Below are 118,610 nucleotides of genomic sequence, written 5' to 3'. Positions count from 1 at the left end.
CTTTAAATGTTTCATAGATATTAACAAATTGCACTTCAACAATATATAAGAGGGACTATCTTCTCACATTATTGAGTATTATCAAACTTTTTATTCTTTGTCAATTTGGTAGGAGTAAGTGATCATGTAGAGTTTGTAGTCCAATGTAGGAACTTGGGCTTTTACTCAAGTGAAATGGGCATCCATTAGAGCGTGGATAAGAATAAACTGTAGAGTGCAAGTATGCAAGCAAACCAGCAAGGAGGCCTCTTGGGTAACTCCAGCGCGAGATGGTGGTGACTTGTTCCAGAGTGAAAACTCTATATATATAGACAACAAGATGTGCTAATGTAATGGATGTGAGGAAAAGAGAAGAGTCGAGGGCAACTCCAAAGTATCTGGAGCAACTGGTAGGAAGAAGTTGGCATTAATTGATGTGGGGAAGACTGGGTAGAGCAGACTTGAGGAGGGAAGATCAGGAGTTAAGTCTTGGACATGTTAAACTTGAGATGTCTATTGGACACCATCCAACGGAAAATGTGGAGTAAGCAGTTGATTATAGAAGTCCAGAGTTTAGAAAAGCAGCCTGGGCTGGAGATACAAATTATAGTAACTCATCAGCATATGGATGTTATTTGAAGCCAGGGGACTGGATGAGATCACCCAGAGAGTCAGAAGAGGAAAGGTCTAAGTCCTAACCCCTGGGATACTCCATTTCTTTAGCGGCCAGAGGAAATGAGGAAGAAACAGCACAGGAGACTGAAAAAGATGGTACCAAGAAAGTGGGGGGTCCTGGAATATAAAAGAAAATATTTCAAGAAAGATTAATCAGCGTCAAATTCTGCTGACGTGTGTTAAAAGTTGTTTTTTGGATTTAGCAACATGGAACTTTAAGCGACTTTAAATTTTAAGCGACTTTAAGGAACTTTTAGCAACATCAGCGACTTTAAGAAGATCATTGATAGAAATGAAAGCTGGAGTGGTTCAAGAAAACATGGGGAAGGAAGAATTGGAGTATAGACAACTCTTCTAAGGAGTAAGGGAGGAGAGAGCAGGAGAGGGAAGTGGGGTCAAGAATTGAGATTTTTTATATTTTTAAGTCTTATTTTCAAAACTATCTCAAACTTACATAAATGTTTCAAGTATAATACAGATCACTTTTTTTCTCCTAAACTATTTGAGGGTAAGTTGCCAACTTGATGCTGCATCACCCCAATACTTCAGTGTTTGTTTCCTACAAACAAGGGCTTTCTCACACATCCCCAATACCTTCATCAAAATCTGGAATTAATACATAACTACAACCTAATCTGCAGACCACATTCAAGTTTCACCAATTGTCCAAATAATGTCCTTTATAGCCAGTTCAAAATCACACATTGCATTTAGTTGTTGTATTTCCTTAGTCTCCTTCAATCTGGAACAATTCTTTAATCTATCCTTGATTTTCATGACCTTGACACTTTTGAACTTTACAGGCCATGACTTATTTCTATTTGCCTCATTACTAAGGAGGTTCATTTTCATTACTTAAATTGGTGTTTGCTAGTTTTCTCCGTTATACATTTACTAGTTGTCCCTTTGTAATTTAGAACATTATAGGGAGGTACTTTGAAACTATGTAAATATTTTGTTTCATCAAACTTTCTGTTTATTCGTTTATGTCATTATGGACTTATGGTTTCCTATTTTAGTTAATGGTTTATAATCCATTATTATCATTATTTGATGCTCAAATTGTCCATGATTTGGCCAGTAGGAGCCCCTTCAATCTGGCTACTATCTTTTTGACAAATCCCGATCATTCTTTGAGGATGTACTTTCTGGCATAACATGCTTGAGATTCATCTTGGACTTTCCCCAACCCAGTCATGGAATCAGCCATTTTTTCCCAAAGACCTCCTGGGTTTTTTTAGTAGGAAATGATATTTAGAAACAAGGATCTGAAGCCCAGGTATGCTCATTGCTATTGGGGAATTGCTGCTCCCAGGCTCTATGAGAGGGTTTCTTAAAGATAGAAGAAATTGAAGTGTTTTCTTATACTTATGGGAATGATACAAGAGAAAATTTGATGATGCAGGCGACAGAAGAGGGAATTGTTGGGGAAGGGTGAGGGGAAGAGGAAATTGTTAGGCTCCAGTGCACACGTGGCCTTAAAGCGGTATCCATGGGTACAGGAGGGAGGAAGGCACAAGGCATGTAGTTGGGTGACTGGTGGTGTCTACTTATAGAAGTCTTCTTCTGATTGCTTTTATTTTCTCAAGGAAATCATCAAGGTCATCAGCTAAGAGGAGGGGTGGGAAATAGAGGTGGTGGCGATTTTGGAAGAGAGGAAACAGTATGAGTAGTCATCTAGGAGCTCAAAAGGGTGAATAGACTCGGGAATGTAGTAGGATTACCAAACAGCATGAACGGTCCACTTGAGGAGATTAAAAATTTTAAATGTGACTTATTAACGTGACTGTCTTGGGAGGTTTTCTCCTGCTTTATTAGGTACAGAATAGGCAGTGAGCTGGATTAGCTAGGGCTGCCAATTTACCAAATGAATCAAACAAATGAGAGAGTGAGGCAATGGAATTAAAGGTTTATGCAAGGGAATGCTTTTTTTATTTTTTACTTGGCTGTGGGCTTTACATTAGATAAAGAAGGAAAAGAGAACAATAGAGGAGAGAGGCATGAAGGAGGTAGAATAGTAGATTGCAGGTCCTGGCGGGATGAAAGGAATTTTGGAGCTAGAGTACTAGTGGGAATGAGTTGGAAAGATGTTGGGAAGAAATAAGGTGGAGGTCGGAGAGTGGGGTGCATGAAATTGAGATTATGGGAGGTGTTATAGGTTGAATTGTACCTCCCACCCACCCAAATAAATGTTGAAGTCCTAACCCCAGTACCTCAGAATGTAACCCTATTTGGAAATAGGGTAATCAGGTTAAAATTGGCCATTTGGGTGAGCCCTAATCCACTATGACTAGTATCCTTATAAAAGCAGAAAATAGGACCAAGGGCAGACAGGCACACAGGGAGAACGCCATGTGAAGATGAAGGCAGACATTGAGGTGATGTATCTACAAGCCAAGGAATGCCAAGGATGCCAACAAACCACCAGAAGTCGGGCAAGGCTTGGAACAGATTCTCGTTCACAGCCCTCAGAAGCAACCAACCCTGCCTACACCGTGATCTTGGACTTCTAGCCTCCAAAACTCTGAGACAATACATTTCTGTTGTTTATGCCACCCAGTCCATGATACTTTGCTAAGGCAGCCTTGGGACAGGAAAGCAGAGGGGTTGCAGTTATCAGCAATAACAAGAATCAGAGAATGAAGACGGGAGTGAGCGGCTCACATAGGAGAGAAGACAAAGTCATTGGAAAAGAGATCACAGAGAGTTTGCTGATGCAAGACCATGAGCTTTAGGGTCCAGCAGAAGGGTTTCAGGAGACGGGAGCAGAGTACAGAATGCAGGTGATGGGGATCAGAGCATGTTCTTCACACGTCGTCAGTGGGAGCAGCTACAAAGTATGGACCTATGTTAACTCCCACAGAAGGGATCTTTTCACTGTACCCTTTTGTACCTTTTGAATTTCATACCACGTGGATGGGGAAAGTGGTGAAGATGTGGAATGGTCACTGCAGATAGAAGAGAGGGACCAGGCGAAGGACAAGTAAAGGATTTTCAAAGGAGCCTGGAGCCCAAAGGACGCTGAAGAGTAGGAATGTCCAGTGGCACCAACCTGTAGGAAAGTGGAATTTTTGTGGTTCTTCTCTTAGGAGGGTATAGAGGCCTAGTTCTAGGACTAGAGATGGAAGACTGTGGCATTAGTGCTAGGATGGGCTTTACTGATGAGGGAGTGGAGGTAGCTGGTGAGGACATACTCCATAGGTTCTAGCTTGTGCAAAAACAATGCTTTATAAGAGCAAACACATGTACAGCATTTATGGTGTCCCAGGCACTGTTCTAAGTGCTACATATTAAGTCAGTTAATCCTCGCCACAATCTTTTTAGGTAAGTATTATTATTATTATTATTATTATTATTATTATTATTATTATTCTTGGGGAATAGTGTGTTTCTCCAGGGCCCATCAGCTCCGAGTCATTGTTTTTCAATCTGGTTGTGGAGGGCGCAGCTCAGCTCCAAGTCCAGGTGCCGTTTTCAATCTTTAATTGCAGGGGGCACAACGCACCATCCCATGTGGGAATTGAACCCGCAACCTTGTTGCTGAGAGCTCCCGCTCTAACTAACTGAGCCATCTGGCCGCCCCTCCGGAAGCTCAGCGGCAGCTCGTTGTCTTCACTCTAGTTGTGGAGGGCGCAGCTCACTGGCCCATGTGAGAATCAAACCAGCAACCCTACTGTTCAGAGCTCACGCTCTAACTGAGCCATCCGGCTGCCCCTAGGTAAGTATTGTTGTCCCCATTTTAATATGAGAGAGTGAGGCTCAGAGAGCTTAAGTAAATTGTCCAAGATTAAGGCTTGTTTATGGAAGAGCTGTGATTCAAACCACGGCAGTTCAGCTCCACAGTCTGCAGTCAAAATCACAGCGAAGTGGAGGTGGTGCTGGGAGGGTATTGAAAGCAGAATAAAGTGTGTGGGAAGGTGTGGGGGGTTAAGGGGCAGGCTGGGGTTTCAGTGCCACCAAAGTGCAGGTGAGAAGAGGACACAGGATGTGAAAGCTGGAAGGATGTGGGTTGCGGTCTGAAAGTAGAAGTCTAGACTTTTATATTGGGTGCAGCGGGCTGAAATGAGGTGCAGGTGAAAGTCACCAGAAGGGTGAAGATCAAGGAGGGGGGGGCAAGTGCTGGGGAGGTGGAGGGTCATGCACAGGACCGCCGAATTATCCCAAAGTGATGGGGACGTGGATGGAGAGGATGACCGGACAGGTCTCTGACAAATGTACAGAGTGATTCCTGCAGGAGAGTAGTCAGGGCCTAGTTTGGGCAGAGGGCAGCTGGGGCCTAAGGCAGCAAAAGCCAAGAAATCTGGTTTCTGTCGTTGACTGGTGTAGAAGCCAACAGAGTAGTAGTAGCAGTGCGGGCCATTTAAAAATCGCAAATTTAAGTTTTCCACGTATGTTCTTTGTTTGTGATTCTTTATACTCGAAAAAAAAAAAATTATTTCCTACGGAACAGTAGGAAAATATATTGCCACTAGGTGGTGCAATGGCAGCCGCGCCCACCGGAGAGGTTTGCAGTCCTGAACTGCCACCTTCTGGTGAGAAGAGAAAGTACAGGGTACCCTCCCTTCACTATTTGAGACCAATGCGTGGAATCCTGGCTACCATCTCCCCACACACACTACCTGCCTTGCACAAAGTACAGAGAATATGAATATGTGGACTTGGATGGACATTAGCTCTTCCTTCTCCACATCTGTTTCTCCTGGACCAACCCTCCCCGTCCAGCCCCTCAGCTTGGTATCGTGGTGGGTGCTATTCTTACAGCCAGCCCCAAGGTTGGTAGAGTTGGTAAGAGAGCAGGAGGGACTCTGGGCCTGGTTTGCCTCTCTCTTCCTGACCCTTCTGAAGTCAAGACACTCTGCTGGGAACCTTCCTGCCCTAAGCCTTCCCTTTCATGCCTTCATTTCCTCATCCAGCCATACTGTTGCTTATACAACATTCGTTGCTTACCTAGGAGGTGTGAAGCACTGAGCTAGATAAATACCCAGTAGTGCAATTGCTGGGCCTATGGTTAGCATATGTCAATTTTATAAGAAATTGCCAAATTGTTTTTCAAAGTTGTACCATTTCACGTTACTACTGGCAATGTATGTGGAATCCAGTTACTCCACGTTCTCCCCAATACTTGATGTTATCACTACTTTTTAAAAAAGTTTTAGTCATTCCAATAGGTGCATAGTGGTATTTCATTGTTGCTTTAATTTGCGTATGCCTAATATCTAATGATGTTTAATATCTTTCATGTGCTTATTCACCATTTGTGTGTCCTCATTGGTGAAGTGTCTATTCAAGAAGCTGACTCACTTTTATGGTTTTAAAATGTGCCAAATCACATACTTCTTCCCCACTCGCCCACTCCCCACCTTCAGATTCATATGCAAAAGCCTCCTGGCATCTCCATGGACGTCCCGACCCCTGTTTTCTCAACATGTCCGAAGCCAAACCTACCGTCCCACTCCCAGTCCTGGGCCTCCCCATTGGAAGAACTAACATTTAGAGGTTTTACTAAGCACTGTTCTTTATATATTTTAATTAACTTAATCCTCACAATAATCCTATAAGGTAAGTACTATTTTTAGCTCTCCTTTACACAAGAGAAAATGAGGCACATAAAGGTTGAGTAACTTGCCCAAGGTTGCACAGCAGGCAAGAGGCTGGTAGGAACCATGCAGACCCAGGAGAGTTACCCACTTTTGAGTCTTCTGTCTTTCTCACTTCTTCACATCTACTCAATCACTAAGGCCTGGACATTTTACCTCCCAAATACGGTGTTTCCCTGAAAATAAGACCTAGCCAGACCATCAGCGCTAATGCGTCTTTTGGAGCAAAAATTAATATAAGGCCTGGTATTATATTATATTATAAAGACCAGGTCTCATATTATAGTAAAATAAGACCAGGTTTTATATTAATTTTTGCTCCAAAAGACACATTAGAGTTGATTGTCTGGCGAGGTCTTATATTCGGGGAAACATGGTATTGAAAGGGACCACATCTTAGAAGCGGCCCGCCAGGAGGCAGATGAGGCCTTTGCCAGATACCCACAAGGCAATGCCCCAGGATCAGATACAGAGCCTTTTGCTGATCCTAACTGGAACTATAACACTGCAGGAGGGATGACCAGGCGTGCCAGATTTTTAAAAACCTTCATTGGGGACATGAAGAAAGGAATTCAAAAGCCCGGGAATTATGACAAACTTAGGGAGATAACCCAAGGAAAAGATGAAAACAAGGCTAACTTTTATAGCTAATTAGAAGAGACTTTGAGAAAATATACCAATGTAGACCCAGCAGGACAAGTCCTTTTAGGACAATATTTTATTAGCCAATCAGCCCCTGATATCAGACATAAGTAGGGTTTCCAGGCGGGAATTCCCGCCAGTTCTCAGGAATTTTTTTCACTTTCCCATTTCCGAATCTGAGAAAAGTTGGTCGGGAAATCGGGTAAATCGGCTCCTTGAACCCAAGTGGGTTGGTAGTATCGGCCGTCACTTTTGTGGAAACGATTCATCGTGGCAAACAGAAAACAGTTCATATCTTAGGATTCGGGAACAGGAAAGCAAAAAAAATTCCTGAGAACGGGCGGGAATTCCCACCTGGAAACCCTAGGCGTAAGCTTCAAAAGTTACAGATGGGGCCACAAGCTAATCAAAGACAGCTCTACACCCCTGGTATAATGGCGAGCCAGGAAAGATCAAAACAGCCAAGCCAGTAAAAATTCAACTTAAGGATCCTAATAATTTTCCTAGCCATAAACAATATCCTTACAACAGGTTCATTATTTGGACTACATCCTAACTCCAGAAACACAACAACAGTCTCCAGATAGTATCAAAGCCATTCGTGACCTTTCCTACCCAACATCTAAACAATAACTTAGGTCCTTTTTAGGCATGGCTGGGTTCTGCAGAATTTGGATACCAAACTTTGGGTTAATTGCAAAACCCTTATGTGAAGCAACTAGAGGGCCAGACAATACTCCTCTGGACTGGACAGGGGAAGCCAAAAAGGCATTTAATAACTTAAAGCAGGCTTTAACTAAGGTCCCAGCCCTAGGGATCCCCAATTTAACTAAGCTTTTCATCCTGTACATAGCAGAAAACAAGGGCATAGCCCTAGGAGTCCTTACCCAAAGGCTGGCACCTGAGCCTCGACCTGTAGCGTATTTCTCAAAAACCTTAGATGGAACAACTCTAGGCTGGCCAAGCTGCTTAAGAGCTGTAGCCGCAACAGCTCTATTAGTAGAAGAGGCCACCAAAATTACTCTAGGACAGCCACTAGAAGTACTAACCCCCCATCAGGTCAGGTCCATCCTAGAGATCAAGGGACTTCTATGGATGACAGGTGAACACCTGACAGGATCTCAGGCCATCCTCATAGACAATCCTGAGATTATTTTTAAAACATGCAATACCTTAAATCCAGCCTCTTTAATGCCGACCGAGACAGCGGTCGAACACTCATGTGAACAAATAATTTCCCAGACTTATGCCAGCAGAGCTGATTTAAGAGACCAGCCACTTCCTAATCCTGAAGAGGAATGGTATACTGATGGGAGTTGTTATGTATTACAGGGAGAAAGAAAAGCTGGGTATGCAGTAGTCGGCAAGGACCAAATAATCGAGGCTCAGCCTTTGCCTCCAGGCACCTCTGCTCAAAAGGCAGAGATTATAGCCCTTCCCCGAGCCTTGAGCGTGGGAAAAGACAAAAGGCTAAATATATACACTGATTTCAAATGTGCTTTCCTTATACTTCATGCACATGCAGCCATTTGGAAAGAAAGAAGGCTATTACAGTAAAACATTCACCAATAAAACATGGGCCAGAGATCCTTCAGCTCTTGCAGGCAGTTAACCTACCTAAGGAGGTAGTAGTTATACATTGCAAAGGACACCAAAAAGAAAACTCTCCTGTTGCAAAGGGAAGCAAAAGGGCTCATAAAGAAGCCAAGTAAGCTGCCTTAAAAACTCTCTCCTCCACCTCCCTTGCTTTATTCCCATTTCAAGGGGGAATCAATAGATCCTAAGTATTCCGCAGAAGAAGAGTTCGAGGCTAAAAATAGTGGAGGACAAAGACAGAGACCCTGGTGGCTCATGGAAAATGAGTTTTTACTTCCATAGTTCATTCAATGGAAGGCCATCAAAACTTTACACAATGCCTTCCATGTAGGGAGAGATGCCACCCTAGCCTTAGTCAACCGGATTTTCACAAGACAGGGGCTAGCCCAGATGGTCAGACAAATCTGTAGGGCCTGTACTCTTTGTGCTTACAATAATCCAGGCCCTAAAATGCCATCATTATTAGAACCGGTCCAACGAAGAGGCTCATACCCAGGAGAAGTCTGGCAGATAGATTTTACCCATATGCCCACATGAAAGGGATTTAAATATTTACTAGTGCTAACAGACACCTTCACTGGGTGGATGGAGGCATGTCCAACCAGAACTGAAAAAGCCACAGAAGTAATAAAATTCTTCCTTAATGAAATTATTCCCAGGTTTGGACTGCCCGCCGCCTTCAGAGTGACAACGGGCCTTCCTTTACTTCACACATAATACGACGGGTGTCCAAAGCTTTAGGAATAAAATATTATTTACACTCTGCATGGAGACCCCAATCATTGGGCAAAGTAAAGAGAGCTAATCAGAGCTTAAACGTACTTTGGGAAAGTTATGCCAGGAAACTTCTGGAACCTGGATTTCTATGTTATCCATTGCCATCATGAGAATGAGAAACACTCCCAGGACAAAAATTAACCTTAGCCCTTATGAGATGCTCTATGGCAGGCCATTTCTATCACGAGGCATGCTCAGTGACCCGGAGATGGCCAACCTTATAAAATATTTTAGTAATCTGGGCCAGTTCCAAATAGCCTTACGGGAATATGGAAATTATATACTTCCTACACCCAGTTCAAATGCCCATTCATCAAAAATACAGCTGAGTGATCCAGTCCTTCTCAAGACCTGGAAATAAGGATCTCCCGCTGATCAATTACAACCCAAGTGGAAAAGCCCATTCTCTGTAATCCTAACAACCTCTTCCGCAATCAAAGTAATGGACATAGACAGATGGATTCATCTCTTCAGGGTAAAGCTGGCACCACCCGTGGACCCAGATTCAATGAGTCCCTCAACAGAGTCATTCAACTACTCCAGTGAGCCATTAGAAGACCTCAAGCTAATATTCAAAAACAGCCTTCATCTAACAACAGACAAGTTTTACAAGAGTCAGCTTCCAAATGCTAATCCAGAGCTCCAGCTCTCACATCTAGACCAAATGGGCCATAATTCCCCAAAAGTCTCATAGATATGAGACCCTATTACTGATACGGGGGAGATGATGTGGGAGCCCCCTCACTATAGGAATTTTAAGTCCCCTTTACACTAGTTCCTTAGCTCCTTAGTCCCTGGCTTTGGTTACTCTTCTAATCAGTTTCTGAATCCTAGACTAAAGATTGCTCGGAGCCTGAATCACCGAATGTCTCTCACCTCTGCTTCACGTAACTACTTATAAGCCTGTGACTTCTCAACATCCCTGAAGCCATTCCGGACCTAACTCTTGGATAATTCCATCCCAGAAACCAAATAGGTTTTAACATTCCCCCAGGCCAGTATATTTGTTGATGTTCTTTCCAACCCATTCTGGGCCCAGCTCCTTGACAATTGACACCACTGAATGACTGGTTGAATGGCCACAGGCTCTATAGAGCTAATGAATTTATTAATTAAAATCTATTTTTCCTCATTCAGGGGCCTTGGGGATACAGAGAATACCCTAGCAAGATTGCCAGTCCAGTGCGGTCTTCCAGGAGGATCTCGAGACCCCTTCCTCGCATCTGAGATCAAATAGGGCGAGAGTTCCGTGAATCCCCCAATAGGTAGGGACGGCTCTATGCCGTTGCCCAGCAGGAAGCTGAACAGAAGAACAGACCTCCTGTCCCTCAACTTCCTGTAGAGATTTTATGGGGATCACATCTCTGAAGGGGAAAACAAGACAGGCAATTAGAGATAGGCATCGGGTCTCTGCATTCCTGCGTAACCCATAGAATTCCACCACCCAAAACTTCCCCTTTTCATTGTAATTATCTACCCCATGACGAACAAATGGGTACAAAATACCCAACTAGATTAAACCGGCCACTCACACCTGCGCAGTAAAGGCCACAACGACATTTCACCTGGGCCTCATTATGCCATCATTATAATACCATACATATGCCTGGAAGTTCATTAATACCATTATAACAGACTGAATTCTGGGAAGGAACATGCGCAGTATAAAATGATGAGGTAATAGCCCCTTGTCAATCACAGGCATCAATCAAGTGATCCCACACCAGGAAAGGAATCCCATTCTAGAGAAAAAGGGATAAAAACTCCAAGTTGCCTGTCAGACCCTTTTTTTTTTTTTTTTGAGCCCGGGTCCTTGGCCCTTTGGGCCTATGAGCCTTTGAGTCTGTGAGCTTTTTGAGCCCCTTTTTGAGCCTCTTCTTTTGTGCTCAGCCTGTTCCACACTCTTTGGAGTGTACTATCCCTTTTAGTAACGGCCCTTGAGCCGCTGCCTTCTGCTCGGGCCCGCTTCTATTTCTTTGAGAGTACCTTCTAATAAACTGCCTTTTCACCACTTTATCTCGGTATCTCGTTCAATATTTGCTTGAGACACCGAGAACCTGGACACCGGGCCGAGAAGAGCCCACCCTCCGGTAACGCATTGATGGAGACCTTATTTGAATCCTGATCCCACCAAACCAGCTGTAAAGGGATAGATAGATGTGGAGCAATTTGAATCTGTGGTAACCATTCTCCAGGATGGGCTCCAAGGCTCCTGACCTGGTGGTTGGTATTCACACCCTCTCAGGTTGCAGCAGGCTGGCGTGTATGACTGAAGGAATACTGCAGAAGTGTATGTGACTTAGGAAGCTAGGTCAGTCATTAAAAAGGCATTGCCGTTTCCTACTTGGCTCCTTGGTTCATTTGCTCTGGGGAAAGCCAGGCACAAGTTCTGAGGTCCTTCAACTGCCCTGTGGAAAGCCCTTGAAGAGAGGACGTGAGCCCCCCAAGCTCCGAGCCACCTGGAAAGCAGATCCTCCAGTACTAGAAAGCTTTCAGGTGACTGCGACCTCATGCGACACGGAGCCAGAACTGCCTAGCCAATCTGCTCCCGAATTCCTGACCTACAGAAACTGTGAGTGACAATAAATGTTCATTATTTTTTTTAAAACCACTAAGTTACACAGCAACAGATACCTAATACAAATACTGACTAGTTGATGATTTAAAGAAATAATGCTAATAATATTATTATTGATTATGTTCTTTAAAAGCTATCTTTTAGAGATGCATACCAAAACATTTGTAGATGTATTAATGTGCTTCTGAATAATACAGTTGGATGGTAGCAGGGAGTGGAGGTATAGATGAAGCGTTATATAGGTTGTAGCTAGGCAATGCACTATTCATGGCACCATTCTCTTACTTTTTTGTATGGTTGAAATTTTCTATAATAAAAAGTTAAAAAAAGAAAAAAAAGTACTTACAATGGTCCAGGCAAGAGAAAAGATGGCAGAAATAGAGCGGTAGTTATAAGGATAGGAGGAAAGACAATGGAGTAATATACTGTGTTTCCCCGAAAAAAATTAAATTTTTGCTCCAAAAGATGCATTAGAGCTGATGGTCCAGCTAGGTCTTATTTTGGGGGAAACACGGCAGGAGTACAATGAGTGGCCAAAATAAACTGAACGTTCCTCCATGAGAGGTCAAAGGCCAAAGTTAAAGTTTGAAACCCATCTGCAAATCTGTCAGGGTTCTCAGAATACTTTCCTAGTTTTCCCTTACATTGTTGAATGTCGGCTATTGAAAAGGGGACCTGAACACTCACCATACCTTCCACTCCAGGCGCCTCCCTAAGGGGAAAGAGAGCAGAAGTAGATGGTGGGATTGTAGGGTAAAGCGCCCCACGCCTGGTGTGGGGAGGGCTAAGGATAGCCTCAGGGTCCTCCGAGGGGCACTAGCAGGAGATGGGTATGGTGGAGGCTGTGATTCCCCCTGACAGACTTGGGGAGACTGTTGTCCTCCAGGGATAAGTGGAGGCTTAAGTAGAGGGTCATCAATAAGGTCTACATGATCTAAGCTTTGTTTTTGGTCTTTATTGGAGGAATCTTGATAGAGGGCCATAAAGGCCTGAACTTACGGAACTTCTGTCCATTTCCCTTCCGTTTTGCATAATAAATCTAACTGCAAGATGGTATTATAGTTTGAACTTCCATTAATTGGCCAACTTTCTTGGTTCCCTAGTTTGTATTGAGGCCAAACCACATTGCAAAAAAAGACGAGGCATTCTTTTTTAAAATTATCAGAATCAAATTTGTCCCTGTAGTTAAAGACACAGCCGAGTGGGGAGTCCAGTGGGATTAAGGTCGATGGCCTGTTTCCCATGCTGGTCTGCAAGAGAAAGGAGAGTCTAAGGAGAGTCCATTGGTCTAGAATGGAGCCTCCAGAGCGTCCTCCTGAGGTCCTGACTCAACTAGATTCCCAGACCGGAGGTTGAACCCGGGCATTCGAACGGAACTGGGAATCTAGAGATGGAACTCCCGGGGCATCCCCCGGAGAAGTTCCTGACTTAGAATGCCAGACGTCTCTGGCCTTAGGCGGGAACCAGCACTGCTTTGACTTAGGCGTGGAGCTCTTTCATAGACTATGTATTATGAGAATCCTTGGTATTCCTGGGTGGAGTGCTTGGCTCTTTGCATCCTGCCAGCTGAGGAAATGTTCATCAACTACGGCTCCATGAGTGGCCAAGGTCTGAGCAATAACTGTTAGGGAAGTTTGGAACAAAGGGAATAGGAATGGCTCAAAATCTTTCAGGTCCCTCTCTAAAATTTATAGGTGAGGAAAAATTTATAGGTCATTATCCATAATGACCCTAAATCTTGGGTGTTTTTTAGGAAGAGAAGAGGTTTGAGGAGGTCCTCTGAGTTGAGGTGACCACAGGAGTTGGCAAAAGATGCATAGGTGCCACCCACAGAGGCATGGAAGTGGCTGTGGTGGCTGGGTGGCAAAATGGAGGGCTGAGGTCCCCAGAGAAGTTCAGCGATAGAAGAGGGGATGAAAAATCAAGTCTCCAGAGAGATTTTATGCCATACAAACACAGACCTCCCAGTGCTTGGATTTGTCTTGAGCCCGCCAGGTCCTAAATGACCTGTTCCAAGACCAGGTTATCCTGTGATGGGAGTCTTCAAGTGGCAGACATTCTACTGGCCATTTAACTAACTGTCTGAACCATGCCCACAAAGGACGGCAAACAAAAGAGTTTACAGAAGAATAAACAAGAGATTTTGGGGTCCCCAAAAAGGGGCTTACCTCCTAGGTAGCTTGCCAAAAATTGCATTTTGTTGATTTGGTTTAAAAGTTGTAATTTCTAGGTTCCCTTCCCTCTTTTGGTTTTGGTTTTGTTCTTATTTCTTTGCCTTTTTATTTTTGTAAAGAAACCAAAGTGTTTGTCCTTAGAGTTTTACTGGATTTTGGTGCTTGCATTCCCCATGATGTCATTTCACATTGTCCTTCGTGTTGGAGTAAGAAACATCCAAACCTGTACAGAATTTTAATGAGTTCATCTGAGCCAAACTGATGACAATTGCTGGCAAGCAAGATCTCAACGGATTAAGAAAATGCTCCCAAGAATGGCAGTTTTGCAGCTTATTTTATACATTAGAATCAAAGGAGATGTAAGGAGGGTTACATGAAATTCACTGGTCATAGATTAAGGGGACGGGAGAAAGCCAAGAGTGGGAGGAAGTCTCTGGGATTGGATGAAATATAAAAGAGACACACCCTTCTTTTACGTTGGTGAGTACATGATAGTTAATAATTAACATTTACAGCACAGTGATGGTATTTGGGGAACAAGATAAAAGGGGTTCTGTAGTCCCCTGCTCAGGTGGGAGGTTGTGCCCTGAGTGATCTGGTAAAGATTACTCCGATGTTCTAAGTGTGTTATCTTAGATGCAAAAAGACAATAGACAGACTCACTTGAGGTAAAGATTGACCTTTGACAAGGAAGCTACAGACCCAGATGTGACTACCCACCATGACCCGCTCTTAGAAATGTTTATGTTCAGACCATTCTATGTGATTAATTTCGATGCCGGCCTTCCCTAAGCTTGTCAGGTTTAGTATGTGGCCCTTCTTTCATGCACATTCAATTGCTCTTTCCTATAAACTGGTACTTAGAGCTAGAACTTAAAACCTCATTGGTAGTGTTACTTCCCTCAGGAGGCATATAATGTCAGGTTGTCTTTCTGAGTATGATCTTGGTGGCTGCTGATTACCATTGCCTGCCTCCATTATTTCATCAGATGTTTACAAAATAAGTGATAAACCCAGTAATTTCTTCGTCTATCAGCGGGACTATTTCTATAGAAAGAAACTCACTTTTTGATTACCCTACAGTTAATACAGAAAAGGTAACTGTTTCTTTCCCTTTATTAACAAGTATTCACAAGTGACTGGTTTCTAGCATCCTCCAATGACCAGTAAGATATTTTTAAAATACCATCATGAATTCAAAAATGATTTCAATCCATTGCACTTATGATTTTTATCAGTGCTGACAATCCCATCTCTGGCCAATAGGAGCCTCTTTAGGTTAGCCTAAGTCCTTATGAATTTTAGTATTTGATAGCTTGTTTTCCAAGTTGGGAAAGAAGAGCTGGGACAGGGGTATGTGGAGTCCGAAAGGTCAACTGGGAGTAACCTGGATGAAGCAGGCAGCTAACAGTTAACAGGCAGCGGCTACAGCGCACACGGCAACGAGAGGGCAAATAGGCCAAATGGAATAACCTGATCATAATGCAAACTTTGGTTTATAACCTCACATGTAAACTATGAGGAAAAGAATTTTTGTTTTTCATAGATTCCTCGCACCTAGAATAGTTGGGCCACAATGGTGACCCAAGTACTCACACAATGAGTAATTATGCCTTTTTTTCATTATTATCCCCCAATTCCAACACTTGGCTGCACACTAGAACCAACTACACACACTGCTACCACAAGCCACCTACCATCAAGGCTGGGGAGGGAGGACCGGAAAAGTGCCTGGGCTACGGAGCAGACAGAGGGCACGCCCAACCTTTGTGGCAAGCTGGGCTACAGAATGGGTGTCTAAGTGGGGGTCGTTTCTTTCTTGTCACACCTAAAGCAGAAAATTGTCCCACTCCCAGCCCCAAAATCCCTTGTTCAGCTGTGGCCTTGAATTTAATTCACACAAACCCCAAGAAAGGTTAAGGAATTTTCTTTATTTTTTACAAATTAAGACTGTCAATTTCATATATTTCTGAATCAAAAACACCTTTGTCTTCACAGTATGAGTTAGAGAATGCAGCCTGAGCTGAAAACCAAGGAACTAGAAAAGAAAGTGATAATTACAGTGATTACTGTATTAAAAACCTGTTAGACATTTTCTTTAAAAGTAGTCTTTTATATCTTATCATTCTTGGCACTGTTTCTAAAGAAAAACTCCTTTATCCCAAGCAAAAGAGCACAAGAGGTGGAGATTGGCTTCAGGAGATGTAACTCAGATTCTCAGGCCTAGCAGAGAATCAACAAATGTATGGAGCTGCTATTGGGGGGGTTACGGGGAAGGAAGTCCCTTCAGGAGTCTCAGGCCAGAGGTGGCAGCAGCAGCTCAGTCAGAGGGCAGCACCCTGGGGAAGGGGCCATTCTGGGCGGCATGCCACTGCAGGAACACACAGCCTGGGAACAAATCGTTTCCTGGGATGGCCCAAGTGATGGGGTGTGCCACTGGGCCCCACTGTGTACTGGGCGTGAACGGAGAGCCCAAGACGGTGTCCTACTGGCAATGAGCTTTTGATGGCAGCTCCCCTGACACTGACGCTGTGAGTTGCCAGAGCCATGACTACTCCCAAGGCCCATCTATTTGTGCCACCGGAGGGTGGCAGCCCACAGAGGAGCTGGTCATCCCCATTACTACTGCCCTCTTCCACTTGCCACCACAAAGCTGAAGGGAATCAGGTGTCTTGCAGGTTTGGTCCTGCCAGGAAGGCTGCAGATTGATCGAAACAAAACTAAAGTGCTTGTATAAAATGAGTATTTATCTCTGGCCCCGAATCTCTGGCTTGACACTATCTATTATCAGGTGGGACATTCATTACCAGATAGGATATAACAAAAATATACCCAAGGACTGTTAGGAACGCTGCCTCCCAAACCATCACGGCCTCACTCTGTTGATCTGAACAAAGAACCACCTAGTAGATTTTGTCCCAAACAAGTCCTTATCCAGGCCTGTCTGGCAGGATTAGTTACAATTACACATCAGAGGCTCAACCATTCTCCTTCCCTATCCTTCCTCTCCAGGGACCTTAAATCACAGCCACCTGGTAGAGGTGACTCAGTAACAAAGGTGATAATCAAAAAAAAAAAAAAAAAAAAAAAGCCAGGGGACCTTTGGGAATTCTATGCTCTACCTTGCCATACCTCATCATCCTTTTCATAAATGCCTGACAAGAATTAGTCTTCCCTTTGGGCTGAAATCCTCCCACCCCAGGGATGGAAAGCACACAGATTCCCTGAGGGTCAGACAGGGATAGAAAAGGGCACACACACAAATCCACATTCCTTTTGTGATGGCAAGGCAGAAAGGTGTGTTTGCCAGAACAGCAGCAACTTGGGTAGCTCAGAGGAAGCAAAGAATCCTGCAGAAGAGGGTCTTCATTTTCTTTGTAGGGGCTAACAGAAGCTCAGATTAAGGAGCCTGAGTAACAATGGGACCAGCAAACTTCTTCCCAATGGAAAACACACCGCCCAGTCCCATGGAAACTATGTACTACCCAGTGCTGAGAAAGGAAGGGCTGAGAAAGGAAGTGCTGAGAAAGGAAGGGCTGAGGTGACTCTACCGAACAGTTCAGATCCACTTGGTACAGCTTGGTCGGAAAGCAGACTCCAGGAGTTGGCTCCCCTGCGGGTCCCTCTCTGCGTCACGGTGGCCTGGCTGCCTGAGCAGAGGAAGAGGCTATGGGTGGGGATTACAGAAAAGGGAACGGGGAAGAACCCCAGGAATACGAAGCCAAACTCCAAACTATATTCTGCTAATCAGTTTTTTGATCAAAAAATTCAAAATAGAGAAAACCACAAAGTACAAAAGCTTTTCTGATGCTTTTCATTAGCACAGAACACGCCACCTGTAATGTGTGCAAAGAGGAAATGAGGGGTGGAAGGAGAGGAAGCTAAATTGGGAAAGGCTGGACGGTCATTTCACTTCTTCTCTTTCTTCTTGTCCTGGAAATGGAGAAAAATTACCCAGTTAATTTTTGGCATCTGACATTCAAACTCAAACTCTTGAGTGAGCCCACCCTGGCTGCCTTTGGTTAGGGGACTGGAAAGGATCCGGACAGTAAAAAGGAATGAGAAATGCTCCCTTCGGGCAGCAGGAAGTGAATCTTAACCATCTCCTAGGGGCGGTCCCCCAAATTGCTGACAGACTTGATGAAAATAAACTTTAAGCAATTGTTTCCACTTCCCGCCCTCCCCCAAGAGTACCTACTTAGGTGGGCTGCCTGACCATTCTTGGCTATTCACAACCATCCCAGCTCAGATCCCAACCAGTGAAGTCTAGACTGGCAGTCTACCCTAAAAGAACTAAACGGGAGGTCAAGGCCAAGACCAAGACCACCAACTTTCCATTAAGCCCGAGAAGAAAACACAAATCCTGGGTATAAACCAACATTCAGAAATAATCTAGTCTAGCGGAACTCTTCATTCAATCTTAGGTGGAAGCCCAGTGCATTAAACAAATGAAAGTTGAGTTGCTTTGACTGAAGCTGGGCACGTGGTTGGCGCTCTATCTAAGTGTGGCACAGACCAGAGAACAAGCAATGCCACCCAGTCACCTGCTTCTACCACCACTGCACTGTCTCTTGTGCCAGAATGTCTGTAAGAAAAGCTCGTGGTTTCATTTGTTCCCCTCCCGCTGGAGTAGATTATCTTTGACACTCAGTAACCATACAGAGAAAGCGTCTCTGGAAAAAAATTAAGAACAACAAATGGATAAAATTGGTCCACTTTTGCGATCTATGTACAAAAGCCGGTTGCCAATATTATACAAATCCTCTATCCTTTTTTGAGTCATAACTATCTTTACAGTCTTTACATTCTTCATATAGACTGTCTCTTGCATACAGTAGACCATTTCTTGATGCCACTTGATGCCTCTTTTTGGGATTATTATTTTTTTTTAAGGGCTGTTTTTACTTGTTCCTTTTTTCTCCATCAGCTAAAGATTTCTGGTTTAGTTCTTGCTCCATGGCCCGCCTTACTGTAACCCTGCACCTACACAGTGTATAAGCAAGTTTTCAAATGTGAAGTACACACAGATGCTGAGCTCAAGAGCCAGTCTCTCATCTTTGGCTGACTAACCTTCTCATTCATAGCCAGAATCATCATGAGTTTTCTGAAGAGAGTAACGAAATCTAAGAAGAGGTCAACGCAGTGCCTGAAAGAGAACCAGATTACAAATTGCACTTCCTACTTTCCTTTATCCACAAGCCCATAAAGGTGCAAAACCCCACCCCACCCCATGAGTCAGCTTCCCCAACTCTCCACCAACAACTAAGGAAGTAAAACTGGTGTCTGAGGATCCTTTCAACTCAATGAAGCCATGTAGCATAGAGAAAAGAAACACTGGGCTTTAGACTCTGCAGAGGCCCGACTGAACCCTGAACTGCCACTAACTTTGACAGGATTACAACATGAAAAAATACATATATTAAAAAGTTTATATCTTCTCATTGTTAAAGTATACAAAAGTGGAAGAAAAGGTAAAAAATTCCATTTCCTTCTTCCTCTGTCTAGAGGTAACAATCACTATTAAAAGTATGGATATATAAATACACATTATTAGTTTAGTTTTTAAAAATCTGATGTCTTTCAAGAATTGAGGAAACTGTGCTATTTGATGCATAGTTCCAAGACCATGGGTACCCTACCACATACACCCCCGAAGCTTGGCCACATAAGTTCAGCCATTGCCACCTGGTCCAATTTTATCTGTACCAATGTGGACAGTAAGGTAGATCAGGCAAAGGATCATCCCCAGGATTCACAAAAGAGCTATGGAATGGAGTAGTATGTCACACCCTTCATTCTCATTAAAGACCAGTTTTCACTCACCAGATGTAATCCTTATCTCCATGTTCAGCCTTTTCAATAATGAGTTGAGTATCAAAAAGGACAAAGCCACACATGACCACCAGCCCCACATACAGGTTTGCCTAACAAAAGAAAGAGATGAGGTTACCATATGGTAGACACTGTAGGGGAAAAAGCCATGCTTCTTTCTGGCTCTCGGCCACTTGAAAGTACATCAGATGCTAACCCACTGACATTAATATTCATGGGAACGGAAGCCTATGGTGAAGACCAGGTTAGTTCCCTTGGCACAATTCTACATTCATTTTTTTTTAGGTCACTAGGAGAGCATCAATCATTTTAACAAGGAGCCTCTCCTGGACTGGCCTTAGAAAAATGATCTCTGAGCAAACCCGTCTTCTCCTTAGCAATGCCCAACCCATTTAGTCAGAACTTCCACCCACAGCAGACTGTCCTAGGAGTTAGTGGGGAGGCTTCAAGAACACTGCCCAACAAAGGTGAGCATTCTGGAAGATTCTCAGTCTATCTTGCTTTAGGGTTAAGAAAAAGAAGTGTGAGGCAAATGGCCCCTGGAAAGTTATATGCAAAGTCTCACCTGGAAAAGCCAAATGGATCCGAAGAAAAGATTCCCCAGGGAAGACAAGAGCATCAGGCTCATGGCTGACATCAAGACACCTGTAAGAGATGGCAAAGTCGTCTTGAGAGAAGCCAAAGTAAAGCAGTCTCATTAAAGCCATTCCTTACATTCCCCCTCAAATGCTTTTTATTTCAACCCAACAGCCACAAGACGTTTTAGTGAGTTGGGAAATAGTCCTAGTGACAATCATGGCTAGAGTGAAGACCCTCTCCCTGTTTTCCAGTCCACACTCACCTCCCAGAAAGAGGTAACTGCGGCGCCTGGCGTAGAGGGCACTCAGGCTGAAGCACGTGAAGATCATTGCTGTACCCATGAAGGCAGTGGGAAGGATGCTGTCAGGGAAAAGACCGGGAGACTGAGGGCTACAGGAATATATTCTGTATTTACAAGGTACGTTCGTAAAGGTAGAAAGACATAAGACACCACTAAAATAGATACCTGGGGTTGATGGCAATGCATAACTCCAGAGCAGGGCCCAGGCCAACTCCTAGAAAACAAAAAGCCCCAGTACACAGTATTACCATCAATTCTTTTTTGTGTTTTTTTTTTAAGTATTAGTTAGTTAATTTGTTGTTGTTGTTTGTTTTTCATTTTTTTGGAGAATATTGGGGAACAGTGTGTTTCTTCAGGGCCCATCACCTCCAAGTCCAGTTGCCGTTTTCAATCTTAGTCGCAGGGGGCGCAGCCCACCATCCCATGAGGGAATTGAACTGGCAACCTTGTTGAGAGCTCGTGCTCTAACCAACTGGGCCATCTGGCCACCCCTCCAGCAGCTCATTGCCTTCAATCTAGTTGTGGAGGATGCAGCTCACTGGCCCACGTGGGAATTGAACCGGCAACCCTGTTCAGAGCTCATGCTCTAACCAACTGAGCCATCCGGCCGCCCTACCATCAATTCTTAAAGAGGACCCTGGTCCAAAAGCTGATCACTAATAGCATAGCCATCCCCACACTCCTTAAACAAACAAAATACGTGGACTAGGCATATCAAACATTTTTTTTTTAGCTATATCGTTACGGCTACAAAACTGCAGAGGAGAGATGTGCACCTGTAATGTGGGCCAGATCAAGAATTAGATAAGAGGAGGAGGATTAAAGAGCAAAGCAGAGCTGGCCAGCAACCTTGCAGTCATGCAGGACTGACTCCCTCAGTGGCAAAAAAGGCCAGACCAGTTCTGCAGGTGGACACCTGCCAACAGGAGGGCACAGCGGCAACCTATTCTGGCTCCAGCATTTCCTCTCTTTGGCTATTCTCCTTTCTCCTGATAATTCCCCCCTGAATTCAAAGACTAGCTTTCCCTGATCTAAAAATCTTAATCTCTAAATCCCCGCCTTTCTAAAATTTCTTCAACACGGTATAGATTACTCACTCAGAACAAGCTGTACTAACTCAAATGTTGCTTTGCAAGTATTTTTATTATGTACTAGCTTTAGTCCTGTTTCCCTTAATGATAATTCTAGAAATGCTGTGCTTTCAATTCTTTTCTTGAGAATCAGCAAAGTGCCTTGTGTGATGGATCTCAATGTATGGCTTTAATTGTCTGTAAGGTTCAAAATAGATGCTCCTATGATAGTTGCCAGTGTGAGTCCAATTAAGTCACATTCTTGGGCCTCGTTTACCCGTCTCTCATTAACAAGTTATGAACCTCATTCATTCAAGCACATAAATGCTTCTTTTTGGATACAAAAGAAGTCACAGTCACTAGTCACAAAGAGCTTACCCTCTGGCTGGAGGAGCAAGATGCACCTACATGAAATAAGAAAGCAGTACATGGCAAACTACAGTCAAATATAAAGTGGGATAGTAAATGAACCAGTTGTGGTCAATCAGAATAAATACATAAAAATCTCTGGCCTTACTCAAACATATGGTCCCCTCCCCACACCCAGATTAGACCAATCCCTTAATATACCTGTAAGAAAAGCAAATCCAGCAAGAAGTCCCAGTCTTTTTTGCTCAGTTTCATGGCTATGAGGTATTGCCATCAGCCAAATCATCAACCCCAGGGAGCCGAGGGCAGAAAGCAGGCCAGCCTGTCAGATCGAGTCAATAATTAAATATTTGAATGTACTGAATTTATTTCGCAGACATTAGATTCAAATATTCATCTGAATTTCCTAATATTTGCTCCTAACCAGGAGGCAGTGGAAAAGGCAGCGGGAGCTGAAGAGAGAAAGCAGAAGCCATGAAGGACAGGGTTAGGACCGACCATGGTAGATGCTGGAGGCTCTTCTGGCCTGGCTATTCCATCAACCACAACTACCTAAGTCAAACTATGAGTCTTGTCCAAAAAATAGGAGAGAAAGAACCAAAGCGACAAGGGGTTGAAGTACATTCCAATCTATAAAATAGGTAGAAATGACCCCTTTTTGATCACTTTAAAACACATACACAAATACATATACATAGACTGAAATGTTTATATTACCCCAAAATTCACGTTTAAACCCCAACTCCCGATATAATGGTATTCAGAGGTAAGAGTTTTGGAAGGTGATTAGGTCATAAGGGTGATGCCTTCATGAAGGGCATTAGTGCCCTTATAAAAGGCAACCCAGAGAGCTCCCCTGTCCCTTCTCCACAGGGGGACACAGGGAGAAAATGGCCATTTATGAACCAGGAGGTAGGCTCTCACTCACCACCTAATAAATTTGCCGGCGCTTTGATCTTGACTTCCCAGCTTTGAAAACTATGGGAACTCTCTGTTGTTTTAGCCACTTAGTCTATTGTATTCTATTATAGCGAACAGACTGAGACAGGGTAAGTACCTAAATGTTAACAGCATATAGTTACTTCTGGGTGATGGGATTGTGGAGTTTTGTATTTATTATCAGTAGTCTTTTACTTGAATTCTCTACAATGAACATGGCTTCGTTTTATAAGAAGAAGAACTGTTCTTTTTTTAAAAAGTGGGGAAAAGTTACAGGCATTAGAAAAAAGAGAAAAATCATTAAGGATGAATGTAGACACGGAAGTTCCTTCCTTCCTTTGAAGGTAGAGTAATTCTTGTTTTTCACAGTAGTTATGTTCTATAAAGTCACTATGGACAATGAATTAGTGACTGAACACCTGCTCCTAGGGGAAATAAAAGGTTAGGTTGTCAGCCCCTGGTCACAACATTTTCATTAATTGATCAATATATAACCTTGTTTTATGTGTTTTCTGTTTAAAGACACTGATGTATATTACTGACATTCACACTGAGCTCAGTCAGCAGCACTGTAACTCAGGCCTGAACAAAGCTTAGCTAACACGTGCATTTTCTCCATAATGCACGTCAGTCTCCTCTCACTAAGGGCACTTCAGCACTGTTCTTGGGGACCATTTTAAACAGCGAAATCACCAACAAAAAGCACAAAAATGCAATAAATGTCCCACTAAATAAACTGTGAAAAAGATACCTGTCTATAGTTCGATAGCTAGAAATAAGGCAGTGTGTTGCCTTGTTCAACCTCAGCTGGAACATGGTGTGACGGGCAACTCAAATTTTTTGCTGCTGCATATGACTGTAAATGTTTGCCAAAGTACTGATTTTAGGGTTACAAATAAATTTTAGTGAGTAGGTATATTCACAAATATGAAATCCATCAAAAATGAGGATGACTTCATGTTACATTACTTAAACAAAGCGCCACTCTTGCCTAAAAGGTAGAATATGTTTTAGTCTAAAATCAAGGGATCAAAATCCTAACCCCTGACTGTCTAAAGTGTTTTTCAAACAAACCCTGGCAGGAGATGCCGGAGCACAGGGATCGTTCTCAGCAGTGCCAATGCCAATACAGGCAGGCACACACTAGTACTTACACTAAAAAGGGGTAAGCCTTGGCTAGTGAGAACGTCAGACTTAGTGGTTATTCTTCCGCTGTCCCTTCTATTCCTGCTGAGCCAGCCCAAGTTCTCCCTCAACATAGGAAAATGAGTGATTGAAGAAGGGTTTCACTCAACCATGCAGGTATGAGTGTATCAAAATAAAATAGGTCAAATCCTTCAAGGTCTCAACCCTGCCTCTCCTGATACTTCATCATACAATCAGTGCTTTGTATCCAAGTAGTCCAGCCATTCAGGCAAAAAAAGAGGAAAAATGGAGGAAAAGATAAAAAGGCAACTGTGCAAAAGAACCCCAGCATGCACGTCATGCCTCTATTCAGTGGGTAGGGGTCTGGAATGTCAGCGACACACCATTCAGGGTCAGGGTTAAGACATTCCACATCTAGACATTTCGCTCTAGAGAGGGCAGAGCAGCGAGAAAACCGCTGGCTCTGGCTGAGCTCAGATCCCAAACTACTGCAAAGGATTAAGGAGGGGCACAGGCTTGTACCACACTAGCTCAGAAACTGCTGAGCTAGTTTCTTCCAATTGCAATCTGGACAATACAACTAGGGGAGAAAATTGCTCTTACCTGAATGAAATGAGTGACCACATGGACGTAGGCCCCCGCAGCCGCCACAAACATACAAAGGGCAAAACTGGCATAGACCTTCTTCAGGTGCTGCTGTGTCGAGGGGGTTCTAGGAAAGAATGTTAAAAGAGCCATCACCCTGGGACCAATCCAATCTCATCTCTTCTCTCTCTTCTCCTTCCTGGGGAATACGTGAAAGTTGTATTACAAGTAAAAAAAAAAATGTTTTGAAAATAGGTTAACAGAGAATCTTAAATGCTGGGGAAGAGCCAAAAGCCCCAAATTATGAACAATTAGTACCGAAACTAGAATAACTAAATGGCTTTCCAGTGAGCACAGTAGCCCTTAGAACTTGGGCGATTTTATCATATCCTTGGGATTCTAGTAAAGTTAATAAACTAGGGAAAAGAAACCAGATATGAAAGGAAAAGCAGTAAGAAACTGTAGTTAAGGTCAAAACACTTACATGTGGGAAAATTTTAAGAGTGCATCAAAGTCGATCTTCCGATCAAATATGTTCATGATGCCCGAGTGTGTGGGACGCAGCCTCCACTCTATAGAATAAAGGATAAAAATGGAAAAGGTTATTTTAAAGATACAAGTACACACCAAATAACATAAACAACTTTCTTATATAAAATAGCTACAAGTTTAGAAAAATGAAAGTTATTTAAAATCGCACCGCCCTAACATAACCATTTTTATTTTTATATATTTCCTTCTAGAATACATCTGCAATCATAATCATTTTGAAGGGGACAGAGGAAATGAACCCATGTTCTTCTCCCCAAACTATTTCATTACTAGCATTTGATTTCTATTCTTTCAGAAGGTAATTTGCACCTTTAAAAAATAGTTTGTTTCTTTGAGAAATTCTCAATTAGTAATCTAGTTAAAGGAAACCAGTAATTGGAACATAAAATAAATTTTGTCATTGTTTCAAGATGCTATAGAATTCCCTCAGCAAAGGCATCGAACCTCAAAAATTAAAAAAGGAAAAACTATACAGTTGGGTCTGGCACTAGGACTTGCATTTTACTGTTTCCCCGAAAATAAGACCTAGCCAGACAATCAGCTCTAATGCGTCTTTTAGAACAAAAATTAATATAAGACCCGGTCTAATATAACATAACATAACATAATACCTGGTCTTATTTTACTATAAGACCTGGTCTTATATAAGACCGGGCCTAATATTGAGTTTTGCTTCAAAAGATGCATTAGAGCTGATTGTCCGGCTAGGTCTTATTTTTGGGGAAACATGGTAAATATACACATGTAAAGCTTTCTATCTAATGCATTTTAGAACTGAACTAAAAGGGTTTCACAATTTTAAAAAAAGTTCCTACCTCCATGAAAAAGAAATTTGTGTAAAAAGAATTTTTAAATATAATTTCAGAACCTTTCCTACAAAAGAGTTGGTATAGTACAAAGAGTTCCTTCCTGTATACCCTTCTCCCAGACTAAATGTTACTATTATTTCACCATATTTGCTTTATCCTCTCTCCATATATACAGCAATATATAGATAAAAATATTTTTTCTAGCTGTACAGACACAATGCTCCTTTACCTCTAAATACTTTTGTGTGTATATCCTGAAAACAATAAAAATCAGGACATTAACACTGATACAATCTGATCTATAGAGCTTATTCAGATCTTGCCAACTGTCCCCAAATGTCAGAAAGGGCGTGTTTTTTTTTTTTTACCTGAACTATACCTAGGTTACATTACATCAACACAACAAAATCAGCCTCTTAAGTTTTGCTCCCTTCCCTAACTCACATGCAATCCTAAATAAACTTGCTCAATCTATAGAACTAAAAATCTAATCAAGAGCCTTCATCTTTTCTAAATATAAGCCTTCCAGATCCTTATAGACCCATAGTGCCCATTCACTTCAACTCTACCAAAAGAGTGGGGGAGAGGGGGGACTGTAACACAAAAGTTGTTTGAAAGACAGGCAAACTATTCATGCCCATTCTAATCAGCAACTTGCCTAATACAGCCAACTGCATCTGGGCAATAAAAGTCACACTCCCCAAACCGAGTTCCTGAGGAATCCTGGGCCAGGGGAAAGATGCCATTCTTAGAGCTCAAAAGCATCACTACCACTGTTTCCTGAGACTCTCACAAATGAAAACAAAATGGCTGGCTTGCTTTCTCTGATTTCCTCTTTCCTTTCTCACAATCCCTACTCACCTCAATTCTTTTGTTAGTTCTGTTCTTAAGGATGGATACAGGGTGAGGCTGCAGAACCTACTAAAGCTGTTGCTCTCATCTCTAAGTCACGGGGCTCTGGGTCCTCTTGATCTAGATGGTGCAATTATTGCAGGCTGTTGCACTGCCAAGCACAGCCTTCCATAACCATGATGAATAGGTCCTCGAGAGAGCACACTTACAGGATGGCACAATCCAGCACCTGGAAAGTGTCTTTGTTTAAGGCTCCCATTAACACCCCTAATGACATCCCTAGACAGAACGTGCAACAGCACTGAAGCAACCTTCCGAGCCAAGTTTCTCAGTATTCACAACGCTTACAGTACCTCTTGCTTCCAAAACAAGGAGAGGGGTTAAATCCTCAAATACTCAGGGGATTGTTAGAAAGGGGCAACACTCTAACCAGACCCCACTGAGTGGAAACCTAGGAGGGAGGATGGCAGAAACTCTTCCTTCCCAGGTCTCTGACATTTCCCAGGGGGTAATGACTGCCTCTTTCTGGGGCTCTCTTAAAACTGCTGATGGAAAAACCCAAACTGTCGAAAGTTCTGAGGGTAAGGACGGAGGTGTTAAATAGGAATTTCTCCATGATTTAATAGTGGCATGTGGTTTAAAATCTTAAAAAAAAAAAATAAAACCAGTTTTCCAACATTACTACCTATTCTAACATTTAAGTGAAATATGTAACTACCAAATTTTCTAGATGCAAAAATACACAGCAATTTTAATAACAGCTTTATGGAGTGGGGAGGGAAGAAATGCAATAAAATACACATTTAATATGACATGATGTATAATTACATAATTTCAGGAATGTTAAAATGTGAGGGGAAATAAAGTCTTAGAATAAAAAAAAAAATGATAATTTGCTCTAGGTCTGTTCCAAATAGACAAGAACTAAGGCACAGATAAGTAATGAATTGAAACTGTTTTAGAAGTTTCGCCTTAAGTTTTTATCTTAGCCTCAACTAGCTGTGCTCAGAAGCTGCACAGAAAAGATATCTACATTTCAATGGTCAATAAGCAAACTAAGCTGAACAAGATTAAATTGCATTCATAACTCAAAAATAGCAGCTCCCATCCCAAAAGTATCCTCAGTCTTGGGAAGAGTCATCTCTTAACAGAGCGTGAAGTATTCAAAACCATTAGCCATCCAACTCAGCTAACATTCCAGAGGGGCCCCACAGTTAAATGAAAAAAATCTGTTTTTTTTTAAGTATATTAAAATGGTAAATTCTATGTTATGTATATTTTACAACAATAAAGAAAAAAAGTACATTATAGGTTGCTCAAAAATGCTTCAATATAGCAGTCCCAACACACTATTACAAAATAGGTACCAGCATTGGTCTTTCTTACCCTGAACCACCCCAAACTCATACAAGAAATCTAGAAAGTGGGTCCTCTCTCCCACTTACTTCTCAGCTGTATACTCAACTCTAAAACAGGGGTAGAAGAGGTGGGGGAGGGAACGGGGAGATCATTTACATGGAATGTAATACAGACGGTGCCTCAACTTCAACTCTCAGGAAATTTGCCTGTATTGCATTTGTAAATGACAAGTACAGGTAACCCCCATATAACATGGTGGTTAGGTTCCTTAAAAATGCCGTGTTATGTGAATCCGTGTTATACGAAACAAAAAACTAGTACAAAAAAGGGGGTTAGGTTCCAAAAATTTTAAGAACATACTATTATATTTTTTTAATTAAGAGAGATATCTTTATTAAAGCAATTTTCACCAAAAGTATAACATATTAATATGTATTAAATAATGTTTTCTTTGTCATCACTACTAAGCACCATTAAGCGAGGGCGTTTTCTTTTTGACAAAGATATCTTCATTCTCTAAACTTTCTTCAGCATTATCTTGACTTCTAGTCTGTACTTTTTGCTCAAAATCTGTTATTTTAGATTGCTTGCTTTTCGCTGAGATCTTTATGAATTTCATTATATGGTGCTAAGCACTTGTGAAGTTCTCTCTTAAACTTTGTGCTTCTTTCAGTGGAAGGATCTTCAGTTAGGAAATACAGCTCCAACTGTTTGGCTAAATCGAGCACTTTCTTTACGGTTTTTAGAGTAAAGTGTTTTGCTTCTTCGTTTTCACCTGTGCTATCATCCCCTGAATTTATGTTTTTCATTGCATGAGGACTGAGAGACTTATAAACCAGCATAGGTTTTACCATGTGATTGCCTGAAACATTACTGCACGTAAGTAACGTAATGTGGTCTTTTGATGCCTTAAAACCTGGGGAAACTTCTTCATTTGTTGAAATAAATGTTCTCTTGGGCATTTTTTCCCAATGGCAGGTCTCGTCGGCATTAAAAACCTGACGTCTTGAATATCCACCCTGTTCAATAATTTCTTACAATTCCTTTGGATAAGTTTTGGCAGCTTCTTTATCAGCTGATGCACTTATTCCTTGTATTTTTAGGTTTTGTAATGAAAAACGTTTTCTAAAATGGTCAAACCACCCTTTGCTAGCAACAAAGTCAGGGTTAACAGCAGATTCTCCATTTTCTTTTAAGTAATTGTAGATTTTTAAAGCTTTCTGTTTAATGATATTGGTGTCCAGTGGAATCTGTTTTTTTGAACAGCCATCAATCCAGATACTAAGGGCTTTTTCCATCTTCTCAATTATTGGTGCTCTGGGACGAGATGTCAAATTTGCAGAGATAGAACAACCAGCAGCAATGGAAGCTCTAATTTTATGTTCATTTTTCTGTATAGTCCGGATTGTTGCTTCATTTAAATCCAAGGTTTTTGCAACATATGATACCTTTTCCCCCTTTTCGAGCCGATCCAAAATCTGTAATTTTTGTTCTAGTGAGATGAAATGTCTTTTAAGAGGTATTTTTTTATTTCCGCCAGACATAGTTCAGGGCTACAAATTAATTCACAAAAATGAAAAACATAATTACCATTTCTTTAAAAAAGGTTGAATACTCACCCAAAAAATTTTAATCTATGTATAATGTATAAGTAAAAAGAAAAACACAAAGTTTTAAAATGTATGTACTTAATACTCCATGAACAAAATGGATTTAAAATTCTAATAAATTTTTAAATTCTGCAGTCAAATCTAATACGACATCCACGCTCGAATGAAAAATTTCAAATGAGGTATCTTTTGCTCTTAAAAGCTTTTATTACGTTCTGTGTTGTTTGGGGATTCCGATATTCCGAATGAGGTATTTTTTGCTCTTAAAAGCTCTTATTATGCTCCATGTTGTTCGGGGATTTCTGTAATTCTCAAACCATGTTAGAGTGAAACCGTGTTCTAGGATGCCGTCTTGTACGAGGGTTTCCCCAATTCTCGAACCGTGTTAGAGCAAAACCGTGTTAGAGCAAAACCGTGTTACAGATGTACCGTGTTATATGGGGATTACCTGTAAATGTTCAGGTATTAACCATAACCAAATTCCTGTCATTTGGTCCAGAGCCTCCATTTTAGGTCTTCATCCTTAGGACAGCAGGAATCCCCAAACTTGTCAGAATCTGTCAAATTTTGTCAAACACATATATACTGCTAATGTTTTGTTGGAAGTGTCACTATTCTGTGGGTTCCGTGGGTCAGCCTTCTCTGCCAGAGCCACCCAAAACCAAAACAAAAGTCTTAGTGTATAGCTTTACCAAGAAAGAAAAACTAAGAAACACTGTTTTGAGTGTATTCTGTGGTCTGTTTTTGCTGGGGAGGAAAGAGCAGCAGGGACAGGCAGCAGACAGATATTCCTATCAGTGAGCACCTATGTGTTATGTCTTGTTAAATCACTTGTTTTGTTCTAGGTATCTTTCTTACCCTTGTCCTAAAATGAAAGATTCTTAAGGGCCAAGCCTTAAAAAAAAAAAAAAAAAAAAAAATTATCTGCAATCTTACTCCAGTACCTATTAAGTACAGTGCATATGAAACATGATCAAATGCACAAAAGCTACGCAAAACAAACAATCATGCATTAAAAAAATTCTTGCCTTTGAAAAATAAAAGCCTGCTGATGGCCTGAGCCTGGACAGAGGCTGCTTGAAGTGTATATTATTTAACATTAAACCAGCAAGTCAAAGAAACATTGTTCACATATTCAATTAGACATCATTTGGTTTGTGAATTATGGTTCTTCATTCCTGTTGTAATTTAACCATCTTGAACTGTTCCCACATATCCAGAAGGGACCAAATTAATACTTAAAAAAGAAGAAAAATCCCATGTGGTTAAATTTAAAAAAAAAAAAAAGAGGGAGGATTGTTTGTAATTCCTCAGTTCTTACTGAATAGTTTTCACACTGTTTAAACGTGTTCCTAGCATAGTGGTTAAGAGCATGGCCTCACTGCACTCGAATTCTGGCCGTTATTTCCCGAGCTATTATGACATGAAGCAAGTTTCTGGCACTTAACCTCACTGTCCTTCAGTCTCCTCATTTGTAAGAGTAATATATAATATTACCTACTTCATAGGGTTGAAGATTAAGTGAGATAATACAAATAAACTGCTTAAAATAGGGCTTCATACACAAGATCGGCTTGGCTCGGTATGTTAATAATTGTTGTCACTCGTGTAAATACTCTTCCCTCGCCAAGTCCTCAGTGAGCGCTCCTCCCTTTAACAAGTCTAGTTTTAGAAGGCATTTATGGCAGACCTAATTTACATATACCGTGAATTAACTTAAACAAAGTCATTCAACCATTAACTCACAGCCAGCTTCATACTGAAGGCTTAATATTTAACCAAAGAGAAAGAAAAATTAAATGGGGGGCGGAGCATAAGAAAATTATAAACTGGAATTTAAAGGCACTTGATAAATCTTTTTACTGGTAAAATGACATTTCTTTAAAACGGCATGCCTCTCTTCTGGCACCATACACTGCACCTCCTGTCCCACAGGGCCACCGGCGTTTTGAGACAGACTAATAACCATTAAGTGATAATCGGATGTGGTAGAGATTTTGATGAAGTAAATGGTCATTAGCTTGATGCTTTCTTTGCCACCCTAGGGGTAGGTCTATTCAGGTTTAAGGCATTCCATTTCAACTAGGGCTGGGCTTTGATTGTCCTAGATCTGGACCCTACATGTCCAGCCCTCCCTAAAGTTGGGCCAGCCTCAGAACCAAAACAGGACCTGGAGATGGAATGCCTACTGCCTTGAATACATTTTTGTACCAAACTTTGACACTACTGAATCTCCCTCTCTATAACCACAGCAGTTTGACAGGTAACTGAATCATAAGGCCCCAATGTCCTGAATACATAATCATCTTCCAGTATAAACCAGCAATCCCTCCCCAATAACACCGTATTTAGCCCAAATGAGAGCAGACACAGAACAGGACATACAGCACACCCACTCAATCCTCACCCTTGAAGCTTTTTTTCAAGTGTCAAGTGGCCCTAAAAGCCAACCTCTAGCGTCTTTCCTTGGCTTGAACACTGTCTTTGGAAAACAAAAATGTGTATAAGAAAACTACTCCATGAAATTCGGTTAGAAACTCTGGGGGAAACAAAACACCAGCTTCTACAGCCAAGTCAAAGTAGTAAAGGAAAATTTAGAAGATTAAGCATCAAGAGGATATTCGGTGTTTTCCCGGAGGAGATTAATACTCTTGGGTAGTTTATGAAATAAAGTGAAACTCTTCAGGCCAGCAGTAGTAACTTCTATATTAATACCACTGACTACATTTATATAAAATTTTACAACTTTCGAAGTGCTATTATATACATTATCCCCTTTGATCTTCACACCAATCCATGAGGAAAGGGCAAGAATGATTAGTCCCACTTTACAGATTAAAAAGAAAGTTCAGAAAAGCAGCACAATAGTGGCATGAGTACTGGATCTGAAGTCACAAGTCCTACCATTTTCTATCACATAACTGGGAAAATCATTACCTGTGGCTTTCTAGGCTTCCTTATCTACAAGGTAAAGACAATTAATAAACACCTGGCTCTACCAAGCTTATTGACTGCCAATAAAAAAAAAAATCTGTGTGAAATCATTGTAAAGTGCTAAATGGGAATTAGTATTGATTTGACCAACATCAGAAAGTTAAAATAAATAGCAGAGCCAAAACCAGGTTAGGGGTCTTTTGACCTCTAAAGTCTGGTACTCTTTCTGTTACCGTGTTTCCCCAAAAATAAGTTTTGCTCCAAAAGACGCATTAGGGCTTATGTTCAGGGGATGTCTTCCTGAGAAATTGTGCTAGGGCATGATTATTTTCTGATTAAGTCTTATTTTGGGAGAAACACGATATTACATCCTACAGCAGAAAAGCAAGTTTTCATTAAGGCGGTTCCAGACCATAGGTCAAAAGAAATCTTAAAAAAAAAAAAAAATTAACACATGCTGATTTCTACTACACTTTTCTGTACTTTTAGCATTTTTACAATAAGCACAAACTGTATCCATTAACAGGAAAAAAATACAGAAATGCCGATTATCTGGGTTCATTTTATCTTTCCTATTCTTTAGGAGAGTAAGATTTCAGTTAGATCAATAGTAGAGAAGGGAAGATACACAAGCCATGTTTCCACAAGATGAATAATGTAAGAAGGAAACTCTGAATCTAAATTACAGATTGCATTTCTCAAAGGATTCAACCATTCTGTCCTCACTGGAGGAAAATGTAAAGAGAATCTAAATGCCAACATATTGTTGAAGCCAGAACAAAAAATATTAGACAGTGAGGAAAAAGAAAACATCAGAGAATAAATGTAATTACACAAGTGTATTGCAGAAGCCATAAGAAGTGGTTTGTGCCAACTGGAATAATCTTGTTTGAACTGCATTCTTACATTACGTAAACATTGAACCAACAGATAAAATAGAAATAAATATCAATAGTTAACTAGAAAAGCCCATTCTTCGTTAATCTTTAAACTTAAAATCTTTGTGTTTCAGGCACAGTCAGCTCTTCCACTGGGTTACACATTCATAAGTTAACTGTTGCTAGAACAGAGTCTCAAGTTCAGAGGTTTTGACGTTGTTTGGTGAATGAAAGGCTGTTGGGGTGAGCAATGCAACGTGGGCTGGCACGGAGCAGCAATTCCACACTTAATAAATACACAAAATACCACTTATTACCTACTTGCTGGAGCCTACTTATTACCACAGCTCCAGCAAGTAGGTCCAAAAAAAAAAAAAAAAAAAACAACGCCCAACGCCGCCTTTCCTGGACTTTGAGAAAGACGCCCACAAAACTCAGTACGAAACAAAGCCAAGCCACCTCACCTGTCCGAAGGTAACCAATCAGACCAGAGCCGGGCTGCCCCGTGGGTCTAGGAAGCTAGGCCAAGCCCGTCTCTTTTCACCTCCCGCCTCTGCTGTTGGCTTCCACGTAACTAAGGAGCCTCGCGTGTCACAGAGGAGTGTGACATCACCCGCCCCGCCGTGACAGGGCAGCCTGCCCGACCAGGCCCTTCTCGAGACCCGGCCTCCGGCGTTCACCCAGAGTCGCCAGGCCAGAGGACCCAGAGCAAAACAGCGATCGGTCGGGTGGGGTGAGGGAGACCACAAACCCGTGAGGTTTCGCTTTCATTTACACAGAAGGAAAGGGCGGAAAGACGTGCCCTGAATTCCAGAGGTCCAGGCTGGGCCTGGGCCCAGGGGCCCCTGTGTCTACACTAAGCGGAGGAGGAACGCAGAATGGGAGGGAGGAGAAAAGGGAGGCTTTCGCTAGCGCTCCCGCGCAGAACGGGCGCTTTCACACCCCGAAAAAACCAGCGAACTTGCCCCCGCCCCTCCCCCGCTCCGGTACATTTCCGCATGCGCGGTACTGGTTCCTGTCTTCCCCTATCCTCCCAGCTTCCCAGTCCCGTCGCAGAGCAGGGCCCTGTTCCCACAGGGTGCAGTCTGTCCGAAAACGGAGACCACTCCCATTCGCGTTCAGACAATAACGGCTAACCCCCTTCCATTCTTCACGCCTGGCTTGCGCAATCCTAGCTTCACACGTACCTTCTTATCCGACTCTCAGGAACCAAACAGCTCTTCGAACACCGGATATGCTTCTGACTCTCCCAGGGTCCGCTTTAGGCTCTTTACCCTGCGTCCGCCCCTTGAGACCAGTCCTCATTGGTCGTTGGCTGCACATCTGCCATTCCATTGGCTGTACATGCATAAACTTCGGCTGCTTACTTCAGAGCCATTCGCTAATGCCCTTGTCGAGCAGGACTCTGGCCACCAACCGGCGTCGTAGAAAAGGTCTCCGCCTTCTTCCCCATAGTAAGGAAGGATTGCTGTCCAAAGCCGCCTCTAGTGGAGGAAGTGGAGAGGGGCAGGCTCCTCCCAAGACACCTACCTGGCAAGAAATGGAGCCCCCACGACGCGTGATGGGATAGCGCTGTAATGTCCTTAGATTCTGGTCACGGACTGTTAAGGGGGAAAGAGATTCAGAAAACACATAGAAAGGGCTCTCGCGAGGACCAATTTGCTGTGAATCTAGTAGAGCTTAAGCTTCAGGACGTCTTTGAATCCTTGGGCCTAATAAAATCGTTGTTGTATGCCACCAACTTTGGGATGACATAGATGACTGAAACAGTGTTCTTTCTACAAATCATTAAGAAAAAGACAAAAATCAACATAAAATGGGCAAAGGGTATAAACAGGCAATTCATATAAGGAAAACCCAAATGGTGAATAAACATATGAAAGTATTCTCATTAGTAATTAGAAAAATGCAAATTGATACAAAGGTATACCATTTCACACAAAATTGGCAAAATCAAAAAGTCTGACAACTCCAATACTAGTGAGGAAGTGGAAAAACAGGAAATCATGCACTATTGGTGTATTGGAAAATTAGCGTAAACTCTTTGGAGAGCAATTTAACAAGATTTAACAAAGTTGAAATGAACATACCCTTATAACTTCAAAGCATATATTTTAACGCATATGTGTGAAGATATATACCTAAGGCTGTTCATTGCAGCATTTTTTGAAATATAAAGTTAGAAACATGGTATATTTATACATGCATTCTCAACATGGGCGATGTCACCCGAAAGGGGTGAAAATTGGTTCTTATAGGTGCCAAAAATCTTAGATGTGGTTTGTGGTAGTGACCCTATCCTACAAAATCCTATCTAACGAAAATCTTATTCCTTAGCATTTAATTTAGCTTGTTGGGAGAAATTAAAATTAAATGTGATTAATTTAATAACTTGTAATTAATTGAATTTTTCTCGGGGGAGATAATAAAAAGAAGGTTGAAAAACAGATTAATACATGAAAAACCAGATGGCTACTACAACAAATTTATTAGATTTATATGTATCAACATGACATATCTTGAACACAATGTGAACGAAAACAAATTACATGTTGTTACATGCAATATGGAGCAATTGATGTAAATGTAAAATAACACCCTAAACAATTATATATATGATATATATATTTATATATAATTGTTTACATATATAATATATATTATTTATATATAATTATATATAATTAAATATATATAATATGTATTATATATTACACATGTATACATATTATACATATATATGTTATATATAACATATTATATATAACATATATACATATATAATATATATCTCCAAGGTTTTTAAAAAATTAGACCGGAGTACCTTTGCCGGTGCTTCGTCTGACATGCCGGCTAAGAAGCCGTTCCTGCCTCTCTCTTCCTCAGCTCCTCTTTCTTCTTGCTCAGTTTGCGGGGAGCGTGAAAGGAGAAGGCCTGAGGACGCTCCAAACCTCTGCCTATCCTAAGTGCCACGACCGCCATGGGCCTCACCATCTCCTCCCTCTTCTCCCGCCTCTTTGGCAAGAAGCAGATGCGCATTTTGATGGTTGGATTGGCTGCTGCTGGCAAGACGACCATTGCCATAAGCTGAAGTTAGGGGAGATAGTCACCACCATTCCTACCATTGGTTTTAATGTGGAAACAGTAGAATATAAGAACATTTGCTTTACAGTATGGGATGTTGGGGGTCAAGACAAAAATAAGGTCTCTCTGGAGGCATTACTTCCAAAATACCCAGGGTCTTATTTTTGTGGTAGATAGCAACGATCGTGAAAGAATTCAAGAAGGAGTCGACATGCTGCAGAACATGCTTAAGAAAGATGAGTTGCAAGTTGCCGTGGGACTGCTTTTTGCAAACAAGCAGGATTTGCCAAGTGCCATGGCCATCAGTGAAATGACAGATAAGTTAGGTCTTCAGTCTCTTGGTAACAGAATATGGTGTATTCAAGCCACTTGTGCTACACAAGGAACTGGTCTGTATGAGGGACTTGACTGGCTGTCAAATGAGCTTTCAAAACGTTAAAGGAAACTGGACATGTAAGGAGGGACATGTTTGATAGAACTGGTCTAGGCTTGTTGCAACAAAATTAGCTTGCATCTTGGTTATTAAACAGTATCTGGGACTGGTTTGGGTAGAATATTACAGCGTTTAAACTTATTTTATTGCCAGTTATTGTTTACCAAGCATAATGTTGCAATTTAGCAATATGTTTGGTTTTAAAGAAATTCTCCTTAACTTGGGAAAAAAAGTGTCCTCTTTTAATTTTTCTTCCCTTAAGCCTAAATGCCTGCACATAGCTATTGTGACATCTTTAAATAAATCCATTTTGAATGCTTTTTGAGCCCTCAACAAATAATGTTTTAAAGTTATCCCCTTGCTAATTTACTGATAACCTTCATCATTCCTGGGACAGTCTGCGATTTAAAAAATATATAGCATTCCATTTGTATTTATTTTTCTCCCTTGCCAAAAAGATTTTCTAATACTGCTTATACCAGCCACGGAAATGCTCCAAAACACTATTCATATCCCTTGCACTGAGGAACTTATTTTTTCCCCCATTTTTGACTCCTGGCTTCTATCAGCCAAGATTGTCTTGGTGTGGTTTGGATTTGATAGCTAATTAGTTCTGTGCTGGTGGCAAAGAGTTCATATTGAGATGATTTTTTAAATACCCAGCAGATTGTCTTTCTTTATATTGTATTTTTTTTATGTTGCATGTTGCTTTTGGTATCAGCCTGACTCTTTGCCCGATATATGATAGTTCTGCTGATGTTTTATTGTTTATTGGTGAACATATCTTCATTCAGAGTTTTTGGAAAACTCATCAAACTCAAATGAATACGTTTTCTTCATAACCCATTTGGAATTATTCCTAATAAAATGATAAACTATGTAAAAAAAATTTAGACTGTACAAACATTAAATTCATGATAATAGAAGCCTCTGAGGAGGATGGGAGATAAATGAGCTTAGGAAAAGGAAGCTCCAACATATTTATAATGTCCTATTTTTGTGAGAAATATCTGAAGCAAAGTTATGAAATCTTAACATTTGTTAATTCTAAGCAATGGGCACTTGGGGCATTTATTATTATTATCAGTTTTTTTCTGCTTTTTCCCCAAAAAAACTTTTAAAATTGAAACAAAACGTAAATTTAAGTGTTACAAAAATTCCTAGTTTTAGGTATATGTTAGGTGCATCTGTTTTGAGTGAATCTGTATCAATGAAATCCAGTTTAGGAAGACAGAATATGAATGGGTGAAGCAGGCAGGGTTTGCTTATAAAACAAATATATTTTTTTAAATCCTGCCTGCTCCCTGGCCCTAGAGATATTTGAGATTACTTGGCCCAGAAACCCTCTGCTCTCAGGACCCTACAGATTTTTCTCCTTTCTCCTCTCCCGTCCCCAATCCAGGGAAGGGAAATTCTTCTTAGTTTGGTGAAGGTCCTTCTCCTTTCTTATCTGGCCAAGATCCTACGCCCATGCCGTTGAATACTTTGCCAAGGAAGCAAAATGTTTGGCAGTCATTATTTGTTCACCGACCCTACCCTACTTGCCACACTCTTCCCTCCCCGTTCCTCCCCACAACCCAAGGCAATAAGCATAAAGCTGACTAGCTGCTTGACGGGGGGAAGGAAAAGGGGAAAAACAAACAGGAAGTCTTAGAATGTGACTAAGGCACCCAACCATGGCTGCCATGTTTGGAGTGCTTGCTGTGTCATAGGCCTGTACTGTAGATCCTTTTACAGTGTTGTGAAATTTAAACTCACAAGATTCCTAAATTGGACTTGGTCTCCCCCACTCCCTTGCTTCTTTATTTGTCCACGTCACTTTCTACCCTTAGGTTACTATTCTACCCACTAAGGCCAAGCTAAAGTACATATGCGTATAAGCTGCCTCCCAGGAGAAGCTAGAACTTTGTTTTCAGAAAGCGTAGGAATACTCTTAGGAAATGGCTCAAGAAGACTATTCCCATATAGGACAGAGGCCCAGGGAAATGGCGAGGCAGGGAAGATGGCAGGAGAAGGGGAAACTAAGTGACCTCCTCCCACAGAAACGAATTTGAAGGAAAATTCTGTTGGGTTTCTAATTATTTCAAAGAATGTGGATACAGCTAATGAGCAGAAAGCAAAACTAAAAGACCGTAGGAAGATCTCTTAAGCTTTGTAACTTCTTCACGTTTGTAATTTGTTATCCTTTTTTTCTTATTAGTGAACAGAAGTAAAACCCTTGTGATCATAGGTTGTTTTACTTTTCTTTTTACTTTGCTTTCTATAATAATTCTAGTTCACATGTATCATGTACTGCTACTTGTATGCTAGACTTTAAGCTAGTATTTAAGATGCTTTATATGTATTAACTAATTTAATTTTTGCAATCACCCGGGGAGGCGGAAACAATTATTACATTTAAGATGAGGAAACTAAGGCTCAAACAATGTGCTCAAGGTCACAGAGGTTGAATTTGAGCTCTGGGTATCTCATTCTGAAGCCCATACTCTTAATTATTAAGATATATTGCCTCTCATTGTAAAATTGGCATGTACTGTTAATGTAATTTTGTAAAGTTGTGTGTGTGTGTGTTTAATAAAAACTTTGAAAGAAAATGGCAGTTGTACTTTAAGGGGAGGGCTAAGGGAGAGTAAAACGATGGTGGGGAGGAATGTGGAAAGACAGCAACAGATTCTGAATTCCAGAAGTTATGGAGGAGGATGCGGCAGAGTTAAAGAGGAAATAAAAAAGCAATTTGAACTCCTCAGCCTAGGACAAGGACAGTGAAGAGAAGGGGATGCTGGTAGGGAGGCTAGCCAGGTTCCCCAACAATTGGGGATAAGCATGGCTTCCCTGAGGTCATTTCTTCTTTACCTCACACCTTTCCTTGTCTACTTTTATAACCCCAATCTCTCCTGCTCTCAAGTGCACTAACCTTGTTCTGCCCAGTGGTTGTGGGAACAAGCTACTAACAGGAGTGAAACTCATTAAAATCCCCACCATCACCTGTTGTCGCGTCCAGCATGACGAGGGCTGTGGGGAGCGAGGAGGGCAGCGCAGGGTTAAGAAAAGACGGTAGTCACGAATAGAGTTTAAGTACTAGGGCCAAGGGACGGCAGCCTCAAAGACTGGGCTGGGGCGCCTAATAGGGCCCATGCATTAGCTTTTGTTAGTTCGGTGGGGGGCTGTGCCCACCTCTATGAACCCCCGGGGGTTCTCTTATTGGTGCCCACGTGACTGCACCTGGCTTGAGTTGTTCCTTCCGTGAGGAATCTTACCCGTCATTGGCTGACCAGCCATCTTTTTGGGGCCAAACAGGGAGACATAAGGTGCAAACACAAAGGTGAAGCAAAGTCCCTGAAAGGATCTGTCTCACAGACTCTCCTTTCTTTGGGGACAAGTACAAGGAGACAAACAGTTAGGCTGCTGCGTGGCCACAACCTATAAATGTGCGTGAGTATTTAACATTCTGTATAAGATTCAGGAGACTTTTTCACTTCCCAGATCTCATTTGCATATTGACATCTAAAGGACAGGAGTGAAGAAAATTGAGCTTCCCCTCCTCCAATCACAGTGTTATGGGCTATTATTACTGAAGAATGGCAGGAGAAAAAAAAAGTACAACTTGCAGTATTTTTTAATATCAATTCAGCCCTTTTAACTTTTCAGAGTGCAGTGACAACAACAACAAAAGTATTATTATATAGAAGAATGTTTTACTCTTTGCAAAGTCATTTTCCATCTGTTATTTCACTTTACCTGCATAACAACTCAGTGGAGAAGGTAATGCAGACATTATCAATCCCATTTTACAGATGAGGAACCTGAAATTCAAATAGATTACGTTTGTTTTCCTGAAGAGCTATCATAGATGCTTCATTCTTGGAAGTAATTGGCTCTTTCCATATAACTGTGAAACTTCAATCTGAATTTTAGATCAGATACTTCAGAATTTCAAATACTCCAGTATTTCAAGGCATTCTAAAGTCTACGCTCTTCTATCACCCTTTCCAAGCTCCAAACACTGCTCTCCTTGTCCTGCCTCTGTCACGTAGAGCAGATTGAAAAGGCATTCCACTTGCATAACCATCACTTACTGCACTGACTACCTGTATTCCTATTCACAAGTGATGATCCAGATCTTGGATATACCTTTTTCCTATGATGGTTTTAAAATAGGTCCATAAATTCTTTGAGACTCCTCCCTTCAAGAGTTGGAGACTAATTCTCTTCCCCTTAAGTGTGAGATGGACTTAATGATTTGCTTCTAATAAGTAGAATAAAATGGAAATGATGAAGACTAGGGAGGCTAGGTCAGAAAAATGCTGCAGCTTCCTCTCTGCTCTCTCGGATCACTCATGGCCAGCTGCCATGTAAGGAGGACACTCAAACAGCCCTGTGGAAAGGTCCAGGTGCTGAGGAACTTTGCCAACAACTGGCAAGGAACAGAGGCATCCTGCCAACAGCCATGTGAGTGAAGCATCTTAAAAGCAATCAGGCCTTCAGATGACTGGAGCCCCAGCCAATAGCTTTATTGCAACCTCCTAGGAGACCCCGAGTCAGAAGCACCCACCTAAGCCTCTTCCAGATTTCTGATTCTCAGAAGCTGTAAGATAATAAATGCTTTTTTGTTGTTGTTCTTGTTTTTATTGTTGCTGTTTCAAGCCTCAAAGTTTTGGGGTAATTTGATATGCAGAAATATATGACTAATACTGTTACTCAGATTCCTTTCCTGATTCCGGCTGATAATGTGACAAATGTTAAGGGTTCCACAGCTTGAGCACATTAGGGTGCTAACCACTGGGGTAAAAAGGGGAACTAAATTACAAGGAGATTCCGTGGAAGAACTAGACACATGACTGATTTAGTGTTTTAAAATAATCATTCTAGCTGATTTGTGGCAAATGAATTGTAAGAGAACAAGTGTGGCATCCGAGAAAGAAGTTGAGCTATTAGAATAAGTGAAAGAGAATGAGGCCTTGGACTAGAATGGCAACTTGTGACGATGAAGCAAAGTAAATGGATACTTTTACTGTATGGGGAGGTGTTGTGTTCTGTTTACAGGGAAGACTGGGGACAACCTGGCTTCAGTTTGAAATCACTTTCTTTGGGGCACCAATGACTTCTAACTGCTAAATCTAAAAATCCAATGGCCTTTTTCTAATCCTTTTTCTCCTTCATTCTACTATTTCCTTTGGCTCTGCTGGCACATTACTACCTGGTTTTCCTTCACCCTCTTGGACTGTTCTATCTCTGCCTTTCCTTCGGATTCCTCCCTATCTATCAATAGCAATACGATCTCTCTTTTACTCAGGGTTAAAATTTGGAGTTATTCTCAACTCTTCTCTCTTTTCTTCAACATATATTTGTCATGTCCCTAATATGCACCAGCTTGTATGTTAAACATGAGAGATACATGAATGCAAATAGGCATGGCCCCAGCTTTATGCAGTTGTTACTCTAGTGAGGAAGATAGACATCAAACAATCACATAAGTGAATATATATACAAGGAATATAGGGTTTGTTTGTTTTTTTCCTCCAATCCAAATATCTCTGCTTTACTCTAATTTTTAAATTATTTAAGAATAATGACATATAATAAACTGCACATATTTAAAGTGTACAATTTCATGAGTTTTGACATGACACCATCATCATAATCAAGATAATGCATACATTCATGTCCCTTTGTAATCTCTTTTACCTTCACCCTCTATATCCCCAAGGCAACCATGGACCTGCTTTCCAGCACTATAGTTTGAATGTTCTAGAATTTTATATAAGTGGAATCATACAGTATGGGTTCTTTCTTTGTTTGGCTTATTTTACTCAGCATAAATTTGAGAATCATCCATTGTTGCACTATCATGGTTCATTTCTTTTTATTTCTGAGAAGTACCCCATTGTGTGGATGATCACAATACATTTATTCATTCACCTGGTGATGAACTTTGGGATTGTTTCCAGTTTTTTGCTATTATAAAGTATTAAGAACATTTGTGTAGAAGTCTTTGTGGGCCCATATGTTCCTTTTTGGATAGATATTTAGGAGTAGAATGACTGAATCACATGGTAGGTGTATGTTTAACATTTTGAGTAACTGCCAAACTGTTTCCCAAAGTGGCTGTACCTTTACACGCCCACCAGCAGTATATGAGAGATCCGGTTTCTCCACATCCTCACCAATACCCAGATCAGACTTTTCAATTTTAGGTGTGTAATGGTATTTCATGGTGGTTTTAGTTTGCATTTCCCTAATGACTAATGATGTTGAACATCTTTTCATGTGTTTATTTATCATCCATACATCTTCTTTGGTGAACTATCTGTTCAAATCTTTTGCCCATTTTTAAATTGGGCTGGTTGTTATTATTGATCTTTGAGTGTTATTTATATGTCTGGATACAAGTCTTTAGTCAGATATGGGATTTGCAATATTTTCTCCTAGTCTGTGGCTTGATTTTAGTTCTCTTAACAATGCCTTTCAAAGAGCATTAGTTTTTAATTTTGATGAAGTCCAATATGTACATTTGTTCTTTTAAGGACTGTGGTTTTGGAATCATAGCTAAGAAATTTTGCGTCACCCCAGTCACAGAAAAGGGCAAACTGTAGCTTGAAGGAGCAGACTATAGGGACCAAGACCAACCAGGGCACTGGGCAAGGGAGATAAGGGAGGAGGAAGAAACCCATTTGCAGATGATAAGACTGCAAATGTAGATTTCAGACAAGCCGAGTGGCAGATATGGTTAGTTAGCATTCAGCATATATTCCTATCTCCTTCTAGTGTGCTTCCCTATACTGAAGAGGCTGAAAAGCTAAGGATTATATTTCTTAGAATACCTTGCAGCCAGTCAGATATACCCAGGTGAGATTTAGAAGGCAGAAGTGAGACAAAGGCTATTGTACTGCTACTTGGCTATTTCTCCTGGCAGGCAAGGTCATGGAGATATATTTTTACAGCAGTAATCCAGTGACGTCTCTAGTTTTGCAAATATTGAGAGGTGGTTGCATCAGAGTGTTGCAGCAGCAATGTCCTGATCATAGTTTCCAGACTCTGGGTCAGAACTGTAACTACTGGTTCTTAAATCGAGTCATCAGTGAGGATATCCAGGGGCCGCACCCTCCCTGACTGTGGCAGAGGTAGCAGCTTCCCTGGCAGAGCACTCTCCCGTGCTCTGGAGGTCATTCCTGGAGTTTCAGCCCAGAGTGGGCCTCTCGACTTTCCATTTGGTTTTGTAAACATCTGTGTCCTTGTATCCTTAAACTACTTGGAAGTGTTTTTGTTTCCTGCATTGAGTCCTGAGTGATAAGAGCAGTCAGATTGAATCTGGGAGGAATGATAAAGAAGAAAAGGACTTCGACTGTGTGGGAAGAATGTGACAATATATGAAGTCATTTGTTAGTTCAATGAGCATGTACCAGACATGAAGGGGGTACTATTTCGAGATACTAGGAATATCTACTTGCCCTGAAGGAGTTTACACAATCTGATGACTTCATGGTATGATGATGGAGATATGTCGGGACTCTGTGTGCTCACAGATGTGGAAAAGACATGAAAGAGGTGATCTGTAAGCTGGGTTTTAGTGGATGAGTAGAAATTAGTCAGCAAAGAGGAAGGGGAAGAACATTCTATCTGTAGTAGGGTAAATTATTACAAAAAACTTTTAAATAGCTCTGTTCATGTTTCTCCCCAACACCTTCCCAGGAAAGAGGAAGTGCGTGTTTCTGAAGACCTTAGAAGAGGAAGCTAGGGATAATGTAGGAGCTTCCTGGTGGGGAGGGCACAGGTGGAGGCAGGAGTTTGACAGTGCTTTGAATAAGGAGGTGGAAGCAGTTGACCTACGAGAGATTCTGGGCTCCTCTAGAGACTAACGGGGAGGCATCCTCAAGCTGGCTTTAACTTTTCAGTCTTCTTTATTCCCTTCCCTCTCATAAGAGAATTACAATGGCATAGGATTACCAGGCCAAGGCCAGGTTCAGTGCCAGGGTCATTACTTACTAGCAAATGGCCTGGGACATATTGTTTAACTTCTTTTAGTTTGTTTACTCACCTATATACTGAGAATGGTAATATTTCCCTCCTACTGTTGTAAAGGTCAAATCAGATAATGGATGTGAAAAAAAGTGTAAATTATGAAGCACTGTAAAAATATTATCCACTAGATAATAAGTCACTATTATCCAATAGATAACTAAGTCTTGTTGATTCTGTCTCAGGTATATCTCTGTGATGGGCTGAATTGTGTCCTTCTCAAATTCATATGTTGAAACCCTAACCCCCAATGTGACTGTATTTAGTGACAGGGCCTCTAAGGAATTGATTAAGGTTAAAGAAGGTCATAAGGGTGGGGCCCTAGTCTGATGAGACTGATGTCCTTATAAGACAAGGAAGAGACTCTAAAGCCGTCTCCCTCCCAGTGTGCACAGAGGATAGGCCCTGGAGGGCAGAGGGAGAAGGTGGCCATCTATAAGCCAGGAAGAAAGGTCTCACCAGAAACCAACCCGGATGGTGCCTTGACCTTTAACTTCTAGCTTCCAGGACTGTGAGAAAATAATTTCTGCTGTTTAAGACACCCAGTCTGTGGTATTTTATTATGTCAGCCCCAGCAGACTAAAGTAATCATTCCCCCAACGTTACTTCTCTTCATCACCCCCTACCCTGATTTGGTTCAAGCCCTTATCTTCTCCATATCGTCTCTGCAGACCTATTTGTATTCTCAAATGCTGCTAAAGGAATCTTTCCAAAGAGCATAGTAAAAAACTGTCTAGGACATAGAGCTATTTACAGCAGAAAGGGCAAACTTCTCAGCTGAGCGCAAGACTCCTCTTGAACTTGATTCAACCTGCCTTTCTAGCTTTGTCTCCTGTCCTTCCATGACACACTCTATGCTTCAGGCTAACTGAAATTCTTCCTGTTGTTCAGACATTCCACACTCTTTTACAGTTCCCCATTTCCACCTGTACTGTTCTTTCTACCCGAAATGCCTTTTCCCCTTCCTGATCACCCCTCTTTCCATCTTTTCTACCGAAATGCTTTTCCCCTTCCTGATCACCCCTCTTTCCATCACACTGTCTCACTTTTTCCTCTGGCACATCTCTTCATCCTTCAGTCCTGGTTCAAGTGTCATCTACTCCCTAGAGCCTTCCTTTATGGCTCCATCCTCAGGTCTTTTGGCAGCACTTTGTACACCCCTCTATTAGGACACTTACCACACTGTTTTGTAAACATTATTTTGAGAGTCTTCCCTACTAGATGGTGAGCACCTGAAAGAAAGACACCTATTCATTATTGAATCTTCCTTTGTATTTGAAACAAAGGAGGTACTGGATACGTATGTCTTAAACAAACAAACAAAAATCCCGCAGTCCAGACAAGACATACACAACAAATTAAACAACAACAGGCAGTAGGAGAACCATGAGTTATGTATCTGGGTATTCTCCAAGGCACCTAGCACAAAGTCTTGTATGTAGTAGACTCTCAGTAAATGTTGTTAAATTAAGTTCTAAATGAAAAGTGAAGAAAATAAGACTCATGATCATTTAAATCTGGGAAAACTCCAGGATAGGTTTTTTTTTTTTGTTTGTTTGTTTTATTAGGGAAGGGGAACAGGACTTTATTGGGGAACAGTGTCTACTTCCAGGACTTTTTTCCAAGTCAAGTTGTCCTTTCGATCTTAGTTGTGGAGGGTGCCATTCAACTTCAAGTTGTTGTCTTTTCGGTCTTAGTTGTGGAGGGCGCAGCTCAGCTCCAGGTCCAGTTGCCTTGCTAGTTGCAGGGGGTGCAGCCCACCATCCCTTGTGGGAGTCAAACCGGCAACCCTGTGGTTGAGAGGACGCGCTCCAACCAACTGAGCCATCCGGGAGGCAGCTCAGCTCAAGGTGCCCTATTCAATCTTAGTAGCAGGGGGCACTGCCCACCATCCTTTGCAGGACTCGAGGAATCAAACCAGCAACCTTGTGGTTGAGAGCCTACTGGCCCATGTGCGAATTGAACCGACAGCCTTCGGAGTTAGGAGCACGGAGCTCTAACCACCTGAGCCACCGGGCCGGCCCCCAGGATAGGTTTCAAAAGCTGATATCCACCAATATGACACCAATGATCCCATCTGGTGCCTTTAAACTTGGTCCATACTCCTCTTCTTCCTCTCTACTTTGCCTTCCCTGCTCCAGACTGTGAGGGCTTTTGAAGTCGGGGGGTCTCTTATTCATCTTTGTAGCTTGTATTTTTTATCTACTGGTCTCTAGCCAGATGCTTTGCACATGATATGCATCCAATAAGTGTTTGTTGCATTTTGTTAAAAACTAAAGATTATGCTGAGCCTGGGTGGGATTTGAATCGGCTGCATAGAAGAAAGCAGAAGTCCAGGTCAGGGACCCAGCAGAAGTATATTTGCTTCCTAGTGCTGTGTTAACAAATTACCACAAACTTGGTGGCTTAAAACAACACAAGTTTATTATCTTACAGTGCTAGAAGTTAGAAGCCTGAAAATTGGTCTTACAGGGCTAAAATTAAAGTGTAAACAAGGTTGTGTTCCTGCTAAAGACTGTAGGGGACAATCTGTTTCCTTGACTTTTCCAGTTTCTAGAGGATGCTGCATTCCTAGGCTTGTGGCTCAGTATCACTCTGACCTCTGCTTCTGTTGTCACACCTCCTTCTCTCATTCTGACCCTTCTACCTTCCTTTTATAAGGACCCTTGCGATTACATTGAGCTCACCTGGATGTTCCAGGATAATCTTCCCATCTCAAGATCCTTAATCATATCTGCAAAGTTCCTTTTGCCATTTAAAATAACATATTCACAGGTTCTGGGGATTAGGACAAGGGCACTTTGGAGAGCCACTATTCTGTCTACCCCAAGGAGCAAATCTGAAGACATACCTAATGGTTGGAGATGGACCCCTCGTGCTGAAGCAAAGTGTTCATGAAATATTAGAGCTGGGTAAGATAGGAACAGTAGATTAAAGAGGCACTGGGGTTTGGAGATTGAATACCAGTCTAAATTTTGGCTTTATCCTGTATAAAGTAAGAAAGCTTTGAAGGTGGGTGAGCAGAGAGTCAACAATGAAAGCAGTAATCTAGCAGACTCCAGAAGACTCTAGATTATGGAAATCTGGTGGTAAAGCAAAATGAAAAATAAAAGATTTGGGACCAAGAGACCACACAAGGTAAATACACTGCTGTTTACTGTCTTATCAAATTTCTTCTTTTCTGCTAGATGATCCTTGAGCATCCATAATAAATAACTGATGAATTATTTCCCTTCATGGGTTCTCAATTTTTTTGTCTAGTAGAAGTCTTCAGTAATGTTATAACTCCTCTGCCCAGAAGAATCTGCTATAGCAGTTGGGAAAGTGTGTGTTTGGAGTAAGAGGTAGGAAAAGATGTGAGATGGTTGGTTTGCCTAATGGATTTGTTAAAAACTAAAGATTATGCTGAGCCTGGGTGGGATTTGAATCGGCTGCATAGAAGAAAGCAGAAGAGGCTGAGCTTCTTGGGAGAGAGTTTCAATGGTCTGGAAAAACCGGGACTTCACTTTTTGGTTGTAAACAATAGAAACCCAACTCGGACTGACTTAGAAAAAAGCATAATTTACCAGCTTTAAAAAGCATCGATATGCTGATGATTTCCAAATCGATATTGCTAGCCTGGATCTCCTGTCTCATATGTATCCATTACCTAGTGGCTACCTCTGCTTGGATGTCCAATCAGCAAGTCAAACTCAAGGTGGCCCAAACCACGTTCCTGATTTTCCCTTTCTGTCTCTCCCTCAATAAATCTACTCTTCTCACAATCTTTCTCCATTTCAGTGAATGAAATTTCCACACTCCCAATTGCTCAGATCAAATGCTTTGGTATGCTCTTTCATTCACCCTCCACATTCAAACTGGCAAGCAATTCTATTGGCAGTATTTTCAAATCTACCACCAATCTGACCATCTGGGGGCTTCTGGTCCAAGATGGTGGCATAGGAAGATCCTGAACTCCCCTCTTCCCATGGACACATTGAATTTACGCCTACAGGCAGAGCAAATCCCCCTGAAGAAGAACTGAGAGGTGACTGAACAGCTTCTGCACAACAAATGAGAGACCACACAGAAACAGGTAGGACAGCTGGAGACACAGCACTGTGAGCGCTCCAACCCAACGTACCCCCCGCAGCTGGGAGGGATCACAGAAGCGCCCACACACTTTTGTCTGCCTTGGGGCACTGGGACACAACAGTGGTTTAAAGGACACGTAGGCTATATGGCAAGGAAATCCATTTACTCACCCTAGAGCATTTGCCAAGCCAGAGGAGAGCTTTGGGAACTCTCTCCAGGCTCCAAGGCATCAGAGCATCATTTGTGGCCCCATCCCCTTGATCACAAGGTAGGTGCTGGATCCAGGTACTCTAACCACAGGCTAAAGCCATCCCAGTGCGCCTCATGCCCTAAGCCCACAACAGATCCGCTGCTTGTCCCTTGGACTCTCTGAGGCCCTCGCCTGTTTTATCCACAGCTCTGGGTCTGTGTGGCTTTTCCCTGGGCCTCCCTGTGAGCTGCTCTAGCTCTAGCTTCCAGCCAGCCTGCCAAGGCACCCCTACACCACTTGTCCCCAGAACTCTCCTCGGCTCTCACCTGCGCTAGCTACAGCTCCCACCCAAGTGTGGCTTGTCCCCTGGACTCCCTGAAGACCACCTCCACTTCAGCTACAGCCCCAGCTGCTTAACCCTGGGAATCCCTGAGGCTCTCAGCTGCTCCAGGCTCAGTTCCAGACCCCAGGGACTACCTGAAGCCTGAGCCCACTCCAGCTACAACTCCGACCAACCTGCCAAGGCGGTCCTTGGTGCAGCTTGCCGGTGGGACTTCCCTCCACCAGTGCCCACTCCAGCTACAGCTCCAGGCCCCAGTGAGGCTTGCTCCTAGGATGCCCTGCAGCCCATGCATGCTCCAGGTCCATAGTGTTTTGCCTAATTCATAGAAAAAAACACAGAGAGACAGCTAAAATGAGACAAAGAAATGTGTTCCACACGAAAGACAAAACTCCAGAAAAATAAATCAATGAAACAGAGACAAACAATCTGTCAGCTAGAGTTAAAAACACTGGTTATCAGGATGCTTAATGAACTTAGGAGAAGAATAGATACGTTCTGAGAACTTCAACAAAGGGATAGAAAATATAAAACCGAACTTGTCAGAATGGAAGAACACAATAACTAAAATGAAAACTACAACAGCAGATTAGTTGACGCAGAAGAATGAGTTAGAGAGCTGGAAGTCAAGGAAGAGGAAATTACTCAATCAGAACAGCAAAAAGAAAAAAGAATTTTGAAAAATGAGGACAATTTAAGGGACTCCTGTCCTGGGACAACATCAAGTATACCAACATTTGAATCATAGGGGTCTCAGGAGGAGAAAAGAGAAAGAAAGGGACAGAATACCCATTTGAAGAAATAATGACTGAAAACTTCCCCAACCTGGTGAAAGAAAGACCTGGTGAAAGGTCCAGGAAGCACAGAGAGTCCCAAACAAGGTGAACCCAAGGAGGACCACACCAAGACACATCATAATTAAAATGCCAAAAGTTAAATCAACAAGAATTTGGTTTTTCACTTCCAAGTTGGAAATAAACAGACACAAATAAACAGCTATATTTCAAATGGGTAACAACCAGATTAAAGAAAAATGAAAAGAAAGAATCCAAGTAAGTTAGCTATAGTACTTTTACTACCCGCAGTCTGAAGATCAAAGGACCAAAAGAACTGCAAAGAAAACTTAAATTTGACTTAAAAGGTTAGTAGGTTTATTGTTAATAGTGGTGTGGGTATAGAAATTCTGAAACAAGTTTATGTGTATTGAGCAAAGGAGTAAATGTATCTATCGATCTTGTTAGGAACCAGGCTTTTCACAGTGAGAGAAAGGAGCTACAAATATAAAATGGTGAAAGGCAAGAATGATATGTAATGGCTGTTTCCCCAGTCTGTCCACTGAAAGGACACGAGCAAAGACACCTCAGTGGCAATGAGCACACCTAGTTTCCAGATCTTGGGTTCTAATATCACTCCCCACTATAAAGAACCAAGGATCCTTAGCAAAATGGCTGAGTCCAGGGCTGGCCCTGGGAGAGTAAGCCTGAATCATTTTGTGCCAGACTAAGAATGTGCTCAAAGAATGACAGGCACAGAAGCCAGCTTGAAGGAGCTCCCACGGGACAAATCTGGGATAATCTGAGCATCAAAATAAGTAATGATAGTGATGGATTATAAACCATTGAATAAATCAGAATCCTTGGATCCATAGTGACAGAAGTACATAAATAAATAAGGGAGAAGGGAAGACCCTTACAGTAAAATGTTAATTAATAAATGCAGAAAGAATGATGGAGTTTAAAAATCACCATTTGGCAATCATTATAATAATTTGATTCACACAAGAGCCATCAATATAAGGAACAGGATGTTCACATGGCTTCAGATAATGTCCCTACAGTCTAGTTATTAATTACAAAGAGGAAAATAGTAACTAAGTAGAGAAAATTGGAGGACATGTTCAGGACTTGGTGATCAAAGTTAATCACCAATATGGAAACAAGTCACAATTGCCTGCCACCTGATAGGATCAATGAGAAGAGCATAGCATCACTTCTGGGGTGTTCCTGCCACCTGTGCATAACTTGAATCTAATGAAGTATCAGACGAACCCAAATTGAGGAACATTCTACAAAATAACTGGCCCCATCTCTTCGAAATGTCAAAGTTGAGAAGGACAAAGAAAGACAGAATTAAGACCGATCTAGATAAAGGTAGGCTGAAGAGACATGACAACTGAAATGCAACAGGTGATTCTGGATTGGATCCTGGACTTGAAAAGTTCATTAGTACAGAGGAAAAAAAGAAGATCTGACCATTTCTCTTTGCCTGTACAGCTACTGTCCTACTCCAAACCACCATCAATCTCTCACCTGTATTATTTTATTATCATGCCTCTATTTAGTTTGTTTTCAATGTAAGAGCCAGAACGAGCCTTTAAAACATAAATTAGATCATGTCACTCCTCTGCTCAAAATCCTCCAATGGCTACTTAACCTACTTAGAGAATAACCAAAGTCCTTACAGTATCCTACAATGCCCTGCATAATATGTCTTCTGGTTACTTTTCTGACCTCATCTGTTACTACTCTTTCCCTTGCTCATTACGCTCCAGCCACAACGGCCTCCTTGCTGTTTCTCTAACACATCAGCCTTAGTATGCACTTGCCGTTCCCTCTGCCTGGATCATTCTTCCCCCAGTGTCCACATGGCTTACTCCCTCACTTTCTTCCGATTTTTATCCAAATGTTATCTTATTAGTGAGGCCTTCTCTGGTTACCCTATTTAAAATTTCAATTCCCCCACCTCTACCCCCTTTCAGTTTTATTTTTATTAACATTGATAACTAACATCTATACATTTTACTTATTTATTGTCCACTTCTTTTCCTACCCAGAATGTAAATTCCAGGAGGGCAAGATGTATGCGTTTTTTGTTCACAGATGTATCGTCAATGCCTAAAACAATATTTGACATATGATGAGCTTTTCAGTATATATTTGTTGGATCAATGAATGAAAAGTCAAGGAGAGAACGTCAGGCATGGTTGGATTTCGCTTTTCAGCCCATTACGAGAACTCTGTCTTTATCTCTTAGTTTTGCTTTCCTCTGCATTGGCTTCATTCTCAAGCAGGCTTGAGGTGCGATGGCACGACCGACACCAGCCGCTCCAGATTTACGTTCTAACAATTTAGCAGCCCTGATGGAAATAGAGTACCTCTTTCCTGATTGCTCCAGTGAAAGCCTTAGAAATGAGTCATATTCTGGGTGTTGGTCAAGGGCCAGTCCTAAAACAATCTCTAAAGGGAAAGGCAGAAAATCCTGTGACTGGTCAGGCCTGGGTCATGGGGGCTCCCTGGAATGGGAGTAAAGTTCAGCTCTACTTGGACTGAGAATAGGGAAACGGTGGCTCCCTAAAAGGAAATGGGGTGCTATCACATGAAGAAGGGATGGAGGCTAAGCTGGCAGAAACAACAGGTGTCCATCACGATCATCAATGATTAGCCACCAGCAGACCTAGCCCAGAACAGCATTCTTCTCCTGCCCCTCCATTTTCACACCCAGACAGATCTACCTCTGAACTTTAAAAGGTCCTCTCCCTCAAATGCCTTTCACCTGTCTCTCTCAGTTAAGGTCTTCCTCATTCCTCAATGCCAGTTTCAAACATGAGCTCCCTTTTGATGACTCTTAACAGATGTAGTCTCTCTCCCTCTTCTGAGCGTCCTAGTAATTTCTACTTCTCTTGTAGTTATTTTTCACACTTTGCTCCATATTTTACTTATTGGTATACATTGTGAGCTCCTTGTGGGAAAGGGCCAGATCCATTTCCTGGCAGTCCAAGCCGACAGCTCACACTCACCGGTAAGTGCGGTGAAAAGATGCACACTAGGGCCGCCAGGGAGCGCTAGGCGCCAGGCGCGAGGCCGCCGGGGGCGGGAGGCGCGGTGATTGGTAAGTGTGGTCGTCAATCGGGCATGGGAGGGGGCGGGCCGGCCGACCGGGAGGTTTGTGGGCGGGAGGCGGGGCCTCCATGAATGGGGAGCCCGGAGAGCAGGCTGCAGTCCGCGCAGGCGGGGGGAAGCCGGAGTCCCGGCGGGGAGTGGGAGGGAGGAAGCGAAGTGGGGGTGGGGGGGAGAGGGAAAGAGAGCGCGGGGCGGGGAGGGGCAGTGCCGGGGCGGCGCGCGGAGAGCCGCGAGGCGCGGGTGTGAGCGAGAGCCGTGGCTGCAGTGCCGGGCGTTTCTGTGCCACTGTCCGCTGCGCCTCCTGCGCCGTCGCCGAGCGCCATCGCCGGCGGGACCCCCGCGGAGTCCCCGGCGCCCCCGACCGGGCGGAGGAGTCAGGACTGGGAAAGCCGGCGCTGAGAGAGGAGCCGGGTCCTAGCGGCCGAGCCTAAAGCCCCCGGGCGTGGAGGTGGGGGGCTGAGGCCCCCGAGGGGGCCCCGCGGCGATGGGCAACCTGGAGAGCGCCGAGGGGGGAGCAGGCGAACCGCCCTCTGTCTCCCTGCTGCCGCCGCCCGGCAAGATGCCGATGCCTGAGCCCTGTGAGCTGGAAGAGAGGTTCGCCTTGGTGCTGGTGAGAGCGGAGCTCAGTCTCTTCCCCCTCCTCCCGCCCCCCAGGTCCCAGAGCTCCGTGTGGGACTTGGCCTCAGTTCCCCCGTCCGGCCCACCCCTTCAGTCAGGGCTTCCGACAGACCCCGGCGTCCAGTGCCTTTCCGGGAACCTCTGAGCGGACGCCGGCCGGCGGGGACAGCCCTATCCGGGACCTCCCGACCGACGCTTCAACCGCTGGACGCTTAGGAGGAAGGGTCCCCCGCTCGGGACCGCCCCGGGATCCAGACTTCTTCTCCCCCATTCCCGCCTTCTGCTGTCCTTCTTAGTTCTCCCCACTTCCCCGACAGTCTCCCCGGGTCCCTAGAATTCTCATTCCTAAGCCTCGCGCTGGTGCGGGGGAATTCAGAAGCTTGGGGCCGGCCCACTCCTCTGCCTAAGTCAGGGCTCTCTGACTGGGGAGACCGCCTCTCGTGTTAACATGGAGGCTTTCCAGGGAGTGGGTCCCACTCCCAGCCCGGACCAGATGTTTGGGGGAGCGAAGGGGGAATGGGGAGGGGGCTGGCAGCTCTTGGAGGGGGTGGAATAAAGAGTGATGCCATTCTACTTATTTTCAGAACGGCCTGCAGGCATCCTGCAAAGTTATAGTGGGATTTGCCTAAAAGGGCTGAACATGTGGATAAGCCATTTCACCAGTGTATTTTTCCAATTGAAACAATACACAAACCAACCCGCCCTCCTCCCCTTTTATGTCAAGCCTCAGTGGCTGGTCGGTGTTCCTTGCTTGTGCTTTTTAAAAAGTCTTTTGTAGGTAACCAAATGATCTGTACAGATGAGTTTTTAGAGCTGACTTTGGGATTCTCCTTTGGCGTGGGAATTGGACTTTTGATGTGGTGGCTGTGAAAGAGAGGGTCTCAGCTGATATCACTGGGATGGAGCCTAAGAATATGTTGGAGCTAAAAATGAAGTTTTGGAGAAAGAAAGTGAACTAGGTGATGGAATATTTGCTAACAGAGTAACAGACTTGGGGAAATGGTTCCTAGTTCCTCAATGCTGCCGTTATTGTTGGTATGGCCTGCAGGGCTGACTTCGCCTTTGCCCACGAGGACGGATAAGTTGTGGACTTAGCAGCCTTCTTGGATTTCATCTGCCTTGGAATAGCCAGATTAGATCTGTTGGCATCAGTGGAGCTGTCGAGAGATCCTGGCCTCTGATGGTGGAGAGCTTGACATCGGCCCACTGGTACCACAGCCAAAGCAGAGAGGCTCCATGGGGCTCCATGGAGAGCAGTGTCACTGGCAGCTCTCTGCCCACCAGCTCAGCGAAGGACCAGAGGGATCTGGGCCACACATCCTGTGCCCCTCTGAATTTCCCCTAGCCTCCTCAGGGGGATAGAGTGAGTCAGTGATTACTAATGTGCTGTGGCCATCTCAGAGGCTGAGGAGGAGAGCCTGGGATTCTGTGCTCTTGAGAACAAGAGCTCAACTGTTGGGAAAAAGAGTGGGAGGGAATCTGCACTCCAGTGGGGGTATGAAAACCCCCAGTGAGCTGGCACAAGGTAGCGTCAGAAATTGGAGAGAAAGGGATGGTGGACTCCGGTGGCCTGGGGAGGGGGCTGCCTTAGGTAGGGGCTGCCAGACCATTTGTTGTGAGAACTCATAACTGGAGTCGGTCATGTCTTCGTTGGAGCTTGGTTGATACATTTGTTTAGTTGGCGAATTGATGGCTTAATATCCACAAAATGCACGTGGTGTCCTGATTACTAGCCAGAGCACCCAGACAACCTAGGTTAAGCAGGGGACCAGACCACCCACTTGCAAACCTTCCTTTCTATATAAAGTTTTGATTTGTTTCCTTGTGGCTTTTGTTTTGGTCTTGTTTCTGTGTGCCTGAGCTGCTGCTGCTGGGGGGTTGGAACAGGGCAGGCCAGGGCTAGTTAGCTGTCTTAGGAGAGAAGGGGATTTTACCTCAACTTTTCCAACACAGGGAAATCATGCTTTCTTGGGCATTTGAGTTCTTCTCTGGGGGCTCTTCAAGATCCCTTTTCCTCTGGTCCTGAAATGTGCTCTTTCTGCTATCCTTCGGGAACCGTGCTGGCTGTTGGATGTTTGACCCTGGAACAGGCTCAGGTATATTTCTTGAACAGTCAGTGAGAAGCAGAGTATAGTAGAAAAAGCAAGGACTCAGTCCTAGCCATTGTCTTAACCTCTCTGAGTGTCATCTATAAATTTTATAGATTTACTGATCTGTAAATTGGGGCTAATAATACCTATCCTGATGGGACTGAGAATTAGGTGAGTCGTGTGTAAGGCGATTGGCACCCAATATAGTACTCAATGTAGATTAGCTGCTTTTCTTGATTGTGTGAAGAAAGAGTCAGACAAGTTGCTCCTTTTTCACCCGTTTCTTTCCCAGATTGTCAGCTTCACTGTAATTGGTTTGCTTTCAGAAAAAGCCAAATAGTATTTGGAGGTTTTGTTGAGGTGTCATGCAGGTGTCCTGGTTAAACATAGGGACTTTCAAGTCAAAACGGGCTCACATAGTGGCTTTCCACAGTGTCCAGTTAGAAAAGTGACCTGAAGCAAGTTATTTAATCTCTTTGAGTCCCAGTTTCCTCTTATAAATGGGGATAATAATAGCATTTGCCACATGAAGTTGTTGTGTGGACTTAATGAAACTGGAAGTCAAGCACTTAGTTAGCGGAGTCTGGCATCTACTATGTGCTCAGTAAATGGTAGCTTTTACATTTGTAGCTCTTAGCAATGTCTCAGACCTGAGACCACTTGTTTTCCCAAAAAGGGATTTTATGTTTTGAAATCTGATGAAATCAATTACCCCATTTTATATAGCCAGTCTCTGGGTTATGTCTGTTGCTGTCAGATGGAGTGCTTCCCCAGTTCCAATGTATCTATGGAAACCCCCTTGAAAAGCACCCGTGGTTGGGGAAGTTGTATCATTGCTGAGTCAAGACCACCGGCTCCGAGCTTTCTGGTGCAGACACATGATCTGACCCATGGCCTGTCAGCCGAGGTTGGAGAGCTCGAGGTCTGGGGCCATGAGGTGATTTGTTCAGTACGTTGATCCCAAGAGTCCTAACCCAGCCCAGTGCCCTAATCCAGGGCTTCCCTCCTGGTGTGCTGGGATACGGATCCCCTCATCCCTGGGGGCAGCTGAGGTCGCTGATTGGTCCCCTCTGGCTGGGATCAGCTTTCACCACACCCCATGTATTGTACAAATAGTATTATTTTATAGGTATGCCCTCATATGAAAAAGGTTCCGAAGCTACTGTTATGCTGTTTCCTTGGAATCCTTCCTTACCTCCCTGTCTGAACCGCAGCCCCCATTCTGTTGAGTATTGAGAAGTTTAGGGATGGACAGTTAGTTAGTTATTGGGGGTCCTCTTTATTAATACTAGAATGAGAGCCAATCTCTGGTCTGATAGAGGCCCAGTCTGTGTTTTGGTCCTAACTAGGTTACTGTCTACGCTCAGTTACTCTGAAGCTGGCACTCTGGCCAGTACTAGCCTTTCCTTCGATAGAAAGGGAAAGCAGAGGACTTTAAGGGCGTTGGAAGGATAGCTGTCTGCCTTTGCTGTGTTTCCACCCTGATTTTTCTCTTTGCTGACTTATTATAGACTTGAAATGGAGTCTGAAGGTTCTGATGCCAGAAAAAGCCCTGGCTATCCCTCAGGAGTAGGCCTTCGGGGCACGAGGGTGGGGTTGTGTGACAGGCTGTCCCTGCCTTGGCTCCTCCTCTCACATTTCCCTGGTGATGACTGACGACTTGGGGGTTTGCTGGAAGTGTAACATTGATGTAGGAGCTAAGCTGGCCTGGGTGCTAGTTGTCTTAGAGGTTTTGAGAGGCCTCCTTGGACACAGAAAGGGGCTGGGAAAAAGTTGGACTCAATATCAAGTTCCAAATAGCCATTGTGGAATTTTTTCCCTAGCTCTGGAGATTTTAGTGAATTAGTTCAGGCTGGAATAGCACTTGGGGGAAGGAAAGTGCCATTGACAACAGCAGCTGGTCAGAGGAACCCCCTCTTGTTCAGAGACCCCACTGAGAAGACCCTAGACCACAGAGAGAGGCTCCTCATTCCCTTGCCTTTCCTCGATGACCTTGACTTAGACTGGGGCAGTGTGTGTATGTGTGTGTGGGGATGGTCTGATGGAATGGACTTCTTGTCATTTGGGAATGTTTCCATTGCTCAGAGGGAGATTCAGGGTTTTTGTCCTTTTCCTCTTAAAGTAATACTCATTCTCTAATAAAAGTATGGGTGATTTAGAAAGAAGAAAAGATTGAAGATTTAGATTGAAGAACATCCATTATTTTCTTTAGTTCTTTTACCAAATGGAGCCAATGTGTTTTAAAAATCCAGTTTTTAAAAATTTTATTAGTTTTCCCATGCTAATCATTGTAAACATTTTAAAATGCTTGTCCAATGTACAATGGTCCATCAAGTGAATATACCATTATTTACTTAACTACCCCCACTGTTGCACGTTTAAGTTGTTTGCTTCTGTTTGCTTAGGATAGAAACCCAAAATTGAACATGCCAGTTTGTAGGATACGTTTTTAGTTTCCTAAATACACATTTCCAAATGGTTTTCTAAAAAAGGGAGTAATGCATATGAGTGTCCTCAAAGGGAGGGAGGAGGATTGAGAATAGCTTCTTTTCTTCTGATGACGAAATAATACATGTTTATTAAGCAAATTTGGAAGTTAAACATAGAAAAATGTATAACATATAGAAGCGTATAAAGAAGAGAATTTAATCTCTATCTACTATTGACGTTTTGATGTACATATATATTCTAACGGGATTATACGGTGCATATTGTTTTGTAAACTGATTTTTACTATTTTAAGCATTTTCTCATTTGTTTAAATTCTTCAGTATCATGATTTCATGGCTGCATAGTACTCCGTAATATATTTTATTTCTGTCTTATATTTCTCTCACGCGCTCGCTACTATGTATAACACTGTGATGAATATTCTGTGCATAACTATTTGTGTGTAGTTCTGATTATTTCCTTAGGATAAATTACTAGAAGTCAAGTTATCAGGTCAAAGGGTATATGCTTTTTAAAGGCCTTTGAGAAATATGCCTTCTAAAAAGTTGTACCAGTTGGCTTTTCCACTTGTCGTGTGTCTTCCTTTCTCTATAAGCTAACCGTTACTGGATGATTTAATTTTTTAAAAACCTTTGTCAATTGCACGAATGAGACATGGTATCTTGTTTTATTTTGCATTTCTTATGTAACTATTATGTAAGATTAAAATGATAATAAGATGGACACCGGTGTATCCACTGTGTGTTCTTAAGAATTACTTCCTGCCTCTTAAAATTTCTTCTCCCTGCTGTCTTTTCTGGAATGAAAAAGCCCTTCAGCTCAGGACTTGTTGGATCTGTTTCTGCAGCTGGGACAGCCCAGGTGGCAGCCACACCAGTGCTTCATAGCTCTGTCTGCGGGGAACAACTACAGCTGGTGAGAACAGGAACTGGTTGTGGTGGAAATAGCTAATCTTCAGCGAAGTGAAAAAAGAAGCCAAGGAGGAGAGGAAATGAGACCACAGAGCCTCCCCTGCCCCTGAGGTGGCCTGGGAAGGCTGACTAAAGCCAGGGCCCTGATTCTGTGGTCAAGACTAAAGCATCTGCCCCAGAACTGGCTGCAGTGGGCCCAGGGGACAGCAGCACTGGTTGCCCGAAATCCATATTGTCTGGTCACCTTCATTCTGGGGAAACAGTTCTCTCAAGTCTGAGCTGAGCTGAAGCAGTGCCAGGGAAAGGCCGGGGGTTCATTCCAGTTCGGAAGTGCACTTCAGAGAAGAGGAAGGACCTTTTTCTTTGAAGATAAGAGAGGGTGCTCCTGCCACACAGCTCCTCCACCCCACCCCGAATCCCTCTGGGGATAGCACCAGATGGGAACTTAAGGGTTTTAAGGTTGTCATCCGTGAAGAGAAGGGGTTTCCAGAATAGAGATGAACTAATTGGGTGGCTAGAATTCCCGAATTCCTGTTTCCAGTCTCTCTTTTGCCTCCGTTGGCAGAATCACATCTTTTTCTATTTTTCCTCCTACATCAGAGAATAAGCACCTCCAAGAAAGACGTGGAGGTGTCAGGCTACCTCTCTGTCCTTGAGAGGCTCTGATTGCTTTGCCACCTGCCTTCCTCTCTACATTTTTTTCAACTTTCAGAATCCTCTTTCCAGATTCTCTACCTTTTCTGTCTTCCATCACCTCACACAAAAGTTGTGGGGTGGGAGTTTGTGTATTGGGTAGGGGAGGGTCTGGATTGGGTTTTTTGGGAGGAGTCTTCCCCTACCCCTAGCTTTACAAATATGCTTACTTGTCTCAGTTTATAAAGTATTTTGAGGTCCTTGAAAGGTGTTCTAAATAATGTTCAGAACCACAAGGGGTTAGCAGAATTATTTACATGACACATTTTGCTAGTAGAGGAAGGGCTATTACATACCCATCTCTCTTTCTCTCTCTCTCTCTCTCTCTCTCTCTCCCTCTCTCTCTCTCTCTCTCTCTCGCTCTCTCTCTCTCTCTCGGTCTCCTCTCCTCTCTCTCTCTCTCTCTCTCTCTCTCCTCTCTCTCTCTCTCGGGCACAGCTCACAGTGGCCCATGTGGGGATCGAACCGGCAACCCTGGTGCTACCAGCACCCCGCTCTAACCAACTGAGCTAACCAGCTACCCCTCTTCCCCATTTCTTTTACCACCTTTCCACCCTCAGCCAGCATTGTTGCCTGGGCTGGAATTGCGCTGGTGGCCTTGCCTAGGGTCCCTAAAAATATTAACAGGGAAGGTATGTATGTCTTGCTCTCCTGCTTGCTCATTTCTGCTCAGCTCTAGACTAGAGAATATGACAGCCCTCCTTCAATTGCTCAGCCCCTGTCAAAGTAAGAGCTGGGGATGAGCTCGGTGTTTGAGTATTTTAGGAGATGGTTATCCTGTTTTAAGAACCACCTATAGCTTAGAGCAGAATTAGTTTCTGCTCAGTTTTTACCAGTTCCCTTGCTGCAGGGAGTTGAGGAGCCAGTCACTAGATCTTCCGAGTGTTTCCCCTGCAACCTGGGGGGGAAAAATGTCCGTTCTGGGTGGAAATAGGTGGTCTGAGACTCTTGGCGGAGGATGGTTTGAAAGAAAGAGCATCAGTTTGGAGTCCAAAGACTTGGGCTCTGATCCAGCTTTATAGCCTTTTCTTTTTTTCCAGATGAATGACCCTGGGCAAAACCTAGAACTTTTCTGAGCTAATTTCATCTTTTATGAAATGGGTGATGATAATACCTATCTTACAAGGTTTTGAGGATGTTTAAAGTAGACAACATAATGAAAATACTTTGTAATCTATCGAGGTTCTACGGGTACATGTTTGTGGCATATATAGTACCCACTACACCACCTCTGTTCCCAGAAGGTAAAGTGGTTTTCAGCTGTGGGAGGTATTGTCCTAGCAGGGAGTTTTGGGAAATAAGTGCGGATGTTTTGTTTATCACACTGGCTGGAGACGCTCCTGGCACTTAGTGATATTAACCCGGGGTATTAACCACCCTGAGGAGTAAGGGTAGCCTCACGCAGTGAAGATCCATCACAGAGCTCATAGCATTCCCGGTGAGACTCCTCCCGATAGTCTGCACCTCCATTGCCTTGTGTCCCAGTTGGGGATGGAGCTTCAAGACCAGTAACAGTGAAGGCAAAGCAGTAGTTTTTCATGCCCTCTTGGTTTTCCCATTTCCTCTTACACCTTCAGGCTAGCGGTGGACCTCTTTTTATTACTTCTCTCTGTAGGTTTAATGCCTGATTCCCTCTGTTCTGTGGGTTCTAAAGCTTTTTTGTTAGATATTTTGTTCATGCTAAAAGGACTACTAGAAATACAACTTCTAAAAGATACTTAATCCTTGATTATAAACATATATATAGATTTGAAAATGCATAGAAAAATTTCTGGGACAATACAAATAAAACTGACAACAATAGGGACCTAAAACGTATCAAGAAGCAGCGTGGGGTATACATGCTTCACTGCTGACCTTTGCCTGCCTACCTCCTGGTTAGTTCCTCAAACAGGGTAAAAGTTCTTTTAGTTTGGGAACATGTTTGACAGACCTTTCAACAGTGCTTCTGAATCTGTTAGGTAACAGACGCTTTTTAAAATCTGATTAAACTTGTGACCCCTAATTCTCCCTCCCCCCATGCATATGTGCACACACATAATATTTTGGGGGTTTAAAGCTCATTCTTGGATCTGCTGGCATCCCTGGCTTTGAGCCTAGAGGAATGGGAAGGTAGAGATGGTGAGGAGAAGCCACGGCAGGAGCTCCTTGATACAAACAGTACTCTTGATGTTTCGGAGGAAGAAGGAGCCCTGGATATCAGTTCAGATACAGTGATGCCTCTTGGTGGTTCCGAGACAGAGAGCTTATTGAAACTTGGCTGACCCCCATTCAGGGGGATATAGTCCAACCTCTGGACATTTTGATTTAACTTTGATGACGGATACTTTGTGGTGGGGTCTGCCCCTTTGAGCTAGACCCTCAACCTCCAGGATCATCTAGTAGGGATGACAGGATGTGCTTTGACAAGCCAGGGGAACTAGTGGCATCCTTGCAGTGAGGCCCAAAGGTTAGGTCATATCCTGTGTTTGGAGGTACTGTCTGTTTAAAGCTGCAGCCTCATGCAGGCCTAAGGTCTGTGGGAATATCTAGGCTTCCCAGGGCATGCCTGAGAGGGGACTGCGAACATCCAGTCTCCAGCGGTTACTTCTCTGCTTAAATCCTCTCTCTGCCTTATAAAAGCAAAACAACAACAACAACACCTGACACTTTTAACTGCTCAGAATATTTCATACTAACATTTTTGAAGCAAAATTCAAATCTTTTGGGGCCTTATTTATTATGAAACAAAGTTTTTTTCAGGACAACATTAAAAGAGTTTTTTTGGGTGGAGTCTCCCATCTCATTCTTTTAGGAATGGCTTAGTTTCTTGTCTCCACCAAATGCCTGGATTTAACTTGTTTACATTAAGGAAAGAGAACATTTGTTGAGTATATGCCACATGCTTTTACACTTAACTTGACAACACCTTAACCTAACATAGAGAAGGTCTCAGCATAAATGTCATTTGCTTAGAGATGCTTTAAGCAAAACTTTTCGGTTAGATATCTTGTTCATGGTAAAAGGACTGCTAGAAATACAATTTCTAAAAGATGCTTAATCCTTGATTATATATGTAGATTTGAAAAGGCATAGAACATTTTCTGGAAGGATACAAATAAAACGGATAACAATAGTTACCTCTGGGGTGCAGGGAGGGAACCATAATGGGAGGAAAAGAGTCAAAGGGAATTTAGCTTTATACTGTTTACATTTTTTTACAAGGAGAATGTACTTATACGTTAGTTATATAATTAAAAGTTAAAGAAAAGAAAAACTTCTTAACCTCACTAGAAATCAAGGAAATGAATATTTAAATGAAACTTTTTATACTGATTAGCTGGGTGAAATTTTAAAGATTGACAATGTCCATGGTTGTCATTAATGGTACATTAATACACTATTAATGGTAGGGTAATTTGGTATCGACATTAGAAGGCATGTTATAGGGTCTGTCAATTTCAAATGTGCATACTGCTTAACTTAGCCATCCCACTTCCAGCAAACTGCACTACAGAACTGTTTACATATGTCCATGAAGGCACATGGAAAGGATCCTCAGAGCTGCATTTTAAGAGTAAAAAACTGGAAATAACTTGATTGTCCATTTCCTGCCCAAATCTCTTTCCTTTCCATTCATCTAGTTACTCAAAGCAAATACTGGGAGTTACCTTAATTTTTCCTTCTCCCTTCCCCATACTCAGTATGTCAGCAAGCCTTGACAATTCTATCTCCAAAAATATATCTTGCTCTACCCATCTCTTTATCTCTACTGCCACAGCCTCTTGGAGCCAATATTCCAAACCAATATTGGCTCTTGCTTGTATTACATCCAACCAACTGGCCTCCAATTTTCTCTACTGCCCCTTTCTCCATCCTCCCATCCATCCTCCACAAAGCAGCCAAATTTAACATATAAATCAAATAGCATCATCCCCCTGCCTAAAAAGCTTTAATGGCTTCCCTTTGTACTAAAAAAAAAAGCAAAGTCCTGGCCTTGGCCCTTGGCTGCATTATGTGGCTCCTGCTGCCCTCTTCATCCTTACTTGGCCTCCTGTTTACCAAGCTCCACATTGGCTTTCAGTTCAGGGCAAGCTCCTTTCTGTCTCAGGGACTTTGCACAAGCTGTTTCCTCTCCTGGAAGGCCCTTTCCCTGGGTCTTCGAATGGCTCGCTCCAGCTTATACTGCAGGTCGCAGTTTAAAAAATGCCACCTCTCAGAGAGGTCTCCCTCCCTTCTTATTCTCTGTCTTAGCATTCTATTCATTTATTTTGTATTATTTTTTATTTTGAAATTATTTGTTTGATTACTTGTTTATATTGTCTGTCTTCCCAGACTGTTGACTCCATGAGGGTGGAGACTTGACAAATGCTTATCACTGTGCAGCCGAATACCTGGCACCGGGTAGGCACCCAATGAATGGCTGTGGCTGATGGGAATCTTGACGATATGTGTCTGTGTGTATAAATATAATCATCTGAAAAGGCAATTAAAAGAAGACTATATATAATGCTTTATAAAGCCACATGTGTTTATCTATAAATGTATAGAAAACAGGCCCAGAAGAATTAACACCAAGCTGGTAACTGTGGTGACCTATGGAAGGGGATGAATAGAGTTGGGGATTGAACCATGACTCTTTTTTTCCTACAAGCTCTTGAGTTCATTGATTTTTTTTTTTTCCGATTTTTTTTTTACAATATGTACTCATATATTTTATTCCTTCTGTAAGGGAAAAGGAGGAATAAAAATAGGAGAGGAGGACTCAGCTTTTATGGCCAAAAAGAAAGTTCCTCTTATTCTCTGCACTAAGGCAAAAGAAGAGAGCAAGAGGGAGAAAGGCCACCAGTGGACTCAGCAGCTGGCCACAGTGCTTTCCCTGCCCTGTGCCGAGCTTGGCACGCATTCTCAGAGTAGAAAGAATCCTAAGGGTGCTCTTCTACCCTGAGGCTGTATTTTAAATTCTTAAATGTAGACACGATCCCCCAGACAAGCCAGGCTGTATATTTTTAGCCTCTTTCATTTCCGGGCCAGTGAAAGCTAACTGTGCCTTTTGCCTTAGCAGAGCTGTAGCAGGTGAAGTCAGCAAAGAGAACACACATGAGCTCTGGGCTTCAAGGTGGCTAAGCTTCTCCAAGTCAAGTCAGTTCAGCAGCCCTGACCCCCATGGAAGCCACGTTCTCCAGATTCTTGTCTCCCAAGAATACGGATAGCTAATCATTTTAATAGCTGACATTTACTGAGTGCTAATCTCATGCCAGGCACCATGCAAAGCTCTTTATACACATTATCTCGTTTAATTATCACAACCCTGTGAAGTAGTTATTATCATCTCCATTTTATAGGTGTGGAAACTGAGGTCCAGGGAGCTTAAAGCGCTCCTTCAGGAGCACGCTGTTAGGTGGTGCTGTCAGGTGATGGGTGTCACACGGCTACAGGCACCGGAGGACTGGAGAGTTAGGAAAGGGTCAGCATGGCATAGGATCGCTAATCAGGCAGTGCTCTAAGGAGGGCATGGACTTTAAGTTAGGGTTTTTGTGTTGTTGTTTTTTTAATTTAATTTGTTGGGGAATATTGGGGGACTGTGTTTCTCTAGGGCCCATCATCTCCAAGTCGTTGTCCTTCAATCTAGTTGTGGTCTTAAAGGTGACAGGTATGGATCCCGAGAGAGGAAGCTGTTGTAGGCCAGAGCATATGGGAGGGGATTAAAGAGGAAGAAGGAGCCAGCTGTACGCCGGGCAGCCAGGAACTCTGCCTGCTGCAATAGAGGAGTCCTGTTACAGACAGACAGGTGAGCTTGGATCAGAACGGACACTCAATTCTCAAGAGTTTTGTCTGAAGAGCCCCTGATTGTTAGAAAAGTCTGTGAGGGCCTTCCTGCCCAGCTTTCAGCAGGGAATAGAGATTAATTGGTAAATGATTCCTGGCCATGCATGGGTTTGTTTGTTAATGTTGAGTGATTGCAATATATGAGAAATAAATCTTAATCCTTACAGGTTAGAGAATCAGAGTAATTTGCTTTAAGTAAAACTGGTTAGAAGATGACCCCACAGGTTACCTCAGAACTGCAGAAGTCCAAAAATGTAGACGCTTCCATTTCTAGTCACCAAGTTTTGGTCTCATCCTTTCCTTTGCCAAATCTGTCTTGCCTCGCTTTAGAGTGAAATGTTGCCTTGTAGTAAATATTTTGTGTGGTTAACAATGCCTTCCTTGTTCGTGGTAGCTGCTCAATACATTTCATTGCATAGTAACAGTGTCCAATGTTTGTGAGCCACTTTCTACCTGCTAGTGTTTTCTTGCACACTGTATTGGGGGGATGGCCCCCTCTCTCAGCTAGTCATCCAGGCCAGACACCTGGGAGTCACTCTGGGCTCCTTCTCCTCTCACCCGCCCCATATGTACTATTACTGCCATAGTTGTCCTCATGACGTGCCTAGTCTGTTGTCATAGACACCTTAGTGGTCTCTCTACTCCAGTCTTGCAGACCCAGCCATCCCAATTCATTGTCATAGCCACATGCAAAGAGCTGGGGTAGGGTTTTCTAGGAAGAGAGAACAACCCGTGTAAGCCTTGGGGTGGAAAAGAACTTTGTTCATTGGAGAAACTGAAGGAATGCCAGACTAGTTGACAAGGACACCAAGGAGATGTCTGAAAAGGCAGAAGAAAGGTGAGTGGGGCCCAGGCTATAAGGACCCCATCAGCCCTGGGACGGAGTTTAAATATCAGTGGTAGGGGGTTGACCTGCTCTGCTTTATCGTAGTAAGAGCTCACTGAGGCTGCGTGTGGCGAGCCCTGCATCTGGCTGTGCTCTGGGCAGTCTGTTGGCCTGAGAGTAGGCTCCTCACTCTGCTCTGCCCAGCACAGCTGTCATGCCCTCTGCCCTTTCAGGTTTGACTGGTGCTCAGCCCTCACTCCTATACCCCCACTCAGGCTAGAAAGGGCAGTGCCTCTGCTAGGCTAGTCCCAGTGTTTGGCGTGCCTCCCGGTGGCCTGAGCCTATAATTTGGTGGATTGGCTGGTTACAAAAATAAAAAGTGCGACCTATAACTAAAGCTGAGTAGATTCAGTAAAGAGGGAGCTTTTAATTTGCCGAGGTCCTGGGCTGTATTTAACTGGAAGAGAAATGTGTCTCCTCCCTAGGCGCTGCTCCATTTTCTCCATTTAGTGCCTACTGGGGGCAGGTTAGAGTGTGCGAGACTGGGGATGAAGTGAGGGGGAGATATTTAAAAGGATGTTAGGGTCCAACGACAGGTTTGCTGGGGCTGCCTGGGAAGTCGGTGTTATTCAGTCTTCTTACGTAGCCCACTGGGATGGAGGTAGAGTTTTTAAATGTTTGATTGCGTGATCACTCAGTTGGTCAACACAATTTTATTGAGTCTTCACTCTACATTTTAGACATTAGGGATCCCATAGTGAAAAAAGACAAAGAGACCTGCCCCAGAGAGTTCACGTTGTTGGGGAGAACAATAAACAAATATATGGGTGTGTAATATAATATTAAGTAGCAGGAAGTGCCACGAAGGAAAAGAAGGGAAGGGATGATAGAGAGTCACGGGGGCAATATTTTAGATAAGGGGACAAGGCAAATTTTGGAGTTGAGGTCCAAGAGAAAAGCGAAATAGTGAGGGGTAACTCTGTGGACTCTGGTCCCCAACGTTTCTCTGAGGAAGGGGCTCCCCATGGCGACCCAGCCGGTCTGGGCAGGGGTCAGATGAGTGCTCATGTGGGGGCCCAGGTGGGCCCCAGTCAGAGCCTGTGGTCGCCTCTTCCCGGCTCCACTTGTCAGAACTGTCTGCAGGGCTGGGCAGGGTGCTGATTAACTGTAAATAGATACTTGTGTTTCCAGAGCTCCTCAAGCCTGAGTCTCTCAAGATTTCCTGAAGTCACTCTGTGTGTTCTTGGCTGGAGGAGAAAGTCTGGCCTGGGAAACTGCAGGGAGCGCAGGGATTCCTCCTCCCTGTGACTGGGTGCTCAGCCCGGCCTTTTGCAAGAGCTTTGGGGCTCCGTGGATTGGGTTTGAATCCTGGCCATGCCATTTATTAGCTCTGTGACCTTGGGCCAGGGCCTCAGTTTCTTAATCTGTATAATCAGGATAATACTACTTAGCTTCTAGGGATTTTGTGAGGATTAAATAGCATATGTAAAGGATCTAGGGCAGGGTCTGGCAGAGTGGGTGCTCAATAAATTTTAAGTAGAAATTTTCTAAGACCCTAATGAAATCAGGGATTTGATGTTAAGGAACCCACTGAGAATATTTAAGAAATGTAAATTACTGTTGTTGGGTAGAGACTGGTTCTTTGTACCTCAGAGTTGTACAATCACTAACCTGCACACACACATTGGTGCCACCTTGCCATCCTACTTGATATTGGAGTCATCATGACCTCTCCATACATCTTAGGACCTCCAGGAATCCGTGTAGCCCTTGGCCTGCGTGTTTCATCTCTGGTACAGCCATAGAAGGATCGGACTGTAAGAGCCCCCTGGACTGGGGCATTTTCCAAGGCCGGCACAGCCAGCACAGGCCGGCCAAGGCTGAGACCTGTACTCCTGGAACTGCACGGAACCCTGCGCTGGTGGAGGCCACTGTTGCGTGAGCTCATTTGCAGATTGGAGGTCACACGCTCCCCTCCCCTCAATGCCAGCCTTAGAGTGAGGCCCAGACAATGTCCTCGAATGGATGGATGACAGATCGCAAACCGGGAAGGAGCATCTCTGTATGAACCTTCTGTGTCCGGAGTATGCTTGGGGCCCTTCTTTGGACAGACTTCTTGTTTGTGGTTGTGGTGTTTTGTTTTCACTCGCCGCTCAGCAGAATCAGCATCACGCAAGCACTCATTATCCTCCGGCCCTGGCAGTCAGGGCACTTGGTGAACCCCTTGTAAAGTGCTCAAGTCTGCACATTATTTTCTGATGCATCTGGCATGAGTTCCAGGTTGATGGGCCAGTGGCAGTTATTAGTTACTCTTTGGGCTTGGCTAATTACCGCTGGCATCCTGGGTGACTAAGGAATTAGGAATCTCGTGCATTTATGGGGCAACAGGTCGTGGTGAGCTCCCAAAGCATTTATGTCATTTCCTCAAAATATCCTTGTTAAAAGCTGTGAGCCTCACCTCGGGAGTTGAGGGGTACCCAGCTAGACAGTGTCTGGTGACATCTGGCTTCTCAGTCGGTTCCCTCCATGAATTGTAAAGAAACCACCTAGTACTTGTTGCCTGTAGATGCCCAAGGAAATGTCAAGGTGGTGTCATAGCCTTGCAGAAGCAGCACTAGCTGCCTGTGGTTGTCTTAGAGGCAAGAGGGCAGAGAGCTTACCCCAGCCTCCCCCTACGGCAGGCCAGGTGAGATTCGCATCGGTACCCTGGTAGTGTGCAGGGCCTCCGGGTGGAGAACTGAGAATGCTTACGGTGTCGTCTTCCCTGCCTGGAGACGGCGGAGGGACCGACACCAGCTCTCACAGACATGCCGAGTGCGGCCTGCTGTGCATTCACTCAGCAAGCATTTATGGAGCACTTAGAATTGTGTTAGGTGCCAGAGAAGTAAAATGACTAAGAGATTGTCTGCCCCAGGAGTTCAGCCCAGAGCGGGAGACAAACCCATTAAACATACCACCGCAATATACAGCTTAGGAAGTTGAATGGTGCAGATCCGCAGAGGCTTGGGGAGCAGAGGGGAGAGGTGGAGCCAGGGGAACACTGCCTGTAGGAGGAAATCTCTGCTGGCTCCAGGGATAATTAGGAGTTGGAGACGTGTGGGAGACGAAGCATTCCAGGTAGAGGGGCCGGCATGGGCAGCGACATCAGGGTGAGACAGAGAATGATGTGTTCAGAGAATCCTCATGCAGCTGCTTGGGGCTGTTCGCGTGTGAGGTGGAAGGAAGGCAGAGAGTGGGGGAGCAGAGGCTGGAGGGATAAGGAAGGAGGGCTTTGAACGCCGCGTGGAAGGGACTGTGCTTCATGCTTTTCATTGGGTGGTGTGGGCAGGTCAGTCTGGCAGCTGTGGGAGAGAATCAGAATTGGGGGTGGGCAGCTTGAGGGGGTGGGGGCTGGCAGTGTGATGCAGATAGGAGCCTGACCCAGGGCCGGTTCGCATGGTGGAGATGATGGGAGAGCTTCAAGAAGTACTTAAGAAGATTACATTTTGAGGACTTGATGACTGATTACATTTGACATTGGGAAGGTAGAGATAAGGGGAAAAGGGGGAATTCAGAATGACTTCCAAATGTCTAGCTTGCTAAATTAGTTAGATGGAGGTCCCACTGGTTAAGAGAATACAGGAATAAAAAAACGGAGAAGGGAAAGTGATGAGGCCAGTGGGAGACGTGAGGTTGCAGAGCCTGTAGAAGTCTGGACAGAAGCTCCAATGGCGGTTGGATAGTTCAAGCTAAAGCTCACAGAAGTCTGGAATACAAATACATATTTGAGAGTCACCGGTGTCTGCTGGTCGATTAAAATTGGAGGCTGAAAGATTCTCACGCCTTTCTCTATATTCCCACGGATAGTACAGCCCTTCAGTGACTGGGAGGGACAACTCCCAGGACGTACGCAGGGCCACAGGGAGAGAAGCAGAGCTGTTGAGAACAGTAAATCAGTTGAGGAGGCCGAAAACAGACATTTGTAGCAGAATCAGACCGCAGGTTTACAGACCGCAGTTTTAACTTGAGGAAGTTGGGACACAGTGGGGAAGTGAGGGATTTGAGATAAGGTAGAACATGAAAGACAATTGAGCAAAGTCCCCTCCAGAATGTTAGAGGAGTTCTCCCCAAGTGTTCAGTAGAGCGCCGTAGTCAGTGACTCAATTCTGTCTCCCCAAGTCTGGTCCCAGCTTTTCTGTGAATACTCTGGGTGGCTGTTGGTGTCTCAGTCTTACCTGTCAAAGGGTGTGTGTACAATGGCTGTAACCAGAGAAATAATAAACTTATACATATACTTAACCTATACGGTTCAGCTGTCTCTATATACGTATGTGTTGTAAAGTATGTTTTGCCTGTGTGCGTAGAAAGCTAACGAGTCGGCTGCAGCTCCAGGAGTAGCTCCTCCAGTTACCATCACAGAGCCCGTCTCCTGTGCCAGGCACGGTGCAGAGTCCTTCCCATGCATTCATCCCTTCACTAAATTCTTGTAAGAGGTAGATATTATCACCCACATTTTATAGACGAAGAAACAGATTCAGAGAAGGTCAGTGATTTTCCCACAGTCTCACGAAAAGTACCAGGATTCAGGTCTAGGTCATTCCCTGATTCCCAAGCCCAGCTGTCATCTGTAGCATGCTGATGTTTGAAATGCCATTCAGAGAGGAGGGAGTTGTCACCCACGTGATGTCCAAGAGGACAGTTCCCTTGTCTCTTGCTCTGCATGGTCACCCTTTTACTCTGAGACAGAAGCCTGGAACTTCAGGTGTCCGGCACACATGCTTGCGTTCCGCTGGTTCCACCCCAGTTACGCTGCACAGGGAAGTGCTGTTTAATGATCAGCCAAAGCCTGTCGGACAAATCTGGGTGGGGCCTTCTACAGTCAGACCTGGAAATTCGTTTTCTTTGTAAGCAGATGGCAGGACCTGGTAGAAAAAAGCCATGTCCTTGCAAAAGTTATGTTAGAGGACACATATCTGGGTTTGAATTTGGGTTCTGCCACGTACTGTGTGACCTCAAGCCACTTGGTCCGAGATTCTTAATTCTCTCCCCAGTTAAACAGGCATCCTAACATTTGTCTCCAGTGGGTGTTGAGAGCAGTGAGATCCTGTGAGAAAAGTGCCTGCACGGAAGAGATGTGCAGTAATGTTTTCCTCCCCCTCCATGGCCCTGAGTGAATATGCCACTTAGGACACCAGACGTTGTGAGAAGCAGAGAATATACGGGGTCTCTTTGGTTCAGGAGGCAGAAGTCTCAGAAGACTAACTCCAAAGAGGTATTTTGGCTACCTGGGAAATCGGATGAGATGGGAAAAGGCTGGGACACTCAAAGATGGAGTTGGGGAGTATGCAGCTATGACCCTCTGTTGTCAAGCTCTGGCTTTAAAACACATGAGGGGGACAATGTCCTGAGGACAGCTCGTGGATCAAGAGCAGGCTGGGGTCATTATGATTCTTCCCCAAAGGACAGAATCATTGAGGGCTCAGGGTGGACCCCCATTTGCGAGCAATTGAAAAAGCCAGGAGATACGGAAGACTTATAAGTGCCTCTCCCCAGCTGTTATGACTTGTGACAAATGTCTGCCTATGCTGGGCCTCAGTTTACCCTTCCATCAAGCAAGAGTCATGCCCCTCCCACATGTAGTCTGGAGGTAGGAAGGGATTCATTAAGTTTTATGGTTTGATAATAAGCTCATGGACTTACAGTGAGACTCCTGGAAAGCCAGAGCTGGGTGCCCAGCCGGTGCACTGGATGCAATGCAGTGCTGCCCCCGCCAGCCTCTGCTGCTCACGTGAACAGACACAGCGTCTGTGAAACTTTGTGTGCCAGACATCCGGGTCTAGGAACAAGTGTGTTGTTCAAAGTAAAGTCCAGGCCCTCACAGAGCTTACGGTCTAGATCAGGATATTGTACAGAATGTGAAAGGTGACTAACAATATGAGAGAGAAGGGAATCTTCCATGAAATGTTGTAATTAAAGGGTCTAGCACGGTGCCTGACCCAGAGTAGACGTTTATAAGCCACAGTTTCCCCTTTCTCTGTACATACGCAAGAGGTACCACACCACAAGGCAAAACAGGTCTTCCAGTTGGCACAGCGCGTGATACATCAGAGACACGAGTGGTCGAATATGATGGTGAGCAGGAGGCAGCTCGGGAAGGAGGGTGAGGTTTGTGTTGTTTGCGGAGGTTTCACGAGGAAGGTTGAGTGCACTGGCCTGAAGGATGCGTACAATTTGAACAGACAGACTGGGGCTAATCAAATTCATTGTTTCAGAGGAGGCCTTGTGTGGGGATACAAGCTCAACTTTAGGGTCAGACCTGGGTTCAAATCCCAGCTCGACCGCATAGCGACTGTGTGACCCTGGGCAAGTTCCTCGGCCTTTCAAAACCTTTGTTTCCTCACCTATCAGATGGGAATAATCATAGTCCCAACTTCATAGGGATGTTGTGAGAATTAAATCATATAATTCATATAGAGCTCTTACCATAGTTCTGTCAATAAATGGTAACTTTTGTCATTATTACTATTTTTGTTTTGGTGGCAGCATCACTATTATTCTACTCATGCCCACCTCCTCGCCTTAGTTCCTAAAAGCCTTTGTCCTCTGGCTGTTCCTTGCCTGCTGTAATGTCCTCAGAGGACACTTTTCATTCCATTACCACAGATCACTGAGAGACTCCCGGGCTTTTTGTGGTGTTTTGTGCTTCCACATGTTTGTAAATGCTGTTGCCTTACCTAGGTTATCACCCTCTCCCTCCTTCATTACCTTTACCTGACTCTCTCCTGCTTGGTATTTAGGGTTATATCCTGTAGCGTTTTTTTCCGGGAAGCCTTCCCTGACCCCTCTGTCCAATTAGATGTCGCCTCCTGGAATGCCACAGTGCCACCTGCATCGCTCACATGTGCTGTCTACCCTCGCTCCTGGTTTGCTTCTCTACCTTGCCCTCTGGGTACAAACTAACGGAATGTAGGGATCCTGCCCTGTTTATGTTTACGTCTCCAGCTCCTAGCTTAGTGCTTGGCATATAGTTGTTTTCCAGCTAAATGGTTTGAATTAAAAATTCAAACCAAAAAAAAAGTTAAAAAAATCTAGCATTATGTATAACATTTACTACCTAGGTTCTGATTTAAATGTGTTACATATATTAATTTAGTTATCATAGCAACCCTATGAACTAGGTACTGTTTCTATCTCCATTTATAGATGAGGAAGCTGAGGCTCATAGAGGTTAAATAACTCTCCCAAGGCCACACAACTAGTAAGTGGTGGCCAGGATTCATACCAGGGCAGTGTGGCTCCTCGTTCAATGCTTTAACCACGCTGTGAGATTTGTGATAGGATATTTATTGACCGTCCAAGAAAAGGTAGAGACGTTAGCCATAAATCACAACTCCATGAACGCATTTTAAAGGTATTAGTAAATGTGTGGAGAGGCTGTTTGGGGGTAGAGGGGAGGTAGATCTTGCCACTGTCACTTATGAAACATTTGCTAGAGAAGGTGGGATTTCACCTCTTGTGAACTGATGGAGGGGCATGGCTGGCAATTGGGCAGGAGGTGATCTCTCTGGGGTATGATGGAGTAGAGAGCTTAAGGATAGGAGGATAGAGGAGTATATTATGGGGAAATTCAACTTGCCCAATCGTTACTGAGCACCTGCTACAGGGGTAAGTAAGCTGGTGGTGATCCCTGTGCCCTCTAGTCTCGCAGGCTATAAGAAGATGAGTCTGGTTAAAGAGTAGTGGCTTAGATTTATGGTACGAACTAAAGGACAGAGTTGAAACTCAGAATGAGAAGTCTTGGAGTTTGCTGAGGGAGAAGCAGCATATAAAGAAAGTGATTTGGGCTGTAGAACATACGGTAGATTAAAGGAGAGAGAGCCCAGAAATAGTAGGACAATGGTGAAAAGTTGGATAATCCCCTCTAAAAATAACCAGGAGTTGAACAAAAGACTTGGCGGTGGGAGAGGTAGCAGCAGGATCAGTTATTTAGTAAGCACCTGCACATGAGTCAAAGAAGGATAAAACATGACCTCTATCCTCAAGGAGTTCATGTTCTAATTGAGAATAGAGGAAGCACACGCATGAAAAGACTCTGTATGGAACACATTCAGTTCATGCTAAGTTCCATGATATCAGTGCAGTGACCAGGTATCTTTTTTCTTGTTGCTTCACCCACCTGGAATCCCATTTTCAGGGTTACCTCATGGTCCAGAATAGCTGCTGAAGTTCCAGCCATTACCTCTGCATTCCAACTAGCTAGAAGCAGAAAGGAGAAAAGGAAGGTATACTCCCTCCCTTTAATGACACTTCTCAGAAGTTGTACACACTACTTCTACTTGCATCCTATATGGTCACAAAGCCACACTTAAATGTCAGGGAAGATGAGACATATATTAATTCTGGGCTGCCACGTGCTCGACTGAATATTGGTGGAAGATGAGGAGGGGACGTTGGGGGATAACAAGCAGGTCTCTGCATATCATTCCTCACTATGGTTATGCTTTGAAGCTCAGAAGAGGGGCCAATTATTTTAGGTTGGGTAGTCAGTCACAGAGCTGTTGGATTTTGAGTTAGGTAATAAGAGGAAGGGATTGAGAAGATTGGGGAAACATTGGTTACAAGCAAATGCTGTAAGAATGGATGTTCCAGGTGGGAGAATTTCCCCAGGAGAGGATGAGGCTGATCAGAGATGCTGGGAGCAGCCTGGGGAGAATCTTGCCTCTGAAGCTCTTTAAGATGCTAAGAGCAGCAGGCCAAGGAGTTCATGTTTTCCTGTGTAAACGATAAGGAGTCAGAGAAGGTTCCTGAACTGAGAAGAAACATAATGTATAAGCTGGGAAGTTTAGAAATTTCATCCACATGCAGGTTGGGTGGTGGGTGGAGGCTGAAAGTAGGGATGCCAGCCAGGAGGTTATCCCAGAGGGTCAGGAGTGAACAGTAAGGGCCCATCTGGTGGTGACAGTGGGAATGGAAGGGAAGGTATGGGTGAGAGACGCTGTGAAGGAGATGCACTGGGTCTCAGTGAGTAGTGGGCTGTGGTCTGGAGAGAGAGGAAAATGCCTTTATGGGATGTCACCCCAGGAATACTGTGTCCTCGGAGGGGTGGTGCTGCCTATTAGGGTTCCCCAGGCGGAGGGCAGAATATCATGAAGAGAAGAGAGGACCTTGGTTGGCTGCAGGGAGAATGTGAGGCTCTGCCCCAAGACTCCTTGGCTGTGGAACGCCGGCTGCCCCCAGCAGAATAGTTTCCATTCTGCGTAACTGGGGAGCGTGGGTCTGGCTCACCGCGAGGAGGGCTGAGGAGCCAGCAGACAGATCAAGTTGCTGTGGCAGTGGCTTTTTAGCTAGGGCCTGGGGTCTCAGGGCTAATAAGAATTCTTCTCTGTGAGATTGTGTACTTCTGGACTGTGAAGGCCAGAAAGGGGTGTCCTCAGCCACAGTTGGGGGACCAGGTGACTTGCAGAGGTTACCTGACACCAGGTGTGAGGCTGACAGTATGGCAGAAGGTAGAGCAAGGGCTTTGCTGGCATTGGGACGTGGCCAACTTCCTTTGCCTTCTTGCAATCCAATGGAGGAGTCCCCCAAGGTGAAGGAGGGGCTTCGGGGGCAGTGGTATTTGGACAAAGCCACCTCTGTGTTTATTGATGCTGTCCTTCTAGGACCTCTCCTTCATCTGACTGCCCTGGTGTGAGTGGCAGAGCTCAGCCTGAGACATCTGGTGAACCCATCCCTTTTTCCTCCAGGCTGCTCAAGGACCTGGCCTATAACTGCTCAGCAAGTCATTTCTGGTTCTAGAGTCATCAGGGATCACAGAAGCACGTTCTCCAGACAGGGCTCCGAGCCTGTGAAAGCTGGCTTTTCCTTGGCAGCTTGTCCCCAAAGTGATAGCTTCAATTAAACAAAAATAGAAAGCCAGACGTAAGCTGCTCCTGACGCTTAAGTCGTGGAGCGCTCACTTTTCTGATGTCTTTTGTCATGAGGTATCTCCAGCAGCTTTCCCGTAAGTCTAATAGGGCAGGCAGCTCAGGCCTAGAGCAAAATGTGTGTGTGGAGCGTTGTGTTGCACCCATGAGCTCCTGTGCACAGGGTGACAAATGGAGGGAGATGAGGGGCAGAGGGGGAGCTGCACTGGTGACTGCGGGGTTTGGAGCACCGGGGCTGGAGGCCTGCAGCCCGGGGAGGTGACTGCTGCCGCCCACCCTTTCCTATTGAACTCTCCAGTGTGTGGGGGGCTGGTAGAAGTGTTCACCTCCATCCATCATGGGGCGTGGTACCTCTCTCTCCAGCCAAGTGTCATGAACTGTTCCTGTGATTTCCTTTCTGCCACAGGATATGATTCTTCTCCCAGAACTTTTCACAGTTGTCTCAGGCTCATTCCAGGCTGTCTGTGTCAAGTTCTTGTCTCCAAACCTGAGCTCTGAAAAGGATGGGAGAGAGGCAGGCGAGGAGAGCAGTCTTGAGCTTCGTCCTCCGGGTTGGCAGCAAAGCCAGGCTCGGCCTTGGTCCACGGGGGCTGCAGTGAGATCTGGCCACTGATCCATTCCGCTTCCTCCCCTGCACTACGCCCACCAGTCATGGGGCTGCGGAAGAGTGTGGGTGTTTGGAGGGGCTGCTGTGCTTCCCATGTACGCACCTTTTAATTTTAGCTTTTGGACCTTTGCTCAGACTCTCTGATTTTTTGGTTTCCTTTTGATAGGATTGTAGTTTTGGGGGGGAGTTAGGAGCGGTGCTGAAACGATGAGATAAACAAACAGTGACGCGGAGGCAGCAGCAGCGTAGGCAATGGGCTGGGCCTGCCTGCCATCTGGGCGGGCTGGGTGGAGGAGGACTCCCGCCCTGCTCACTGGCCAGCTGGCTTGTGTTAAAGCGCTGGCTGAAAATAACTCTCATTGTCTGGGAGCTGCTACTGCAGCAGGGCCGGCTGTGGCCGCCAAGGGGCTGAGGCAGCAGGAGCTGGTACCTCCCACCTCCTTGGGCTCTTGCCCTTTGGGACCAGTGCCCAGCTGGCCACAGCTGTGCCTACTGCCCACCAGTAGAGACACGTGGAGGGCAGGCTGGGCTGCTCCTACCACTCTGTCCTTTTGTTGGCCAGGGATGGGCCTCTGTGTTGCCCTGGACTCCCAAACTTTGTGCCTCCTCACTACGTTCCGCTTCTGCCCATCTGTACAATGGGCTGATGTGTGAATGCTTGAGAAGCTTTGCTGGCAGCTGTGGCCAGAGCTCAGCAGCATGTGGTACCCAGGACAGAGCCTCATTTCATCTCTGGGGCAGTTCTAGGTTCAGCTTCCTAGGCCTCCCCACCCCAGTGGACCGAGCCAGGGGGCTGGCGCTACCACACTTGGGGTACCACAGCCACAGGGGACTTGGTAAGAGGTAGTTCTGAAAGGGAAAACATTAAGGAAACCACCAACTCACATTCTGTATTTGTTCGAAATAAACATCCCCTGCCGGCCTTCCCTACAGCCTCCAGAATCCCCTTTGCAGGAAAGTTTTAGATATTTTGCTCCTTGCCTCTCAAAGGAGCTATGCCATTTTTGTCTTTCTTCCTAAGATTTGTCGTGATTGACTGGGACCAACAGAAACAGCTGGGAATTTTTGGTGGTTCCTATTTCTGTGTGTTGGGTTTTCCCCAGGCCTGGCCCAAGGAGACCGACAAATCAGGGGTGAGTCCCAAAACAAGGGCCCACAGCTGAAGGAAACCCCAACCCCACCGGCATTTCCCTCCCTGCAATGGGAAGGAAATGAGGAGGAGCTAACTGTCTGGGGGTGCAGGGCAGGAAAGGGAAGGGAACCTCTACGACCAGAGCTGCCTCCCTCCTCCTCGGCCTCACTGGGGGGACAGGGTCAGGTGGGGAGTAAAGAAGCCTTGCTCCCGCAGAACCCAGGACGGGGTTGGCCGCTGAGCAGGGCACTGCCTGGCCTCAAACTGGCAGTAAACCAGAGTAGCCCCACTGGGGAAGCATCAGATCCTCCCCTTTGTGCATTTTCGCGTTACAGCTTTTTATTATTAGACTCCTTGCTGGTTCCGTCTGATTTAAGACTCAGTCCCAGAGTTGCTTTCCCTTTGCGTTCATCTTCCCCTTCTTGTCCCATCTCTCTGGGGTCTCCCTGTGCCTCTACAAGGATGGTGGTATTTCAGTGCCTCCTAGTCTTAGAGGAAACCAGAGAGAGATCAAAGGAAGGGTAAAGGATTGCTTTGTCCTCCAAGTGAGGAGACGCAGTTGCTGAAGGAGGGACAGAGGCCGAGACAGACAGATAGCCCAGAAGCCCGAGGGCGGGTCCCCGTGTGTCACCACATTACACAGGCTTGTCAGGGGCTGCATTGAACACCCACAGTGTTCCAGACACATACAGACATAAAATGTGTATCGTTTAATCCTCCTAAAACCCCGGGAAGCAGCGAGATTATCTTCGTTGTACGGATGAGCTCACTGAGGTTCAGCAGCTCTGAAGGGCCCAGAGCTGCCCTTGCGCTGACTCCGCATTCAGGGCCCTCTGTTCCGAGACAGCTGCGCCTCCTTCCAGTTCAGCAAGAGTCTCAGCGAGGAGGCAACGAGAACTTAGCCCAGCTTCTGACTTCTGAGAGCCCGCAGTCCCTGCGGAACCGCTGAAGGAAAACGTCAAGGAAACAAACTTTTGACTGAGACCGGAACCTCGTCAGGTTTGCTCCCTGGCTGTCCCCGGAACTCAGGAAGTTGTCCTTCCTTAGGGCAGAGTGGCTTCCTCAGGACATTGGAGCCCTGCTGGACTCACGCACGTTATCGGGTGGAGGCAGAAGCCCCGATGCCCTTGTCTGGCAGGGAGAGAACTGGCCTGGCCTGGCCTTGGTCCTGCCCCCAGGGCCAGTGGTTCCCACCCCACAGCCAGCGACCGCGACCGATTTCGTGGGGGAGTGCTGCAGGCTGGGGGAATTCCCCCTCCTCACTTTCCTCTGCATCACACTTCAGCCCCAAAGAAACAGAGGAGACTGATACCACACACTGGAAAGTGCCACCCAGAGCTCCGGACTGGAGGATGGGGGCCGTACGCTAGAGCTGATTTGTGCTTCTGCTACCTTTTTCCTTCCTCTGGGGGAATCGGTTCTTCTGAGCATCTGAAGTGTGACCACGTCCCTGATAGGCCTCTTCCATGCTCTCAGCCTCGGGTTCTGAGAGGGGGTGACTTTGCTCTGTATTTGAAGCCCCGAGACACCAAACGATTCCTCACCAGTTCACCTGGTGGGGAAGTGAGAAGCCACAACAGCTGGCAGTGGGCGGCTGAGGGAGGAAGTTGGTGTAGACCGGAAGTGATGTCTGCTACAGTAGCGCCGGGCTCCCCACACCTGCTCTCCAGGGGCTTTCTTCCACGGGGGACAATAGAAAACTGTTTTCACGATACAAACTTGGGAGAAATGGGCAGATGACAGTGATGTGCTTAGGATGTGTTCAGAGCCAGAACCAGGCCCGAGGACTCTTTCTGCTCCCGTCTCACGTGGGTTCACCTGGCTGCGGCCTGGCCCTGGTTAGGAGGGAGACCTTGCTCCCGGCTCACCTTTGACCTTTGGGTCCCTGTTTGGTTGTGGCCTCCTGCCCCTGTCCTGCTATCCACACAGACATGCCAAGATCGGCCCTTAGCAAAGGAGTTCCAGAGAGAACATTCAGGGTTGTATTGGTACCCTCCCCCACCCCCCCCCAAACCCCGCCATCCATATTATGTCCGCAGTGGGAGGATTCAGTTCTGGAAGTTCAGGCAGATTGACGGGACAGCAGAAACCATGGGGAAAGAGGTGTGATGTTGTGGTGTCTTCCCCTTTTCTTCTCTGTCCTGCCCCACCTCTGTATTCCTAAATGCTACCATTTCTAAATGCTGACCAGAGATCCCAACCCTACTTCCTTTTTGAGCCATAGTGACCTTGTTTCCAGCCAGCAGCTGAGCCCATAGCTCAGACTGGGACGTCTTAACCATAGGTTTACCAGCAACTTCATCTCCACTAGGTGCCTTCAGTTGTAGACGTTACTGGGGGTTAGAGACCATATGAATAGACCGTCCTTTAGGGACTAGATGAGTGTACAGCTGGTTTAATAACACGTGTGCAGATAAATGCGTAATAGATATGTGTGATAGAAATCACGTTTAAGGATTTTCTTTCAGTTTCCTATAAAATGGAGGTCCCACTCTCAAGATACTCCTGCTTCTTCTGGAGTAATGCAGGGCCCGTGTAACTCCTCAGTGCACGCAATTCATGTCCCCAGGGAAGAGGTGTCAGGGAGTGAGCAGAAGTAAACCAAGTGGTCATGCTTGGGTTACCGGAGTGTTAGAGCTGAACTCGGAGCAGTCGGTAAAGGAGAGAAAGATGAGAAGAAGGCCCTCCAGGTGGCCTGCAGTGGGCTGGGGAAGACGCTGGATTTGTGGCAAGTCATGCGGGTTATCAGACAGCTATGATACTTCAGGTAGGAGATCGTATTTGACTCAGGAGTAATGGGGGATGGCAGGTATGGTGATCTGCCTCTAGAGGCAAAGGGTGTGACCTGCGACAGGCAGCTGGACTGGTTAGCAGAGAGCTTGCTTGGATGGGGATAAAGGCCGCTGGCCTGGGTGCAACCAGGTGGTGGATGCCTTGGGCTTCACTCACTCACTCACCTGCACTTTTATTCATTTATTCAGCAGTGAACAAAATAAAATGCTCCCTGGTCTGTCCTTCTGTATTCTAGGTTAGTGTCTCAACAAGGGGTCAGGACACTTTACTGTGTCTTCATTGGGAGGTGTGTGTGTCTATCTGTGTCCTATGTAACTTGCTACTGATAGTTACAGTACTAAAGTTTTGTAAGATACTTCCTAAAAATATTCTGAGCAGTTATCTTTATGCTAATGTCCTTTTCATTCACTTGTGTTCTGATGGGGGCAAAGAGGAGGAGTGGTTGCATCTACACAGGCTCTGGGTGGGTCAGGATTCTCCCCCGAGTGTGCATAGTGCAGGAAGGCCACCCGTCTCTCAGGCCATGGGAGAAAAGCAGATCAAAAGTTTCTGCTTTAAACTGGTGGCTTTCAAACTTTTTTGACCTGTCCCATGTGAAGAAACACATTTCACAGCATGGCCTGTTGTGTGTGTATATGTATACGCGTATACATAAACTTAATAAAAGAAACAAAGCTTTATGAAAGCTTCATTATTTATACTTTCTACTCGCAATGCATTCTGGTATCGTCTGTCCTATTCTATTTTAACCTGTTCATTTTCATTTAAAATAAAGACAGTCTTGACTCACTAAATTGATTCCACGATGTATGGTTTAGAAAACATTGTTCAAGCAAACTGAACTAAATATGAAGGGGAGGCAGGAGGTCTGCCCCGCCACTTTCTTACCAGTGACAGAGTGCCAGGGTGAACTGAAGGTCCCGGAGGGGAAATGTGTGCGTAGTCTCGCTGTTCTCTCCTCCAGGTTGGGGGAGCGTTCAACCCCATTGACTCAGGTTCTCTCCTCAGAGCTCCATGAACCTGCCTCCTGACAAGGCCCGGCTTCTGCGGCAGTATGACAATGAGAAGAAGTGGGATCTGATCTGTGACCAGGTAAGGGGTGAGGGACGGGGCTGGGAGACGGGCATTGCGTCTTGGGCTGGACGAGGCCAAAGGCCAAAGGACTGTCGCCCATGAGGAAGTTAGGTCTGGACTCAGCCTCAGTCCATGCTCAGGTCCTGCGCCAGCAGGACTGCTCACAGAGACAGGGGCTGGGAGGCTGAGTTCCCCTCTCACTCCCCCAAAGAGCTGTCTTGATTTCTTCCCAATGGATAGTAGCCTGAAGGAGGTTTGTATAGGTCTGGGGTGTAGGGTCAGCTGTGGAGGAGTTTGGTAGTTTTCCAGCAGAGCCTGTTTCTTCTGCCTTTCCCCAGGGTGAGGGCTGTGCCCGGCAGGGTACTAATCCAAAGGATGTCTCTCACTCTGCCCCAGAGGTGGCAAGTAGCAGGATTTTTCTCATGATTTACAGGCCTTTATGAATGAGAAGGCTCTGTCCCCTAATCTTCTGTCCCCAGATCTCAGAACGCGATGATTGGAAGCTTTCACTACATGAATAGTATTTTGAACTGGAAGAGAATATAGAGATTATTACTTAGCTCAGAACCAAGAACTAACCCCTACCACCTGGCCTTTTCCCCTGCAGACATTTGAAGGTCAAAGTCATGAGGCTGTGAACTCGGGCAGGCCTGCCTGTAGGGCTAGGAGCACCGGCTTCTACTGCCTCCTCTGGCACAGTGCACGCGGTGTGTTTGCCCAGCACTTTGCCAAGGGGCCTAGCATGAACCGCTTTATTATTTCTTTTCAAGCACTGAACAAAATCATAATAGCCAACATTTATTGAGTGCTTATTATGGACCAAGCACTTTACATATATTTAAATTTCTCATTTAATCCTCACAAGAACCCTGTGAGGAAGGCACTGTTATATTTTATACATGAAGAACCCAGACAGGTGATGGAGTCAGGGTGATGGAGCCAAGGCTCAGACATGCTAACCGTGAGGCTCCTGCCTCCCAAGTCACGCGGCTTGCCCTAAGGTAGGAGTATGCCTCCGAGAGCCTCGTCCAGCTCTCTCCCTCTCTGGCCCATTTCCTTGTATTCTGCATTAAGAGGAGATAGTGAGCGTGGTGAACATGGGCTTGAGATTGGAAGAACAGCAGCTCTTTGGTACTGAGTTTCTTTAATTGATAATCTCTCAGTCTTTTCTAGCTCACATAATTTCAGCTCATTCTCAACCCTTTTTTTTTTCTTTCATTTTGTTTTAGGTCTTATTTCCTAACATTGTATCATTCTCCTGGACCCTTTCCAGCCCCTTCACCCCCAACTCTTCAGATGTCTCAGTCGTGAATGCCCTTATAGGATCAGAATGCCTAAGAGTTTTCCCTGAGTTTCCCCTGGGCCAGATGAGGGGGTTGGGCCCAAACGGGGAGGGCATGGTCCTGTGCCCTGTGTGGAAGCAGATGGAGGGATGACCTGGCTGGAAGCAGTCTTTGGCACTGAGGTTGCTTTGGATGTGGGGTCTGGGGCCTGGGCAAGGGCAGAAAGTGTGTTGGCAGCCCTGAGCTGTGGTAATGCTGCAAAACCAGTCTAGCCCCAACTTCTGGATTCAGAGCTGAGAAAGTTGGACTCTACAAAGATTGGCTCCCCTTGCCTTGGTTGGCCAGGCAGTGAACATTTCCCAATCGTATCTTTATTATTTTGGGTGCTGTTCACAGCGCTGCGAACTCTGCATCTTTGTAGCAAGAGCAGGCTCTTAAAATAATTCTGACATAGGAAGATCTAAGCTCAGGGAGCACTAATCGGAGAAAGGGAAGATGGCAACGGCGGGGAAGCACCTGAGGATAAGTCAAGGAAGGGCAGCTACTACAGTTAACGGCCATGTCACAGGCCAGGTTACAGCTCTACGAGGCTGGGTCCCCTCACATTGAACACAAGGAGTGTCCTGCTCCCTCAGCACGCTCCCTGGGCCTCCAGGCATCTGTGTACACACGTGTGTTTCCCTTACAGGAACGATTCCAGGTGAAGAACCCTCCCCACACTTACATCCAGAAACTTCAGAGCTTCTTGGACCCCAGCGTAACTCGGAAGGTGAAGTGAGGCAGGAAGGCCCTGTCTTGCTGCCCTTTATAGTCATGTGGGGTTTGGGGGCAAACCCTTTGACTTCGGGTGGGTCACATGCTTCTGAGCAGTGGGACTTGGCTGTCTGGGTTCTGAGTCCACGGGCCTGACATAGCTGGCTGATGACAGAAGGCAGGTTTATAACTGCCTTCTTGTAGCCCTTCCTTTTCCTTTGCTGCCCCTTTTGTTTGTACTGTGAAGTCGGATTGGGGGCCTCCATCAGTGACAGAAAATTCCATGTTTACAGAAGTTCAGGAGGAGAGTGCAGGAGTCAACCAAAGTACTGAGGGAGCTGGAGATCTCGCTTCGTACCAACCACATTGGGTGAGTCAGATTTGGCCGTCAGAGCCTCTTCACCTGGTCCCTCAGGATCTGGTATCCTCTGAGGATGGTTTGCCTGTTGTCTCCCTGCCAGGGGGCAGAGTGCCCCTTGAATGGCTTTAGTTCCCCAGCGCTTCAGACTGTTCCTTTCCTGGCTTTTTTCCCCCACAGCTCTGCCAGCTGCTGACTGGATGCTGCTGACAAGCTCGGGGCCTCTCCTGGGGTCTTCCGCCTGTGGCTTTGAGTAGAAGACTTTCCCATAGCAGCTGAGTCTGGAGTCTGCCTGTGGCCTGGTGCTGGGCCAGAAAGCCCAGAGAAAGCAGGGGGTGGGGGAGCACTTTGCATTGAGTAGCTGAGACCTCGTTTCTGGACTGTTTGGTGCCCAGAAGATTATTTGCTTGATTTTGAGACAATCTTTAAATGAGCAGAAGTTTCTTGAAGTACCAGGAAAATAGATCTAAGGCAATGGGGCCACGACTTGAATGTCTTCTGTATGAATGGACCCTGGTACTGCCAACTAATCCATTGACAGGGCCCCTAGGAACTGTGTGAGTCTTTTTTTCTAGTCTCTGATGGGGAACCCGACTTGCTGAGCAGCACAGGGCTAATGCATGAGGTACAGTGAATGAGGGCAGTGGGCTTAGTTTTATAAAACCAAAACCATCCCCTCTGGTCTCTCTCTCTCTGTCTCTCCATGTATATACATGGAGAGACAGAGAGAGAGAGAGAGAGAGAGAACAGAGGACAGTGAGGGATTCGTGACACAGCGCTGCAGGCAGGGCTACGGTCCTGACCAAGGGGCCTGGTACAAATGTTGAGAGCTTACATGAGTGAGAAGTCGAGCCAGGGCTGGGGGCGGGGGTCGCTGGGCAGGTGCCAGCCCCAGGGTCCTGGGCTTCCTGAGAGCAGTGGTGGAAAGAGCCAAATGACATCATCTGCCTTCCCCTCTGGTCCGTGGCAGCCACCCACTTGTCCACACGCAGGCTGAGCCCACCGGGTCTCTTGTAGAGGCTACGTGTATGTAGCCAGCTGCTGCAGCAGTCACAGGGTAAGTGGCCCAGGAACGAACAGGAAAGGGAGAGTTCCTGGCCTCGGTAGTTGTACTTTCTGGCCAGAGTTGGCTTCTACACCTCATCTATGAAGCAGACATCGAAAGCCAACCCACTAGGAAATGTGTAATGAAGCCTCCACCTTTATTTGGTGACGCCTCAGAGAAGGAAGAACGGGCAGGACCTCTTCAGCTACCATGCGTGTGAGGGCAAGAGTGACACAGATGGCAGCTCAGAACACCACCCACTGCCCTGCCTCCTGCACAGCACCTTGCCCCCCCTCCCCCCCTCCTTCCTGTCTTCCTTATGAAGTCTTGCTGCACGGTGATGGGGGCCACAGAGCAGTGTGTGCCAGTCCCTTCTGCCCTCCCCTTCTACCTGGTGCCTGTCCTTCTGGCCACTGGCCAGGAGCTGGGGCCAGAGCAGCATGGTTCCCAGGCCTGGGGCCTCTCTGCAGTTGGCACACAAATTAGAGGTCTGGAGCCGGTCCTTGGTTCCCAGGGAACAGCTTCGTGTCTGGCATTTTAGGAGCTCCTGTCATCTGAACTGTGGCTTCTCCGGGTAGTCATATAGGAGGGCCAGATCTTTCCGGGATTTCTGGGCAGGAAAAGTTTGTCAGGCTTTCCAGCTAGGGTGTGGGTGCTCCTGGGCGGTGGTAGCCCAGGGCAAGGTAGGGAGAGGAGGATCCTGCCTCAGCCAGAGCCTGATCAACCCAATGCCTATGGAAGCTGGGTGTGCAGGGGCAGCCCAATGGGAACTCAGACCCTGGAGCGGGGTGGGCTGGGAGGTGGGATTCCAGAATCTCTGCCACTCCCCCTCTCCTGGCTTTGTATTGGTTTCTCAGCCTTGCCTAAGTGCCCTTTAACCTCTCCTCAAAGTGTCAAGATCCCGAAAATAGCAGTGTAGACTCAGACAGGAAATGAGAAGGGGGTGGGGAGCTGGAGAGCAGACAGACAGGAAACGGGAGGCCTGTTGGCCCCCAGAGAGGAAGCTAACTTCAGGCAGCTCCAGTGTCAGCCTCAGCCGGAGCCTGCTGCCAGATCTCAGCCGGGCCTGGTGCTCTGGCCCAGACGCTCTGCAGCTCGGGGTGTGGCCGGCAAACATGGCGCTGGTGTTCCAGCTGTGGGGTGAAGTGGTCCTGCAGGGCTGTAGGGCACACCTGGCCTATAAAGACTCCCAGACATTCCTAGGGAATAGAGCACTCAGGAGAGTCAGGGTTTCATCCTGAGAGCTTTATGTCCCTCTGTGCTGTGCTATATAACCTGTCCTATAGCAGCCCTCCTGGGACACACTCTTCACTTCCCTTCCAGGGATATCTCAGCCCAAAAGGCCTGAAGGCAGAATGGTGGAACTGCTCTGGTCTGCCATCATCTTTAGGGAGTCCTGTTGTCGACCCTCTTGCCTCCCTGGCTGGACAGGCTCAACTCCTCAGCCTGGCTGAGTGTTCACAGCCATTCTGGAGTAACTTGAGTTCCTGACTGTTCCCCCATCCTTTTCCCATTCTGCCAAACACAGAACGCCCTCCTATCCCTCTTTGTTCAGTACTTTACAAAATACCTTTCCTTAGTCTCAATATGCCTCTGTTCCAGAGCTCTCTTTGATCCTTCCTGCCTGTCTTTTCACTGAGACTTTGGTCAAATCGGGGACCTGCTGGTCTCTGTCAGGCACAGCTCTGCACAAGGCCTGCAGTAAATGCTGTTGTTAACCCCCACAATTCTTCCAACAAACATTGTGCAAAGACAGTGCACCCAGCCTGTGCTAGACACCAGGGACACAGAAAACAATTGAGCCAGGGCCCTGGTCCTTGAGGAAGGGGTGTCTGAAAGGTTGTTTGCCGGACGTGGTCTTGGAAAGCTCGTACCTTTCCCTATCCCTGGCTCCCCAGCCTAGGGGAGATCTAGGCCGATGACATGGCCATGGGGGTGTGTCTGCCGTGGGTTCTGATCTTCCGAATGTTCCCAGCCTGATGTTAAGTTTTGGGGGATCCATGAGGAGCTATTGTTGGATCAGAGGCCATTTCCCCTCACCCCACTTTAGCAGACCCCTCCACTGTTTTCTTTATCTGCAGGTGGGTGCGGGAGTTTCTGAATGATGAAAACAAAGGCCTTGATGTGTTGGTGGATTACCTGTCCTTTGCCCAATGTTCCGTCATGTGAGTACCACCCTAGGATTGGGGTTGGGGACCCGTGAGAGAGGACAGAGAACACAGTCCCATTCTGATTAGATGAGGAAGGTGAGATTGCATTTGTGAAGATGGCAATGGGGACAGAAAGGAGCGGCCAAGAGAGCGGTGGGGGAGTGGACGAGAATGCCAGGTGGCTGCAGCAGAAGGTGTGTTTTAGGGAGCAGGAGGAGAGAGGTGTGGAAAGGGAGCTCAGAATCGGAACCTAAAGTATCCAGACTCCAAGCTGGGAGCAGTCCAAGGAAATGTACTGGCTTCTGGGAGATGCCCTGGTGGGGATCATTCATTTACTTTTGAAGAGTGGAGTCTTCAAGAAACTGCTTTGGGTCACCATTAGAAGAAGATTACTCCAGGTCACCCCAGACTGAGAACGAAGCATTCAGGAGCCTTTTTCAAGCAGGTTGGGGGCTCAGAACTGAATTAGCACAGATGAGAAGGTAGTGTGGGGCCGTGGAAGGAACGGGAAGCCTTTGAGTAAGACGGAGCTGGTTGTGGGTCTCCATTGTTTACCATCTGCGTTTACCATCTCAGGCGAGCGTGCGTCCTCTTCTGTCGGGGGGGATCCACAGTCCAGCATTGTTGTAAGGATTAGATGATACATGATCATGTGTATAAAGCACTTTGCAGTATTTGGAGCACAGTCTATACTGTCGCTGCTGCTTTATTGTTAATTGCTAATATTCAAGGTGCTGTATCCTACGTAATTACCCGAATATATGCAAACGGGTCACAGTGATTATTCACTGGAAGACCAACACATTCAGACGTCTACCCAAGATTTAAGGGTGACCAATAGGCCCGGTTTGCCTGTGACTTTCCCCAGTTTAAGCCCTGAAAGTCCCCGGTCCTGGGGAATTCCTCACTCCAGGGACTCCGCCCCAGCCTCCACTTTCACTTTTCTTGCTACTGTCTTTGTCCCCTTGGCTGTTCTCCTTTGTTGTCCAGCAGGTCTTGTGTCTCATCTCCTCAAGGTTTCAAACTACTGCCTCTCCTAGGTTTGGCCTCTCCGTCACCTTTTCCAGGTCACCCTCTGTTAAAACCAAGCATTGCCCACTCCCCATTCCCATTCTGAAGCAGTCATGCCTCGTGACCTTCCTATCCATTTAAAAACCACTCTTTTTATAGAAAGAAATGAAAAACATTTGCTGAAGTGATTAAAAAAAACACACACACAAAACCAGAGCTTTTATAGTAAAAAGATGTAGATCATTTTTCCAAATAAGCCTATCTCGTTTGAAAAGCAAACAAACCCCAGCTGCTCTAAACCAAAATACACTGGGACCTCAGGACTGTCGTGTCCACGGCAGTGCCTCTGACTCTGTTTTTAAAAGACAGACGCAGGGCAGGCATGGGGAGGTGGAGGAGAGAGATAAAAGTGCCCGTACCAGTGTAGGGAAAGCTGTCAGTGACGGAGGAAGCCACTGGCAAGCTGCTTCCCTGTCAGCGAGACTCCTCTACTTGAGAGCCCCATGAAGCGTCTCCTGACCGTCAGGACGCCGAGCCCGCTCCTGCTTCCTTTGGAACATTCAGGCGTCTGCAGATGTCGCTTTCGATTTCAGCGAGCCTCGGCCTCTGTGCCATGATCCCAGGGCCGTGCATGGCTGAACAGAAGGCTCCTTGGGGAAAAGCCTGTAGGAGAGACTCGCTCAGTCCTCAGTGACCTGCGAGGGGCAGGGTGCGGAGGACAGGAAGGAGGAGTGGGCCTCCTTCTCAGAGCAGGTCTATCCTGATGTGGGGACATGGAAGGGAGAAGACCTCGTGACCTCGAGCTGTCCTTCTCGCCTGGCCACACTGCTGATGGTGGGAAACATCTGGTCCCAGAGCAGGAAGTGACAGAGAAACCCAACTCCTGTAGGGACTAACGACACCAGTCCACACCTTACACCTAAGATTTCTTCCCCCAGGGAAGCTGAGGCCCAAGGAGCCTTTATTACCAGAAAAACCTAGAAGCCTCATGTAGAACCACGGAAAACCCTGTCATTTAAACCCAGTGATAGTATGGGGCCACGGTTTCCTCCTAAACATAGAAGACTTCCCCCGTCTGGTGCCAGGATCCCTATTCCTTTCCATCCTGACCTGCCCTCGTGAGCCCAACCCAGAGCCAGGGGGACTCCCTCAGGCACTCAGAGGCTCCTTCGGCTGCTGCCATTGGACAACCAGCAAGCCCCTCAGTTCGCCTGTTCCCCACCACCCCGTGGTAGGGCTGATTCTCTTTGGGGGCCACAGCTTCTCTGAGATGTCCCATCTGAGACTAGGGGTACAGTAAGTCTGCCAGCTCCTGTGTCCCTTGGGCCTATGGGGTAGTCACTCATCCTGGAGTTGCCTGGCCGGATGGGGCCTCCGTCAGCGTTCCGTCTTCTCAGACCCCCGATTGCTGCCTGTGCCTGCTCTGCCGTCCTGTGCCGGTGGCTCTCCTGACGGGGGTCGGGTCTCTGCGGCCCAATCCCACTTTCTCTTCTGGCTGCCTCGCTTCTTGTCGCCATAGGAGTCTACAGGGCAGGGAAGGGCTCGCCAGGGGGCTTGGCACTGAATTTGTCCTATGTGTGCGCATGTGTGTCCTTTCCTGCTCCAGGTTTGACTTTGAGGGACTGGAGAGTGGTGACGATGGTGCATTTGACAAGCTCCGGTCCTGGAGCAGGTCCATCGAGGACCTGCAGCCACCCAGCGCCCTGTCAGCCCCCTTCACCAACAGCCTCGCTCGCTCTGCGCGCCAGTCTGTGCTCCGGTATGTGTGCTCTCTCTCTGCCCGCCTGCCTCCCCCAGCCCCCGTCCAGGTCCCGGGTAACAGCGGTGAGTGCTCATGCTCCACTCTTGCTTCCAGGCTCAGCTCTCTTGCCCTCTGCCTGCCAGTCTGTCTCTGGTCTGTCCTCTCTGTCTCCTTGACTCTGCCCAGCGATCTGTCCTGGGTAAGTACATCGCCCTCGGCTGTGCCCACCCCATCTGGGGTTCCAGCTCTCCCCTTCTCCCCCCCTCTCTGGGGGCCCCTCCATTCCTCATTCTCATTCTCACTCTGCCATTCCTCCCGGCCTCTCAGGCAGGGCTTGTCCTCACCTAGCTCCCTCACCTTCACCGGGGGCTCCAGCTCCAGCCCTCCTGTCTGTTTCCCTCTGGCTCCGCACTCTGTCCCATCAGCTGCTCGGAGACCAGCTCCCACCCATCCTGCCCACTGCTCACCTTCCCTTCACCTCTTCCTGTAGGCCTTTTCTCGCCAAGGCTGCAAGGTGTTCATTTGTCTGCAGTATCTTAAGAGCTGTCCTGCCGGGCGGCAGGTGGATGGACCTGATGACTGAGCCCCTCCTACTCAGGAAGGCTTTCCTTTGGGTCCTGTGGCCCTTTCTGTGGTCTCTCTCTCTCATGGCTGTGCTTTTTTCCTGGTCTCCTTTGGGTTTTGCCCTCTGACACTGCTCATCATTCTCGTCATGCATGAGCAGATACCATTTGTGCTTCCTCTTTTTTCATGAAACATCACTGGGGGGTGGTGTGCAAAGTCAGATGTAAACCCCCGTGCTCCTAAAGCCTTTGGGGTCCGTGCTGCCTTTTCTGGGACATAGAAGTAGGATGGGAGCCAAGGGATCCTGCCCCAGGGAATGTGGAAGATAAGCAACTGGAAGGAGGAGGAGGGAAGGTGCAAATGAACGTCTCCCTGGACCCATCTTGAGGACTAGGAAGGCCTGCACACCTACTGCTGTATTTTGGAGGACTGCTGGGCTAGGATGGTTTGGGCACAGATTATAGAGCTGAGCTCCTGGGTAGTTAGCGACCGAGGCCTGTTCTGGGAGGTGAGACAGCTAACGCCCTGCCCCCTGTCCCTCTCTCTCTGGGCTGGTGGTGCAAGGTCCTCTTTCTCCCTTTTCTGCTGCTGCTAAGGGACAGCCTGCTGTCTGGGTGACGGTGAGCACTCCTAGACCCTCGCCAACAGCCACCTCTCCCCCAGGTACAGCACGCTTCCTGGGCGCAGGGCTCTGAAGAACTCGCGGCTGGTGAGCCAGAAGGATGATGTCCACGTCTGCATCCTTTGTCTCAGAGCCATTATGAACTATCAGGTAAGGGGGCAGCACCGGCCATGGCTGCTCAGCCTCTCTCTCCCTCATCTGCCAAACCAGGAGCGCTAGGAGGGCACCAGCTTTAAAAGACAGGCTTGCTGGTGGGACCCTGCATCAAGGAGTCAAGGATCTGCCTTCCCCACCGTCAGTCTCCCTTCCTGTCTTTTCCCCTGGCTACAGTACGGATTCAACCTGGTCATGTCCCACCCCCACGCTGTCAACGAGATTGCTCCCCCCCCCCCCCCCCCCCCCCCCCCAGTGCTCCCCCCTCAGTCTCAACAACAAGAATCCAAGGTGAGCCCTTCCCTCCCCTTTCCTTCCCCCCTGCCCAGGGCTCTGGAGATGTGGGCTCCACTTGTCCCCAACAAGAAGTCCCGCCAGGCCTTGGGGTGCTGTGGCCTGCGTCCATGCCCTGGTTCGGCTGCCTCACCTCTGTTGAAAGAGGAGCAGTGTCCCTGGCTTCCCGCTGGTCGGCACAGTTTAATGAGGGAGCAAGCCTGCCTTCCCCTGTCCTCTTTCCCAAACCCAGCCTCTCGCCTCACCGCTGAGGCTGTCTCCTTTCTAGAAGGACGCACCCAGCTGTGGAAGTCAGCTGTGTGGCGTTAGGGTGTTAACCTCCCTTCTTCTCCTCAGGACCAAAGCCCTTGTCTTAGAGCTCCTGGCAGCTGTGTGTTTGGTGCGGGGAGGTCACGAAATTATTCTGGCTGCCTTTGACAATTTCAAAGAGGTCAGTCTCCTGCCTTCGTGTGTGTGTGTGTGTGTGTGTGTGTTTGGTGGGGAGGAGGTGGGGGCCAGGTCAGTAGATACCCTGTCCTGTAATCTTATATACTCAGTGATGTTTAATATCCGGGTGCTTACCTAAGTAGCCTTCCACCCTACCACCGCACCCCCCTTTTTTTTTAACAAAACCAGAACTTTAGTCTTACAAGATCCTATGCCAGGAAAGTTCTTGATTGGCCAGCTAAGGATGCCCACAGCTACGTAGGGCTCTAGTCCTGGGGTCCTAACCTGGCCATGCCTTAGAATACCTGAAGAGCTTATTAAACAAATAGATCCCTGGGATGCCTGGGTATCTGTGCTTTAACAGGCTCCCCAGGTGGTTCTGAGGTCGTGGACCCACTGGTAGAACCCACGGCAGATGTCTTTGCAGTGGGAGGAAAAAGCAAGCAAGGATCCTCCTGGGTTGGTGGCTGTTACTGGTGAGGGGAAAGGGAGCTTCTACTTGGAATTTCCCCAGCTCTGGGCCTGGCTCTGAAACCCCCATCTGCTTGAACATAGAATTCCTCGATACCCAGCCACAGCGACTGGTCCCACCCCTTCCTCCTCTGTGGGCCGCTTCCCTGACATCCATTGTTCCAGCCAGGAAATGGCTCTTCCTCCTTGAAGCCAGAGCTCAGAGTAATCTCGAGACCCCTCTCAGCACAGGGGCTTTCCTGCACCCTGGCCTCTCCCCCATGTACCCACCAGGACCTCAGCCTCCTGTCTCAGCCATGGCCTCCAACCTTCCTCCTTGCTCCCTCCTTCCTTCAGTAACTCGGCCACAGCAGACCCCATGTTTCTTCTTGCCATACCCCCAGAGGCAACAAAAGCCCAGACTAACGGCATGGGCTTTCCTGAGCTCCCTCAGCAAGTTAGTGGGGGACCAGGGACCCAGGGCAGGTGCCAGGTCCCAGGCTTTCTTCCGTCATGTCCTGAATGGCCCATGGCATAGAGATAGCAGTGGTGAAACTCCGTCTGCACCAGTCCCTTTGCTGTGATGTTTCTGGGAGCCAGGGTTCAGGGGCTCGGGCTCTGCCTAGGACAGGTCCTTTCGCTGAGAAGTTTGCTTGTCCAGGTTTGCAAGGAGCTGCACCGCTTTGAGAAGCTGATGGAGTATTTCCGGAACGAGGACAGCAATATCGACTTCATGGTGAGGAGCTGGCCTGGGTCAGGTGCACGCCCAGCAGGGCCGCCGGCTGCTTTCTCAGGGGCCAGGCTGACCGCGGATGTTGACACTCTGTGTAGAACCTAGAATGATTTTCTCTACCCAGGAATGCCCCTGGTCCCTTCGCCCACCCCAGAGAGCTTTTAGGAAAGTCAGGACACTGTCATTTGGGTGTCTCAGGTCTGCCTCCTTTCCCGCTTTTGCAGGCCTTCCCGTCCCTGATTTGGCACCTTTTTGAGCTGCTTTCCCTTTGCTGAGATCTCCCTCCTGCTTCTCTGTCCCTCAGTCTAGTGTCTTCAGCTAAGCAGGGATGTTTCACGGACCACCTGCTGGGTGCAGAGGAAACCAGAGATCTGTAGCGTCCTTTACATCTGTTTCCCATGTAATCTGCTTGTCTTCGTACAGTGAATATTGACACTTTTTTAAGTTAAAATACCCTTTCGCTCCCAGAAAGGCTGACCTTTTATATTCACTGCTTTTGATTACGCCCCTGACGATGCTGGTTCTAACAGCCGCCTGCCCTCCCTGTCTCTCGCTCTCTCCTGCTCTCCTGTGTCTGCCCATCGGGGCCACTCCTTCCCCAGGTGGCCTGCATGCAGTTTATCAACATTGTGGTGCACTCGGTGGAGGATATGAACTTCCGGGTCCACCTGCAGTACGAGTTCACTAAGCTGGGGCTGGAGGACTTCTTGCAGGTGAGCTGGGCTCGAGTCTGCACAGGGCGAGGCACGTCGGGGCAGAGGGCCAGCTTAGCCATGTTCCCAGGGTGTCGCTTTTATAAGAGCCTCGTCCTGGATGCTCCCGGAACCCCACCTGTCTGCTGTGGCCAGGGACTTCGGCCCTCCCTCCCACAGAGGGCGCCCCAGTCAGGCAGCTCCATGGGTCAAGAATCTGGCACGGCCACAGGAGCGCCTGGGTCTCCTGCTCCAGGATGCAGCCATGGAGGGTGCTGAGAACTGTCTTTCTCAGGAAGCTCCCCAACCACTTACTATTCACCCTGCTCTCCCTAGAAGTCAAGGCACACAGAGAGCGAGAAGCTGCAGGTGCAGATCCAGGCGTACCTGGACAACGTGTTTGACGTGGGGGGTTTGTTGGAGGATGCTGAGACCAAAAATGTGGCCCTGGAGAAGGTGGAAGAACTGGAGGAGCATGTGTCCCACGTAGGTGGCCCTCCTGTGCCCCCAGAACCACTGCTGAGGGCGGGCGGGGTGGGGACCTCTGAGTTCTGGAATCCTGAGCTTGCTCACTTGCCTCCAGATTGAGGCCAGGGCCATCTTAGCACGCACTGGGGCTCTAGAGCACCCTCTGGCTAAGGCACTGGATCGTCCTCAGATCAGAACTCATGCTCACCTGAGGACTGGGCGTGAGGTGGCCTCTGGCTCGGGAGAGTCAGATGTGACTCTTTGCCTTGTACTATTTCACATGGTCTGAGACCCTGGGCTCTCAAGAGCAACGTAGGGAAGCCACGAGGCCAGGTTGCCTTTGGGGCCCAGGTCCTGATTGGAATTAGGCTGTGCTGTATGCTCAGACTTTAGAGCCAGTCCCGAACCTGCCCTTCCCATCCTGCAGCTCACGGAGAAGCTTCTGGACCTCGAGAACGAGAACATGATGCGGGTGGCAGAGCTAGAGAAGCAGCTGCTGCAGCGGGAGAAGGAACTAGAGAGCATCAAGGTACCCAGTAACTAGGGGAAGGGAGTTTCTGGCTGGTACTGGGCGCCACGGCCTAGGGATCTTTGTTTTTCTTTCCCGACTCATGTCAGGTCCTGGAGAATCCAGATCTTGATTCATGACCTTGAGACACTCAGATGAGGGTGGGCTGGTGATTTCACCCCGTTTTTTGGTTGGAGAAGGAAGCTGAAGCCCGAGTAGTCCAAACACGCACAGAAGAGGGTGGGAGCAGAGCGGGTAGCAGGGGTGCCTCTGGGGTCTCCTACCAGCCCAGCCCGCTGCTTTCCCTCCCTGCACCCCCAGTGCTTTCCCCAGCCCTGCGTCATGAGCAGGCTCAGAGGAGCCCAGGTCCTGGAGCTCTTATTAGGATACCTGCCAGATCTCGTAAATCGGGAGAGCAGAGGTCCTCATATTTCAGTGTCTTCTCTGTCCCCTCAGCTAACTTGTCAGTTTATAAAGATCATGCTCCAACCAACCTTTTCTTCCAGAGGAATAGTCATGCTGGCTCTGTTGAGCTCAGTATGTATGTGCTGAGCCCCTACTAAGAAGTGTATCGGGAGTATGGAGGGAGGACAGGGAGATGGCTCAGTCAGGGTCTTGTCTGCAGGGGCTCCCAATAGAGCGAGTACACGAGGCCAAAGGAAATGAGCAGTGACGAGCACAGGGCTGAGCCGCAGAGCAGGCCACAGTTACCCAGGGGTACCTTCTCCCTGGTCCTTCAAGGACCAGCGAGACTAAGGCTGGAGCGGAGGCGAAGGACACCACAGGGCGCTTGTGCCCACCTTTTGTTGTGCTGCATTCGTTTCCCCTGGTTCTCACCAGGGCCTCTCGTGCTGCCCCTGGGCACCCTCCCAGAGACCCTAGCTGAGAAACCCTTGGGTAGGCAGTCTCACTCCTGGGGCAGTGACTGCTGCGCCCTCAGCCCTCTCTCTTCTGGACCGTGCGTCCGCCCAACAGGAGACTTATGAGAACACCAGCCACCAGGTGCACACCTTGCGGAGGCTCATTAAAGAGAAGGAGGAGGCCTTCCAGCGCCGATGCCACTTGGAGCCTAGTGCCCGGGGCCTGGAGTCTGTGGGCAGTGAGGCCCTGGCCCGGCTGGGTCCTGCGGAGCTGGGCGAGGGCGCGCCGCGCTCGGACCTGGACCTGCTGGCACCAGCCCCGCCCCCGGAGGAGGCCCTCCCTCTGCCTCCGCCGCCCGCTCCTCCCTTGCCCCCGCCCCCTCCCCCGTTACCAGGTAAGGAGGACCCCGGGAGCTGGGCGGGGCAGCCTCATTGTGGGGCCAGACTAAAACCCCAGGCAGCAGTATCTTCTTCAGGGAGAAACTCGGGACGTGGCTGGAAGGATGTAAAGGCAGATGGGAGAGGGCTGAGGAGGGCCTCTGAGGGAGGCTCCGTTACTAGGAAGGGATGTCTAAAGGCAGACATGGATCTGTTGTAAGAATCACAAAGCTGCTGTTCCTGATTCCTCTGAAGACAGCCAAGGAGAGGGCTTAGAGCAAAGCAGAAGGCAGAGGGTCAGACTAGCAAGACCTGCCCCGGTCAGAGCTAAGACCCCTGGGAGCCACTTGAGCAGGGAGTTCATGCAGCCGCCTTCCCCGGGAGTCTAACTTAGGCCAGGGTGGGCGGGCAGAGGGACGGGGACCTCTGCAAATCTCCTGGTCCCTGGGCCACTACGTTGTTCTTCTTCCCCAGACAAGTGTCCCCCAGCCCCACCTCTCCCTGGCGCTGCTCCCTCTGTGGTGTTGACAGTAGGCCTGTCAGGTGAGTGTCCCCAGGGCTCCGGGCAGGGCTCAGTGGACTGAGGGAGTGTATCCTTGGTCCCTGTCTCACTGACCCTCCTTCCACATTAGCCATTCGCATCAAGAAGCCTATCAAGACCAAGTTCCGGCTGCCTGTCTTCAACTGGACGGCGCTGAAGCCCAACCAGATCAGCGGCACTGTCTTCAGTGAACTTGATGACGAGAAGATCTTGGAGGTAGCAGGGCCCGGGGCCCTGAGGGGGAAGTGGGGGGCTGGGAACCATGTTGCCCTTTGAGCCCAATCTCCTGGCCTTGGAAAAGCCCTCCGACTCAGCCCTCCGTGATGAGGCTGAGCCAGTGCTGCTGGGAGGGCTGCCAGGGCTCCTCTGGTCGTAAGAGGCCACAGCATTTTCCTTCTCATGAACTTCTGCCAGGACCTGGACCTGGACAAATTTGAAGAACTGTTCAAGACGAAAGCCCAGGGCCCTGCCCTTGACCTCATCTGCTCCAAGAACAAGACAGCGCAAAAGGCCGCCAGCAAGGTGACCCTGTTGGAAGCCAATCGTGCCAAGAACCTGGCCATCACCCTACGCAAGGCTGGCCGCTCCGCTGAGGAGATCTGCAGGGCTATCCACACGTGAGGCTCCCACTGACCTGGCCCTGGTCCCCAGCCAGTTGTTAACCCAGTTCTCTACCTGGGAGCCTAGCCTTCCCTGGATTCCAGAACCTTGGCAGAACTGCCTCACATCCCTCAGTCATCCAGACTTGGCCAGAACTTAACTACATCCATGCCGGGTGCCAGGCACTGTGTGAGATGCTGGGGATTCAGCCCAGACCTTCACTCAAGGAACTCCCAGTCCAGTGGAACAGTCCAGTAACACTGGGTGATAACCACCAACGTGATGGAGGTATAGGCAGCTTTGGGAGAACAGGGAGCGCCAGGTAGCTGAGCTGGGAAATCAGGGAAGGCTTCCCAGAGGAGGTGATATTTCATCTACAACCTGAAAGAAGTGTATAAGTCCAGTTCAGGGCCTGGAGGGAGAAGCATGGTGCCCTGGGTACTGAAAATTAGCTGTGGCTTTAGTGTAAGGAGGGGAGTGGGAAAGACAGGTAGAAAGATGGGCAGAAATCTTGCAGGCTGAGCCTCCTAAGCCATGCTGAGGTGTTAAGCCTTCTCCCTAGGAGTGGAGAGAGGATATTGAAGGGTTTCTAAGCAGAGCATGGAACATCCTAGGACGGTCCTCTGCCTCTGACTGTGTCCTGCTCACAGACTCCACCCTCCGTCTTTGTAGGAGCTGGAGAATGAAGGGATGATAGATAACGTGGGCAAATGTGAAACCTGAGGGGGTTCCTCCCTCCTACACAGGTTCGACCTCCAGACACTACCGGTGGACTTCGTGGAGTGCCTGATGCGCTTCCTGCCCACAGAGGCAGAGGTGAAGCTGCTGCGGCAATATGAGCGGGAGCGGCAGCCCCTGGAGGAGCTGGCAGCCGAGGACCGTTTCATGCTGCTCTTCAGCAAGGTTGAGCGGCTGACCCAGCGAATGGCTGGCATGGCTTTCCTGGGCAACTTCCAGGACAACCTGCAGATGCTCACGCCGGTAGGACCCCCCCACATCCCAGCTCCCTCTGCGCTGTCCACCTGCTAGTCGTCACTTACCCTGCCCAGGACAGTCCTCCTGGCCCCTCACGGACTTTGCCCCGTCCCAGCCCGGGGTCACTCAGCTCTTCATCCTGCTTTGCAGCAACTCAATGCCATCATTGCCGCCTCCGCCTCTGTCAAGTCCTCACAGAAGCTGAAGCAGATGTTAGAGGTGGGGAGAGCTTGTGATGGGGTGGCCGGTGGGTCCCCGGTCCTGGGTGGGGGCTGGGGTACGCAGAGAAGAGGAAGGGGCCCTCAGGGCTTGGCCTGACCTCCTCCCGCACATCTTTCGGACAGATCATACTCGCGCTGGGGAACTACATGAACAGCAGCAAGCGGGGAGCTGTGTACGGCTTCAAGCTCCAGAGCCTGGATCTGGTAAGATGGTGGGGGCAACACGGGGCCAGGACGCCTGAGGGGCAGCGGCTGTGGAGCCAGGGTGTTTAGCCTTGTCGCGTTGTCCCCTGCCCCCGTCTCTCAGCTGCTGGACACCAAGTCCACTGACAGGAAGATGACACTGCTGCATTTCATTGCCTTGACGGTGAAGGAGAAATACCCAGACCTGGCGAACTTCTGGCATGAGCTGCACTTTGTGGAGAAGGCTGCCGCAGGTGAGGGGGTCTGAGCCAGCGAGCCTGCCCCGTTCAGCCCAGGACAACCCCAGGAGACTCTGAGCAGAAGGAACACTCAGTCCCTTTGTTTCTGGCTTTTGTTTTCTTTTCTCTGACCACTTAAAAGCTTTCTGCTGGGGCCATGGGCAGGGGTCACCCCAGAGGGAGCCTTCCTGCTGCCACCAGACCCGGCCCTTCCCACCTGGATGCGGTGGCAGCAGGTAGACAAGGCCGCAGTGGCTCTCACTCCCAAAGCCTTCAGGCTGGCCCCGAGACTGCATTTCTCTATGATGGATGGGAAGTGCTTAGAAAAAACCATAAAGCCCCCTCGGACGTAAGGGAGCTGTTATTTCTGCCCCACTCGTGAAAACCGGGGCAGGCCTGAGGCAGCTCTGTGTTGGAGACCAGCATCTCTCTGGCTTGCCTTCCGTTGCTACCTTGCTGTTTGGGGTCGTGAGCTCCCAGCCTCCACTCTTCCTTGACCGTGAGAGCACCCCTAGGTTGCTGTGTCCCCCTCTGTGTCTACCTGGAAGGGTCAGGAAGCTGGAGCATGAGAACCTGAGGGGCTTCTCCTGAGCCCGTGCTGAGGGGAGGGCCAGTGTTCAGTGTAGCCCTGGGCTGGGAGGTGGGCATGTCAGGCCCTTGGGCGGGCCTCAGCCTGGGCTCTGGTGACCACAGTGTCCCTGGAGAACGTGCTGCTAGATGTGAAGGAGCTGGGCCGGGGCATGGAGCTGATTCGACGGGAGTGCAGCATACATGACAACAGTGTCCTTCGGAACTTCCTCAGCACCAATGAAGGCAAACTGGACAAGCTCCAGCGCGATGCCAAGACGGCTGAAGTGAGCGCAGGGTGGAGGCGGGCGGGGCAGCCAGGGCCACGGCACTGGGCCCCCCTGGCACTGGGCCCCCCTAGCTGGGCGTAGTTCTGGTTCTTGGATCAAAGAACTTTTATCAAGCGACTGGCTGGCTGGCTTCATGGGGGGGGAAGAGGGCGTTGGGAGATGCAGGCAACTGCTTCTGGAGACACCAACTCTAGGAAGCTGTGGGAGCCCAGGTTCGTTTCCAGGCCGCAGGGTTGGGCACTGCTTTCTTTGGGCCTCCTGTCCCTGGTGGGGAGCTGGCTGCTCGTTCCCCAGCAGGCTGACCCCTCCTGCCCACCCTTCCCCAGGAGGCCTACAACGCAGTCGTGCGCTACTTCGGTGAGAGTCCCAAGACCACGCCTCCTTCTGTATTCTTCCCAGTATTTGTCCGATTCATTCGTTCTTACAAGGTGAGCAGAAGAGAGGCTTTGAAAGAAAAGACAGAGAAAACTGGGTGTATGGGGAAAGAGGGCTGGGCTTCAAGTCTGGGGCCTTTTCCGTCTCCTCCTCTGAGTCCTGGGAGGGAGCGAGGGAAGCTGGCCACAGGCCTCTTAGCTGTGAACTGGTGGGCAGGGTGGGGGCCCAGGCCCATCCTCTCATTGTTTGGGGCAGGAAGTTGCCCCTCCAGGGTGGCACCTGGGGTTGCTGGTCCCACTGCTACCCACTCTCCACCCTCAGTGTCAGCCCCTCCCCTCACAGCCTGTGTGAGCCTCACCCCCGCTCCCCACCCCCACCACCACGGTTCTTAGGAAGCAGAACAGGAGAATGAAGCCCGCAAGAAGCAGGAGGAAGTAATGCGGGAGAAGCAGCTGGCTCAGGAAGCCAAGAAACTGGATGCCAAGGTGGGTGGGACGAGAGCAGGGCCTGGAGGAGACCAGGGGAAGGATTAGGGGGGGTGGAGCAAATGGAGGGGAGGAGAAGGAAAACTGGAGTCCAGACCACCCAGAGGGCCTGGGGCTGGCGATGGGGAGAGGGGCTTTGGGGGGGATTCCAGGCAGGGATGGGGGCTGGGCTGCCACGCATGATTCAGGACATCCTGACTGCATCTCGGGGCAGGAGCGCTCCCCGTGGTAGGTTAGTGGTGACTCCATGCCCTTCAAATGCTCGCCTCTAGACCCCATCGCAGCGGAACAAGTGGCAACAGCAGGAGCTAATTGCAGAGTTGAGGCGGCGCCAGGCCAAGGAGCACCGGCCTGTGTACGAGGGGAAGGATGGTACCATTGAGGACATCATCACAGGTGGGGCCCTTTTCCTTCCTGGGGCCTGGGCACGGGGCCCAGCTCCCCCAACCAACCGTGCACCCTGGACTCTCCTCCCACCCCACCCCCACGGGGCCTGACCATGGTGTCTCTCTCCTGGGCCACAGTGCTGAAGAGTGTCCCTTTCACGGCCCGCACTGCCAAGCGGGGCTCACGCTTCTTCTGTGATGCAGCCCACCATGATGAGTCAAACTGTTAACCCCCAAGGCTGGGGCCCTTGACAGGTACTGGGCAGCACAGCTGCCCCCTGCATGCCCACCTCCCAGAAGCGCTCCTGCTGAGGCCCCCGGGCAGCCCCCTCCTCTGCATGGCATGGTACCGTTCTTTGGCTGCCTCCCGGTGACGGGGACACAGACTTGCCTCCCGCATGCCCCATGCTCTGAGAAGCGTGGCTTATGTCCTGCATGTGCCTTCAGGGAAGTGGTCTCTCCCCCTGTCCTAGCTTCTAATGCTGTCCTAGCTTCTACTAAGGGATAGAAGACGTAGGGAGCTCCCAGAGCAGGTGGGACCAGGCCACGGCCTCTGATGGCTTGAGCCTCGTGCTCCGTTCCTGGGCCAGGCGTCGTGTTCTTGCTCCCCCTTGGGGTCCCTCCTCATGAGAGCTCTAGCCATAGCTTCTGCCACAGGAGCATCCGATTTGCTTGACCCGTTTCCCGATATCTAGTCTATGTGAAGTCTCTTCCCAAATTCTGGCTCTCGCTGAGGCGACCTTGTTTTCTGCCACTGCCCGGTGGCCTCCAGTCACCCCCACCAGAACCTCTGAAAACAGAGCCCCAACCACCCCAACCATCCCTCCAGCCTCTTTGTACGTCATGGCTGGCTCCTCTCTGGCCCTGCTTGTGGGCTGCTCCTGAACGGGCTGTCCTACGGCGGGGGGGGGCCTAGCCTGGCTGCCTGCCTGTTCATGGGCCTGTCTCCCCCACAGGCCTCCACTGCCAGCCCATTGTCGTTCGCCACCAAGCCAGGAGTGCCACACCACCCAGTGGCCCCCCTCGGGCTCCAGGCCCCCACTGAGACCCTCCAGGAGACAGAAGCACTTCTACCCTCAGAGTCCTGCCAGTGGACCTGGAGCCCTGGAATTGGCCAAGTGCCCAGCAGAGGGCTATGCTGCTCCCAACCCGGTGTCTACCCAGCTGTCAAAGCTGCATCTCGCCTGCCGCCACTGGGCACCAGGTCTTTTGGGGCCTGGCATGGCCCTGGTGCCTCCAGTACTGCACTTTGCCCTCAAGGTCTTCAACTTCATTTCCCGAAGGGTCACCAAGGGTCAGTCCAGGGTGGAGAAACCATTTCCAGCTTTAGCCTACATTGGGGCATCTAGGCCCCTCTGTCATTAGAGCCAGAGGGACGAGAGAAAGCAACTCTCCCTTGTTTTTCTCCCTTCCTTTTCACAGCCCTATGGTCAGCTGTGGTCTAGGAATATCCAGGCTTGGGAGCCCTGGGACCCTGCCAATCTCAGATCATCTTTTACCAGGAGCAAGGCCTCGTAAGCCTGTGCCCCGCTCAGCTGTGCCCTAGTGATAAGGGTAGAGGAGAGATGCCAGGCTCGTTGCCCTTGGACCTGGCCCTTTCTCCACTCCAAGCTGACTCTGTCCTTGCCGAGGTGGGCAAAGGGTTTTCTCTGCCCCAGCCCTAAGACAGCTAGAGAAAGGGTGTGCCAACAGCATCTTCACCTCCTTTCCTCAGCTTTTATTTGGGGGGCGGGGGACATGGTGGTCTTAGCTGGCTATTTTCTCAGTCCCCTGCAAGTTTCTTAGGTCCTGGAAGGCAATGCAGGGGGCCAGTCGTTTTGTACATGTACCACCTTCCTACTCTCTTGTACATAAACCCTAGCCCTTCTTTCAACAAAGGCTTGAAGCACCAGGCCTGACTGTCTTCTCTTTCTGAGTGTGGAGGGCTAGGGTGGCCATTTAGCCTGATTGGCGCCACAGGGATAGAAAGGAGGCTGGGCAGAGCTGCCATCTGCTTGGGGGAGGTGAGCGCTGAAGCCCGGAGAAGGGAACCAGGCTGGGTGCCCTCCAACCACACAAAGGGAGGCAGGCCTGCCACGAGACGCTGGTGCCCTCTGCTGGCCATGGGGGGACCTGCCTAGTCCCCAGCGGGTCCCACTTGCATATGGGGAAGACAAAAGAACCACTGGCCATGTTATAAATATTGTTATTTAAAAAACAAAAACAAAACAAAACACACATCCACTGGGTCCCAGGGTTGGAGGAAGGAGTGGTCGAGCCCTAGGGCCCAGGCAGGCAGAAGCAGGCACCGATGCTAGAGGATAGGACCCCACCCTCTGCCACCCAGGTTGTGTCCACCAGCCTGTCCCTCTTCCCTGGAGGCCCCTTCTCACATTTTAATCTACTGGCACCACCCACCCCGCGTGCCATACACCACCAATCTCTGGTGTGGGGCTGAGGGCAAGGACTGTGCTACTTGTCCGGGAAGTGGGGGGGGGCCCTTCAACACCACGAGCAACCTGGGGAGGTGCCAGCAGTGGTGTGTTGGGGGTGGGGTTACTTGAGAAAAAGTGGACACAGACCAGCCTAAGGAAGGCGTGTGGCAGACGGCGAGGGTGTCATGGAGCCACAGCCTCACACAGACCCGAGGCTGCGCAGCTTGTGGGGTCACTGGTGGTCGTCCAGCTGCTGCAGGAGTGTCCGCCGCCGCCTTTCCAGCTCACCCTCACTCAGCTCGCTTTCTGACGTGTCCCAGCCGTCTGGTGGAACAAAGGCACAGCTCACCCAGCGCCTCCCCTGAGGGCTGCGGACGCCCGGACAGAGCGCTACCTGGGCCGGGCAGTGGACCTGCCTCTCACCTTCTCCTTCTTGATTCCAAAACCTGGGGAGCGGTTAGGGAGCTCGACCAGCCGGAGCTCCCTGTCCTTCTCTTGTTCTGGCTCTTTCTCCTCACTCTCCTTGCCAGGTTTCTCCTCAGGGTCTGTCTCGCTCTCAGGACTGTTCTGTAAGACCCCAGAGCCGCCGCCTCAGTTCCTGTGAAGGGCAGCCCGGAGGCGGGTGGAGGAGGTCTCACACAATAGCCGGGCCGTGGGCAGAAGCTCTTCTTTACGCACCGACTTGTGTCTTCTCTTCTTAGTTTTCTTTTTTGGTTTCTTGGCTTTCCGAAGACCATGATCTGGAGATAGAGAACCCCCCCGTCTCAGTCCCATGGGAGAAGTTAGGGCTCACCCTTTCCTGTGCCACAGTCCATCCTCTGTCTGCTCATTCCTCAGACGGGCCTGCCTGAGGTCTCAGCCCAGTTTTCCTCCCTTCTCCTGGGCAGGGATGGGAAGTTCTTCCTACCCTCCCCATCCACTCTCCCTCTGGGACGGGCGCTCCCCAGGGCTTCCTCTTGGTCTGGGTCAACTTCTCTAGCTCTCAACTCTTACCTGATCCAAGAAGAAGGCGGGAGGATGGGGAGCTCCGACCTCCAAGGGCAGCACCCCACTTTCAACTGACTCAAGTGAGGAAGAGGGCTCAGAGCCAGACTCAGAAGGGTTCCGCCGCCTCCGTTTGGGGGGCCGGAGAGATGGTGGAGGCAGCTCCTCCTCTTCTGACTCAGAGCCCTGGGCAGATGAGCAGAAACATGTCAGCATGGAGGTTCCCTGGCCTTCAGACGCCCTCAAGTCTGGGAATTGGGGGCAAAGAGCAGGATCCAGGGCCAAAGGAATCCTTAAATCTCCTTCCAGGGGAGGTGATGTCGGGAAAAAGTAAGAAAAGTGGTTCTGATTTCCCCAAGGACAGTCCAGCCTCACCCACCTCCCTCTACCTGCCAACTCACTGAGGGTGAGTGGGAACGCTTGCGATGGTGCTTCTTGCCCTTTCTGCCGTGCTTTCGGCCTTTGGTGTGGAGGTGCTGGCATTCAGTCTGGTACAGGCAAAGCGAGAGTAAGGAAGGCACCAGGGTTAGATTCAGCAAGGGCTCTGCAACCTAAAGCTGTTTCGCCTCTTGAGGCGCAACACTTAGGCCTATCCAGGGCATCTAGGACCCGCCCCCCTTAAGTTGCCCAGAAAGGAGAGCTGCAGGGCTGGAAAACGGTGCGGCTGGCCTTGGGTGTTCAAGCGCCCGACTCTGCCTCACCGCAGGCGTTTTAAGCGGACCAGGTGTGCCTCACCTCCAGTACCTGCAGGAACTCCCGGAAGAGCCGGATCCGCTCCGACTCCAGGGTGATCTGCTCAAAGGCTGAGTCGCACACAAAGCGCTCACGGACCTTGAACGGGAGAGCACGGCTGATGAGACTGGCCCCGGCACGGCCTGGGCGCCGCCGTGAGCACAGGGCAGGGCTGGGGCGGAGAAAGGAAGGGAGCCGGAGCCGAAGCCAGCTGTGCTGACCGGGGTGAGCCACCAGTGGTGGAGCAGCAACGCTGCCCTCAGGACGGGCGGTGTGGCGCCCGGCCGCTGCCCTGACCTCTTCCCAGGCGGTGCCCAGCTCCAGGGCCGGCACGGCCTGCCTCAGCATGCTTCGAAAGGCAGCCTCCCTGCGCCGCAGCCTGCGTGCCTCCTCCTTCTCCCGCTCTCGCTCCCGCGCCTCTGCTTTCTCCAGCAGCTGAGGGCAGAAAGCACACAGAACAGGGTCAACCAGGAGGGTGGGTGCCCGGGCCCCCTCAGGTATACCTCAGGAGGTGGGAAGTTGGGGTCTGGGCTCCTACCATCATCCCCTGAACAGGGGGTGGTTATACTGGGACAGTGAGCGAGAAGGAATGGAACAAGACACAGGGGTGAGTCTGAGCAGGCGCCCTGGCTATAACCCCGCCCCGCCTGACCCCTCACACTATTGAAGGTCAGCTTGATGTTGCCTGCGTCCAGCGCGGCAGCCCTCTTGTCAAAGCTTATGACGTGGGCGAAGTCCTCAAAGGCTGTGTTCACCTCCACACAGAAGCCCCGGTCCTGTGGGCACAGCAGCGCATGAAGCAGGGGGCACCTCCAGGGCAGGCATAGGGGTCCAACTACGGGATGCTCAGGAAGTCCCCTCCCCAGATTCACGGGACTGGGATGCGCTCAGAAACCAAGCTGTCCCGAGTCCTCACCTTCTAATGGTTAAGCCTCCAGGCCTACCCTGGTGTCACAGTTGCTGGAGGATTGGATCACACAGGGAGGGGGGGTGGGGTGTGATGTCTGCTGATCGATGCCTGACTTTTTCACAATAGTTCTTTGTTCCTTTGGCTTAAAGCCTGGGCCTTGCTGGCCCCTCCTGCTGCTCAGTCAGCCTCTGCTGGTCCCACCCTTTGGCTGTATTATTGAGTGCTTACTATGTACCAGCTACCAAGCTGAGCGCTTCACACACATTATCTCATTGAATCCTCACCTGTCAAAATTGAAGCACAAATCCTAGTCTCCTCATTTTATGTGGAAGGGAAAAACCACGGTTTAGAGAAACTAGAGAACTTGCCCAAAGTCTCATAGCTAATTAGCAGATGGCTGAGCGAGAACTCTACCCCAGCTCTTTCGAACACCAAAGCCCATACTTGTAGGCACTACACCCACAGATGACATGGTCCACGGGAGAAATGGAGGCCAACCAGGTGCGCAACCCCCAAATAATATTAAAAACACCTCACATTCTCAAAGCACCATAGGCCAGGCTCTGTACTTCTCGTTTAATCCTCACATATCCCAATGAAGCAGAGCTTTAGGAAAGTTATCTCACTCGGCCCAAGACAACTTGGTGGGAAGTGGAGCCGCTGGAGTTTACAGTCTGGCTTTCCAGTCCGCCGGGGCACAGGCCCAGCCTCTCCCTCTCCCTCCACACAGCTGTAACTGGCTCCAGCCTTCCTGCTGAGAGCAAAGGCATGCTCTTGCTCCTTCGGAGAGGGCTTCCTCAACCCACGCTCTCCAGCCTTTCTCAAACATATCAATCTCTCGTGGGGGAAGTGAAGCTTCAATCTCATCTCTTCACTGGCTCCTTTCATCAAGCACATACCTCACTTAACCTGGAACTTCCTTGCCATCCTTCTCTCACCTTCCTTAAGCTCACAACCTCTGCCTCTTTTCCTTTGCTTCAAAATCTTTCAATGCAGCACAAAGAAAAATGAATATTGAGTCTATCATAAGCAATACACTACCAAATGTTATTAAATTCTCACAACCTTGCACATAAGTTATCCCCATTTTACAGATGAGGAAAGTGAGGCTCAGAGCCACTGGTTGGGAGGTCTCCACCAATAAATAGCCAGGAGTTATCTGACTCTAAAGCGTGTGCTGCATCTACCCTACCCTCTTTATGGACACTGTTCCCCCAAAGGTTGCTCATGTCCCAATAGGGCCCTTTCTCGGTCCTCGCTCAGCTCACCTGGTCCTCAGCACCTCTGCTGTTCACGTCTCCACTGCTCCCCTCTCCAGGATCCCCTCCTGTCTCTCTGACCTCTTTTATTGTCTCTCTTATATGCACTTGTCCCATGAACAGCACTTAGTCTTTGCAATCTGCACTGTCCCTAGGTATTTCATTCCCACCTCTCATGTTCAGACCTATACTAGACTGGATATTTAATCGACACCTCAAATTCAGCAGATCTCCCCAAACAATCATTTCCCATGAGCCCCTCTCCCCAGCCCCACGCCCCCATGGATCTCCCAGGCCCAGATCTTCTGTCTGCCAGCGCTTCAAAGTCCAGGGCTCTTGGCATTATCCTGTGGGATGAGAGGCACCAGTGCAGCCCGCCTGACTGGGGTGCCACAGGGACTCCTGGGCTCACCGGCCTTCAGTAGGCAGGAGCCCAGGAAGGGGAACTGTCTAAGGAAGCTTCTCTATCTGGAGGAGTGAAGAGACAGGACTCAGAGAGGATAGGCCTCCTGCAGGCCTGTCGGCCGTACCAGCCCCTCGGTGGCTAAAAGTCACGTGTCCAATAAAATTTAGCTCTCCTGGATTAGATATGTCTACTTTGTTTGATTATCCTATTGAATATATGCTATTTACTTTATTCCTCCCTGCTCCAGGTTGTTTCTGAGAATAATTCTGCCAATGGAATTCCTGTTTTCTCCAGCCCTGTTCTTCCTGCTTAATTGTCACCAATGGCGCCATCATCACCTCCTGCCACTCCAACTCACTTCTTCCTTTCCCTCAATCACACACACACACACACACACACACACACACACACACACACACACACCGTCAATGAGTGACTATCGTGCTGGTTTAAAACTTTTTTTTTTTTTAACAGCAGAAACATTTCTGTCAATAAAAATATCATGCAGAACCTCGAAGTAGAAAAGAGAAGCAAGCTGCTGTACTTGCGAACAGGAAGGAGCATAACTCCCCCCTGCTCGTCCGAAGGCACCACTGAGGAAACCTAGGGAGTCTCAGAAACAGCTGGAGCGCCACAGCTCTTTCCTCATCTGCCACCCCCGTGCCCAGCCCATGCTCATGTCCCACCTGGATCACTGCACAGCCTCCTGACTGGCCTTGCTGCCCACCTCCCACACCTCTGACCCAGCCTCAACAGGCCAGGGCCACTCAGACTTTTCTACCGAATGGCCCCACCAGTGGGGCACAGGTCTGGGAGGGAGTCAGAACAGGATGACTCAAGCTCAACATTTATTTGAATTACCAGCCACTATCGCTGTCAGTAGGATTGAGGCTGCAGGTACTAACCGCCTAGTATCCCTGCTCCTCAGTAAGAGGTACCACTCTACACGCTCACCAGGGCTTTTCCAAGACGTCATCTGATCATTTCATTCCCCGGCTCCCCATTACTTACAAGATAAAAATTCAAACTGCTTGTTTTAGCATTCAAGGAATTTTACACGCAGGGCTCTACTTCCAAACTGGGACATGTGGTTCCAGAGAATAGAGGAAGCCACAGGACAGACAATACATGTCTTACCTGAGGTCAGTAATTTTAAAAATTAAGTTTGTATTAGGTAGAGAAGTAACGTGGTATTAGAATGCAACACCTGCATGAATTTGTAGGGCAAAACATAGGACTTCAAAGAAATGCTGTGTGTGCAGTGGGGCATTTCTAGCTTTCTTCTCAGACCCTCTCACCTTACAGGTGCCATGTTATTACTACTCCTCTCCGTAAGTAGGCATACTTTGGTAGAAAACTCATTTTTCAGATGAGGAAACTACGGCTCAGATAGGTTAAACAATGTGCTCAAGGTCACACCACCAGTACGTGGTTAAGCTTTTAGCCCAGGCAGTCTGCCTCCATGGTCCTGCTCCTCACAAATGTGCATACTGCCTCCGCAAATGCATTAGAATGTTCTTCACTTCCTCAAAGATATAAGCTTTTTGTTTTCTTCATCTGAAACACACGTCTCTCTTAGTCCATCGCTCCCTTTTCCATCTTTGATAGGCATGGAGATTGAGAACTACTTCTCCAGTGGAAGAAAAGCAACGTGCAGTGTGACTGCGACGGTAAATGGCAGCTGAACTCACTGCCACCACAGCGAAGTGATAAGAAGGAGTGAAGATAAGGATGACGTGCCCCTTCTAAAATGCAGTGGCATCTGGGGGGGGGGGAGGGGAGGGGTCCCTGAATGCCTTGCAAAACCAGCCCAGTGCTTCTAGATAATCCAAATTCCCAAGAGAGCTGTAGATCCAGATTTTTATGTGCAATCTCCTGATCTTAAATGTGACAAAAATTCCAAACTTTTCTAAGACACTGTACGGATCAGGAGGAACATATCTGTGAGCTACCGGTGTATGATTAGCTGTGCTCCCGGCTCCTCGAGCCTGCCATGCTCTGTCCCCACCCCCTTTCGCTCCTGTAGTCCTCTATGCCCAGGACCGCCACCGACTCAAATGTCAATTCTTCTGATTCTCGTCTTTGTAATAACACTTGTCCCTCTGTGTAACACTTGTAACGTCTACCTTCCTATTAGGCTGCGAGCTCCTCATGAGCAGAAATGGTATCTTATTCATTTCTGTGTCCCCAGTGCAGGTAAAGTAGCACAGCAGGTATCTGCTCAAGGGAGCTGCAATGCTCCTGCCAAACAGGACTTGTCAGGGCGTCCTGTCTGGGGAGCGCACTCTGTCCCCAGCCTGCGTCCATTCACAAGCCCACGTCTCCCTCACCTTAAGGATGTCCTTAATGATCTTCTTCTCATCATGGAATCGTGCCTTCAACTCCTCCACATAGAACTTGAACAAGTCCAGAGGGGTGGAGCCTGTGGGGGAGGGAGGGAGGGGGGCCTGGCGGGCGGCAGCTTCCCAAGGCCTGGGGGTGGGGTCGAGGACAGGACCCAGGAGTGGGAGTGCAGAGAGCCCAGCAGGGCAGGAAGCCAGGCCAGAGAAGGGGAGCCCGGCTGCCTTACCCGGCTGGCCCAGCATGTTGGCAAAGCGGACATCAGTGCTGACTGCTGGGTACAGCTCCATCCAGGTGGACATAGAGTGCAGCTGCCCTGTCTCGTGCAGCTCGTCCAGGAAGGTCTGAGCAGGGAGAGTCCAGTGAGAGGGAGAGTGAGACAGGGAGGGAGGAAAAGACTGGGGAGGAAAAGAGGGATGGCAGGAGGGGCAGGGACAATCCAGATTGAGGAAATGCAGACCAGGGAGACAGAGATGAAGAGATACAGATGGGGAAGCAGAGAGCAATGCGAAAGGAAAGAATGTAAATACAGAGAGGGACAGACTAAAACACGAGAGTGAGCCAGGCAGGAAGGCAAAGAATAGAAACTTGCCTGCAGCACAATCTTCCCATGACTTGGTTTTAACTTCCCCATGTGTTACGGCTAAGTAACCCTCACTACCACCACCTCCAAGCTGGGGAAAAGCTATGCCTGTCTGGCTCCCCACCAAAGAGACATAAAACTTGGCCCAGCTGCCAGGCTGTGCCTTGAGGGTGCTCTCTGCTGGCAGTTTCTGGGTGGCGCACACATCTCGTCTCCCTCGAGGAGCAGGGCTGAGTTGAGGGGACACGGCAGGGGCAGACTGCGGGCACCAAGAGGCCTGGTGGGGCTGGGGCAGGGCTGGGCACAGAGGAACAGTGGGCCTGGCGCAGGAGGCAGGGCACAGGTGGGAGGCCACGATGCAGGCAGAGGGGAGCTCCAATCGGGCGGCAAACATACCTGGAAGGCCTCCCGGTTCTTGCGTTGCTGGCGCCGCTCCCGGAGGCGGGCCCGCTCCCGCTCTTCCTCCTCCTCCCTCTCTAGAGCTCGGATGTGCTCCTCGAAGCAGATCAGTGCGTCTTCCTTATCCATGTCTAACCGCAGGGAGGAGACTCAGTGGGCACCGCCCCAGGGGACACCCTCAGCCCCAGCACCCCCACTGCTCCAAGGATGCTGTCCCCGTAGGTACTGGGGAGAGCCAGGATGACGGGGCGAGGTGACAGAGGGCTCTGTGGCAGAGGCCACCGGAATGGGGTTCTTGGGGAGGGATCACTAATTAATTGCATGAAAAAAAATTCGCAAGAATTTAGCTCTTATACATTTAGTTACTGGAAGTCATCACGTTTATGAAATCAGTTCTCTTGAGATCTGAGATTTCATGGTTATGGAACCGGGAACCAATCGAGCTTTGATGCAACTTCAGAAGGTGAATTTCTGATGTAGCCAGTCATCACCGGCCAGGAACAGCATATGGTAACGTGTGACCAGTTCATGCCAACATTGCCATGACAGTTTACGACAATCTTCACATCGGCTATAAAAGCCATCATCTCCAGGCCTTCCGTTTCCTATCCCACAGCTCTTCCTCCGAGGACACGTAATCTCCAGGTCAACAGTGGACCCCACGCAGGAGGGAGCGTCCTGAGCATTCTGGCCGCTCCCGAGTCCAGAGACGGACAGGGACCTGGCCGTCCAGGAGGGCAGGAGGTGCAGGGGAGCTGTATGAGGCAGCCCTGGAGACCGTCAGTGAGCAAGGGGGAGGGACAGGTGGGCGTGGGGCCCCGGGCTTACTCTGCAGCTGATGGTCCTGAGCAAAGCTGGGGTTGTCCATGAGGTACTGTTGGGCCTGGGACCACGTGGTCTGGAAGGTGACGCTGCTCATCCCATCCAGGATGCCCTTCAGGGCCTGGATGTTGCGGCGCCGGAGCTGCTTGGCCTGTTCCTGGGGAGCCACAGGATGGGGTGAGGCAGGACAGGCCAAAAGTGCCCAAGTGGGCCTGGGCAGAGGATTTGGGGAAAGGCAGGCAGCTAGGGGACCCCAGGAGGGCCAGGCGCAAGGCCTTCATGTCCCCAGCAAGGGGAAGGAGCACAGGGGACAGAGCAACCCCGACTCCTTCCTACCGCCCACGCCCAGGGTTGGAGGCCCAGAGCAGAGATAAAGATGTGTAAGTGCCACACCAGCTTCCAGGTAAGCAGCGGGGACCCCGGGGCATTTGGGGAAATGAATGGCCAGGGTCTGTAAGGAAGCAGAAACAGGAAGTCTGAGCCTTCTCAGCGACTGTTACCTTCTCCTTCTTGGCCAGGAAGAAGAGGACGTCGTCATAAACCTCTTTCCGATCCCTCTCGGGGACCACCGCCCAGACCTCCAGCTCCCCAAAGGTCTGTTCTGCCCGCCTGTGGAGCATATGGACTGTGGGTAGGCAGGCCGAGGACAGAGACCCCGGGCCACCCCAGCCCAGGTCCCTGACCGGTAGCGGGTGGTAGAGGTCATGCGCTCGTGCTGCTCCAGGAAGTGCTGCAAGGTCTGCTTGGCCTCCTTGGCCCTTAGCCGGGCCTCTTCCTTCTCCTCCTTCTCCCGCTGCGCCTTGTAGGCATTGAATGCCTGCTTTTTCTCACTCAGTTTGGGCAAGGCACTGGGGTGGGAGTTGGGGGGAGGGGGAACAGAGGAGTCAGCCTGAATCACCCTGCAGAGCCCACAAAGCAGGATCATGGCACACGGGGGACAGGTCTCCACAGCACTGAGTGAGGGGTCCATGCATGGGCAAAGCAGGCTGCAGGGGCTCCAGGGTACAAGGAGGCAAGACAGGTCTCTGAGAGGTGGGAGGAGGAGAGGCAGTGAGGGGAAGCGACGGGCTCCAGGACGCGGCTACTGCTTGGCCCTTGCGCTTTGGGGTACGCAAACTGCAGTCGGGGCTCTGCCCTATCCTGCCCCCTTTCCCCATTAACTCAATTCAAATCAATTCAATTCAAGCAGCATTTATTGAATGTTTCACGTCTGATTCCTCCCCTTCCTCCTGGAGGCCCTCCGTAGCTTCTCTTCCCCTCAAACCCTCCCGTCTACCACTCTCCTGACTCTGGCCACTTGGGGCCTCTGAGCTAGGGCTTCTCAGGGAGACGCTTGCCCAGTCGCTCTATGAATGGGGTCTGGAGGGCCTGGCTCCCTCTGCCCAGGCCTACCTGTACCGGGGGTCGGTGACCACCATCTTCATGGCCTGTTCCCATGAGGCGTTGGAGGGGACAGCCTGGAATGGAGCAGGTGGGGGTCACGAGGCCTGGCCCCCTCCAGCCCCCTCCAGGCCTGCCCTGGGAGCCCCCCCGCTCAGCACCTTGTCCCTCAGCAGCTCCTTAAAGGCCTGCTTTGCCTTCTCACGGTTGCTCCAACTGAGGCCAGACCGCTCTGGTTCTGGCTTTGCCTCCTCTTCCTCCTGCTGTAGTGGCTGCTGCTGTCCAGCAGAACTGGGAGGCAAAGGGGACTCAGAAACCACACCCCTGTCCCCGGAGGCTGCAGTGCCCTGCATGATCCGCAGCAAACCACCCCCTCCTGGCTCCCCAGAGCAGCCCTCTTCTGCCCTTGAGGTCATGCCCACACCTCCTCACCCTTCCCGACAGGCCTAGCGGAAGTCAAGGGTTGAACCAGGCTGGGAGGCTGCCTAAGGCCAGCATCCAGAATGCCGTGCGGGCGGCCCTCACCTGCTGGGGCCCTCCTCCGGCTGCTGCAGGAAGCCCTGCTCCAGGGGCTGGGCAGCATCTGACCCATCACAATCTTCACTCCCACCCGGCTCCGGTTCTAGGAGGCCCATGGGCACGGAGGTGGGGCCAGGAGGCGCAGGTGGGGGGTCAGGCTGTGGCTGAGGAGGCGGCTGTAGTGTCTGTGGCTGCTGCTGTTTCCTGCAGGTGAGCCAGAAGGGCAGTGTCCAGAAGTAGAGCAGGGACAGAGGTGGTCAGGGGCTGGAGAAGGACGGGGGCCAGAGCAGACCACTCCGCAAGGAGACTGAGAGCTGGCTCTTCCTCCCGCGGAGCAGAGGTCATGGGGATGGTGGCCCCAAGTACAGACAGACAGGCGGCAAGTCACTCACCCTACAGCCTCTTGTTTGACTAGAGCTGCAATGGGAAAGGGAACAGGGTCACAAGCTAGCAAGGGCCCCTCCCAGAGCCCCTGCCTGAGCCCACCCCATCCTCACCCTCCAGGTCATCCAGGTCCTTGGGCCGGGTCCAGCGGGACTCCTTACTCTGGTTGTTATAGTAGTAAGGCTTGCCTGTGTCTGACTTATACTCTTTCCAGGGACACTGGGACAGCAGCAACTGCAAGAGAATGGGTCAGAGGACATCAGTGGGCTGGGTATGCCCTCCAGCCACAGTTGGGGGGCTACGGGGACCCAGGGAATAGGGGACACAGCGGTTTTTAGCTACCACCTGGCCTGGTTCAACATGGGGAAAGGTGGACTTCCTAAGCTCCTAGGGAGATTAGGGGGGTCAGGGATCTCGGGATCAGAGAAACCACAGCGTGTACGGTCAGAGACTCGGGAGAGCGAGCACTTGGAAGGGTCGGGGCAGCTGACAGAAGGGCCAGAAAGCCCCGCTCAGGACCTCCGCCTTGGACTTGAGCACGCTGGGCTTCTCCCACACGGACTGCTTGTCGTCAGCATTGTAGTAGTAGATGCGCCCATCAGGGGCCACATGCTCACTCCACAGGGCCCTCTGGGGGAGGGGGGCACAGAATGGTGGTCAAGGCCCCTTTCCCAAAGGTTCTTCTCCGCACCCCAAAGATTGAACCATTAACCCCCCACTTTCAGCCTTTCTACCCAGGGACCCCTGAGCTGGAAGAACTCACCGGAGGGCCTGTCCCAGCCACAGCAGCTAGAAAAGAAGCCAGAGGAAAGACACTAAGTCCTTGCACCAACACCCCTCTTATCCCCACCTATTCCTCCCTTACTCCATCCCCAATATATACCCTCTAGTCCCATCAAAATCCCAGGCCCCCTGGCATCCCAACAGGCATGATCCAGGGTGGGCTCTAGTCCCCTCTCCCCTGTACCCCCCAACCTCCGAGCCTGGGGGGAACAGACCCCCAGAAGACTCACAGCTGGCGGTGTCCGCACCCGGAGCCGTCTGCCGAAGAAAGAGGAGGGGGAAGGGTTGGGGCCAAGCCCAGTGGCCCCAGGACCCAGGCCATGGGGGACGGAGAAGCAGGCCAGGCCAGGATCCATGTGTCCTGCTCCCAGGGATCTCTGCTCCCTAACAAGCTTCCCCCACCCTTTAGTGCCGTGGCTCTAAGACCCCAGGGGGACTCGCACAGCAGCTCCTTTCTTCGTTTTCCTCAAGCGAGAGTATTTTGTCGAGCCCACCTCGGAGGCCCACTCCTTCCACAGTGGATGCCCGATTCTACATCCTACCCAGACTCTACTACACCGAGCAGCGGCACAAGGAGGTGCTGGTGTTTCCTCCAGAGACAAAGAAGATGTGAAGCGGGACCGTATTTACGTGTACACAGAGCTAGCTCTGTGAGGGTGAGCAGTATCTGGCATGAGTGTGTTCCTTGAGGGAGATGGGCACAGCGGTGAGTAACGAGAGAGAATTTATATGCCTTTGGGAATGAGTGAGAAACGAGAAGAGCTGAGAACATGGCCGGAGAGGAGGACTCTGTGGAGAGTGCTGCCAGGGACCCAGGTACATCCGATGAGAAGAGGCAAAGCATGGAGCCATTCCCTGAACTCCAAGTCACATCCGGAGTGCCGCAGGGCAGAGCCTGCTTCCTGCCGGCCCCAGTGCTTACCGCTGCGGTGACGGGCACCGCTGGCATCAGCATTCCCGGCATCATGGGAGGTACCATCCCGGGGATCTATGGATACAAAGAAGACAAAAACCAGCTACGGGGGTGGGGGCACGCACAGGCTGAGCAGCGTCCTGAGCGAGACGGCTGGGGCCGTGACCCTCACACAGAACCTTCTCAGGCAACCCCAAGGGATTCTGGGCTCTCAGCCTAGCCTGAGTTTTCTCCAGTCATTCCGCAGATGAACCCACATGGGCCTGGCCTGAAGCTCCTTCCTTCCCTCCCCAGTTTCTGAAGTCCAGACGCCCACTCTCATCTCCACCCCCAGCTAAACTGACAGGGTTCTCTGGGGCCCTGGTGCAGGGGAGGGGATTACCTGTGTGATTGGTGGTGGCGCCCCCATGGGTGGCAGCATTGGGGGCATGATGCCAGGGGGCATGGGGGGGATGGCGGGTGGTCTCTGACTCATGGGAGGTAGTCCCATTGGAGGAAAGGGTGGGGGGATTCCTGGAGGGGGCATCTGCAAATGAGGAAAAAAAAGACATACTGAGCCAAGAAGACACAGCCTGGGATCCACTTGTCTCCCACCTGAACCTTCCACCTTAGCTCTGAGGCAATTCCAAGGCTTTAGTTTGAGAAGTACAAAGCATGAAACTGCCTCCTTCCTCACCACTGCGATAGACTGATAACTGGTGGTAGTGAGGGGATGGAGTGGGAGTGGGGGTGGGGGGGTCCTCTGGGTCTAACAAGCAAGCACACAGCTTCTTGAGAGGTAGAGAAGAGGGAAAAGGGAAGTGTAACCACCAGACGGCGGCTGGAAGGCTTCAGCTCTTCAGCAACTCTCCCCAAAGAGGCCAGAAGGCAGGTGTCCAGGTACTCAATCCACAGTCCCCTGCCTCCCACCCCTTTTTCTCCAACTTGATGACCACCAGCTGCTAGTCCCGCTGACTTGCGTGGCATATTTAAAGAATACAGATAAGGAGTCGTGAAAGAGACCGACAGTCCCACCCTGCCCTTACAACTATTGGGGTCTTCTCCCTTCCACTTCCACTTCTACCCCAGCCCGTGTGTCCCAAGGACAAAAAGACAAAGAGGGAACTGTTAACGTTATGGATGGAGAGGGGAACCCCAGCGTCTCCTACCCCAATAATCCAGCAAGACCGTCCCTCTTCCAAGGGCAGCAGAGGGCGTTTTTTACACAAAAACCGTGCAGCAGTGCTAGGGACTGGGGAGCTGGGGGTACAGGCTGGAAAAGCCAAGCCCAGGGAAAGACACAAAACTTACGAAGGGTGGTGGCATCATGGGGGGCCCCGGTGGGAAGGGGGCAGGCGCTGCTGGGGGCCGGGGACCAGAATCGGGAACCGACTGTTGAGGGAGAGAAAAGTCATAGGACCCAGGATGGGCAAGGATGGGCTTTTGCAAAAGGTACGCAGAGGGATGAGGGTGAAAAAGGAGCACACAGTTCCAAGGAAGGGTCTCCAAGCCCAATTTCCTGCTCACCCCCAGCTCTGAGCCCTGGGTAGGCTGCTCTTCTCTTCCACCAGCACAGAGCCAGCTGGCCGTGACCCTTTGACGTCAACTTTATTTTAGAAGTTTCCATTTTGCCAAAGCCAAAGAAAAGATGGAGGAAGCTGTGCTTGTAAGCACAGAC

General features: G+C 47.9%; 3 protein-coding genes and 1 pseudogene across 7 annotated transcripts; 2 read left to right on the top strand and 2 right to left on the bottom strand.

Annotated features, from left to right (window-relative positions):
• Window positions 1–15,929: 15,929 nt before the first annotated feature.
• TMBIM6 (transmembrane BAX inhibitor motif containing 6) lies at window positions 15,930–35,164 on the bottom strand. The gene is made up of 10 exons (XM_033117029.1): window positions 35,021–35,164; window positions 25,324–25,411; window positions 24,858–24,966; window positions 22,371–22,491; window positions 20,896–20,944; window positions 20,692–20,789; window positions 20,416–20,495; window positions 19,842–19,942; window positions 19,089–19,164; window positions 15,930–17,951 (listed from the first exon to the last, which is right to left on the bottom strand). Exons 2-10 carry the CDS (start codon window positions 25,377–25,379, stop codon window positions 17,928–17,930), a joined length of 714 nt encoding a protein of 237 aa, XP_032972920.1. The 5' UTR covers window positions 25,380–25,411; window positions 35,021–35,164; the 3' UTR covers window positions 15,930–17,927.
• Window positions 35,165–36,813: 1,649 nt separating this feature from the next.
• On the top strand, window positions 36,814–37,362 carry LOC117029030 (ADP-ribosylation factor 4-like; annotated as a pseudogene).
• A 16,646-nt stretch (window positions 37,363–54,008) lies between these two features.
• FMNL3 (formin like 3) lies at window positions 54,009–104,014 on the top strand. 5 transcript variants are annotated; one of them, XM_033117084.1, is made up of 28 exons: window positions 54,010–54,479; window positions 82,709–82,792; window positions 84,746–84,826; window positions 85,104–85,180; window positions 88,295–88,378; window positions 90,981–91,133; window positions 92,343–92,451; window positions 92,632–92,682; window positions 92,720–92,745; window positions 93,085–93,178; window positions 94,286–94,360; window positions 94,960–95,070; window positions 95,389–95,535; window positions 95,945–96,046; window positions 97,001–97,280; window positions 97,738–97,806; window positions 97,896–98,020; window positions 98,219–98,421; window positions 99,151–99,385; window positions 99,530–99,598; window positions 99,724–99,804; window positions 99,908–100,037; window positions 100,716–100,876; window positions 101,206–101,307; window positions 101,647–101,739; window positions 102,012–102,135; window positions 102,264–102,380; window positions 103,082–104,014. In XM_033117084.1, exons 1-27 carry the CDS (start codon window positions 54,354–54,356, stop codon window positions 102,353–102,355), a joined length of 3,084 nt encoding a protein of 1,027 aa, XP_032972975.1. In that variant the 5' UTR covers window positions 54,010–54,353; the 3' UTR covers window positions 102,356–102,380; window positions 103,082–104,014. The 5 variants fall into 5 exon arrangements, with proteins under 5 accessions (XP_032972976.1, XP_032972979.1, XP_032972975.1 ...); XM_033117083.1 differs by having other exon boundaries at window positions 95,386–95,535; window positions 103,082–104,013; XM_033117085.1 differs by lacking the exon at window positions 102,264–102,380 and having other exon boundaries at window positions 54,009–54,479; window positions 95,386–95,535.
• Window positions 104,015–104,347: 333 nt separating this feature from the next.
• Window positions 104,348–118,307, bottom strand: PRPF40B (pre-mRNA processing factor 40 homolog B). The gene is given in 26 exon segments (XM_033117090.1): window positions 104,348–104,863; window positions 104,956–105,106; window positions 105,218–105,279; window positions 105,533–105,589; window positions 105,592–105,709; window positions 105,925–106,011; window positions 106,259–106,354; window positions 106,553–106,690; window positions 106,915–107,031; window positions 111,161–111,252; window positions 111,400–111,514; window positions 112,150–112,283; window positions 112,981–113,131; window positions 113,475–113,583; window positions 113,658–113,822; window positions 114,367–114,431; window positions 114,516–114,645; window positions 114,880–115,077; window positions 115,266–115,290; window positions 115,371–115,491; window positions 115,777–115,887; window positions 116,021–116,046; window positions 116,271–116,298; window positions 116,963–117,028; window positions 117,336–117,479; window positions 118,244–118,307. Coding segments are annotated over 26 exon segments (2,616 nt in total). The 5' UTR covers window positions 118,262–118,307; the 3' UTR covers window positions 104,348–104,771.
• Window positions 118,308–118,610: the final 303 nt, after the last annotated feature.

This window comes from Rhinolophus ferrumequinum, chromosome 10 (genome assembly GCF_004115265.2).
Source record: "Rhinolophus ferrumequinum isolate MPI-CBG mRhiFer1 chromosome 10, mRhiFer1_v1.p, whole genome shotgun sequence".
Lineage (NCBI taxonomy): Eukaryota > Metazoa > Chordata > Mammalia > Chiroptera > Rhinolophidae > Rhinolophus > Rhinolophus ferrumequinum.
This window is presented reverse-complemented; position numbering and strand designations above follow the sequence as displayed.

Coding starts and splice junctions, on each gene's coding strand:
- TMBIM6 (XM_033117029.1), bottom strand. CDS start 25,379: ATGAACATATTTGATCGGAAGATCGACTTTGATGCACTCTTAAAATTT. Junction 22,492..24,857: donor TGGTCACTCATTTCATTCAG/GTAAGAGCAATT, acceptor TCGATCTGACAG/GCTGGCCTGCTTTCTGCCCT. Junction 20,790..20,895: donor TGCATTGCCATCAACCCCAG/GTATCTATTTTA, acceptor TTTCCCTGACAG/CATCCTTCCCACTGCCTTCA.
- FMNL3 (XM_033117083.1), top strand. CDS start 54,354: ATGGGCAACCTGGAGAGCGCCGAGGGGGGAGCAGGCGAACCGCCCTCT. Junction 54,480..82,708: donor AGAGGTTCGCCTTGGTGCTG/GTGAGAGCGGAG, acceptor TTCTCTCCTCAG/AGCTCCATGAACCTGCCTCC. Junction 102,136..102,263: donor CATTGAGGACATCATCACAG/GTGGGGCCCTTT, acceptor CCTGGGCCACAG/TGCTGAAGAGTGTCCCTTTC.